At 41.7% G+C, this 144,179-nt stretch overlaps 2 protein-coding genes and 1 pseudogene across 2 annotated transcripts; 2 read left to right on the top strand and 1 right to left on the bottom strand.

The window, feature by feature from the left end:
* The first annotated feature begins 18,519 nt into the window (after positions 1-18,519).
* LOC140916577 (interferon-induced protein 44-like) lies at positions 18,520-39,050 on the top strand (annotated as a pseudogene).
* An 11,147-nt stretch (positions 39,051-50,197) lies between these two features.
* Positions 50,198-80,081, top strand: LOC140916135 (interferon-induced protein 44-like). The gene is made up of 8 exons (XM_073357261.1): positions 50,198-50,282; positions 59,856-60,361; positions 60,444-60,495; positions 66,346-66,541; positions 66,782-66,934; positions 68,754-68,925; positions 75,665-75,765; positions 77,998-80,081. Exons 2-8 carry the CDS (start codon positions 59,866-59,868, stop codon positions 78,184-78,186), a joined length of 1,359 nt encoding a protein of 452 aa, XP_073213362.1. The 5' UTR covers positions 50,198-50,282; positions 59,856-59,865; the 3' UTR covers positions 78,187-80,081.
* Positions 80,082-96,389: 16,308 nt separating this feature from the next.
* Positions 96,390-140,878, bottom strand: LOC140916576 (vitellogenin-1-like). Its single transcript, XM_073358233.1, has 35 exons — positions 140,839-140,878; positions 140,480-140,500; positions 140,112-140,263; positions 138,133-138,384; positions 136,070-136,231; positions 135,302-135,453; positions 131,049-131,199; positions 130,787-130,944; positions 130,523-130,688; positions 129,329-129,454; positions 127,669-127,887; positions 125,348-125,565; positions 125,153-125,250; positions 122,031-122,155; positions 121,831-121,932; positions 121,630-121,749; positions 121,178-121,367; positions 120,999-121,092; positions 120,696-120,881; positions 114,811-114,955; positions 111,494-111,713; positions 110,612-110,787; positions 110,073-110,215; positions 109,587-109,653; positions 107,900-108,073; positions 106,523-106,729; positions 105,186-105,328; positions 104,962-105,100; positions 103,480-103,615; positions 102,448-102,634; positions 102,001-102,098; positions 101,173-101,267; positions 100,909-101,068; positions 99,538-99,699; positions 96,390-96,514 (listed from the first exon to the last, which is right to left on the bottom strand). The coding sequence occupies exons 1-35, from the start codon at positions 140,876-140,878 to the stop codon at positions 96,390-96,392; spliced, it is 5,109 nt and encodes a 1,702-aa protein (XP_073214334.1).
* Between the last annotated feature and the right edge of the window lie 3,301 nt (positions 140,879-144,179).

Genomic DNA, 144,179 nt, shown 5'->3' with positions numbered 1-144,179 from the left:
TGTTCAAAACTTTACATATAATTTTGCTACATACATTTTGATATTATTGACCAGCAAGTTATTAGTTTTCAAGTGATACCTTACAAGGCATATTTTGTATAAAGATTATTATAACAGTGTGTAAGGTGTGAATACAGGGTTATATTTGGTCACAAGATTAAATCTAAATAGACAAGATAGACAAAAGGTTAGCTATAGGAAGTATTATTATCCCCATTTTACAGATATGGAACTGGGGCACAGAGATGAAGGCCTAGATTTTTAAGGTATTTAGGCACAGCTGCACTCAGTGTTGCAACATCTAAATCTCATTGTCTATGGGATTTAGGGTCCTAACTGCCTAAATCCTTTTTGATAATGAAATTTAGGTTCCTAAATCAATTAGGTGTTGCAACACTGCGCACAGCAATACCTAAATACCTTGAAAAATCTCAGCTGCAGTGATTTCTCCAGGAAATCAGTGGCAGAGCTAATAATTGAATCTAAATTGCCGGAGTTCTTAGCCACAAGATCATTTTTTCTTTCTGAATTTTTTACATTTACTTTTCTTGAAAACTTTTTGAGACAGTGACTGTTTTATTCTCTGTCCTGTAGAAAAGCTCTTTGAGATCCAGGGATGAAAAGCACCGTACAAAAAAGGTTGAGTACACCGTCAGCACTTAACAAATAATAATAGATCAGACATTTGATTTAGCATTCTTCCTCCAAGGATCCTCTAGTGCTCTATGAACTTTATGATTTGGGAACACTTCTCCCACTTCTGCAGAAACGTAGTCACCTCTCGGGTAGATGACAGCCATTTATCAGTATATATGCCAATATTTCAGAAGAGAGACTCAAGACTAGGTTACTGAATGAAAAGTGAACTTGGTTTATGCAGATCAGATGAATCTACTGTAGGAAGCCTGGAAGGAGAGGTTGAGTATTCTCTCTTCATCATCATCCCATCCACCCTGATGCTACTCAGCCTCCCCTTCTGTGCTTCTTAAGGAAGATGCAGCTGATCAGCGTTCCCTCCACTCACAGAAGCAGAAGGAACAATCAGCTCTTAGCGCTGACTAGGCCCAACTTTGCTTAGTTTATGAGATTATAGCCCATGGTGAATAAGCTAAAGCCAACCATTTGGTACAAATGGTCTTAGATCTGCTGTAGATAAGTCTCAGTAAATAGTCATTTTCTTCATTTCAGTCAAGCCAGCCTATTTCCACAAGCAACTGATTATTCTAATTACATTCAACCTTCTTTACTTTACTGAACTATTTTACTACTGTTTATGCATTATTTAATTCTTTGAATGGCTTTGCACAGGTACCCTTGCTTTCTAAAAACTCAAGTCCTAAAATTACACCATAGGGAGGGATGGTTTTCTCTGCAAAGAGTAATTGATAGATTGAGAGCAATCAGTTAGTGAGCTGCGCTGTAAATATTCATTGTTTCAGCTGCACAGCTCATGCTTCCTTAGTATGGGTGAGAATAGCTGACAGATCAGGGTGAAAATGGAAATTAAGAACAGCCAAGAACAGTCACCGATCAGCTTCCAAATGAAAATGAGTGGCTAAAAAAGCTATGCTGTAATGGCATTATTTCTCCTGGTGACCTTCTGAAAGTTAAGCTATCCAAGTTCCAAACACCAGAAGTTAGCAAGTTAGCATTTTTTTCACTTAAAAGGTTTGTATAGCTGGGATATGCATAGATCATCTACAGTGCCTGGAATGCGTCATTCAACGGCAGTGGATGTTTTTTCCCAAACGTACGTGTCATGCAAAGCAAACATTTATAGCGCTTTCTCAGATATTGGTGAAATATTATTAGCTACAGTGTCCAAAGAGAACAGTATGTTTCACCAATCATTAATTGAGTGAAGGATTCTGCTTCATAATCCTCAGATGTATCTGTTGCACAATGAGAGCTTGATTGGGCCTGGCTCTTTTGCGGGTGAAAGGGCAATAGAGCCCACTCCCTCTTGCACACTGCACAATGGCAGTGCCTCTGCTAGTGATGGCCTCACAGGAAGGAGAAACAGGGAGAAGCAGGGAGGGTTATATGAGCTGCGAGTACAGGGGAAGCACATGCTGTGCTCTATGAATGCGTGGCGTAATATCCCTCTCCCTATGCTTTTGTGAATGCCTGTTGCACAGTGCCTCCAAGAGCTCCCAATAGGGCAGTATGTCTCTACAATGCTCTCTGCTGTGGACTGGGCCTTTAAGTCACAGCTGAGCCCTAAATCTGTGCCACTAAATCTGTTGGGAATGTGGGAATTTCATTCTCATTTAGCTCAGTCTCTACAAATCAACACTGAAATATATTGGGAGGGGGGAATACCTCATAATCTGCAAAAAGAAAAATTATGATTTTATAAACTGATATTTTTAAATAAGGAAAATGTGTCTTATCCTGAAATATTTAGTTTATGAAATAGGAACAGATTAGAATCTTGGCCAGAGATCTTTCTGCATCTTCGATGAATTCACTTGTTAAATGGAAAGCCCAAATGTTCTACATTGGAGAATGGATATACAATATGACACGCTACTGAGACACATACACCCATGAGTGGCAGGTATAAGAGGCCGGGGGAGGCTAAGCCTCCCTAAACAGGACACAGCACACCTCCCTCTGCAGCCCACTGCAGCGGCTGGCCTTTGGAGTACCGCCACTGAAAGGACTCCCAGGCCATGGCCCCGCCTGTGCTCTGCCCCATGGCCCCGCCCAGGCTGCTTCTCTTCCTGTTCCTGCTCCGCCTCTTCCCCCTGAGATCCACCCCTACTCTGCCTCTTCCTCCCGAAGCCCTGTCCTCACTCTCCCTCTTCCAGTCTCCACACCCTACACACCATTATAGTAGTCTTTATATAAAATATGCCTTGCTTTGATTTTCTGGGTTCAATACCTGAAAGTAAAACTCAGTGGAAACTACTGTGTTTCTCTGGTTTCAATTTGAAACCATTTAAGATTTATGAATTTCACGTGATTTTAATGTGAAACCTTATCAGTCAGTCTAGGTTCACTCAGACTCAGCCCAGACTCGCTTGGAACTGTGTGTGAGAATCTCATGGGAACACTTTGAAAAACCTGATCTGAATTTTGGTGCTTAAAAGGACACCGGATTCCAGGAGCATAGTCTTAGTTTTGTTGTAAACATTTTTCCAAGTTCTGAGCTGCAGCATTTCAGATTCTCTTCTGGCAAAATTCTGATTTAAGGTATTAACTGGCTTATAAAAATTTACTTTTGTCATTTTACATACATATGGTAAGAATAGGGAACCAATTTCCAAGCTCATTTGCAAAGTGTTACATACCGACTATGATATATGTAAGCTGCATTACTGAAGTGTGCTTAACACAGCCAATTTATATTTCCATTTCAGACTGTGTAAGCTGGGTCACTTACTCTCTTCTCTTGCTTTCTCACTTCACTGAGACAATGAGACATCTGAAGTGTTTCTCCTGGTTGTTCATTTCCATCTCTAACATCATTTGGAAAAAGTGGCAAGTGTAGAAAAATTATAGAGCTTTAGCAAGTGACAGAGCTGCCTGTAAAAATGAAAATACAATTAGATGCTTAAAACAGATTTTTTTTTAATATATAAGCGCAGGACAAATTCTACACATCAAGAACATCTCTTTAAACAGTAACCCAGCTCTGGAGATTCTTTACAGACTTCAGGACAGGGTTTTAGCCCTCCAATCCACACAATGTTTTGGAGCTCAGGCAAACAAATAAGAATCACACAAGTCTCCTTTAAAAGGGAGATTTACCCTTTAACTATTTCCTATTTAGACTTTTCCTTTCAACTTCCATTAAAAGAGGGAAAACAAAACAAAACAAATCCCACACCAGATTTTTTTTTCTTTTTTCCAATGAGGTAGCATTTCCCCTGTGGAACAAGTTACAGCATTTAGTAGAATGAGTGAATAAAACACAGATAGTTCAATCTACAAGTCGAAGCATGAAGGGGCATATGAATGTTTAGCATGTCTGGCAAGTAAATAACTTGCAGCACTGGCTACAACAGTGCCATGTGAACTCCTGTTCTCACTTTCAGGTGACACTGTAAATAAGAAGTGAAAATGTAGACAAACTTGTTTGTCTTAGTGACTGGCTGAACAAGAAGTAGGACTGAGAGGACTTGTAGGTGCTAAAGTTTTACATTGTTTTGTTTTTGAGTGCAGTTATGTAACAAACAAACAAAATCTACATTTGTAAGTTGTGCTTTCATGATAAAGAGATTGCACTACAGTACTGGTATGAAATGAATTGAAAAACACTATTTCTTTTGTTTATAATTTTTACAGTGCAAATATTTGAAATAAAAATAATATAAAGTAAGCACTGTACAGTTTGCATTCTGTGTTGTAATTGACATCAATATATTTGAAAATGTAGAAAAACATCCAAAAGTAATGTAAATTGGTATTCTATTATAGTTTAGCAGTACAATTAAAATTGCAATTAATCGTGACTTTTTTTATCAAGTTAATTTCTTTTGCCTTAATCGCTTGAGTTAACTGTGATTGACAGCCCTAGTAATTTAAGGTTTCAGAGTAGCAGCCGTGTTAGTCTGTATTCGCAAAAAGAAAAGGAGTACTTGTGGCACCTTAGAGACTAACCAATTTATTAGAGCATAAGCTTTCGTGAGCTACAGCTCACTTCCTCAGATGCACCTGCAGTTTCCACGATATGCATCTGAGGAAGTGAGCTGTAGCTCACGAAAGCTTATGCTCTAATAAATTGGTTAGTCTCTAAGGTGCCACAAGTACTCCTTTTCTTTTTTCTAGTAATTTAAGTTACTTCTAAACCCAAATCCCTGTAAAAGGAGGCTTTTTTGTTTTTGTCAGCCACACAGCTCCTATGAGAAATCCTGTGGAGAGTATCCCTGTGTTGAGACTCCTGTAGAAGGATCTAACCTTACCCTGGCCTAGAATAGTTTTGCTTCCTTCCTTTTCATTGAGACTAGTTCCCTGAATTGAAAAAGTATCTCTTACAAAGCCCCATTATTTCCACTTTAATAATAAAGAGCACTTATGTGTTGCTCTAATCTTAAAATGTTACAAGGGTGGGAAAACTCAGTATTGCCAACCTCAAGTCTTCAAAAATCATGAATCAGTCCCCACAAATTATGTGATTGACTTAAAAATCAGGAGTTTAAAAATAATATTGGTTTGCGTAATGGTTTATGAGGTCTTAATGTTCAAGTTTTCAAGCTTTTTGCACAAAAATGAGGGCTAAAAACTTACTTTTTTCATTGAAATCTGAGATTCTCAAATACCACATGACTCCAGGAACTGGGACATTAAGAAAAATTCCTAAAATTGCAAGAGTTGGCCACACTGTAAATTATCCTGTTTTACAGCTAAGGAAGATTAAATGACTTGCCCAAGGTCACACAGAAAGTCAGCAGCAGAGCTGAGGCTAGAACTCATGTGTCCGGACTTAGTCCTAGACACTCTCCTTGTATCAAGCTACCAGGACTCTCATCCACACAGAGTAGGAGAGAATACATTTGATGTACCATAACTGAGTCACACTTCACATTAAGGATGCATTTATAAATAGTTCAGGAAGGTTTAATACATTATTAATAGATGTTTAGAGAAGTGGTTTATCAACAGGTAAGTATGTTGCTCATAATAATTTTTCTCTGCCTCATTTTTCCCATATGTACAATGAGGATAATGATTCTTGATCTTCTCTGTAAAGCTCTTTGAAAAGAAAAAGAAGTGCTAGATGTTATATTATTACAGCCACCTACTGTGCTTTCTACTGATGTACTTAGTAATATGTCTATAATATGTATATAACATTGTTTAATAATGTTTTAATTAATTGATGCATTTAAAAAGGTATCCTTAATATAAATGTGACCCACAACCGTCAGTACTAGGTAGCTGGTGCTACATATTTGATGATTGTTCTAATATCCTTCTGGAAAATCTTGCATAATCTTTGAGTGAGAAATCTTTTTGGATTTACTAGCAAGTAGTAAAAGAGGGACTGGAAAAGGACACAAAATGACAGCCATTTGTTGCAATTTGTGATTGCTTTGTGTCCCCCAATGGCAAAAAAGCTTAAATTTAATATTTAAACACAGGCAAAGCAAAGTTACTGACACAATTTCTTCCCTCTGCTATGTTCTATTTAGTCCGAATCCTGGAGACAGTTGGTAACAATATCATCTGTCAGCATAATTCCAGCAGTGTCCACCTCCATTTTCGAATGCAATTTGCATGTAATAAAATGAAAGATGCAAAATACCTGGCTTTAAAGTGCATCATCAGCACTAACTTGCTGAATAATTGATTTCAAGAGATGGAAAGAAGTCACCAAACTAGTTATAATGTTGGAGTGAATCAAGGGCCGGGAAGCTTTAGTTTAGCCTGTGACAAACTGATGACATAAATCATCCAGGAAAGGCCAACTAAAGCTCAACTACTGACGTTATTTATTGAAAAGGAGATTGACATTAATGGGAAGGGAGTGGGGAATATATTGTGGCCTTTCAGGAACAAACTCTTGTAACAGCCTTCATAATAATGCTGACCTGCTTGTATCCACCAGGATGACTACACCCAAAACACAGGACTGTTTCACACTAACTACAAGACAATCTGAGCTAGTTCTGTACAGTAACAAAAAAATTTTCTTACCTGTGTATTTATTATTTTGTATATTTTTAGAGGTGGTTTCCAGCCACATAATTTCAATGTGGATCCATATGTTGAACACCATATTGTTAAGGAGTATTTAGATCCCAGGGGAAGAATTCTTCCCCCGCTGGTAAATCCTGTACACTGATCCAATGGCATACAGGGGTCATAAAAGTCCTTCAGCTGCTCAGGGGAGAATTTCTCTAGTGCAGGCTCTCCACAGAACTGCCATAAGTAGCCCTACGCTGTCTTCCCCTCCCATACACAAGCCATGCTGCAAGGGGCATGCTGGGATAGCAGCAGTGTGCCGGGTAGTCTCCACAGCTCTGAGTGCTAGAGATTCTGTGCTGCTGCAAGACCACCTCAAAGGCAACTTGGGAAATGCCTGGCATAAATTAGAGTATCCATGGCTTATCTAACTTATATCAGGGGCTGCACTGGAATGACCCCACATCAGAAGGATGCAAAAGTAGCTTGAAGCCACCTTTGTCCATTACAGGCTGAGGTAAGCTCCACTTTGAGGCTGCTATATTGGACCCATACCTTTGGATCCCACAGGTTTTAAACTTACTGAGTCTGAGTAGCATTCAGTTACTGTCCCTATATCTGGCCTTTCAGGCACTCTCCCAGGGTACAGACTCCAAGTCTGGTGCCCATTCTTGGAATGTGGAACCCCTTGGTCAATGCTGACCCTCCCCAAGTCTCCCCAGTAGCTTACACAGGCCCAATCCAGAGCTTTTTTCTCACAGACACTCTGTTTCACCCTCCGGGGATTTCATGACATTTATAGCAAGGGACCCACAGACTTTACAAAGGAATTTCTAAACCAATCACACTTTACTCATTGCCAATGTGCAAGAGATATATGGAAAAATAAAAAAAAGCATACACACAACTGCCTCAATTTCCTCCCCTCTCCAGAGTGTCCTTTGGGTCTTAGTCAGCGTCCTTCCAGGGAGTCCAGGGTCCTTCTGCACTCCTTTCTGCCTGGTCTTGTGTGTAATAAAGGGGCAGATTCCAGGATCCTGTGTAGGAATGCAGGACTGTTCTGTTGGGTTACCCTAAGCTCAGGTCCTAGAACCCTGCATAAAGAGACAGAGTCATTTTTGCTGACCCATGCTGGCAGGTGGAATGTGTAAGCTCCAATCAAGATATGAGGGAAGCTGGAGGGCCTGTCTGTGGAGGACAAAAGAAGGGGGCAGGCATGGTGCAGGAAAAAGACTGTGAAAGTGTAGGTCTTGTTTTTTAAAATTTTTTTATTAATGTAAAGCCAGATCCCAGGAAGGGGTAAATTTTGACTTCTGATGATATTGTGACTGTGTGTGCTCTGTTCAGAGCAATGCAGGAGCTTCACCTGCTTACCATGTGGTCTAAAGATCTTGTCAGTTGTATCATGGCTATGGCTTTCTGCCACAGTGACAGTAGCATTAGTTTTGTTGCTGGGATTTGCTTCTGAAAGATCCAGTGAGAGATGCTTGTACTGAGGGCAAAGACTGACACTATTACCAGAGAGAACAGTACTTGCTCAGTAGACCCTAGCCAGGTTTGTAGTGACTGGTTACCTGCTGACTTTTTGGTTACGCTATATAAATGAATTAGGGGTAGGACTGGTCAAAATTTTTGTCTTGAAAGTGTTTGATAGACAATTGAATTTTTGACATGTAATTTTTTGCGTGTGATTGTCTGCATTCTGCAGATGGTTTTGATTTTAACACTCCAACACTGAAATATTTTGATTGAAAAATGAAATACTTTGGTTTGGAAATACGGCTGTGGTGCCTCCAGGGAGCTGTAGTTCAGATACTGTATGTCCTCATTCTCGTCTATGGGCTGGGCTCGTCTGTGGGTTGCCACATCATGGGACATATAGTGTGCGCAGGGAACCTTGCTATACAGGAAACTGAGAGCGCCGGGCCCCTGAAGTGCAACTGCCCTGAACAGGCAGCATTCTAGATTAATTCTTTTTGATTTTAGGCTTAAATAGTTTGCTTTTCAAATGTCTGAAAAAACGAAATTTTCTGTAGTTGGGGGTGTGTGGGAGGACAGGCAGGGAGCCCCTGACTTTTTAAATTAACTTTACTTTGTGGCCTCAATCCTACTTGTAGTGGACAGGTATCCACATAAAAAATTGCCATCAAAAGTGGAATGCTCCTTGGCAGTCTCGGCAGAGAAAGCTGACAGCTGTATACATATCTGTGGACGTGGGACCTGACTGTATTCTGGCTTGCACCAAGTAAAGCCATTTACAGTCATGTAAAGTGGGTGTAAACTGCTGTCAAATCCGAATAGTAACATTTTACATTCAGGTTTCAGAGTAACAGCCGTGTTAGTCTGTATTCGCAAAAAGAAAAGGAGTACTTGTGGCACCTTAGAGACTAACCAATTTATTTGAGCATGAGCTTTCGTGAGCTACATCCGATGAAGTGAGCTGTAGCTCACGAAAGCTCATGCTCAGATAAATTGGTTAGTCTCTAAGGTGCCACAAGTACTCCTTTTCATTTTACATTCACTTTCCCCAGGTGTAAATGACTGCATAGCGACGAGGGCAGTGGAGACGTTATGACTGTCAAATTATCACTGTTTCTGAGAATTCAATTCACTTCAGCTATTTCAGGGTTAGGAATGAGACTAGTCACAGTTCTCTAAATGGGCTATATACATATGGCCATCCAGCATCTTGACAGATGAAAGGAAACCCAATGAAGTATCAGTCAGTCAATGGTGTTTGACAGTAGTGTGGGAGAAGAGACCAATGTGCGAATGGCAAACCTTCCCATAGTGGCTACAGGTCCACTTGCCAGATGGAGGTTGGAGCACATTCTGCTTCCTGGCTGGCCTGTGGGCCTGTGCCTGGGCTCTCTGATTGCTCTCCTCAATGACTGCACCAGCCTTGAGCTGATTTCTTCAGACTGAGCAGGTGTGGGCAGGGTTTAACTTCTCACAGTTGTCAGTGGGAATGCTGAATTTCTTGAGACCTTGCTTGACCTTGCTGCCGTATCGGAGCTTTGGCCTTCCTCTGCTTCACAGGTAGTTCTTGAGTTGGCCCATAGAGCACAGCCATCAGCAAACTATCTTGAGGCATACATTCCACGTGTCCCTCCCAGCGAAGCTTGTGAGTGTTCAGTGTAGTCTACATAGATTGTAGGCCAGTTCTCTCAAGGATCTCGTTGTCAGTGATCTGTTGGTCCCAAGTGACTCCAAGGATTTTCTGAGACAGTGAAGGTGGAAGCTGTTCAATCTCCGCTCCTGCTTGGAGTATGTGGCCCAGCTTTCAGATCCGTAAAGGAGAGTATTGAGGACACAAGCCTGATAAACGGACAACTTTGTGTTCAGGGTTAACAGCTTGTTGTTCCAAACATGTGAGGTAAGTTTGCCAAAGCTGACAGAGGCTTTGCTGATTCTCTCATCAAGTTCTCTATGAACGTTAAGTGAGCTGCTTAAAGTTGAGCCAAGATAGCAGAAGAGATCCACGTTGTCAGAGCATCATTATTGACGTAGATTTTAGGTGGGATATTAGTGCTCTGTGACATGACAAGTGATTACCATGCCGAACTTGATACATGCATCAGAGAACTTATTCATCATGATCTGAAATTCATCGGATAAGTTAGAGATGAATGCAACTTCATCTGCGAAGAGCAGATCCCGAATAGTGAGCCTTGGTGACGTTCCTTCTGTTCTGAGATTATTTTAAGAGGAATAGAGAAGAAGATGCCAAAGCCAGTAGGTACTAAGATCCAGCCTTGCTTCATGTCACTATCAATGCTAAACTCAGACGATAAACTGGGAGGAGTGGTAGATATGCTGGAGGGCAGGGATAGGATACAGAGGGACATAGATAAATTGGAGGATTGGGCCAAAAGAAATCTGATGAGGTTCAACAAGGACAAGTGCAGAGTCCTGCACTTAGGACGGAAGAATCCAATGCACCGCTACAGACTAGGGACCGAATGGCTCGGCAGCAGTTCTGCAGAAAAGGACCTAGGGGTGACAGTGGACGAGAAGCTGGATATGAGTCAACAGTGTGCCCTTGTTGCCAAGAAGACCAATGGCATTTTGGGATGTATAAGTAGGGGCATTGCCAGCAGATCAAGGGACGTGATCGTTTTCCTCTATTTGACACTGGTGAGGCCTCATCTGGAGTACTGTGTCCAGTTTTGGGCCCCACACTACAAGAAGGATGTGGAAAAATTGGAAAGAGTCCAGCGGAGGGCAACAAAAATGATTAGGGGACTGGAACACATGAGTTATGAGGAGAGGCTGAGGGAGCTGGGATTGTTTAGTCTACGGAAGAGAAGAACGAGGGGGGATTTGATAGCTGCTTTCAGCTACCTGAAAGGGGGTTCCAAAGAGGATGGATCTAGACTGTTCTCAGTGGTAGCAGATGACAGAACGAGGAGTAATGGTCTCAAGTTGCAGTTGAGGAGGTTTAGGTTGGATATTAGGAAAACTTTTTCACTAGGAGGGTGGTGAAACACTGGAATGCGTTACCTAGGGAGGTGGTGGAATCTCCTTCCTTAGAAGTTTTTAAGGTCAGGCTTGACAAAGCCCTGGCTGGGATGATTTAATTGGGGATCGGTCCTGCTCTGAGCAGGGGGTTGGATTAGATGACCTGCTGAGGTCCCTTCCAACCCGATATTCTATGATTCTATGATATTTCATTTTCATTGAGCTACTGCTCCTATTTCAGATGCATAGGTGGGAAAAGTGATGACAGCAGCTGTTGTTGCTTTGGCAGTAGCACAGATTTCAGATTTATTTATCTTGTCTGATGTGGCCTCTTTTTCTAATACTTCTACTGATTCAAAGATGGCTAGTATGGGACCTAATGGGTCAAGGGAAGGAGCTTGTTGCAGCATTAGTTATTGTATTCCCTTCAGTAAAGTCAAGCTGAATGGAACTTTAGTAAAATGTGTCTGCTTCTTTTATTGTTACCTTTTAGGCGTTGACAGAGCAAACACTTAGATTTGTCTCCTGCTGCCTGAGCTGCAGCTGTTTATAGCATTTGGGGGGAGGGGATTAAGAGAAATGCTGTAGTTTCCTGGGGTTGATACTTTACAATAACTTTCTCTTCTCTCTCCAGTCCCCTTTGTAACATGATCAGTTTTAACCTACCTGTGACAGATACAACAATTTCCTGCCATATCCTTGGGAGGCATTCTTGAATTAAGTTTACATATCTTTAGGGTCCATTGTATTACAGGAATGGTTTATGTATTTATTGTGGGCCGGGATAGTATGTAACCTCTTGGGGGAGGGGGAAGATGTGACCCATATAAGGCCTGGATGATCAAAAGACTATATTGTACAATGTGCCAGACAAGAGTGGACATTTGGGTCAATATATGTGAAGCGGTTTTCCTGGGGAATATGAAGGGGGAAGTGAATGCAAATTCCCTACCTCCAGTTATGCAAAAACCCAGCCTTTTGAAGCTATGCCCGGAGGAGTGGGTCTTTGTATGCTGATCACCTGTTACATGAGATCAAGATCAACTGCCCAAGATGTCTAATGGAAAGACTGAACTATTCATGGTTATTCATGTTCTGAATCTGAGACAGTTATGAATTTGTAACCAAGTGTAAAAAGCCCAGCTGTGGATTTTGAAAGACTGGCACCTAGCAGAGCCCGAGGTTGGAAACAAGTGTGCTTGCTTATAAAGAGCTGTGTGGTAACTTGTGGCAATTACAGCTGCTCAGAGCCTTTGGAAAGAAAGCAAAGTGCAGATGCTGGCCTGTTTAGGCAATCTGGGTTTTTGGGGATTCCACAGTGTAGGTAGGGAACAGTGCAGCCTGGAAAATCCCAGTCAGGAGGATGAGAGATATCGATCTTTGAAACAGAGGTGACAGCTGGTAGTCCAGTGCCTAGAGTCAGTGCTCCCCAGAGACCATAGAGAGGGAATCCCATCTGCCATCCTTACTCCTTCCCACCTTCTTACAACACAATATGCTTGTGAAACATGCTACCTAATCATCTTTCTCCTCTGGGGTTTCCATTTTGTACTACCATTCCTGGTGGTATTTATTCTCCTGTTCCATGCACTGGTTTCTTGCAATTGTCTTTATTTTGGTTTTTCTATATTTGTTTCTGTGACACCTTAGTTTTAAAAGAAGGAACATCATTCAGAAAACTTGTTTTGTTTCATCCAACAAGTTTTGGAATATATCCCTTTAATCAAAACAATGTTTTTGACATCATGGAAAGAATGATGTTTGTACAAACTTAAATGAGTCCAACTATTTTTAATGTTCAGTATTTTAAGTTGCTTCAGTGACTTTATTTTACAGGCAATGAGAATAACCCTGCTGTCATTCTTTTAATGTTTTAACAAGTTTCACTGTCAAGATTATGATGCATAGAAGATATTATTTGGGTTTAACAATCAAAGGGAGTTAAAGGTGTTGTCACTTTTCTCCTCTCTTGTATTTTCATGGTAACAGTCAATATGTTGTCTACAATCCTTGCTGTCTTAAAAATAATAATAGTTAATAAAAAAGAGCAGATGACCTATATAAAATATGCTTCACAGTCAAACAATACAAAAAGTAGGTGCAAATAGCTGGAATAGCCATTATTATGGACAGAGAAACGGTAAAGCTTTACTCTGAAAATTGATGTGACAGAATCTAAGACATCAAAACTTTCCAGCAGGCTTGGCAGCCAGTTGTTGCAGCAAGGTTCTTAAAAGTGGTAAAGTTGTGTTTAAGGGGCATGACCCACTGAAGTTAATAAGAGACCTGAGTGGGCTTTGGATCAGGCCCAATATGCACAGTGAAATGTGTGATTTTGCACTCTCACTGTTGTAATCAGAATGACACTTTCTTCAGAGGAGGTTATCTAAAAAATTCAAAGGAAATAATTGATGTGACTTAAATTTCTCTACTTTGGAAAATTCAGGTTAGTCATTTTTCTATTCTATGACAGGTATAAAAAAATTAACAACTTCACAATACTTAAAGCACATCTGATAATGGATTTTCTACTTTACACATGAATATATGCTCATTTATTGCAAAGGATAGGTATTTTAGTTCCACCTACACTGTAACTTTTTAAAAAAGGTAATAAATCTCAGTAGAGTGTGTAGGATTAACAGAGAAACTCAGTATGTGGTTGTCAGTCCTGAATGTTCTCGTATCAAGGAAGGAACAAGGATACTCTAGCTCTGATTTTTTTTTTTTTTTTTTTTTGGTACAAGGATCTTTTGAATAGTATCTTGACTCACCTATGATGTTTCTTTTATATCTGTAAAATAATGACTCAGACTGAGAACAGCCAGAGGGCAAAGAGAAGCCAAAATGGCTGCTTGCCTACCATGATACAAAGCTGTCAATGATGGATTAAATGAAACTTGAAGTAGAGGGAAAGGATTTGGAAAATGCATGATATTCTGTACCTGAGAAAAAGTATTTGAGAGCTGGGGGGAACCTATCACAAAAGATAGGTACAGTACTCTAGAATAGGACTGCAACTTGCCTTTGCAAACATTTTTTGTAACCATCTAATGGAACATTAAATTGAATACAGATGTATAATTTAAACACTATTGGTGTTTTGAATCTGAACTTTATTCTTACTGCCACTAATTTAAAGAACAGAATGGTGAAATTCTATTTGAATAGAATGGTGAAATTCTAAGTTATTTTGTTAATTTACTTCCCAGCAAGGGTATATGAGGTTGATATGCTACAGTATTATAAATGGTACATGTGAGCTGAAATGACTTCACATTTAGGCACTTTTTATTGATTCTGATTCTCAATCTGGTAATATACTATTGACAATGTTACTTTCAAATATACTGGGTATAAAAAGGCATTTGGAAGATACAGTACACCATTCCCAGAGTGCTAGTAAAATTACTGGATAGTCAGATATGGTATTAAGGAGAATGAAATAGGCGTCTCAGGAATAGCTATCTTGAATATATAGAATATGTTCCAGAGAATATCACAGAAGAATCTTGGAACAAAAGATCTGTCCAGCATATGAACCACTGTTCTGTGAAATATGGTAATTTATCTGGAAATTGCCAGTGCCCATCCTTATTTATGCAACTAGCCAATTATATATCACTTACCTGGGGAAAACTTCCTTCCTAATTCCTGAGGCTATTTTAGACCATGAAGCATGAAATTTGATTGCCTTTAGGTGGCATAGTTACAAATATTATAAATTTACTGAATCTATCCACAGTACTTGAGTGGCTGATGTGAATTCTATAAACAGAGTGTGTGTTCTGGGAAGTAGTACTTCCTTTTACGTCTTTTGACTTTACTAGTGTTAGTGCCACCCTGTTCTTTTAATTTGTGCAAACAGTGGCTCTGGTCAGTTTTCATGGCACAATTCCATTCTGGATACCTTCTCCAAGTCCTTGCTAGTTCCATTCTTTTCCAGGTCATATATCTTTGTTTCTGCATCTCTCATTCACTCTAGTCCTACCATGGGATCTCTGTTCTTTATGGGGATCTCATGATTTCAGTGAGATTCTGTGTAGAAGTAAGGGTCTGTGCATGGGGATCTATTTGCAGAGTTGGAGCCTTTGAAATTCCCACTGCTGCTTTAACCGTCTTCATTGTCTTTCTTGACTTTATCGACCCCAACTTACACTTTTCTTACTTATATTTAAAAATTTCCTACCAGACCAATGGGGACAATCCTGACTTTGTCGTGAACACTAACTAAGAACTATTGTGATGCATCATGGAAAAAATCATGGCTAAGTAAAGATAAACAAAAGTCTAAGTAAGCATTTTGGTTTAAAACCAATTTCCACGTTATCACTAGCTTTTTTGATTTTTACTATTGGTTTTGATAGAAACAATAAATTTCACAACATTAATAAATGTTCACTGTTATTACTCCATTCTTAATGTTTGACAGTAGTTTAATTGTAACTTGTTTGCATTAGTATAAAGAGCTGTGGGTACAGGCTGGTATTAAAGTAAGAGAATAATTTATTATTGCAACTAGAAACCAGTCATGTGCCACCAACAGCTTCTTACCTAACCAACTGATCCTGTTGTTGATGTTATATAAGGAACGTAGAGGATGTTTATTTCTTAAATTGTCTTGTGCTCTTACTGTCACTGATCTTAGCCTTAAAATTCCTGAATCCAAGTGCAGAGAAGACCACACAACCATTCATGGCGAATATGGTACAATAGTCATGTGATTGCCGCATTGGCAGGTAAAGCTATTGCCAATTTATTCTAAGTAAATCAGGGAATTTCAGGGTATTAGTTGCTCAAATTGATACTTGGTATTAATGCCATCAGGCTTTTCAGCTCTTGTTATGAAGCTTTGCAACCTACAGAAACTAACATACTGGTCCTACAGCCTTTCCTCCAGCTTATGTCCCATTGAGTTTGATCAGAGTTTTGTGGTGAACGTGGAGTATAGGATTAAGCCCTCTGGTTTCTCAGCCCACTTGTCTTCTCTGCTGAATTTGTCAGATACTTCTAGTCTCACAGGACAGGAGTTCAGGAGATGAAGGGCATAGGGACAGAGTGACCATGTTTCCCAAAGGGAAAATGGGACACCACTTGAGGCTGACCCGAGCCACTAGCCCAAGCCCTGCATCCTCCCCTTTTGCATGTGGGGCTGGCCTATTCCCTGCCTTCCCTTCCCCCCAACACATGGGGCTGGCCCATACTCTGCTCGCCCTTCTCTTCCCCCTCCCCCGCACACAGGCCTGACCTGAGTCGCTGGCTCGAGCCCTGCCTCCCCCATGTGCAGGGCTCTCTTCCAAGCCCAACCTGTGCCCCATGTGGGGCTTGTATTGCTGCTCGCCTGAGCCCTGCTGCCCCCACCCCGGCGTAGGGCTTGTATTTCTGCAGGCCCAAGCCCTGCCTGCCTCCCTACGTGGCTGGCATCCCTGCTTACTGGAGCCCTGTCCCCTGTCCCCACAGGGCTGGCGTTGCTGCTTGTCCCCCTCATTGCTCTGTGCCCCGCTAGAGGTGTGCACCCCACTTTTTTGGCAAAAGTAGGCATTTGTCTCATTGCTCTTGCCAGTTGATCATCATCAGTTAGCAAAGCGCAAACGGGACAAATGGCCACTTTTGCCAAAAAAAGCCACAGGCCCCTGGCATGAATCGTGGGGAAAAGGAGGAGGAGGATGGGGGACATGTGATAGGTCCAGCTATGCTGTGAGCCAGCTCACTGCAGCAGCTGCAGGACCTCTTCAAGACTCCATTGACTGCAGTCCAGTCAGTCCCAACAGTTGAGCCTGGGCAAGCCTGACTCAGGGGAAGGAACCGTGGGTAAGTAAAAATTGCCTGAACCGATTCTCCCCCTCCTCCCTCACAACCAGTCTTCTCTCTCTCTTTCCTGTGTCCAGGAAGTTAGCTGGCTCAGCTGAACAGCCTCCACCCTCCCATTTCCTCCTTCACTGCCTCTTGGCCCCTTGCATTCCATACCCCATCCTCAGGATCTGCTCCTCTCCAGTCATTCCTCTCTCTTTCTGCTCCTTTCCCACCCTCTTCTCCACTCTCTGTGTAGGAGAGAGAGAGAGCAAGTGGGAGGAGCAAAGGGAGAGCGGGACAGGGAGAGTCAGGGAAACCCTGCCCCTGATGTGCATTGGCATTGTGGGAAATGGACAGGGGAAATGGGTGCTAGACTCTCTCCTGCCTGTGAGGCCCCTGTCTCATACAGTCCTTGCCAGAAGGGTATGGCTGTCCTGTGCTTGGCTTCTGGAGAAACCTGGCCCCACCCAAGCCTTCCTGATCTTTTCTTTCACCTAAGAAAATAGTATTAAAAAGATGATGCTATTTCCAGTAGGCATTCAGCGTGGGTGTGAGGTGTCAATAGAATGGGCACTCCCAGGCTGCCCTGGACAGAAATATGCTGCCTCTGACTGCCCCCGTGTTAGAGAAGGGTCTAGCTTTTAACTGCAAAGATCAAATGCATACCATGAAAACAGCACCCCTGGACAATGAAGCTTTCAGACAAAATCACAAAGGGTCAAACCTTGGTTTTTAATTGAAAATCAACCTGAAAAAGGAATTCCAAAACTTTTCATTGCATTTACAGAGACTGGATAGTCCGGTTCTCTACTGCCCTGCCTATTGTCGACACCTGAGCAGTGCCAGTGAGCAGTGCTGCCATTCCAATATGCACCCTACTTAGCACTTGCAGGGTGAAATCCTGGCACTAAAGTCAGCTTCCATTTACTTCAATGGAGCCAAGATTTCACCCACAAAACCTTCACTTTTAAACAATACTTTGCAATAACTCTTTATTTATTTCAAAGTTTAACCTCTACTTTCCTTATTACACCATGCGTGTTCCATGTAGCACTGGCTTTCATTTGAAGCTGGAGATCACACCACCTTTCTTTTATGTTTTAGCTGAATTGTCTCTGAGCTGGTAAGTTTATAGGGGCTGACAGGAGAAATTCAACAGCACTGGCAGCTTTGCTATTGGCAGCTGGGCTGTAAATGTTTGACTTTCAATTTCATTTCTTCTCTGTCCTGATCTTTCCCAACAGAAGAACTTCCACAGTAAGAGCGTGTATATATATATATAAAAATGTTAAGAAGGATAGAGGGAAGGTTTGGGTTTTAAGTGCTGGCAGGCTGCGGTCAGAAAATTTCTCTTTCTATGATGCTATGATCTGACTTGTAGCTGGTGTCGTGAGTTAGAAGATGATCTCATTTCCCTTTGCTAGCTTTTACACCTGCATTGTAACTTGGTTGAAGCAATTCTTGCCATCAAAATGCTAAATTATGTGTTTCAGATCAGACCAGAGGAGAGTTAAATCAGATATTGATCACTTTAGCTGGTGGAGTCCTGCATATCCCAGGCCAGGCTTCAGAAAGCCATTTATACATTAACTGTGCTGAGCAAGGAGGAAGTGTCATGATTGAAGAGCCAGAATGAGAGAGTTGTGCCAGCTACCAATGAGGTGAAAATAACATCCATCCTATTCTGGATTCCCTTGTTCCATAACATCACCTCTGAGCTAAAAGCACTGTTTAAAAGAAATCTCCTTGTTTGACATTGAACATGTTAGCAAAACCTCTGCTACAGAGACCTAGGGGAAGTTGGCATTCAGCAGTGAAGGACAGTAGCAGTGGCTGCTGAGTGCCAAATCCTGTCAGTTTGTGATATAACCAAGACAGGAAGTGAAATACTCCCCCTATCATCCCTTTAACTAATACCCAAAGAAGGGCAAAAATCTGCTTGTGAGTTATGCTGGTGTAACACCAGTGACTTAAATGTGGATTCAGAATTGTGAATATGGTATTATATAAGTTCTGGTTCAAGTTATACCTGTAGGCACGTTACAGTAATGTAAATCTTGATTTATTCAGGGTAACTTCAGCTTTGAAGCTTAGTTTGAGACTAGGCATTTGGGCAGTGAATGTGTGTGAACCATAACACTCAAGCTCCACCTATAGGCTAGGTGGAGAACTTTCAAGTACAGTAGAACCTCAGAGTTAAGAACACCTGGGGAATGGAGGTTATTTGTAACTCTGAAATGTTTGCAATTCTGAACAAAACATTATGGTTGTTCTTTTGAAAGTTTACAACTGAACATTGACTTAATACAGCTTTGAAACTTTACTATGAAGAAGAAAAATGCTGAACAAGCACAGAAAGTTTTCATACCTTGTCAAATCTTTTTAAATTTTTTCCTTTTTTTTTGTTTTGGAGTTTACATTTAACACAGTACTATACTTTTTTTTTTTGGTGTCTCCTGCTGTCAGATTGCGTACTTCTGGTTCCAAAGGAGGTGTGGGGTTGACTGGTCAGTTCATAACTCTGAGGTTCTACTGTAATTCTAATTCTAATGGGCTTTTCTAAACTAAATATTCCTAAAATTGTAGAGGTAATTACTGAATCCTGGATCATCCTATTCAGGGCAGAGAATAGGGCAGAGAGCAGAGAAATTATTGGCTTACCATTGAAAGAGAAGTCATTCTGCATGTACCCAAAACAACAAGTGTTAAGTCTAGCACATCTTGATAAGCAGGGAGCATAGTGTGTTTAGAAAGCACTCCCCTACCAATAGTAGAATGTAGAGTTTCATATTTTCTGTCTCATCATTCTAATATATTTGGACAGAGGAATACTTTGGAAATCTTTTGAAGAATGTTCTTTTTAAATTTTCCAAGTTGGAAACAAGACAAGAACATTCATACAGGACAGTATGTATTGTACATTTCCAAGCAAAGTGTATGCACTGTGCCATGGAGAGATTTGTTAATATGAAATTAAGCAGTCAGTGATCTTGGAAGTTTGCGTATTTACAGATAAAGGACTGAAAGAGTAAAGTTTTATATTTCTTTTTTATCTCTACAATGAAGAATAATAAAATGGTGTATATACCTTCTGACATGATACTCAGGACTTTGATATTCTATATAGGCAGCTCCAAATTGCCTAAAGGTATACCTCACCAAAAAAGAGACCATGTTGGTTTCATTGTGGATAGTTCTCTGAAAACATCCACTCAATGTGCATTGTCAGTCTAAAAAGCTAACAATCTTAGGAACCATTAGGAAAAGGATAGATAATAAAACAAAAAATATCATAATACCATTATTTTAATCCATGGTACACCTACACCTTGAATACTATATGTAGTTCTGGTCATCCCATCACAAAAAAGATAATAGAAATGGATAAGGTGCAGAGAAGGGCAACAAAAATGATTAGGGGTATGGAATGGCTTCCATACCAAGAGAGATTAATAAGATTGGGACTGTTTGGTTTAGAAAAGAGATGACTAAGGGAGGATATGATAGAGTTCTATAAAATCATGAATGGTTTGGAAAGAGTGAATAGGGAAGTGTTATTTACCCCTTCACATCACACAAGAAATAGGGGTCACCTAATACAATTAATAGGTAGCAGGTTAAAAACAAATAAAAATAAGTACTTCCTCACACAGCGCAGTCAACCTGTGGAAGTCGTTGCCAGGAGATGTTGTGAAAGACAAAAGTATAACTGGGTTCAAAAAAGAATTACATAAGTTCATGGAGGATAGCTCTTTAATGACTATTAGCAAAGATGGTCAGGGCTACAACCACATGCTCTGGATGACCCTAAACCTCCAAAATGCCAGAAGCTTCAAAATTGCCCTGTTCTATTTATTCCGTCTGAAGCATCTGGCACTGGTTACTGTCAGAAGACAGAATACCGGTCTAGATGGACCATTGGTCTGACCCAGTATGGCCATTATTTTGTTCTTGGAAAGAGAAAAATATTCACTCCATAAAGTAGGAACTATGTTTCTGAGACAGTGAACGTGTATCTGCTCTCATTTCCACCACCATAAATCAGTGAAGTCAGTGGAGTTATCCAGTGTAAGTAAGATTACAAGCAGGTTGCAGTATTAACGGTTTCACCATTTTGATAAAATGGGCCTAATCTGCATTGAAGTTAGTAGGAGTTTTGCTTGAGTAAAGGCAACAAAATTGGGCAATATGTTTTAAGAATATTTTGTCTCCATTCAGGTAGAAAAATTGTTTTGCTGTGATGTCCATGAAGCTATGCTGACTCTTTCTGCTTCATTTCCCCAATGTGTTAATGGGGACAACAATATCTTTCTTCCCCTATTTGTGTGTCTTGTTTATTTTCACCATAAACTTTTTGGGTTAGGGACTGTCTCTAACTATGTGTTTGGACAGTGCCTAACACCCTGTGGCCTTGACCTCAGTTGGGGACTGCAGATACTCATGGAATAAAACTACTAATGATAATGATAATGACTTACTAACACGCCACTTTATTCCATGGGGAACAAAGGCCTTCACTATTGTCTTTGGTGAGATGAGTTAAAAATAATGATAGATTTTTCTTTTTGTTATACTTGTATTTGTAACATCTTTTCTGTCTTTTTAGAGTAAGAAGAATGGCTGGTGTCAAATCTAGATTAACACAAGATGAAGTAAAGCAACTGCAACATTTGTTGAGAGGCAGACAATTCTCTCTTCTCTATAAAGCAAGCGTCCATGGTTACAATGCTTCTACATTTCATGCCAAGTGTGATGCACAAGGGCCAACTGTAGCAATAGCATATAATGGAAGTGGTTATATTTTTGGAGGCTTGACACATCAGAGCTATGTTTCATCTGGAGAGTACATACATGATGAGAAGGCTTTTCTCTTTAGATTAAAAGGCAAAGAGGGTGTGCTCAGCCCACTAAAAATTCCTGTTAAAACTGCATCAGGTGCTATATATGACTGTAGTGACAATGGCCCTAATTTTGGCGGTGGAGCACTACATTTGTTGAACCAAAATGCAGCAGCCGCAGTAACAAGGTCTAACGACAATTACACATTCAATGTTGCTGACCTGCATGGAAATGATCTAGGCCTTATGGAATGTGAGGTGTATCGAGTTGAAGGTAAGTTGATATCAAAAGAGAAAATGTTTACTGCGGAAATTATAGCTTCGTACTGTTGATGTTATATGTTCCTTTCCCCTAGATATTAGCAGTTTCCTGGAATCTCCATGGAGAAAAATTACCTGAACAACTGAGTAAGTTAACTGTTGTAATATATCACTATCATGATCTGTGGCCACCAAATACTGTGGTGATGTGAGTTACTTTAGGAATTAACTAGATGGTGCTAGAGTAGACAGACATGTTTTTGCTGAGTTGCTTATTTATGTATCTTAGGTACTAATATGGCACCTATGACCATAGTGTCTGAGCACCTCACAATCTGGGGATAAGTACAAAATGATGATTTCAGAACAGGTCAAACATACATGAGAATTTAATATCTGAACCAAAATAAGCTTCATGAAGAGCTATGCTTATTCTTAGCCACACTGAGTCTGCTATGGCACAGACTTAAAGAGACATTCCAGAGGATTACAGACCATGATTAAGCAGCTATTCCAGAGCTTAACTCTCCTTATACTTAAAAAGGTTTTCTGAATATCTAAATCTCCCTTGCTGCGGATTAAGTCCATTACTTCTTGTCCTGCCTTTAGTGAGCATGGAGAACAATTGATCACCCTTCTCTTTATAACAGTCCTTAATATTTGAAGACTGTTATCAAGCCCCCCTCGGTCTTGTTTTCTGAAGTCTAAACATGCCCAGTTTTTTTAGCTTTTCCTTATAGATCAGGTTTTCTAAACTTTTCATCATTTTTGTTGCTCTCCTCTGGACTCTTTCCAGTTTGTCCATGTTTCCTAAATTATAGTGCCCAGAATTGGACACAGTACTCCAGCTGGGGCCTCTCACCAATGCTGAGTAAAGTGGGAGAATTACCTACCTTGCTTTACATTTGACACTGATGTTAACAGAGTCCAAAATGATATTAGCCTTTTTTGCAACTGCACCACATTGTTGACTCCTGTTCAGTTTGTGAGCCACTATAACCCCCAGATCCTCTTCAACAGGACTACCACCTAGAGAGTTATTCTCCATTTTGTAACTCCACACTTGATTTTTCCTTCCTAAGTTTAGTACTTGGCATTGTCTTTATTGAATTGCATCTTATTGATTTCAGACTAATTCTCCAATTTGTCAAGATCCTTTTGAATTCTAATCCTGTTCTCCAAAGTGCTAGCAACCCCTCCCAGCTTGGTGTCATCCACAGATTTTATAAGTGTACTCTCCACTTAATTATTCAAGTCCAACCCAGGACCAACCCCTGTGGAACCCCTAGATATGTCCACCCAGTATGATAGCAAACCCTTGATAAATGCTCTTTAAGTATATTCTTTAACCAGTTTTGCACCCACCTTGTAATAATTTCATCTAGACCATATGCCCCTAATTTGCTTCTGAGAATGTCATATAGGATTCTGTCAAAAACCTTACTAAAAACAAAATAGATCATGTCTACAGCTTCACTTGTGATCCACTGGTTATGTTGGTTTGGCATGATTTGTTCTTCACAAAGCCATGTTGGCTATTTTTTACCACCCTGTTATCCTCTACATGCTTACATATTGATTGTTTAATAATTTGTTCCAGTATCTTTCCATGTATCAAAATTAGACTGACAGGTCTGTAACTCCCCAAGTCCTCTTTGTTCCTCTTTTTAATGATAAATACTGTGTTTGCTCTTCTCCAGTCCTTCATCCATTCTCCCTGAGTTCTCAAAGATAATTGCTAATGGTTCTGAGATTGCTTCAGCTAATTCCTAGGGTGAATTTCATCAGGCTTTGCAAACTTAAATACATCTAACTTATTCTTTAACTTGTTCTTTCTGTTTTTGGTTATGTTCCTTTCCCCTTGTTGTTAATATTAATTGTGTTAAGTATCTGGTTACAGTTTATCTTTTTAGTGAAGACTGAAGCAAAATAGGCATTAAACACCTCTTGGTGTCATCTGTTATTAGCTCTCCTTCCCACAAACTAGTGGATCTACATTTTCCCTTGTCTTTTTATTGCTCCTAATGTATTTATAAAACTTATTTTTATTGCCTTTTATGCAGGTGGATTGATCTAAATCACCAAGTGGAAAGTCGTGATTTAAATAATCCATTTTAATCAATTTCAGTTATTTTCTAATGAAAGGTGCATTCTCATTGGTTGATATAACCATTAAAACATGTTGATTTACAACTAAATAGAGGCTTTACACTAAATTTGGTTCATCTTTTTGCTACCTAGGCAGGTACATTATAATTATATGCATTTATTTAAGCACTATATAGCTTAATATTTTCAGATTCTTATTAATTGTACATTTTTAGTATGTTAGAAAATAGTGAATGATGTATTGCTTATTTACTACTCTTATGTCATATTTCTAAAGCTTGACCTCAAGAGTTAAATGTTTTCCACCTGATACTTTCTTTATATAGAAAAGCAGCTTTTAACTCAAAGGTTTTGATGGAGACTCATGGTTTCAGCATACTAATTTTTTTATTTAAATCTTTTAAGAGATTATACATTTAGGTCTTAATATATTTTGTATTAATTTCAGATTTCATTTTAAACAGGTTCATCTTTAAAAAGAAAAAATTGTTATAATTTAAATAACAAAATGTAAATAATCCACCCTGCTCTAATGTCCATTTTTAGGCGTAACTCATTTGGTGCCTTAGCCTTTCTGATTTTGTCTCTTGTGCTACTCTTCTGTACTCATCTGTAGCAATTTGTCCACATTTCCACTTTTTGTAGGATTCTTTTTTTGATTTTCAGGTCATGAAAAAGCTCCTGATGGAGGCATATTGGCCCCTTACTATTCTTCCTAGCTTTCCTTCACATCTGGATAGTCTGGTGCTGTGCATTTAATATTGTCTCTTTGAGAAATTGCCATTTCTCCTGAACTTCTTTTTCCCTTACATTTTCTTCCCATGGGACCTTACCTACCACTTCTCTGAGTTCGTTGAAGTCTGCTTTTTTGAAGTTCATTTTCTTCCGGCTGCTGCTTCCACTCCTTGTCCTTAGAAACATGAAATCTATCTGTCATAAATATAAAGGGAAGGGTAAACCCCTTTAAAATCCCTCCTGGCCAGAGGAAATCTCCTCTCACCTGTAAAGGGTTAAGAAGCTAAAGGTAACCTCGCTGGCACCTGACCAAAATGACCAATGAGGAGACAAGATACTTTCAAAAGCTGGGAGGAGGGAGAGAAACAAAGGGTCTGTGGGTCTGTCTTTATGCTGCCTTTGCCGGGGATAGACCAGGAATGGAGTCTTAGAACTTTTAGTAAGTAATCTAGCTAGGTACGTGTTAGATTATGATTTCTTTAAATGGCTGAGAAAAGAATTGTGTTGAATAGAATAACTATTTCTGTCTGTGTATCTTTTTTGTAACTTAAGTTTTTGCCTAGAGGGATTCTCTATGTTTTGAATCTAATTACCCTGTAAAGTATCTACTATCCTGATTTTACAGAGGGGATTTCTTTACTTCTATTTACTCCTATTTCTATTAAAAGTCTTCTTGTAAGAAAACTGAATACTTTTTCATTGTTCTCAGATCCAAGGGTTTGGGTCTGTGGTCACCTATGCAAATTGGTGAGGCTTTTTATCCAACATTTCCCAGGAAAGGAGGGGGTGCAAGTGTTGGGAGGTTTGTTCATTGTTCTTAAGATCCAAGGATCTGGGTCTGTAGTCACCTAGGCAAATTGGTGAGGCTTTTTACCAAACCTTGTTCAGGGGTGCAAGGTTTTGGGAAGTATTTGGGGGGGAAAGACGTTTCTAAACAGCTCTTCCCCAGTAACCAGTATTAGTTTGGTGGTGGTAGCGGCCAATCCAAGGACAAAGGGTGGAATATTTTGTACCTTGGGGAATTTTTTGACCTAAGCTGGTAAAGATAAGCTTAGGAGGTTTTCATGCAGGTCCCCACATCTGTACCCTAGCGTTCAGAGTGGGGGAGGAACCTTGACACTGTCATTTCATGATCACTTCCAAATTGTCTTCTACCTTCAGATTCGCAGCCAATTCCTCCTTGTTATTCAGAATGAAGTCTAAAATGGTTGCCACTTAGTTACTTCCTTCACTGTCTGAAACAAACAGTGTCCCCAGCACATTCAGAGAACTTGTTGGACATTTTGTGCTTTGCTGTCTTATTTTCCAACAGATGTCAGGTTAGTTAAAACACCCTCCATGAAAGAATGCTGTGCTTCCACTAAGCATATATGCTGTACATAGTTAGCAAGTCAAAGATGCCATGTGTCAACAGTGTAAAAAGACATTTCTATAAAACATGCCACTGTCCTCACTTCAGAAATCAGGAACACAAAGTCACAGTGCCTGATGTTATAACCGTGAGTGTAGAGAATTGCTGTTCACCTCATCCTATTCAGAAACTCCTTTGCTATGTTGACAGTTGCACACCTAGAAAACAGTCACACTCCAATGACTGCATGCTAGATGTTGGTTCAGATGTGTCAGTTCTGCCGGATTCTGCTTATTTGCTATGTTTTCACAGTGCACAGCTTACAAGACCTAAGCTGCATTTGGTGGTTTACGGTACCTGAAGTTGGTTACCTGAATACATGTGTAATGCATGACAGCTTGTATGCTCTGTATACATATGTTGTGAAAACTTGATTAACCCAACACACCTAATAGCTTTTACTTACTTCTAAACCTGTTTGAGTTAATTTAACTTTGCTGCAGTTCCTGTGACAGAGCAAGCACATTGCAACAGAGATTTAATTCCCTTGTGACATTCAAAACAACTCTTTTAGGCAGGATTGGTTAAATGTGTTTTCAAAATTTTTAAATATGACCACTGATTTAGGGTACAAAGATTGAGACACCTTAGGGCAGATTTGTATATGTGCTGTGAACCTGAATCTCCCATTGGCTTCAATAAGAACTGTGGGTACTCAGCACTTCCTGAAAATCAGGTGTTTTAAATTGGGCACCCAAAATAGAGGACACCATAATTAAATATCCATTCCATATGTGATGTCAGCACCAAATCCTGAGCATAAAGTGGTTTGACTTTGTGTGAAGGTCATACTCTCAAAGAGATCTGTCTGTTCTTCTGTTGCTCACCTATATTCAAAAGCACCACTGCCTGCTCTTTGGCCACATTACCAGGATGCTCTCAAACTCTCCATTGACATGTGAAGGGGTGCATGTCTTGATTCTACCTGGTGTGTCTATGAGACTACCCTGGAGATTTATGGATTCGCAGGATTGAGCCATATCTAGGAACTTCACAACATGATGCCTGGTATGACACCATCAACCATGGTCACTCTGGCTGCTGCAACGGTCCTCAGTAGACTATATACATAAGAACATAAGAATAGCCATAGTAGGTCAGACCAATGGTCCATCTAGCCCAACGTCCTGTCTTCTGATAGTGGCCAATGCCAGGTGCTTCAGAGGGAATGAACAGAACATGCAATCATCAAATGATCATCCCCTGTCATCCACTCCCAGCTTCTAGCGAGCAGAGGCTAGGGACATTCAGAGCATGGTGTTGCATTCCTGCCCGTCCTGGCTAATATTTATTGATGGACCTATCTGCCATTAACTTCTTTGTTGAATCCTGTTATAGTTTTGGCCTTCACAACATCTCCTGGCAAAGAGCTCCACAGGTTGACTGTGTGATGTATGAAAAAGTAGTTCCTTTTGTTTGTTTTAAACCTGCTGCCTATTAATTTCATTGGGTGACCCCTAGTTCTTGTGTTATGAGAAGGAGTAAATAACACCTCCTGATTCACTTTCTATACACCAGTGAAGATTTTATACACTTCTATCATATCCCCCCTTAGTCATCTCTTTTCTAAGATGTAAAGTCCCAATCTTTTCTAATCTCTCCTCATACGGAAGTTGTTCCATACCCCAATCATTTTAGTTGCCCTTCTTTGTACTTTTTCCAATTCCCATATATATTTTTAGAGATAGGGTGACAAGATCTGCACAGACTATTCAAGATGTGGGCGTCCCATGGATTTATATAGATGTATCATGATATTTTCTGTCTTGTTCTCTATCCATTTCCTAATGGTTTCTAACATCGTGTTAGCTTTTTTGACTGCTGCTGCACATTGAGTGGATGTTTTCAGAGCACAGTAACTCCAAGCTCTCCTCCTTCTTGAGTGGTAACAGCTAATTTAGACCCCATCATTTTGTACGTATAGTTGGGATTATGTTCAACATTGAATTTCATCTGCCATTTTGTTGCCTAGTCGCTACATTGATGACATCTTCATCATCTGGATGACATCTTCATCATCTGGACCCATGGAAAAGAAGCCCTTGAGGAATTCCACCATGATTTCAAAAAGAAAAGGAGTACTTGTGGCACCTTAGAGACTAACAAATTTATTTGAGCATAAGCTTTCATGAATAAGCTTCCGTGAGCTACAGCTCACTTCATCAGAGGCATTCAGTGGAAAAAAAAATTCAACAATTTCCATCCCACCATCAACCTCAGCCTGGACCAGTCCACACAAGAGATCCACTTCCTGGACACTATGGTGCTAATAAGCGATGGTCACATAAAACCCACCTTATACCGGAAACCTACTGACTGCTATGCCTACCTACATGCCTCCAGCTTTCATCCAGACCGCACCACACGATCCATTGTCTACAGTCAAGCTCTTCGATACAACCGCATTTGCTCCAACCCCTCAGACAGAGACAAACACCTACAAGATCTCTATCAAGCATTCTTACAACTACAATACCCACCTGCTGAAGTGAAGAAACAGATTGACAGATCCCGAAGAGTACCCAGAAGTTATCTACTGCAGGACAGGCCCAACAAAGAAAATAACAGAACGCCACTAGCCATCACCTTCAGCCCTCAGCTAACACCTCTCCAACGCATCATCAAAGATCTACAACCTATCCTGAAGGACGACCCATCACTCTCACAGATCTTGGGAGACAGGCCAGTCCTTGCTTACAGACAGCTCCCCAACCTGAAGCAAATACTCACCAGCAACCACACACCACATAACAGAACCACTAACCCAGGAACCTATCCTTGCAACAAAGCCCGTTGCCAACTGTGCCCACATATCTATTCAGGGGGCACCATCATAGGGCCTAATCGCATCAGCCACACTATCAGAGGCTCGTTCACCTGCACATCTACCAATGTGATATGTGCCAGCAATATCCCTCTGCCATGTACATTGGTCAAACTGGACAGTCTCTACATAAAAGAATAAATGGACACAAATCAGACGTCAAGAATTATAACATTCAAAAACCAGTCGGAGAACACTTCAATCTCATTGGTCACTTGATTACAGACCTAAAAGTTGCAATTCTTCAACAAAAAAACTTCAAAAACAGACTCCAATGAGAGACTGCTGAATTGGAATTAATTTGCAAACTGGATACAATTAATTTAGGCTTGAATGAAGACTGGGAGTGGATGGCTCATTACACAAAGTAAAACTATTTCCCCATGTTTATTCCCCTCCCTCACCCCCCACTGTTCTTCAGATGTTCTCATCAACTGCTGGAAATTGCACACCTTGATTATCACTACAAAAGTTTTTCCCCCCCACTCTCCTGCTGGTAATAGCTCACCTTACCTGATCACTCTCGTTACAGTGTGTATGGTAACACCCATTGTTTCATGTTCTCTATGTATATAAATCTCCCCACTGTATTTTCCACTGAATGCATCCGATGAAGTGAGCTATAGCTCACGAAAGCTTATGCTCAAATAAATTTGTTAGTCTTTAAGGTGCCACAAGTACTCCTTTTCTTTTTGAGGATACAGACTAACACGGCTGCTACTCTGAAACCAGTTTTGTGAGATTCCTTTGTAACTCTTTGCAGTCTGCTTTGGACTTAATTATCTGAGTAATTTTGTTTCGTCTTCAAACTTTGACACCCCACAGTTTATCCCCTTTTCCAGATCATTTATGAATGTGTTGAACAGCTCTGATTCAAGTATAGATCCTTGAGGGAACCCCTGTTCACCCCTCTACATTCTGAAAACTGACCATTTGTTCCTGCCCTTTGTTTCCTATCTTTTAACCAGTCACTGATCCATGACAGGACCGTCCTTATTATCCCATGACTGCTTACTTCGCTTAAGAGCCTTTCATGAGGGACCTTGTCAAAGGCTTTCTGAAAGTCTAAGTATACTATATCCACTGGATCATCCTTGTCCACATGTTTGTTGACCCCCTCAAAGAATTCTAATAGATTGGTGAGGCATGATTTCTCTTTACAAAAGCTATGTTAACTTTTCTCCAGCATATCATGTCCACCCATGTTTCTGATAATTCTGTTCTTTATTATAGTTTCAACCAATCTGCCTGGTACTGAAGTTAGGCTTACCACCCTATAATTGCCAGGATCGCCTCTGGAGCCTTTTTTAAAAATTGGTGTTACGTTATCTATCCTCCAGTCATCTGGTACAGAAGCTGATTAAATGATAGGTTACATACCACAGTTAGTAGTTCTGCAATTTCATACCTGAGTTCCTTCAGAACTGTTGGATGAGTACCATCTGGTCGTGGTGACTTATTACTGTTTAATTTATCAGTTTGTTCCAAAACTCCTCTAATGACACCTCAATCTGGGACAGTTCCTCAGATATGTCACCTAAAAAGAATGGCTCAGTGTGAGACTCTTCCTCACATCTTCTGCAGTGAAGGTTGATGCAAATAATTCATTTAGCTTCTCTGCAATGGTGTTATCTTCCTTGATTGCTCCTTTAACACCTTGATTGTCCAATAGCCTCACTGATTGTTTAGCAGTGTGTGTTTGATGATAGTTAAAAACAGAGTATAGGGAAGGATGGGGAATATTTACAGTTTCTTGGTTTCACTGTGCCTATATGTAGTGCAAAACATGTGTTGTGATCTCATGGGTGTTTGAACTTATGCAAATCTTTTTGTCTTAATAGGGAAAGAGGGAAAATAATGGAGGAAATCAGATCTTACAAACCTTATTTAAATTCAGTGCCACAGATTCGGATTTTGGTTCTTGGTCCAGTTGGAGCTGGGAAGTCCAGCTTTTTCAACTCCGTGAATTCAGTTTTCTGAGGTTATGTTTCAAGCCAAGCCAGAGCAGGATCCGATAACGCTAGCATGACAACACAGGTAAATATTTGCTTCTAATTAATAAACATCCAAGCTAAATCACAGTCTCAGTTAAAAATCAACATTTTCCCGCACTAAATGGAAAACCCAAAGATAGTCCATGATTGCCCCCACTGAATTCTATGCATCTACTTTTGATGAGAAAGGCATTACTCAATATGGTTAAGAAATAGTAATCTGGCCCTAAATATTCATTTTTCAGCTATGTCTTTCTATACTATTTTACTTTTTTTTGCCCCAATAGTACAGGACTTACCCAGTTAAAGATGGAAGAGATGGCAAGCCTCTGCCTATTATCCTCTGTGACACAATGGGAATAGAAGAAAACTCAGGAGCAGGTCTGGAAATTGATGAAGTGTCCAACATAAGAAAAGGCCATGTTCCTGATAGGTACCAGGTATGATTTCTACAAATTTTGTGCAGTTCCTTGTTAAACAGAGTGATATTCTTAAATGTTTCTTTACATGTACAAATATTATATCTTACATTTAATTACTGTGAAACAAAATATCCACTGTGCTCAGTAGATTCTTGCATTTGTGGTACTGTACAGTAAAAGCTTATGAATGGTGATCACAGGCCAGGTGTATTTGAAAATGAATAAAGTATGGAAAGGTGTTTAGGTCTGATTCTCCACTCTCCTGCACCTTGTGTAGTCATTTACAGTTATGCAAAGTTGATATAAATTGCTGTCTACCCTTCTGGTTGGGTAGCATTTGGTACCTATTTTGTACAGGTACAAGCCAAGGGAGAATCAGGCTCAAAGTATATAAAGAGTAGATCTGGTTGAAATATTTTGAACAAAAAGGTTTTAAATAGAAAAATGGACTTTAACACCACATCTCCCCCAAATTTCTGTTGTGTTTTCAATTTTTATTTTGTTTTTCATTAAATTGTTTCCAAGTTTTTTAGCAAAAATGTCATCAATTCCATTATTGAAATGGTTCTCTAATTTATTTTTTACTGGAAATCCATTTTTCAAGAAATGAGCATTTTTAATTATTTTTTTTCTGGAAAAAAAATGAAAAATGAAGAATGGGTTAGCTTGGTGAAACAGAAACAACACTGACATTTTTTGAAAACATAGTTTTAAAACATTTTTGACAAGCTCTAGAAAAGAGCAACTTCCACAATATTCAAGCTTAGTACAGCGCCTTCTTATCTGGTTATTTGTCTCAATTACTAGATAGCTGCTGCCTACAGGCCATTCCAAATATTAACTGTTGTAATATACAAGAGATGTAGACTTTGATTCTCCATTCCAGATGAGCTGAGCTTGTTACAGGAGCAAAGATGGAGGGCTAAGGTGGTTATATGATTCTTATCGTTGTAGTATCTCGGCCCCTCACAAACCTTAATTTATACTCAAAACAACCCAGTGAGATATAAAGTATTATTAATCTCATTTTAAAGATATAAAATTGAGGAACAGTGATTAATTATCTTGGTCAAAGATATATTGGAAGCCAGATATCCTGAATCCCAGTTTTATGCTTTAACCACAAGACCAATCTTTCTGTGATTTATTTGGTCCCACTTTATATTAAAATTCCATCTATAAATGGTTTACAAAGAAGTAATAAATGAAGAACATTAAAAGCATGTTATGGTTCTGAGCAGCATATGTATAGATGGCTATAGGCACATGAGTAGATGTTACAGATCATTATAAGCCATAGTTATGAGTAAATTTTTGGTGGACTCTACAACAATCAATTAACCATTTATTAAAACATCTGTTAATAATTTATTATTGCTTTATAGATGGAACCTTAATAAAAAGTGTGATTAAAAACACACACACATACACAACTAATATGTCAAGAATCCTTTTTAATTTCTAGAGATGTCTTTTGGTTTCATTATTACTTTTCCACAAGGGATATAAATTTTGAGGAACTCTGTTGACTTCAAAGGAGTGACTCTGGATTTATACATGTTTTCAATAACATAGATCAGAATCTGGCTCTCCATCTGGAAGAATGAGTATGAAACTGAGAATCAGGAAATCCTGAATTTTAATCCTGATTTGATCACTTCCTTTATGAGTGTGGTAAATCATTTCACCTCTCTCCATATCAGTGTTCCTCTCTGTAAAATGAGATAATAATATGTGTCTCCCTGCTCCAGTGGGGTATTGTGAGAATCAGTGTTTGTACAGCTCTTTGAATCTCCAGTTCTTTGGAAGTGTTACTTATTATTATTAAAAAATTTCTTTGCAGTTTAATCCAGCTGCCACCCTTCATCCAGATTCTTAAGGCTATATCAAGACTCCTTCTCTGAAGGATCAGATTCATTGTGTTACATTTGTTATTGATGGGTGCAAAACTGAGATTCTCCCTGAGAAACTAGAAGAGAAGCTGAAACAGCTTAGAAGAAAAGTGAACCATTTTGGTATGTTTTATGTCTCCTAATATCATAGAACTGAATGAAGTGGGCATGCCAAGGAGGTGATCTGCCTTTCAAGCCTGAGCACCTTGGGTCATGAGGGGTTTGAAGTACTGCTAGGAGCCATGCTTATCCTTGGTGTGGGAGGAGAAATTGCCACATATTGCTCTTGAGTGTCACCCAAGATTGAGTGGGATTAATACACTCTGGCAGGACAGGCTCCCAGACTGATGGAAGTATGGGCACAGCAATGGGCTCTGGTGTTGGTGGGAGAATAGAGGAATTCCTGATCACCTCCATTGTTCTCTACTCGTTGGTTTTACAGTGTGCCCTATTGCGTTTCTCCTCAGGATAGCAGAGTCCTCCTGTTGACAGAGACCACTAGAGAAACTGAGCTGTGTGCTAGGTTTCTAGTACTCCTGGGGAAATTCTGCGCCAAAAAAATTAAAAATTCTGCACGCAATATTTTAAAATTCTGCAAAATTCTTCATATTTTATTTGTCAAAATAACACAATATAATCACACCCAGTTTCAATTATTTTGGTAATTTTTTTCCAAATAACTGTGAGTAAGTATGTCTGTAACAATATAGACAACAAAAAAGATTCAGGAAATGTTTTTTGACAAATAGATTCCTTACTAGGCTTACTTACTAACTCTGAGTAATAATTCATTTAAACTACAGTGCAGAACCATATTTCCTGCACCTCTCAGAAGCAGTGCAAAGGCTTGAGGGAATCAGGGGTAACAGAGGAGCTGAGAGAGAGGCAAGTAATTGTTGGGAAGGAGCCTGGGTATGAACTTGAAGTGTTTTTGGGTATTGGTGGGAAAAGGATGGAAAAGGTTTTTTTTGGTGAAGGGCAGCGAGAGATTGTTAGGGAGTGTCCCACATGCAGACCCTGGCTGACTCCTAGCCTCCTCCATTCAGTCAGGCATATCTTTCCCTGTCCCTGTATGTCCCTGCATCCCCCTGTGTCCTTGCACCCCCTGTCCACATTGTCCGTCCACGCCCACTCAGACACCCATGCCCCCATTCCCATGTGGCTCTGCACCACTCCCTCTCTCCCCATGTGGCTCTGTACCCCCTCCCCCTGTCCCCATGTGTCTCTGTGCCCCCACCCAGCCACTCCCCCTCTCCTTCCCCCTGTAGCTCTGCACTCCCTGTGCCCATGTGGCCCTGCACCTTCCTCCCGCCCTGTGGCCCTTCACTTCCTCTCCCATTCAGCCCCTTCCCCAGTCTGTCCTCCCCCACTTGCCATTATGAGCCCCTGTCGGACCGCCAGCAGCCCCACGCTGTCTGTCTCCCCATAGCTCCTATCTCCTGACCTGGCCCAACAGATACTGTGAAGAAGGTAGGCTCTTTCTCTTCCCTATCAGCGCAGGTGCTGGCCAGGATTGGCTGCTGTGTTCTAGCTCCACAGTGCCCTTTGTTGGGCAAAAGTTGGAACTGCAGTAACTTTTCAGCAGAAGCTATTTTCTGCACACAGAAAAAATTAAAAATATGTGTCACACATGAATATGCATACGTGCAGTGGCACAGAATTCCCCCAGGAGTAAAAGGCTCCTAGGAATACATCTTATCAGGAAATATTCACTTTGATTTCATTAATTATTTTAAAAATACATATAATCCAAGGCGATAAAACCTTTTCAAAAAGGAGTAGAGGTAATGTTTCATTTAGCAGCTGCCATGGAGATGGGATGCAACAAAAAGTGAAAAGAGAACTGAAGAATGGGAGTCTTATGCTTGCAAATGCCAGTTTACATCATTAGCTCTTGTGGTTGTGTTTGGACACACCACCTACGGCCTGATTTTCTCTCCACATGATAGGAGTCACTTCCATAGGAGGGAATAGACAGAGACATAACCTACTGGGGTGAAAGCAGGCCCCAGTTGTGCTACTGAACTCAGCTAGGTATGCCATGTTTTCTGAATCCCTTGTTTTGAGTAACTGAATTCATTGCACTGAATTTTGGCCCTGGCAATCTTCCCAATGAGGTGAGTGAGTCATTAAGTGTGGTGTCAACTGTACTGGGGGAATAATAATAATTTTGCTTAAAAACATCTTCCCATCAAGACAATTGGGGTGCTGCCCAATAACTGTTCAATTAATATTAGTTTAATAATTAATCTTTTTCCAATGCTGTTGTGCAAAACCAAAACACTTTCACCTTATGTAAGCAGAAACAGCTGCAATGAAGAACTGATGGGAAATCGGGTGTAAAATCTTACTCCTTTTTTTTTTTTTTGGTACAGGGATCCCACAACTGGTTTTGCTAACTAAAGTGGATGAAATCTGCCCTACTCTTGAAGAAGACATCCAGTGTGTGTACCAAAGCAAAGCTGTTGAGAAACAGGTAAAGTATGGCATTGTTGACTGTGGTGCTATCTATTAACTCAATTGACTTGAACAAATCAAGGTATTGTGATACTCTACGTTTGCAATACTTGCATCCCCTCATATTCCTACACATATTCTCATTCTGGTCTTGTAGGCACAAGCTGAAAATATAACTAAATTTAATACCTCAGGTTTTGGTTTAACCCCTAAAAGGTTTAAGATTTGTTAAAATCGCAAGTTGCACCTCTGAAGAATAAAACTACAAAACAGAAAAAGGTGGAGATACCAGAAACCTCATTAAAAATTAAGGGCCGGATTCTTTTGCGAAACCCCACTCCATAGAAAGGAGCTGGAGTCTGGCCATAACTCTCCAGCTGCATATTTCCCCTGGTGTGAATAGATAAAACTGAAAAAAAGAGAGCTTCAGGGGAGGAAGGAAGTGGGAGCGAGCTCTGTTCTGCTGATTTTTTTTTTTTTTTAAAGCAGATTGTCTTTCGGGGAGCAAACACTGCTGGATGAATTTTGTAGAGTCCTTAGGCCAGAGGTTCCCAAACTTGTTCCGCCGCTTGTGCAGGGAAAGTCCCTGGTGGGCCGGGCTGGTTTGTTTACCTTCCTCATCCGCAGCTTCGGCTGATTGCGGCTCCCAGTGGCTGCGGTTCGCTGCTCCAGGCCAATGGGAGCCGCTGGAAGCGGTGGCCAGTACATCCCTCAGCCCTCCATTGGCCTGGAGCAGCGAACTGCAGCCACTGGGAGCCGCAATCAGCCGAAGCTGCGGACGTGGCAGGTAAACAAACTGACCCGGCCCACCAGGGGCTTTCCCTGCACAAGCGGAGGAACAAGTTTGGGAACCACTGCCCTAGGCTATTCTAAATCATGACACGGGCTCATGCAGACCAGCATATAAAATTGTCTCCTTGGACTCCTTGCCCCTGTCCCATGGTGACAGAGTCTGACTCAGGAGAGAATCCATAAAGGTTTGATTCCCTGCTACCTTCCATCTTGTCCAGATATTTACCCTGTGCAGAGTGCTTGTACAATGCTGCCATTTTGCTTTGATGGAATTTTATACATACTCTGCACTCACTTTGCACAGCCATAAATGCTAACACAAGGTGGAATGTCGTGGAGAATCAGAGGCTGCTGGTGGTTTGCAGTTCCCCAGTACTGATGCTGGCCTGGGCTGATTTAGCCATCCGCAATTCTCAGAGGTATTAGGCACCTAACTTCCATTGATTTCAATGGGAGTTAGGTGCCCAAATACCTTTGAGAAATGTGGCCCAAGTGACCATCTCCCAGCCAAGAGGAATAGCCAGCTCTATGCCATTTGAAGTGTCCCCCACCTGGGGAATATTTAGCTTAGGAGATATGACTGTGTTCTGACCGCTTTGTTCAGCAGGAATGATAAAAGGGACTGGATCAGTTCCTAGAGTAGAGTCCTGACCCTGGGCTACATTCTGCCCTGTATCTGAAATCTGTTAATCACATGGGTAAGGGCTGTCAGGTAGCTGAGTGCAGTTCCCTGACTCTGTGGGCTGGCCCCAATGTGAACCATGGTTTAGAGGCTCAGCATAGCAAAGCAGAGCTCTGCCTTGGTCCGTCCCTGCCTCTGACATGCTCCCCATACTCCTACATCTCACACGACGCCGGATCAGGATGTGTGCGGGAGCATGGTTCCAGAGAAGCTGGCTTGTATCACTTTTATACCAGCGAAGAGCTATTCTCATCAGAATCTGAACTGCCTAGTTGTGACCAAAATCCAGTACAAAGGAGTTGGGTTGGCCCAGAGAATGCGTCTCCCTGTATCTAGAGAGGCCAAATATGGATTTTAGTGGAATTATACCAGAGATGAATCCTTAGGGGGTTCTCTCTAGATCGATTGTTCTCAAACTTTTTTTTTCACAAACCACTTGAAAATTGCTGAGTGTCTCAGCGGACCATTTAGTGATCTTTCCAAATGTTTTTTGTACTATTAGCTAATTATTGTAAAGCGCTTTGGATAAAAGCAGTATATAAAAAACACTGTAGTAATAATTTACATTTTTTTGTTCTACAAATAAAAGCGCACAACTCATATTTTAATGTCAGTACTCTTACCTTTCTAATGTGATGGCTGTGCCCTCTCTCCACCACTGCGGCATCCCCCAAGCTGGTGCTGGGAAGGAGGGGTGTCTCCCCTGCCCCAGCCTCCCCTGATCTGGGTCTGGGAAGGAGAGGAGTCTCTCCCTCTCTCCCCCACCATGGCAGCCCCCAAGCTGGGACTGGGAAGGAGCGGGGTCTCTCCCTCTCTTCCCACCACAGCAGCCACAGAGCTAAGGCTGGGAAGTCGGGCCGTCTCTCCCCAGAAGCCACAGCCCTGGAGCTGGGGAAATTCACCTCTTTCTCTGGCCACCACAGCCCTACACAGCCCAAATTCCACCCACCCCCTTTTCTCACCCACTTCCCCCTCCCACCTACCCCTTATTCCCCCCAAGTGGAGCCCCCTATTCTCCCCTGCACGGCTCCACTAATTAGGTGTGTGGCCCTTCATTCTTTTGTGTGCGGCCGCCCAGGTGTGTACCTTAGAGGGAACTATCCGTGGACCACCTGAATGGAGCTCGCGGACCACTTGTGGTCCACGGACCACAGTTTGAGAGCCTCTGCCATAGATCATTATGAAGGAAAAATAGCCCTGTGTTCTGGGTATCACCTCTGAGATTAAATAGAGGATTTTAGCCTCCAGGGCAGTTTACACAGTCAGTTTCTATCAGTGAATTTGCTAAAGAAGAATAAAATATAGTGAATATGGCCTTGAACTGTGACTGCATCAAAATGTAGTTGCTATTTCAGTGGCAGGATGGGTATGATGTGAAAGTGGTTATGCCTTCAATAAAAAGAAGTTTAAAGAAATAAAATATCTTCCACTTTTAATCTCACCAAACAGTATCTGTGAAAATACTTGAAGCTTTTGCCTAGCTTCCTCAAGGAACAGAAAGATTGAAAAATAGTCGGGGAGCTCTTTAGGATAATCCATTTTGTGCCTTTTCTACAGATGCGGATAACTGCAGAGAAACTTGGAATCTCTCTTGCTCAGATTGTACCTGTTAAAAACTACTGCTCCGAGTTGAATCTTTCGTGTGATGTTGACATCCTGTTACTTTCTGCAGTGAGGCAGCTTATACGTTTAGCAGAAAGTTACCTTGACAATTTCCCTTTTGAGAAGCCAAAGAAAGAGCCCTAACCTGATGTTTACCTGTGACTCTGGATATTTTATGTGCTAACCTTTTAAAAATTCTGACATCCGAAGTCAAATTTGTTGCTGCCCTAAGCAGATGCAACTCCATTGACTTCAGTGGAGTTGCACTTGCTTATGCCCATGGTGAATTTGGCTCAACGGTTCTATATCTTGTTACTGCCTATGTAAGATTAATGGTATTTTTGCATGCATCAAGGGGAGAATAGATTCTCCAGATTTCAAGGTGGTTTTCCTTTATTAAACATTCCACGTTCTTACTCTTCTCATAACCTTCCAGTCAGAGACAGCCCTTTCCACTAAAAGAATCATTTGCATAAACCTTTTAAGAAGTTGCCTAAAGATATTACTTCCTCCTAGTAGTTCATGTGAGTTGCTTGCTGCTAGTGCTAGTTGCTGTGAATTCCATATGTTCCTTACTCTTATTCTTTAAGTTTGTTATACTACATAGCAGTGACACTGGAACCTATTTAATAGTGGAGGGTACTGAAAGCCAGCCCCCTTACGCCTATCCATCCCCGCCCCCTCAGAGTTGAGGCAGCTGTGACCCCAGGAATGCGGGGCCAGGAACCAGGACTCCGGGTGCATGGGGCCAGCAGCCTGGAACCTGGGGGTGCTGCAGCATCCCCCATGCCCCTGGTTCCCGCGCCTATGTGATATCATAGCAAGTAGTTTTCATAGCAAAATTTTATAGCTAGAAGCACATATGTGAAAATTAACATTCATCTATATGTTCATATTTCTCACTGCAGCCATTATAAAGAATAGAGGATGGATTTATAACCAGAGTTAAATTGGTAATTCATAACTAGGATGGACTAGTGACACCTACAAGGAAGTGAAAATTACTGTTGTTGTTTTGTGGTATCGTCTGTTTTTCAAAATGCTGTTAACATTTAAAAAAAATTGAAACAGTAGGTTGTAAAACTTTTATTAGATTAATTGAAAAAATAAATTACTCTAAGCACTTTTTCAATCACTTTCTTCATTCAGGTTTGGGTCTTCAGTAACTCAGCCGGAGGTTGTGGGCCTATTGCAGGAGTGGATGGGTGAGGTTCTGTGGCTTGTGATGTGCAGGACGTGAGCCTACATGATCATAATAGTCCCTTTAAAGTCCATGAGAAGAGGTGAGGCAGAGACACAAGGGACCTACTTTTCTTCTCGCTTACACTGGTTAAACACTGCTGTATCTCTATTGACATCAGCAATTACTTCAGATTTGCACTAGAGTACTTGAGAACAGAGTTTGGATTAGATCCTTGATGAGATGTAATATCAAATGCAATGGTAGCAATAGAAAGAGTAGTCAAGCTTCAGACTGTTCCAGAAAGAGTTGGTATGGCTGGTATGTGGTTCCCTGCAGGTATAGCTGAGGGGAAGGGCTCCTTCCTATACAATAAACCACAATTAAAATTGAGCAATCCATGTTATTGGGCAAGGATTTATTTTCTTTTTGTTAAATCATAGAAGATTAGAGTTGGAAGAGACCTCAGACGGTCATGTAGGCAACCCCCTACTCAAAGCAGGACCAACACCAACTAAATTAGCCCGGCCAGGACTTTGTCAAGCTGGGCTTTAAAAACCTCTAAGCATGGAGATTCCACCACCTCCCTTGACTTAGTCCAGTTTGCCCTCTAGTGGCTGACAGTTACAAAATATGCATTTCTAGAAAACAGTGCTACATAAAGATGCTTTAGAAAAGACTATGGGGCAGGATTTTATTTTACCCTCTTGCCAGACCTATGATTCAATTCTTTATTATTTTCTTTTCTGTGAGCACACAACTATTTGGTGAGGAATTTTTATTACCCATTGATCCAAGTCCAATGTGAACAAGGCTACCATCCAGCGGCCCCTCTGCCAAGAAAGCAAAGGCATATAGCAAGCCACCAGTTCTCTCCATCATAAGACAACAGCAGGTGATGGGATGGGAGTATGGGAGGGCCTCTTTACATCTCCTGATATTTTGCTGTCAGAATGTATTTATCCTGCTAAAGCATATTTTATAAACATATATAGCTACCTCAGTCCAATCTTGTCTTCAGGAGGCCAATAGTAAAAATACACTAAAAGTGTATTACATCCCACAAGTAGCGTACTGAGATGCTTAACAAAATGGAAAAACAAGATATAAGTGACCTTCAAAGGTCTTTTGAGGTAAATCAGAACCTCTTGGGGAAAAAAATGAAACCAAATAGCTGTTGAGTTGCAATGAAGCATTTTCAGGGCTTTTATCTCACCTTCCCTCAGTGTACCATATAAAACAATTTTTATTGCAATTTCTAGCCAAGTAGAATCAGACTAGTATATCAGCATCAGTGTATGCGTATTCTGTTTTTCATGCATCATTTAAGAGGATCATCTAATAGTTTTGCAGTTGGGGCTCTTTTGTCATTTTCTAGCTCATGTGCTGATGTTGAGGAGAGAAGCTGCTGTTTAATAATTTCAGCAGTGTTAACTCTACACAAACACTGAGAGAGAAGGGAAGAAGCTGGAGCAATTCTTAGAGTGCTTTGGTAAGATTTAGCCTGGAAATTAACATTTAGAAGCTCTCCTCAAGGGCTGATTGTGGGTAGGGTGACCAGATGTCCCAATTTTATAGGGACAGTCCCCATATCTGGGGCTTTTTCTTATATAGATACCTATTACCCTCCACCCCCGTCCTGATTTTTCACACTTGCTATCTGGGGTCACCCTAATTGTGGGTGAATCTCAGTTGATAAGCTGCATGCAAAACACCTATGGACTTCCATGGCAGTTAAGTAAAAGAATTCTTCATCAAGCCTGTTTTTTCACTATCTGCAGGCCGTGTCTTAGAATGAACTGCCGATACTGTTGTACTTCTGCACAAAACACATAAGTAGACAGCGGAACTCATTGCCACAGAAAATTGTTGAGGCCCAGAGGACAAAGAAAACATCAATGCAATAGGAGCTACAATTCAGAGTAGCAGCCGTGTTAGTCTGTATTTGCAAAAAGAAAAGGAGTACTTGTGGCACCTTAGAGACTAACCAATTTATTTGAGCATAAGCTTTCATGAGCTACAGCTCACTTCATCGGATGCATTCAGTGGAAAATACAGTGGGGAGATCTATATACAGAGAACATGAAACAATGGGTGTTATCATACACACTGTAAGGAGAGTGATCACTTAAGATGAGCTAATACCAGCAGGAGAGTGAGGGGGGGGGAACCTTTTGTAGTGATAATCAAGGTGGGCCATTTCCAGCAGTTGACAAGAACATCTGAGGAACAGTGGGGGGGGGGATAAACATGGGGCAATAGTATTACTTTGTGTAATGACCCCTCCACTCCCAGTCTCTATTCAAGCCTAAATTAATTGTATCCAGTTTGCAAATTAACTCCAATTCAACAGTCTCTCGTTGGAGTCTGTTTTTGAAATCTTTTTGTTGTAATATTGTGACTTTTAGGTCTGTAATCGTGTGACCAGAGAGATTGAAGTGTTCTCCGACTGGTTTATGAGTGTTATAATTCTTGACATCTGATTTGTGTCCATTTATTCTTTTATGTAGAGACTGTCCAGTTTGACCAATGTACATGCCAGAGGGGCATTGCTGGCACATGATGGCATATATCACATTGGTAGATGTGCAGGTGAACGAGCCTCTGATAGTGTGGCTGATGTGATTAGGCCCTATGATGGTGTCCCCTGAATAGATATGTGGGCACAGTTGGCAACGGGCTTTGTTGCAAGGATTGGTTCCTGGGCTAGTGGTTCTGTTGTGTGGTATGTGGTTGCTGGTGAGTATTTGCTTCAGGTTGGGGGCTGTCTGTAAGCAAGGATTGGCCTGTCCCCGCCTTCCCCCCCACTTTTCCTCAGTCCTTCTTGTCAACTGGTTGAAATGGCCCACCTTGATTATCTCTACAAAAGGTTTTTCCTCCCCCCGCTCTCCTGCTGGTATTAGCTCATCTTAAGTGATCACTCTCCTTACAGTGTGTATGATAACACCCATTGTTAGTTCGAGTTAGTTCCTCACTGGGTAACGGAAGAATATTGCATAATATTATTTCATGTTATGGCCATAATAAAGGGTGAGTTGTACATATTTGCAAATATAAGGAGACATATAGGGGAAAAAAGGAAGTTAATTATAAAAGTAGGGGAGAGGGAGTGGAGAGGGACTGCTCACTATCTCAAGTATTTGCCATCATCAATGTATTTTGAAATACGTTTGATTCAGAAGATTCTGAAGGTCATAAATGTGTCTTGTAAGTGGAAGAGACGGAGGCCCAGAAACTCAAAGGTATGTAGGGGTGGCTCCAGTCAGTACTGCAATGCCTAACCCCTAGGTAGACTGCTGCCTAATCGACTCCTCAGCCTCCAGCTAGGCACACAGGGAGGGGCAGAGGCCCCAGAAAGGCATTCTCAGAAACCAGCAAACTGACTGGAAGTCACCTAAGTTAGCGAGGAGTGAAATGCCAAGGAAAGGGGTGGAAAGAGGAGGGCTTAGGCACCTAATATGGGCCACCTGGCTGATGGGACAGAGATAGGTCCTCCCTCCACTTGGGATCCTCAGTTGTGAACCCTCTCCTAGAATTAAGCAGCTGACCTAGCTTAGTTCCTAGGTAGCCCATGCCCTAGCAGCTGAAACAGTCTCTCTCTTTCAGCGTCTCCTGCTAATGCTCGATTCTGCTCTCATACTCACCCTACATTTCCCTGTGTCCCTGCTGTCTTGTGTGGGTGCTGTGCTGCCCATCTGCCTGTTGGGGGCCTGCGTCTGGCCCTTCTGCTGTGGGGTCTCTCACGTATTGGGTCTTAGGTGTGCTCAAAGCACACCTAAAGGATTGTACCCTATTGACATGTCCTGCCTGGTTTCAGAATCCCACTTTGGGGTCTCCAAGGCTTTCAGCTTCAGCTAAGTCTCTGAGCAGCTTGTTAGCCATGGGGCAGTCAGGGCTATGGGAGGTTTGTGAATACCAACTGGTAGAAACTTAGGTGCCTAGGGGACTTAGGTACCTATGGGGTTAGGTGGAATGTGAGTGCTGGTTTAGAAAATAGCGGTGGAGCCTAAGGATGGGATTCACAAAGCTATGTAGGTTCCTAACTCTGGTAGGCACCTAAGCTCCTTTGTGACTCCCTCCTTAAATGGTGGACTTCGGAACCAACAGGGGGCAGATAGGTGCCTAAATATCATTGAGGATGTGGGTCTGAAAAGCCTGTGATCCAATTCTTCAGTGTATGAAGAGTGGTGCAGATAAAGGAAGAAACTGGGGCAACTTCTTTTTGTTTGTTTGTTTTTGTTTTGGGGCCTCAGCGTGAAGACTTGCTGGAGCTGGGCAGAGTGACTCTGCTGGATGGGCCAGTGTCATCCAAAAATTGGGTGGTGGGCACTAGGCTTGCTTATTAGCTATTTGAAGCTATTTAGGTGATTTTCTTTGTGGTTAAGCAGCTTGGCAGGGCATATCCAGAATCCCTGAGAGAGTAACCAATGGCAGCCCAATAGCAACTCATGGGGTGGGGTTGTAATATATAAATAGGAGGAGTGGGAGGATGCAGTGCTGGAGCAGTGCAAGGACCAAAAAGTTCTGCTGTAAGGATTGTATTCCAGGGTCTTAGCCAGTCTGTTGGAGTAGACTGCAAGGCTCCCACACCCAACTGCACTGCTAGAAATGCTGCAGGCTGTGCAAATTGCAGACTGTCATTGCAAATAGCTGAGGGGAGTCTGAAGGAGACTGTGGGACTATCACTCTTTGAGGAGCTGATGTGACCTACAGCGGGTTTGGACACTATGCCACTGAGAAAGGTAAATCCTCTCAGAGGAAGAGTCCGAGGGGAGTGTATGCACATAACTATTTTACATTTTAAGTTGATAGCCACAAGTACTAAAACTTGGGGGAAATGCTACTGAAAGTGTTGTCTTTAAAAGATTTCTTATTGCCAATATTCACACTTGTTTCAAGGACTGTAAGTAACTATGATGTAGTCATATATAGATTTATTTAGTAAATGTTTTCCTTCCGAGATTTTGTGTCACTGACCTTCTATCAGAGATTTAACTCCGTATGATATTTGTGGGAATACACATATATCAAAGAGCTGAAAAGACTACATTCTGGTCTCTACTGCAGAAGAGAGATAAGCTACAATACAGGCAGAGGGAAAAAATACTGTATCTGATTTGGCATATTGTCTTCCCCAAAACTGTTACAGAAACACCCACAGGCTCCAATCAGGTATATTTCTGAGATCATGGATAGAATGATGTTTGTACAATCTTAAATGAGTCCAACTATATTTAATGTTCAGTATTTTTATTTTGCTTTAATTACTTTACTTTGCAGACAATGAGAATAACCCTGCTGTCATTCTCTCAACGTTTTTACAAGTTTCACTGTCAAGATTATTATGCATAGAAGATATTATTTGGGCTTAACAATCAAAGGGAGTTAAAGGTGTTGTCACATTTCTTCTCCCTTGCATTTTCATGCTCATTGTCCATATGTTGTCCACATTCCTTGCTGTCTTAAAAAAATAGGAATAGTTAATATAAAAGAGCAGATGACCAGTATAAAACATGCATCTTAGTCAAACAGTATAAAAAGTAAAGGAGTACTTGTGGCACCTTAGAGACTAACACATTTATTAGAGTATAAAAAGTAGGAACTAATAGCTGGAATAACCATTGTTATGGGCAACGAAACGGTAAAGCTTTACTCTGAAAGCATCAAAACTTTCCAGCAGCCTTTGCAGCCAGTTGCTGCAGCAAGGTTCTTAATAGTGGTGAAGTTGTGTTCAAGGGTCTCATCCACTGTCCACTGAAATTAATAAGAGACCTAAGCTGGCTTTCGATCATGCCCAAAATTCACCGAGAAATGTGTGATTTTGCACTCTCACTGTTGTAATCAGAATGACACTTTCTTCGGAGGAGGTTATCTGAAAAAATACAAAGGAAATAATTGATGTGTCTTAAATTTCTCTACTTTGGAAAATTCAAGTTCATTATTTTTATAACCGTTATAGAATAGAAAATGACTAAAAACTTTACAATACTTAAAGCACACCTGATAATGGATTTTCTACTTTACACATGAATATATGCTCATTTATTGCAAAAGATAGGTATTTTAGTTCCACCTACACTATAACTTTTTAATAAAGGTAATAAATCTCAGTAGAGTATGTATGATTAACAGAGAAACTCAGTATGTGGTTGTCAGTCCTGAATGTTCTCGTATCAAGGAAGGAACAAGGATACTCTATCTCTGATTTTTTTTTTTTTTTGGTACAAGGATCTTTTGAATAGTATCTTGACTCACCTATGATGTTTCTCTTATATCTGCAAAATAATGACTCAGACTGAGAACAGCCAGAGGGCAAAGAGAAGCCAAAATGGCTGCTTGCCTACCATGATACAAAGCTGTCAATGATGGATTAAATGAAATTTGAAGTAGAGGGAAAGGATTTGGAAAATGCATGATGTTCTGTACCTGAGAAAATGTATTTGAGAGGTTGGGGGAACCTATCACAAAAGATAGGTACAGTACTCTAGAATAGGACTGCAACTTGCCTTTGCAAACATTTTTGTAACCTTCTAATTGAACATTAAATTGAATAAAGATGTACAATTTAAACACTATTGGTGTTTTGAATCTGAACTGTATTCTTACTGCCACTAATTTAAAGGAAGTGCTTTGAATAGAATGGTGAAATTCTAAGTTATTTTGTTAATTTACTTCCCAGCAAGGATATATGAAGTTGGTATTTTTAATGGTACATATGAGCTGAATTGACAGATAGTTGCAGGAAAGGAGAGTAATATACTATTGGCAATGTTAGTTTGATGTAGTTGGTATAAAAAGGCATTTGGAATATACAATACACCATTCCCAGAGTGCTAGTAAAATTACTGGATGGTCAGATATGGTATTAATGAGAATGAAATAGGTGTCTCAGGAATAACTATCTAAAGTATATAAAATATATTCCAGGGAGTATCTTGGAAGAATCTTGGATCAAAGGAACAAAGTGTCCAGCCAGATGAAATCACTATTCTGTGAAATATGATAATTTATCTGGAAATTGCCAGTTCCTGATACTTCAGAGGACAGTGGCTACCCATCATAATTCATGCAACTAGCCAATTATATATCACTTACTTGGGGAAAACTTCCTTCCTAATCCCTGGGGCTATTTTAGACCATGAAGCATGAAATCTGATTTTCTTTAGGTGGCATAGTTACAAATATTATAAATTCACTGAATCTATCCACAGTACTTGAGTGGATGATGTGAATTCTATAAACAGACTGTGTGTTCTGGGAAGTAGTACTTCCTTTCATGTCTTCTGACTTTACTAGTGTTAGTGCCACCCTGTTCTTTTAATTTGTGCAAACAGAGGCTCTGGTCAGTTTTCATGGCACCATTCCATTCTGGATACCTTGTTCAAGTCCTTGATAGTTCCATTCTTTTCCAGATCATGCATCTTTGTTTCTGCATCTCTCATTCAGCCTTGTCCTACCACGAGATCTCTGTTCTTTATGGGGATCTCATATGATTTCAATGAGATTCTATGTAGAAGTAAGGGTCTGTGCATTGGGATTTATTTGCAGAGTTGGACCCATTGAAATTCCCACTGCTGCTTTAACCATTTTCATTGTCTTTCTTGACTTTATCGACCCCAACTTACACTTTTCTTACTTATATTTAAAAATTTCTTACCAGACCAATGGGGACAATCCTGACTTTGTTGTGAACACTAACTAAGAACTATTGTGATGCATCATGGAAAAAATCATGGCTAAGTAAAGATAAACAAAAGTCAAGCAAGCATTTTGGTTTAAAACCAATTTCCACATTACCATTAGCTTTTTTGATTTTTACTATTTGTTTTGATAGAAAGAATAAATTCGGAAACATTAATAAATGTTCACTGTTATTACTCCATTCTTCATGTTTGACAGTAGTTTAATTGTAACTTGTTTGCATTAGTATAAAGATCTGTGGGTACAGGCTGGTATTAAAGTAAGAGAATAATTTATTATTGCAACTAGAAACCAGTCCTGTACCACCAACAGCTTCTTACCTAACCAACTGATCCTGTTGTTGATGTTATATAAGGAACGCAGAAGATGTTTATTTCTTAAATTGTCTTGTGCTCTTGCTGTCACTGATCTTAGCATTAAAGTTCCTGAATACAAGTGCAGAGAAGACCACACAACCATTTATAGCAAATATGGTAAAAATGTCTGACACTGATTGATCTGGTCACAATTGTTAAATCCACTGCCCAGGGGTCACGACCAGACGCTCCCCTCCTCCTCCATTTAAAACTATGTGAATTTTTGAAAAGACTTTTCCTGATTGCCTATGTGGATGAGCACACCTAGCAGGCCTCCATTGTTGTGTGCAACTGCCAGCTGACCATGCCAGTTACATGCTCCTGACACACTCCGGCATGTAGTATACAGGAGATATTGGATCTCCTCCGCCTGTGGGGAGATGCTGTGCAAGCATAGCTACGGACCATCTGTAGAAACATGGACATCTATTGCACAGGGGCTGCAGGGGAAGGGATATGACAGGGATCAGCAGCATTGTGGCACAACGATGGAGGATCTGTGGCAGGAATAACAGAAAGCCAAGAAGGCCACAATCAATCTGGTGCTGAACTTCAGAACGCTGCTTTTACAAAGAGCTGCATGCCGTACTTGGGGGAGAACCCCCTGCTACCCTGCACACCACTATGGATACCTCCAAGGAGCCTGAGTCTCAGGCCCCTGGCATGAACAGCGAGGGCAAGGAGGAGGAGGAGGAGGAGGACCATGTGAGAATTCCAGCTATGCCATGAAGCAGGACCTCTTCAAGATTCCACTGCAGTCCAGTCAGTCCCAACAGTCGAGCCTGGGCAAGCCTGACCCAGGGGAAGGAACCTTGGGTAAGTAAAAATTGCCTGAACCGATTCTCCCCCTCCTCCCTCACAACCAGTCTTCTCTCTCTCTTCCTGTGTCCAGGAAGTTAGCTGGCTCAGCTGAACAGCCTCCACCCTCCCATTTCCTCCTTCACTGCCTCTCTTGCCCCCTTGCATTCCATACCCCATCCTCAGAATCTGCTCCTCTTCAGTCATTCCTCTCTCTTTCTGCTCCTTTCCCACCCTCTTCTCCACTCTCTGCGTAGGAGAGAGAGAGCGAGTGGGAGGAGCAAGGGAGAGCGGGACAGGGAGAGTCAGGGAAACCCTGCCCCTGATGTGCATTGGCATTGTGGGAAATGGACAGGGGAAATGGGTGCTAGACTCTCTCCTGCCTGTGAGGCCCCTGTCTCATACAGTCCTTGCCAGAAGGGTATGGCTGTCCTGTGCTTGGCTTCTGGAGAAGCCTGGCCCCACCCAAGCCTTCCTGATCTTTTCTTTCACCTGAGAAAATAGTATTAAAAAGATGATGCTATTTCCAGTAGGCATTCAGCGTGGGTGTGAGGTGTCAATGGAATGGGCACTCCCAGGCTGCCCTGGGCAGAAATATGCTGCCTCTGACTGCCCCCGTGTTAGAGAAGGGTCTAGCTTTTAACTGCAAAGATCAAATGCATACCATGAAAGCAGCACCCCTAAACAATGAAGCTTTCAGACAAAATCCTGCCTCCTACCAAAGCCTTTCATTGCGTTTATAGAGAGCTAGGGTCTGATTCTCTACTGCCTGGCCCATTGACACCAAGGCAGTGCCAGGTGAGCTGGAACTATTTTTATTGAGGGCGTGCTGAGAGCCATTGAACCAAACTCTAAACCCTGCATATAATGGAAACTACTTCAGGCCAGGGGGTAGCAGCACCCCCACTTCCAGCACCTATGGTGAGCCGTGCTGCCATTCCGATTTGTACCCTACTTAGCACTTGCAGGGTAAACTCCGGGCACTCATAGCAAAGCTTCCAATGGAGGCAGGATTTCACCCACAAAACCTTCACTTTTAAACAATACTTTGCAATAACTCTTTATTTCGAAGTCTAACCCTTTCCTTTCCTTGTTATCACACCATGAGTGGCACTGGTTCTCACTGGAAGCTGGAGGTCACATCATCTTTCTTTTCTGGTTCAGTGAAGAGTCTCTGAGCTGGTCACTTGAAAGGGGCTGGCAGCCCCCGCCCGGGAGACAGGAGAAATCCAACACCATTGGCTGCTTTGGTCTTGGCGGCAAGGGTGGAGAGAACAAAGGCTTGACTTTCAGTTTCGTTTCTTCTCCGCACTGAGGCTTCCCAACAGGCGGGCTTGCACGGTAAGAGCCCATATCTTGGAGTATCTACACTCTGAACGCTTAAAATGCTAAGACGGATCGAGAGGGTTGGTTTTTACGTGCCGGGAGGCTGCGGTCGGAAAATTTCACTTTCTGTGATGCTAGGCTCTAACGTGTAGCTGGTGCCAGGAGCAGGAAGATGAAGCTTAAAGCTTCCCTTCCCCTTCCCCAAGCCTTTACACTTGCGTTGTAGCTTCGTTAAAGCAATTCTTGCGATCAAAACGCGAAGTTATGTCTTTCAGATCAGACCAGAGGATAGTTAAACCAGATATTGATCACTTTAGCCGGTGGAGTCCTGCATATCCCAGGCCAGGCTTCAGAAAGCCATTTATACGTTAACTGTGCTGAGCAAGGAGGAAGTGTGATTGAAGAGCCAGAATGAGAGAGTTGTGCCAGCTACCAATGAGGTGAAAATAACATCCATCCTATTCTGGATTCCCTTGTTCCATAACATCACCTCTGAGCTAAAAGCACTGTTTAAAAGAAATCTCCTTGTTTCACACTGAACATGTTAGCAAAGCCTCTGCTACAGAGACCTAGGGGAAGTTGGCATTCAGCAGCGATGGACAGCAGCACTGGCTGCTGAGTGCCAAATCCTGTCACTTTGTGATATAACCACAAGACAGGTAGTAAAATAGTCCCCCTACTATTCCTTCAACTAATACCCACAGAAGGGCAAAAATCTGCTCTTGAATGTGGATGCAGAGGTGTGAATATGGTAGTATATAAGATCAGGTTCAAGTTATACCTATATGCATGGTACAGTAATGTAACTCTTGTTTTATTCAGGGTAACATCAGCTTTGAAGCTTAGGTCGAAACTGGGCATTTGGGGCAACAATGTTAACCATGACAGGTTTCAGAGTAGCAGCCGTGTTAGTCTGTATTCACAAAAAGAAAAGGAGTACTTGTGGCACCTTAGAGACTAACCAATTTATTTGAGCATAAGCTTTCGTGAGCTACAGCTCACTTCATCGGATGCAAATAAATTCGTTAGTCTCTAAAGATGCCACAAGTCCTCCTTTTCTTTTTGTGAATACAGACTAACACGGCTGTTACTCTGAAACCTTAGGGTATGTCTACACTACGGAATAAGGTCGAATTTATAGAAGTCGGTTTTTTAGAAATCGGTTTTATATATTCGAGTGTGTGTGTCCCCACAGAAAATGCTCTAAGTGCATTACGTGCATTAACTCGGCGGAGCGCTTCCACAGTACCAAGGCTAGAGTCGACTTCTGGAGCGTTGCACTGTGGGTAGCTATCCCACAGTTCTCGCAGTCTCCGCTGCCCATTGGAATTCTGGGTTGAGATCCCAATGCCTGATGGGGCTAAAACATTGTCGCAGGTACATATCGTCAGGCCCCCGTTCCCTCCCTCCCTCCGTGAAAGCAAGGGCAGACAATCATTTCGCGCCTTTTTTCCTGAGTTACCTGTGCAGACGCCATACCACGGCAAGCATGGAGCCCGCTCAGGTAACCGTCACCGTATGTCTCCAGGGTGCTGGCAGACGCGGTACGGCATTGCTACACAGTAGCAGCAACCCATTGCCTTCTGGCAGCAGACGGTGCAATACGACTGGTAGCCGTCATCATCGTGTCCGAGGTGCTCCTGGCCACGTTGGCTGGGAGCGCCTGGGCAGACATGGGCGCAGGGACTAAATTTGGAGTGACTTGACCAGGTCATTCTCTTTAGTCCTGCATCAGTCCAATTGAACCGTCTTATGGTGAGCAGGCAGGCGATACGGATTGCTAGCAGTCGTACTGTACCATCTTCTGCCGGGCAGGCAAGAGATGAGGATGGCTAGCAGTCGTACTGTACCATCTTCTGCCGAGCAGCCATGAGATGTGGATGGCATGCAGTCCTTCTGCACCGTCTGCTGCCAGCCAAAGATGTAAAAGATAGATGGAGTGGATCAAAACAAGAAATAGACCAGATTTGTTTTGTACTCATTTGCTTCCCCCCCTCCCCTGTCTAGGGGACTCATTCCTCTAGGTTGCACTGTAGTCACTCACAGAGAAGGTGCAGTGAGGTAAATCTAGCCATGTATCAATCAGAGGCCAGGCTAACCTCCTTGTTCCAATAAGAAAAATAACTTAGGTGCACCATTTCTTATTGGAACCCTCCGTGAAGTCCTACCTGAAATACTCCTTGATGTAAAGCCACCCCCTTTGTTGATTTTAGCTCCCTGAAGCCAACCCTGTAAGCCGTTTCCTCAGTCGCCCCTCCCTGCGTCAGAGCAACGGCAAACAATCGTGCATCTGAGTTGAGAGTGCTGTCCAGAGCAGTCACAATGGAGCACTCTGATGGGGCCAAAACATTGTCGCGGGTGGTTCTGGGTACATATCGTCAGGCCCCCGTTCCCTCCCTCCCTCCGTGAAAGCAAGGGCAGACAATCATTTCGCGCCTTTTTTCCTGAGTTACCTGTGCAGACGCCATACCACGGCAAGCATGGAGCCGGCTCAGATAACCGTCACCGTATGTCTCCTGGGTGCTGGCAGACGCGGTACGGCATTGCTACACAGTAGCAGCAACCTCTTGCCTTGTGGCAGCAGATGGTACAGTACGACTGGTAGTCGTCCTCGTCGTGTCCGAGGTGCTCCTGGCCACGTCGGCTGGGAGCGCCTGGGCAGACATGGGCGCAGGGACTAAATTTGGAGTGACTTGACCAGGTCATTCTCTTTAGTCCTGCAGTCAGTCCTATTGAACCGTCTTATGGTGAGCGGGCAGGCGATACGGATTGCTAGCAGTCCTATTGCACCATCTTTTGCCGAGCAGCCAGGAGATGTGGATGGCATGCAGTCCTTCTGCACCATCTGCTGCCAGCCAAAGATGTAAAAGATAGATGGAGTGGGTCAAAACAAGAAATAGACCAGATTTGTTTTGTACTCATTTGCCTCCTCCCCCATCTAGGGGACTCATTCCTCTAGGTCACACTGCAGTCACTCACAGGGAAGGTGCAGCGAGGTAAATCTAGCCATGTATCAATCAGAGGCCAGACTAACCTCCTTGTTCCAATAAGAACAATAACTTAGGTGCACCATTTCTTATTGGAGCCCTCCGTGAAGTCCTGCCTGAAATACTCCTTGATGTAAAGCCCCACCCCCTTTGTTGATTTTAGCTCCCTGAAGCCAACTCTGTAAGCCATGTCGTCAGTCGCCCCTCCCTGTGTCAGAGCAACGGCAGACAATCGTTCCGCGCCTTTTTTCTGTGCGGACGCCATACCAAGGCAAGCATGGAGGCCGCTCAGCTCACTTTGGCAATTAGGAGCACATTAAACATCACACGCATTATCCAGCAGTATATGCAGCACCAGAACCTGGCAAAGCGATACCGGGCGAGGAGGCGACGTCAGCGCGGTCACGTGAGTGATCAGGACATGGACACAGATTTCTCTGAAAGCATGGGCCCTGCCAATGCATGCATCATGGTGCTAATGGGGCAGGTTCATGCTGTGGAACGCCGATTCTGGGCTCGGGAAACAAGCACAGACTGGTGGGACCGCATAGTGTTGCAGGTCTGGGACGATTCCCAGTGGCTGCGAAACTTTCGCATGCGTAAGGACACTTTCATGGAACTTTGTGACTTGCTTTCCCCTGCCCTGAGGCGCATGAATACCAAGATGAGAGCAGCCCTCACAGTTGAGAAGCGAGTGGCGATAGCCCTGTGGAAGCTTGCAACGCCAGACAGCTACCGGTCAGTTGGGAATCAATTTGGAGTGGGCAAATCTACTGTGGTACTTTTCAATAGTGCTGCAAGCTCTGGTGGATCACAAGGGACGTTTCACCAACATCAACGTGGGATGGCCAGGAAAGGTCCATGACGCTCGCATCTTCAGGAACTCTGGTCTGTTTCAAAAGCTGCAGGAAGGGACTTTATTCCCAGACCAGAAAATAACTGTTGGGGATGTTGAAATGCCTATATGTATACCTGGGGACCCAGCCTACCCCTTAATGCCATGGCTCATGAAGCCGTACACAGGCAGCCTGGACAGTAGTCGGGAGCTGTTCAACTACAGGCTGAGCAAGTGCAGGATGGTGGTAGAGTGTGCATTTGGACGTTTAAAGGCGCGCTGGCGCAGTTTACTGACTCGCTTAGACCTCAGCGAAACCAATATTCCCACTGTTATTACTGCTTGCTGTGTGCTCCACAATATCTGTGAGAGTAAGGGGGAGACGTTTATGGCGGTGTGGGAGTCTGAGGCAAATCGCCTGGCTGCTGGTTACGCGCAGCCAGACACCAGGGCGGTTAGAAGAGCACAGGAGGGCGCGGTACGCATCAGAGAAGCTTTAAAAACCAGTTTCATGACTGGCCAGGCTACGGTGTAAAAGTTCTGTTTGTTTCTCCTTGATGAAACCCCCCGCCCCTTGGTTCACTCTACTTCCCTGTAAGCTAACCACCCTCCCCTCCTCCCTTCGATCACCGCTTGCAGAGGCAATAAAGTCATTGTTGCTTCACATTCATGCATTCTTTATTCATTCATCACACAAATAGGGAGATGACTACCAAGGTAGCCCAGGAGGGGTGGTGGAGGAGGGAAGGAAAATGCCACTTTACAACTTTAAAATTTATTGAATGACAGCCTTCTTTTTTTTGGGCAATCCTCTGTGGCGGAGTGGCTGGTTGGCCGGTGGCCCCCCCAACGCGTTCTTGGGCGTCTGGGTGTGGAGGCTATGGAACTTGGGGAGGAGGGCGGTTGGTTACAGAGGGGCTGCAGTGGCAGTCTGTGCTGCAGCTACCTTTGCTGCAGCTCAACCATACACTGGAGCATACTGGTTTGGTCCTCCAGCAGCCTCAGCATTGAATCCTGCCTCCTCTCATCACGCTGCTGTCACATTTGAGCTTCAGCCCTGTCTTCAGCCTGCCACTTACTCTCTTCAGCCCGCCACCTCTCCTCCCGGTCATTTTGTGCTTTCCTGCACTCTGACATTATTTGCCTCCACGCATTCGTCTGTGCTCTGTCAGTGCGGGAGGACAGCATGAGTTTGGAGAACATTTCATCTCGAGTGCGTTTTTTTTTCTTTCTAATCTTCACTAGCCTCTGGGAAGGAGAAGATCCTGTGATCATTGAAACACATGCAGCTGGTGGAGAAAAAAAAAGGGACAGTGGTATTTAAAAAGACACATTTTATAAAACAGTGGCTACAGTCTTTCAGGGTAAACCTTGCTGTTAACATTACATACATAGCACATGTGCTTTCGTTACAAGGTCGCATTTTGCCTCCCCCCACCGCATGGCTACCCCCTCAACCCTCCCCATGGCTAACAGCGGGGAACATTTCTGTTTAGCCACAGGCAAACAGCCCAGCAGGAACGGGCTCCTCTGAGTGTCCCCTGAAGAAAAGCACTCTATTTCAACCAGGTGACCATGAATTATATCTCACTTTCCTGAGGATAACACAGAGAGATAAAGAACGCATGTTGTTTGAACGCCAGCAAACATACACTGCAATGCTTTGTTGTACAATGATTCCCAAGTACGTGTTACTGGCCTGGAGTGGTAAAGTGTCCTACCATGAAGGACGCAATAAGGCTGCCCTCCCCAGAAACCTTTTGCAAAGGCTTTGGGAGTACATCCAGGAGAGCCGCGAATGCCAGGGCAAAGTAATCCTTTCACATGCTTGCTTTTAAACCATGTATTGTATTTTAAAAGGTACACTCACCAGAGGTCCCTTCTCCACCTGCTGGGTCCAGGAAGCAGCCTTGGGTGGGTTCAGGGGGTACTGGCTCCAGGTCCAGGGTGAGAAACAGTTCCTGGCTGTCGGGAAAACCGGTTTCTCCGCTTGCTTGCTGTGAGCTATCTACAACCTCATCATCATCATCTTCGTCCCCAAAACCTGCTTCCGTGTTGCCTCCATCTCCATTGAAGGAGTCAAACAACACGGCTGGGATAGTGGTGGCTGAACCCCCTAAAATGGCATGCAGCTCATCATAGAAGCGGCATGTTTGGGGCTCTGACCCGGAGCAGCCGTTCGCCTCTCTAATTTTCTGGTAGGCTTGCCTCAGCTACTTAAGTTTCATGCGGCACTGCTTCGGGTCCCTGTTATGGCCTCTGTCCTTCATGCCCTGGGAGATTTTGACAAAGGTTTTGGCATTTTGAAAACTGGAACGGAGTTCTGATAGCACGGATTCCTCTCCCCAAACAGCGATCAGATCCCGTACCTCCCGTTCGGTCCATGCTGGAGCTCTTTTGCGATTCTGGGACTCCATCATGGTCACCTCTGCTGATGAGCTCTGCATGGTCACCAGCAGCTTGCCACGCTGGCCAAACAGGAAATGAGATTGAAAAGTTTGCAGTTCTTTTCCTGTCTACCTGGCCAGTGCATCTGAGTTGAGAGTGCTGTCCAGAGCGGTCACAATGGAGCACTCTGGGATAGCTCCCGGAGGCCAATACCATTGAATTGTGTCCACAGTACCCCAAATTCGAGCTGGCAAGGCCGATTTAAGCGCTAATCCACTTGTCAGGGGTGGAGTAAGGAAATCGATTTTAAGAGCCCTTTAAGTCGAAATAAAGGGCTTCATCGTGTGGGTGGGTGCAGGTTTACATCGATTTAACGCTGCTAAATTCGACCTAAATTTCTAGTGTAGACCAGGGCTTAGAGACTAACAAATTTATTTGAGCATAAGCTTTCATGAGCTACAGCTCACTTCATCGGATAACCATAACACTCTAGCTCCACCTACAGGCTAGATAAAGAACTTTCAAGTAATTCTAACTCTAATAGTCTTTTCTAAACTAAATATTCCTAAGATTTTACTGGTAATAATTGAACCCTGGATCATCCTCTTCAGGGCAATATATTTAAATAGAGAGCAGAGAAATTGGCTTACCGTTGCAAGAGAAGTCATTCTTGATGTACCCCCCCCCCACAGTCTTGCTGCACAACAAAGATTTCTTCTGGCAGAGGAGCAGTCAGTACGGAAAAAACAACAACCCCCCCATCCCTCTGGAAAATATTAAGAGAACTTAAAAAAGAACAATTGTTGGAGGTGTGTTAGCCTCTGTGTCAGTCCACAGAAACAGTACAGTGAAAGAAGAAATGAAACGTGGCAAGGTGAAAACACAAATAACATTGATGTGTTCGTTAATTCTTCCTACTTGCTACATTAGCTTCAGAATTATTAAACTAATCTTGTGTGGTTATGCAGACAATAAACCCTACACACTTTGCTCATACAAGTAGCTTTCAGGTTAGGATTTGCAGGACTGGCTCTGTGCTTTCAGCTGGTCATTAACTGGCCAGGATGCAAAATATATAGGAATGACAGAGGAGCTCATTGGTGGAGTAGTGTCACAGTAAAAATCTTAAATGAATCAAACTGTACCGTAGAATCTCTATGGACAGTAATTCCATCCTTGAAGATGGATGGAAGAGTGTAGCAGTATGAATATACTACCAGCCATCTGACTGGTATAGTAACAATGAGTGTGAAATATTCAGAGAAAGGCGACAAAGGCAGAAAATACATTGATAAGGGATTTTTTCAACTATCCTCCTATTGACTGGGTGTATGTTGCCTCAGGAAGGGCTGCAGAGGTAAAATTTCTAGGCACCATAAATGACTGCTTCATGGAGCAACTTGTCCTGGAACCCACAAGGGGAGAGGCAATTCTGGATTTAGTCCTAAGTGGGACACGGGATCTGGTCCAAGAGGTGAATGTAGCTGAACTAGTCATAGTGACCATAGTGTTAAACTTAACATCATTGGAGGGGGAAGATGCCAAGGACACCCACCACAATAGCCTTTAACTTCAAAAAGGGGAACCACAAAAATGATGAAGCTAGTTAAATGGAAATTTAAAGAAACAGCCACAAGGGTGAATTGCCTTCAAATTGCCTGGAGACTATTTAAAAACAGCATAATAGAGGCTCAAACGGAATGTGCACCCCAAATTACAAAAAAAGGAAAAGAAAAGCAGCAAAGGTCCACTGTGACTAAACAGCAGAGTAAAAGGAGTGGTGAGAGGCAAAAAGGCATCCTTTAGAAATTGGAAGTCAAATTCCAGTGAGGAAAATAGAAAGGAGGATAAACTTTGGCAGGTCAAGTAGAAATACAATAAAGCAGGCCAAGAAAGAAATTGAAGAACAACTAGTGTAGACATAAAAACCAGCAGGATTTTTTTAATACACCAGAAATACTTGAAAACTGTTATCATGTCCCCTCTCAGTCTTCTCTTTTCCAGACTAAACAAACCCAATTTTTTCAATCTTCCCTCAGAGGTCATGTTTTCTAGACCTTTAATCATTTTGAATACTGTGTGCAGTTATGGTCACCCCATCTCTAAAAAGATATAACAGTATTGGAAAAGGTGCAGAGAAGGACAACAAAAATGATTAGGGGTGTGGAACAACTTTCATACTGTTTGATTTAGAAAAGAGATGACTAAGGGGGGGTATGATAGAGTTCTATAAAATCATGAATGGTATGGAAAAAGTGACTAGGAAAGTGTTATTTACCCCTTCATATAACACAAGAACTAGGGGGTCACCTAATGAAATTAATAGGCAGCATTTTTAAAACAAACAGAAAGTACTTCTTCACACAGTGCAGCGTCAACCTGTGGAACTTGTTGCCAGAAGATGTTGTGAAGGCCAAAAATATAACTGGATTCAAAAAAGAATTAAGTAAGTTCATGGAGATAGGTCCATCAATGATTATTATCGAAGATGATCAGGGATGCAAACCTATGCTCTGGGTGTCCCTAAAGCCTCAAGTGTCAGAAGCTGGGACTGGACAATAGGGGATGGATCACTCAAAATTGCCCTGTTCTATTCATTTCCTCTGAAGTATCTGGCACTGATTACTATCAGAAGACAGGATACCGGGTTAGATGGACTATTAGTCTTACCCGGTATGCCAGGCTTTTGTTATTGGAAATTGAAAAATATTCACTTCATAAACTGGGAATTATATTTTTGAGACAGTGAATATGTATTTTCTCTCATTTACACCACCATAAATCAGTGAAGTCTGTGGAGTTATCCAGTCTAAGGAAGATGAGCATCAGGTCACAGTTTGAAAGGTTTCACCATTTAGATAAAATGGGCCTGATTTGCATTGAAGTCAATAGGAGTTTTGCCTGAGTAAAGGCAACAAAATTGGGCTATACATTTTAAGAATATTTTGTCTCCATTCAGGCAGAAAAGGTATTTTGCTGTGAAGTCCATGAAGCTATGCTGATTTATACTAGCTGACCCTCTCTGCTTCATTTCCCCCATCTGTTAATGGGGATAAAAATATCTTTCTCCCACTATTTGTCTGTCTTGTTTATTTTGACGGTAGGCTTTTTGGGTTAGGGACTGTCTCTAACTATGTGTTTGGATAGTGCCTAACGCAGTGTGAGGCACAACACACATGCCCTCAGTTGGAAAGTCAAGATACTCATGGAATAAAGCTGCTAATGATGATGATAATAATGATTTACTAAAACGCCACTTTATTCCATGGGGAACAAAGACCTTCACTACTGTCTTCCATCTTTGGTGAGATGAGTTAAAAATGATAGATTTTTCTTATTGTTATACTTGTATTTGTAACATCTTTTCTGTCTTTTTAGAGTAAGAAGAATGGCTGGTGTCAAATCTAGATTAACACAAGATGAAGTAAAGCAACTGCAAGATTTGTTGGGAGGCAGACAATTCTCTCTTCTCTATAAAGCAAGCGTCCATGGTTACAATGCTTCTATATTTCATGCCAAGTGTGATGCACAAGGGCCAACCGTAGCAATAGCATATAATGGAAGTGGTTATATTTTTGGAGGCTTTACATGTCAGAGCTATGTTTCATCTGGAGGGTACATAAATGATGAGAAGGCTTTTCTCTTTAGATTAAAAGGCAAAGAGGGTGTGCTCAGCCCACTAAAAATTCCTGTTAAAACTGCATCAGGTGCTATATATGACTATAGTGCCAGTGGCCCTAATTTTGGCGGTGGAGCACTACATTTGTTGAACCAAAATACAGCAGCAGCAGCAACAAGTTCTAACAACAACTACACATTCAATGTTGCTGACCTGCATGGAAATGATCTAGGCCTTATGGAATGTGAGGTGTATCGAGTTGAAGGTAAGTTGATACCAAAAGAGAAAATGTTTACTGAGGAAATTATAGCTTCGTACTCTTAATGTTATATGTTCCTTTCCCCTAGATATTAGCAGTTTCCTGGAATCTCCATGGAGAAAAATTACCTGGACAACTGAGTAAGTTAACTGTTGTAATATATCACTATCATGATCTGTGGCCACCAAATACTGTGGTGATGTGAGTTACTTTAGGAATTAACTAGATGGTGCTAGAGTAGACAGACATGTGTTGCTGAGTTGCTTATCTGTGTTTCTTAGGTACTAATATGGCACCTATGACCATAGTATCTGAGCACCTCACAATCTGGGGATAAGTACAAAATGATGATTTCAGAACAGATCAAATATAAATGAGTAATTAATGTCTGAACCAAAATAAACTTCATGAAAAGCTATGTTTATTTTAGCCACACTGAGTCTGCTATAGCAGAGACTTAAAGTGACATTCCGGAGGATTACAGACCATGATTAAGCAGCTAGTTACTTATCTGGGCAATTCCCAGAGTGGCATAGGTACAGTGTGGCAAACTGTGTATTTGATACTTTTAGAAAACACTGTGCATCTCCCCATAGAATTATAGTAATATGGGGCTGGAGGGGATCTCAAGAAGTCACCTAGTCTAGCTCCCTGCACTGAGGCAGGACTAAATATACCTAGATCATCCCTGACAGGTGTTTATCTACCCTGTGCTTAAAAACGTCCAGTGATGGGGATTGTATAACCTCCCTGGGAAGCCTATTCCAGAGTTTAACTGTCCTTATACTTAGAAAGGTTTTCCGAATATCCTAACCTAAATCTCCCTTGCTGCAGATTAAGCCCATTACTTATTGTCCTGCGTTCAGTGGACATGGAGAACAATTGATCACCCTCCTCCTTATAACAGCCCTTTACGTATTTGAAGACTCTTATCTTAAAGTCCTCCCTCAGTCTTGTTTTCTGAAGTCTAAATATGTCCAGTATTTTTAGCTTTTTCTTATAGATCAGGTTTTCTAAACTTTTCATCATTTTTGTGGCTCTCCTCTGGACTCTTTCCAATTTGTCCACATCTTTCTTAAATTGTAGTGCCCAGAATTGGACACAGTACTCCAGCTGGAGTCTCATCAGTGCTGGGCAGATCGGAACATTTCCCTTCTGTGCCTTACATTTGTTACTCCTGTTACCAGCCTCCAGAATGATATTAGCTGTTTTTGCAACTACATCACATTGTTGACACGTATTCAATTTGTGAGCCAGAATAACCTGCAGATCCTTTTCAGCACTACTACTGCCTAGCCAGTTACTCCCCACTTCCATTGTAGCTGCACATTTGAATTTTCCTTCCTAATTTTAGTACTATGCCCTTGTCTTTATTGAATTGCATTTTGTTAATTTCAGACCAGTTCTCCAATTTGTCAAGCTAATTTGAATTCTAACCTTGTCCTCCAAAGTGCTTATAATCCCTCCCATCTTGGTGTCATCCACATATTTTATAAATGTATTCTCCACTTCATTATTCAAGTCATAAATGAAAATATGGAATACTTCCGGACCCAGGACCAATCCATGTGGAACCCCACTGGATGTGTCCACTCAGTATGATGGCAAACCTTGATAACTGCTCTTTAAATATAATTCTTTGTCACAGAATCCACAGGTCTGGTGCTCTCGCACAGCTCTAGAACAGTCCCCGAGAAGACCCCTTCACTGTGTTATCCCCCTTTGGGTTACATTCTGTCAGTGGGGTAAGCCCCATGGATTCTCTGCCTCCTGGGACCGAACCTCTGAGCCCTCAGCACCCCTGCTTAACTCTGTGAGCTCCCCTCAGAGAGTCCATTTGAATTGGACACCTGGGGAAGGCTTGCACACCCAAAGGGAGCAATGCACCCCTAATTTCCTTAATCTGGAGTCAGGTTTCAGAGTGGTAGCCGTGTTAGTCTGTATCAGCAAAAACAACGAGGAGTCCTTGTGGTACCGTAGAGACTAACAAATTTATTTGGGCATAAGCTTTCATGGGCTAGAACCCACTTCATCAGATGCATGGAGTGGAAAATACCGTAGCAGGTATATTTAGTCTTGTTAGACCAACCGCCCACCTGGTAAGGCAACTCCCATCTTTTCATGTACTATGTATAAATATACCTGCTTCTGTATTTTTCACTCCATGCATCTGATGAAGTGGGTTCTAGTCCACGAAAGCGTATGCCCAAATAAATTTGTTAGTCGCTAAGGTGCCACAAGGACTCCTCGTTGTTTTAATCTGAAGTGAATCTCAGACAGCATTGTAAAAATCAGAAAGGTTTATTAGATATCTGGAACACAGCGTAGAAAGTCCTTGGTTAACAGAGAGAGTAACAGAATATTCCATCTCGGTCAGTCCTGAGCCCCAAGCTCTCTCTGACACCCCTTGAGTCCTAGTCCAGAAGAGTGTGTCTTGCTTCTAGCAGCCCACACTTATACAATCCTTCCTTCCCTTTGTTATTCTTCCTGGGCAAACCTCTCAACACCTGGCTAGCCACCTTTTTCTTTTTTCTCCAGCTGGTCAAAAGTGGCTGGCTTTCTGCAGAGGGGCTTGGCAGTCCCATGTCATTAGTTGCCTGGCATCAAATACCTGGGCAATCGGAGCGGCCATTGTCTTCTGAGACTTTGCATGGGTATGGGGCCCAGGCCCCAGATAGCCAGGCGAAAGTCATACCTGTATCGCTACAAAAACTAAACCATGTTTTCCCACCAGCTAGTTAATCATACAGTACATAGGGGAAACTGAGGCACACACAATATTTATCCAAAATATTATGAAAAATTCCCACTTCATCACACTCTTTTAACCAGTGTTGCACCCACCTTATATAATTTCATCTAGACCACATTTCTGTAATTTGCTTATGAGAATGTCATGTAGTGTCAAAAGCCTTACTAAAATCAAGATATATCATGTCTACAGATTTTCTTCTGATCCACTATGCCAGTAACCCTGTCAAAGAAGGAGATTATGTTAGGCGGCATGATTTGTTCTTCATAAATTCATGTTGGCTATTCTTTATCGCCCTCTTATCCTCTAGAATGATGTTTACAAATTGATGTACAATAATTTGTTCCAGTATCTTTCCAAGTATTGAAATTAGGCTGACTGTAACTCCCCAGGTCCTCTTTGTTCTTCTTTTTAAAGATAAACAGTATGTTTGCTCTTTTCCAGCCCTCTGGGACATCACCTACCCTCCATGAGTTCTGAAAGATAATTGCTAACGGTTCTGAGATTGCTTCACCTAGTTCCTTATGTACCCTAGGGTGAATTTCATCAGTCTTCGAAAATTTGAATACATCTAACTTACTCTTTAACCTTTTCTTTCCCTTTCCCCTTGTTCATATTAATTGTGTTAAGTATCTGGTCACAATTTATCTTTTTAGTGAAGACTGAAGCAAAATAGGCATTAAACACATCTTGACGTCAACTGTTATTAGCTCTCCTTCCCCACCTACCAAGTAGTGTATCTACATGTTCCCTTGTCTTTCTCTTGCTCCCTAATATATTTATAGAGCCTCTTCTTATTGCCTTTTATGCAGGTGGATTGAGCTAAATCACCAAGTGGAAAGTCATTATTTTCTGAAGAAAGGTGCATTCTCATTGGCTGATATAACCAATAAAACATGTTGATTTACAACTAAATAGAACCTTTACACTGAATTTGGTTCTTTTTTTGCTACCTAGGAAGGTACACTATAATTATATGTGTCTATTAAACAACTATATAGCTTAATATTTTCAGATTCTTATTAATGGTACATTTTTAGTTTGTCAGAAAATAGTGAATGATATTTTGCTTAATTGCTACTCTTGTGCCATATTTATAAAGTTTGACCTCAAAAGTTAAATGTTTTTCCCCTGATACTTTCTTTATTTTGAAAAGCAGCCTTTAACTCAAAGTTTTTGATGGAGGCTCATGGTTTCAGCACACTAATTCTTTAATTTAAATATTTCAAGAAATTATAATACATTTTGGCCTTAACATTTTTTGTATTAAATTCAGATTTTATTTTAACAGGTTTATTTATAAAAAGAAAACTTATTATAATTTAAATCATATTTAAAAATCTTCTTTTAAAATCCACCCATTTTAGGTGTAACTCATTTGGTACCTTAGCCTTTCTGATTTTGTCCCTACCTGCTTATGCTATTCTTCTGTTCTCATCCTTAGCAATTTGCCACGTTTCCACTTTTTGTACAGTTCTTTTTTGATTCTTCATGTCATATTGGCCTCTTACTATTCTTGCTGCCTTTCCTTCACATCTGGATAGTTTTGTGCTATGCATTTATTTTGTCTCTCTGAAAAACTGCCACCGCTTCTGAACATCCTTTTTCCTTACATTTTCTTCCCATGGGACCTTACCTACCAGTTCTCTGAGTTTGAGGTCCACTGTTCTCATTCTGCTGTTCTCACTCCTTCCTTTCCTTAGAATCATGAAATCTGTCATTTCATGATCACTTTCACCCAAATTGCCTTCTACCTTCAGATTTGCAACCAATTACTCCCTGTTATTCTGAATCAAATCTAAATGGTTGCTTCCTGCTTACTTCCTTCACCATCTGAAACAACACATAGTCTCCAACACATTCAGAGAACTTATTAGACATTTCGTGCTTTGCTGTCTTACTTTTTCAACAGGTATCTGGGTAGTTAAAGCATCTTCCATGAAAAAATATTTTGCTTCCGCTAAGCATGTATGGTGTACAAAGTTAGCTGTAGAGGATCTTTTGTCAAAGATGCCATGTGTCAACAGTGGAAAAAGACATTTCTATAAAGCATGCCACTGTCCTCACTTCAAAAATCAGGAACATGAAGTCACTGTGCCTGATGTTATCACCATGAGTGTAGAGAATTACTGTTCACCTCATCCTATTCAGAAACTCCTTTGCTATGTTGACAGCTGCACTCCTGGACAACAGTTGCACTCCAATGAACACATACTAGACATTGGTTCAGATGTGTCAGTTCTGCCTGATTTTGCTTATTTGCTGTATTTTCACAGTGCACAGCTTACAAGACCTAAGCTGCATTTGGTGGTTTACGGTACCTGAAGTTGGTTACCTGAATACATGTGTAATGCATGACAACTTGTATGCTCTATATACATATGTTGTGAAAACTGATTCGTCCTACCCTCTTAATAACTTTTAGTCTACTTCTAAGCCTGTTTGAATGAATGAATGTAACTTTGCTGCATTACCGGTGACAGAGTCAGCACATTGCAACAAAGATTTTATTCTCCTGTGACATGTCAGAGCAACTCTTTTAGGCAGCATTGATTGAATACATTTTCAAAAGTTTCAGAGTTGACCACTGATTTGGGGTACCCAGGTTGAGACATTGTAGGCCAGATTTGTATGCTGAGCACCTGAATCTCCCACTGGCTTCAGGAGGAACTATAGGTACTCAGCACTTTCTGAAAATCAGGCCATAGGGTATTTTAAATTGGGCACTCAAAATTAGAGGATATCATAGTTAAAGATCCATTCCATGTCCAAACCATGTCAAAGTGGTTTGACTTTGTGTGAAGGTCATTATCTCAGAGAGATCTGGCTGTTCTTCAGTTGCTCGTTACATTCAAAAGCACCACTGTCTGCTCTTTGGCCATGTTCCCAGGATGCTCTCAAACTCTCTATTGACACCTACGGGGTGGGGGTGGGGTGCATGTTTTGACTGTACCTGGTGCGGCTGTGGGGCCACCCCTCAGATTTGTGGATTTGCAGGATTGAGCCAGATCTAGGAACTTAACAACATGATGCCTGGTGTGACGCCATTAGCTGTGGTCACTCTGGCTGGTGCAACAGTCCTGAGTAGACTGTGTTTGATGATAGTTAAAGATGGAGTATATGGGAGTGGGATAGGAATATTTGCAGTGTCCTGAATTCACTGTGCCTATATGCAGTGCAAAACATGTGCGTGATCTCATGGGTGTTTAACACTATGCAAATCTTTTTGTCTTAACAGGGAAAGAGGGAAAATAATGGAGGAAATCAGATCTTACAAACCTTATTTAAATTCAGTGCCACGGATTCGGATTTTGGTTCTTGGTCCAATTGGAGCTGGGAAGTCCAGTTTTTTCAACTCTGTGAATTCTGTTTTCCGAGGTTATGTGACAAGCCAAGCCATAGCAGGATCTGATAATACTAGCGTGACAACACAGGTAAATATTTGCTTCTAATTAATAAACATCCAAACTAAAGCACAGTCTCTTAGTTAAAAATCAACATTTTTTCCCCACTAATTGGAAAACCCAAAGATAGTCCATGATTACCCCCACTGAATTCCATGCATGTACTTGTGAGAAGAAAGGTATTACTCAATATGGATAAGAGAGAATCTGGCACTAAATATGATTTTTTAGGTATGTATTTCGATATGTTACTTTTTTTTGCCCCAATAGTACAGGACTTACCCAGTTAAAGATGGAAGAGATGGCAAACCTCTGCCTATTATCTTCTGTGACACAATGGGAATAGAAGAAAAATCAGGAGCAGGTCTGGAAATTGATGAAGTGTCCAGCATAATAAAAGGCCATGTTCCTGATAGGTACCAGGTAGGATTTCTACAATTCTATGCAGTTCAAGTGATATTCTTTAATGTTTTTTTAGATGTACAAATATTATATCTTAAATTTAATTACTGTGGAACAAAATATCTACTCAGTGCTCAGTACATTCTTGCATATGTGGTACTGTATAGTAAAAGCTTATGAATGGTGATCATAGGTAAAGTGTATTTGAAAAGGAATAAACTATGGGAAGTTTGTGTTTAGGCCCGATTCTCCACTGTCCAGAACTTTGTGTAGTATTTTACAGTCATGTGAAGTTGATTTAAATCGCTGTCCACCCTTCTGCCTGGGTAGCGTTTGGCACCTACTTTGTTCAGGTACAAGCCAAGGGAGAATCAGGCTCCAGGTATATAAAGATTGGAGCTGGTTGAAATATTTTAGACAAAAATGTTTTAAATAGAAAGATAGACTTTAATGCCCCTACCCCAAATTTCTGTTATCTCTTGAAATTCTTTTAGTTTTTCAGGAAATATTTTGAAAGTTTTTTAGCAAAAATGTAATCATTCCATTATTGAAATGATTCTCTAAATTTTTTTTTTTAACTGGAAACCTGGTTTTCAGGAAATGAGCAATTTTTAATTATTTTTTTGTGTGAAAAATGAAGAATGGGTTAGTTTGGTAAAGCAGAAACAACTTTGAAATTTTGAATTTTTAGAAAACATTGTTTTAAAACATTGTAAAGAGCAGCTTCCACTAAATTCAAGCTTAGTACAGTGCCTTCTTACCTGGCCTTTTGTCTTGGCAGAGAGCTGCTGCCTATAGACGATTTCAAATTTTAACTGTTGTAATATGCAAGAGATGTAGACTTTTATTCTCCATTCCAGATCAGCTGAGCTTGTTACAGGAGCAAAGATGGTTGTATGACTCTCATCATTGTAGTATCTTGGCTCCTCACAAACCTTAACTTAATCCTCATAACAACCCAGCGAGGTATAAAGTGTTATTAACCTAATATTAAAGATATGAAACTGAGGAATAGTGATTAATTATCTTGGTGAAAGTTATATTGGAAGCGAGATCTCCTGAGTCGCAGTTTTATGCCTTAACCACAAGACCAATCTTTCCATGATTTATTTGGTCCCACTTTATATTAAAATTCCATCTATAAATGGTTTACAAAGAAGTAATAAATGAAGAATGTTAAAAGCACATTACAGTACTGAGCAGCATGTGTATAGATGGTTATAAGCACATCAGTAGATGTATAAGCCATAGTTATGGGTAAATTTTTGATGGACTCGACAACAATCGATTAACCATTGATTAAAACATCTGTTAATAATTTATTAATGCTTTATAGATGGAACCTTAATAAAAAGTGTGATCAAAAACTCTATAGTAGGGATAGTCAATGGTGTGTGTGTGTATGTATGGGTGTGTGTACACACACACACGGAATATCTCGTGAATCCTCTTTATTTTCAAGAGATTCCTTTTGGTTTCATTATTACTTTGCCACAAGGGATATAAATTCAGAGGAACTCTGTTGACTCCAAAGGAGCGACTCTGGATTTACACACGTTTACAATAACAGAGATCAGAATCTGGCTCTCTATCTGGAAGAATGAGTATGAGACTGGGAATCAGGAAATCCTGATTTTTAATCCTGACTTGACCACTCCCTTTTTGAGTGTGGGTAAATCATTTCACATCTCTGCATATCAGTATTCCTCTCTGTAAAATGAGATAATAATACTTGTCTTCCTGCTCCAAAGGGGTATTGTGAGAATCAGTGTTTGTACAGCCCTTTGAATCTCCAGGTCTTCAGAAGTGCCACTTATTATTATAAAAAATTTCTTTGCAGTTTAATCCAGCTGCCACCCTTCGTTCAGATTCTCCAGGCTATGTCAAGACCCCTTCTCTGAAGGATCAGATTCATTGTGTTGCATTTGTTATTGATGGGTGCAAAATTGAGATTCTCCCTGAGAAACTGGAAGAGAAGCTGAAACAGCTTCGAAGAAAAGTGAACCAGTTTGGTATGTTTTATATCTCCTAATATCATAGAACTGAATGAAGTGGGCACGCCCAGGAGGGGATCTGACTTGCAAGCGTGAGCACCTTGGATCATTAGGGGCCTGATGTACTGCTAGGAGCCATGCTTATCCTTGGTGTGGGAGGAGAAATTGACATTTATTGCTTTTGAGGTTTACATGCTGGCTGGCTCTCTGAGCTGGATTAATGCACTCTGGAGGGACAGGCCCCCAGACTGATGGAAGTATGGGCACTGCAATGGGCTCTGGTGTTGATGGGAGAATAGAGGAATTCCTGATCACCTCTGTTGTTCTCTACTCTTTGGTTTTCCAATGTGCACTATTGAGTTTCTTCTCCTCAGTACAGCAGAGTCCTTCTGTTGACACAGGCCCCCGGCGAAACAGAGCTGTGCACTACGCTTCTAGGAATACATCTTATCAGGAAATATTCATTGTGATTTCATTAATTACTTTAAAATACATATAATCCAAGGCATTAAAACCTTTTAAAAAGGGAGTAAAGGTAAGATTGATTCATTTAGCAGCTGCAGTGAAGACGGGAAGCAACAAAAAGTGAAAAAAACCCTCAAGAATAGGATTCTTATATTTGTGAATGCCAGTTTACGTCATTAGCTCCTGTGGTTATGTTTGGACACAATACCTGGGACCTGATTTTCTCTCCAGGTGATATGAGTCACTTCGATAGGAGGCAATAGACAGAGACCCAATCTATGGGGGTGAAAGCAGGCCCCAGTTGTGCTACTGAACTCAGCTAGGTGTGCCATGTTTTTGGAGACCCTTGTTGTGAGTCACTTTGAATTCATTGCACTGAATCTCAGCCCTGGCAATCTTCCCAATGAGATCAGTGAGTCATTAAGTGTAGTGTCTCCTATACTGATAGAATAATAATCATTCTTCTTTGAGTGCTGTCCCTGTGGGTGCTCCACTCCAGGTGACGGCGCCATTGATCGGAGATCTTCGGTAGCAGTGCCTGGTCAGGACGCACGCACTCAGCTGCTGTCTCGTGGCGTCGTTAGGGTATGCCTGAGTGCACGCGTCCCACACCCCCCTCAGTTCCTTCTCAACCGTCCTTGGCTGAAGATGGGACTCGGGGCAGTGCTCATCTCTTCCCGGGATACTGTAGGAAATAAGTAGAGAAAAATAGAAATAGTTAGCTAGCCATTTTCCAGTTCTCCCTTTCCTTTAGCGTAGTTCGTTAGTTTAAAAAATAATTTTTTTTTCCCCCCTCAAGTGAGTCTCTTGTTGAGACTTCCCCGGCCGCTCATACTTTCATTATGCCGCGGTTGCCAGGCTTTAAGAAATGTGGCTCCTGCAAGGAGTCTCTGCCGCAGTCAGACGGGCACTCACTCTGCGTTAAATGCCTTGGTGAGACACACGTACCTGCGAAGTGTCTCCACTGCACCAACTTAAAAACTAGAGCTCACCTTGATAGAGACTTGCGGCTAAAAATGCTTCTCAAGGAGAAAGCTCTGCAGCCGCCTATGGAGAAGGGCAGTAAACCCTCTCCCTCATGCTCCCCTGCCAGGTCAGAACCGACCGGGAGCCTGGCTTCACCCTGTCACACAAAGAGGCAGGAAGCACTAATGTCTCCTCTCGGAGACACTCAAAAGGGTAAAAGAACTCTTGCAAGGTCTTTACCCTTGGTGCTGTCAGTGCCGAGAGCAGGCAACTCTGACCGCCCCAGCACTTCAGCAGCAACTCACACGGGGTGCAAAAGCAGACTTCCCTCAGGAGGAAGCTCTCCTCAGGACCGGTCCTGCCAGCACCGACAATGGACCTGGTGCTGGCAATGCATTCCACCCTGGTGCCGACAAGAACATCGGCACCGAGTCTTCCTGCCACCCCCGGAGCAGATTCAGACCTCCTGCGGGGCTCTAACAAACGTTTCACGGCTCCTACAAAAGTGAAACTGAAATCACTCCGGGCTGCCACTCACACTCCACGCTCCGCAGCACACCAGCCTAGGGAGCAGCAACAATTCCTGCATCAGCAGGATATCTCTGCGGCCCCTGAGCCTGACTTTCCACTCCTACACATGGAGCACTCACTGTTTGAACAGCAGCTCTCACCACCTCACCTGGCTACTTTCACTGATAGTGAGAACAACACACAGCAGCAACCAGAGTTCTCCCCGCCTGAGTTTCCCCATCCACTGGAGCCATACATACCCCAAGACATGGCACATCATAAGAATCAGCCTCAGTTTCCCTACTTTGTCCCCCAGTGGCCAGGACCCAACTTTTCCTACCCTGTGCCCTGGCCTCAGTGGTACCCGTGGTCGGCTCCTGCCACCACTCCTCCTTGCACCCCTTCTATCAGACTGCAAGCTCATTGTACGCCTATATCCCCAGCTCCATCAACATCTAGAGCTCCTGAACCCCCTCTTGAAGAGGTGGGCTATGAACCCTTCCCGGATTTACCGGCTCCTGCCTCGCCATCAGCCGCAGAAGACGCCCTCATGCCTCCACCTCCACAGAACGTGGACGACTTTAAGCAATTCCAGAAACTTTTCAAGAGAGTGGCACGCAGCCAGGACATCCCTTTGGAGGAAGTCCAGGAAACACAACATAGACTCCTCAAAATCCTCCAACTGTCTGCACCCTCAAAGATCGCACTACCCATAAATGAAGCTCTCCTAGAATCAGCTGATACTCTCTGGCAGACCCCTGCCTCCATCCCACCAACATGCAGGAAAGCTGAATGTGAATACTACGTGCCCGCGAGGGAGGTCGATTTCTTATTTTCCCACCCACAACCCAATTCTCTTGTGGTGGATGCAGCAACACAGAGAACAAAGGAGCCACACTACAGGACAAGGACCTCAAATGCCTTGACCTCCTGGGCTGCAAGGTTTATACCTCTTCTACTTTACAATTTAGAATTGCAAATTATTCCACCCTTCTTGCAAGCTATGGCAATGACAACTACAACAAGCTCTTTGATTTTTCCTCCCATATATGGACGCTTGTAGTGTCATCCTAGACACCAACTGACCCTGGACGAGGACAGGAGAGCGGACTTCAAGTCAGTCCTCGTCCAGGGTCAGTTGGTGTCTAGGATGACACTACAAGCGTCCATGGACATGGCTGATACATCAGCGCACACCACTGCCACTGCAGTGATGATGTGCAGGTCTTCCTGGCTCTCGGCATCCGGTATCCCCAAAGATTTGGAGACCAAAGAGGAGGATCTCCCCTTTGACAAAGATAAACTCTTTTCCAAAAAAAACGATGAAGTCCTTCACACTATGAAAGACTCTAGAGTCACTTTGCGCACATGGGGCATATACCCATCCATCCCCAGGAGACCACGGTATCAACCTTATCAGAGGCCCCGAGCACAACAATATCACCGACCCCAGTCCAGACTGTATGACACTGGGAGAAACCACAACAGACCTCCTAGGTGCAGGCAAAACCAGGCGCAGCCAACTACTTCCCACCCATCGGGTAACAAACAGCAATTTTGAAGTGCTGGTCGGGCGTTTGCATGACCACCCCTTCACTCTGCCGCCTATTTGCCCATTTGGCTTCCGCCTCCAGGCTTTCCACCATGTCTGGCAACAGATCACGCAGAACCGCTGGGTCCTGGAAATAGTTCAGTCAGGTTACTCCATCCCTTTCTTATCTTCCCCGTCCATCCTTTCCCCTTCCCTGTCCCTCCTCAGAGACCCCTCTCACAAGCATCTTCTCCATCTAGGTGCAGTCGAACATGTACTGATGCAACATTGGGGAAAAGGGTTCTACTCCCACTACTTTCTTACCCAAAAGAAAGGCCTATTTTAGACCTACGCCGACTGAGCTAGTTTGTACGTGTACAAAAATTCAAGATGGTCACATTGGGCACAATAATACCCATGCTGGAACAAGGGGACTGGTTCACAGCCCTGGACCTATTTCCATATATCCATTCATCCAGCACACAGGTGCTTCCTGCGATTCACGCTGGGACACGACTACTTTAAATACAGAGTACTTCCATTCGGTCTCTCCACAGCACCACGGGTATTCTCCAAGACCCTAGCTGTAGTTATAGCCCACCTCCACAAACACGGGATTATACTTTCCCCCTACTTAGACAACTGCCTTATCAAAGCCAGCTCCTACAATGAGATGTTAAAAGCGACAAACTTTACCATCTCCCTTTTCTACAGTCTAGGCTTGCAAATAAATTTCCAAAAATCCATCCTAATACCTACACAGCAGATAGAGTTAATTGGAGCTCTCCTGGACTCCATTCGAATCAGAGCCTCATTTCCACACAACAGATTCCTCACTATTACGCATCTCATACGCATCTCTGTATCTCTGTTTGCCCCAGAATACAGGCATGGACCTGCCTTCAGCTTCTTGGTCACATGGCAGCCACCATCTTCATGGTCAAATACAGCAGGCTGCACATGAGATGCCTTTGGGGTTGGCTCAATTCCAGCTACACACCCAACAGACACAGTTTTTGCATAACTCTGACTCCGCCACCGAATGTATTGGCCTCCCTACATTGGTGGACAAAACCAGAGAACCTATGCACGGGTTTTCCCTTCCATCCACACTCCCCAGTACTCATGCTGACCATGGACGCTTCCGTGATAGGTTGGGGAGTGCACCTAGGTGACCACAAGGCACAGGGCCGCCGGTCCCTATCAGAGATGCATCTGCACATCAATCTCACACTCAGCAGACACTTCTCCGAGGAACGCGAATGGGAATTACATCCCATGATACTCCGAAAGCTCTTCTCCCACTGGGGCACTCCATCGATAGACCTGTTTGCCACTCCTCAAAACCGCAAATGCCATCTATTTTGCTCCAGAGTGGGACTCGGAAATGCATCTCTAGGGGATGCGTTCCTCATTCCTTGGAACAGCTCCCTCAGGTACGCTTTTCCACCGATTCCACTGATACACAGGGTTCTGCGCAAGCTCACAGAGGACAAGGCTCAGGTCATACTTATTGCCCCAGCTTGGCCCAGACAGACATGGTATCCTTACCTGCTACACATGTCCATCCATCCTCCCCGGACTCTCCCCGACAGACCAGATCTCCTGTCCCAGAACCGCAGTCGGCTTCTTCATCTGCAGCTCCGGAAACTCCATCTGACGGCATGATTCCTTCGTGGTTTCAGTCCCATGAATTAGCCTGCTTGGAACAGGTCCAACACATCCTCCTGCATGGTAGAAGGGACTCCACTCATAAGGCTTACCTGCAAAAGTGGAAACGCTTCTCCATCTGGTGCTTCCACAGATGCCTGACACCCCAGACTACAACCCTCCCTGACATATGAGACTATCTTTTCGAACTAAAACAGGACGGGCTTTCGCTCAGTTCTATCAGAGTACACTTTATGGTCATTACCACCTTCCATGACACTCTGGACGGCTATTCACTTTTCGCCCACCCTCCCGTGAAACGCTTCCTCACTGGCCTGCAACATCTCTACCCTGAGATTCATTCACCAGTAACCTCCTGGAGTCTCAACCTAGTTCTCCATGCTCTTATGAAACCCCCTTTTGAGTCCCTGGCCACCTCATCCCTGCTCCACATGTCCATGAAAGTGGCTTTCTTGGTTGCCATAACGTCAACGAGAAGGGTTGGTGAAATAAGTGCCCTGATGGCCTACCCTCCCTACACCATTTTCTCTAAAGACAAGGTTACTATGCGACCCGACCCCAAATTCCTCCCCAAGGTGGTGTCTACCTTCCACTTTAACCAGCCAGTACACTTACATGTATTCCATCCCAAGCCTCACATGACTCCACAGGAAGTGGCATTACATACCCCCGACGTTCGACGGGCTCTTGCATTCTATCTTGACAGAACTAAACCATTTCGTAAATCCCCTAGGCTATTTGTCTCTCCTACTGAGAGATCAAAGAGTGAGGCTATTTCTAAGCAAAGACTCTCCAAGTGGATCTTGGACTGCATCAGATCCTGCTATCAGAACCAGAATGTTCAACCACCACAGAGTGTTAGGACTCATTCTACTAGAGCAATGTCAACATCCATTGCCTTCCTTCACAATGTACCTATTACAGACATATGCAAGGCGGCCATGTGGACATCTGACCACACATTTGCCAAACATTATGCCATCACATGGGATACCACAGCAGACACCAAAGTCGGCCATACGGTACTGTCTACCGTTGTCCCTCACGCAACTCCAAAATCCAACCAACCATAGTGGGTACTGTTTCACATTCACCTGGAGTGGAGCACCCACAGGGACAGCACTTGAAGAAGAAGAGAAAGTCACTCACCTTCCAGTAACTGAGGTTCTTTAAGATGTATGTCCCTGTGGGTGCTCCACATCTCCTCTCCTCTACTTTGGAGTACTCATCAGACGACTCTACAGTAGAGAAGGAACTGAGGGTGATGCGGGATGCGCGCACTCAGGCAGACCCTAACAACACCGCGAGACAGCAGCTGAGCGTGTGCAACCCAACCAGGCACTGCTACCGAAGATCTCTGATCAATGGCGCTTGGACGCACTGTCACCTGGAGTGGAGCACCCACAGGGACACACATTTCGAAGAACCTCAGTTACTGCAAGGTGAGTAACTTTCTCTTTTCTTTGTTTGTTAATATTAATTTAATAATTAATCTTTTTCGAATGCTGTTGTGCAAAACAAAAACGCTTTCACCTTATGTAAGCAGAAGCAGTTGCAATGAAGAACTGATGGGAAATTAGGTATAAAATCTTACTCTTTTTTTTTTTGGTACAGGGATCCCACAACTGGTTTTGCTAACTAAAGTGGATGAAATCTGCCCTACTCTTGAAGAAGACGTCCAGTGTGTGTACAAAAGCAAAGCTGTTGAGAAACAGGTAAAGTATGGCATTGTTGACTGTGGTGCTATCTATTAACTCAGTTGACTTGAACAAATCAAGGTACTGTGATACTCTACGTTTGCAATACTTGCATCCCCTCATATTCCTACACATATTCTCATTCTGGTCTTGTAGGCACAAGCTGAAAATATAACTAAATTTAATACCTCAGGTTTTGTTTTAACCCCTAAAAGGTTTAAGATTTGTTAAAATTGCAAGTTGCACCTCTGAAGAATAAAACTGCATAACAGAAAAAGGAGATACCAGAAACCTCATTAAAAATTAAGGGCCGGATTCTTTTGCGAAACCCCACTCCATATAAAGGAGCTGGAGTCTGGCCATAACTTGCCGGCTGCATATTTCCCCTGGTGTGAATAGGTGTAAAACTGAAAAAAAGAGAGCTTCGGGGAGGAAGGAAGTGGGAGCGAGCTCTGTTCTGCTGATTTTTTTTTTTTTAAAGCAGACTGTCTTTTGGGGAGCAAACACTGCTGGATAAATTTTGTAGAGTCTTTAGGCCAGTGGTTCCCAGACTTGTTCCGCCGCTTGTGCAGGGAAAGCCCCTGGTGGGCCGGGCCGGTTTGTTTACCTGCCACGTCTGCAGCTTCGGCTGATTGCGGCTCCCAGTGGCTGCGGTTCACTCCAGGCCAATGGGAGCTGTTGGAAGCGGCGGCCAGTACGTCCCTCAGCCCGCGCCGCTTCCAGCAGCTCCCATTGGCCTGGAGCAGTGAACCGCAGCCACTGGGAGCCGCAATCAGCCGAAGCTGCGGATGTGGCAGGTAAACAAACCAGCCCGGCCCGCCAGGGGCTTTCCCTGCACAAGCGGAGGAACAAGTTTGGGAACCACTGCCCTAGGCTATTCTAAATCATGACACAGCTCATGCAGACCAGCACATAAAATTGTCTCCTTGGACTCCTTGCCCCTGTCCCATGGTGACAGAGTCAGACTCAGAGAATCTATAAAGGTTTGATTCCCTGCTACCTTCCATCTTGTCTAGATATTTACCCTGTGCAGAGTGCTTGTATAATGCTGCCATTTTGCTTTGTTGAATTTTATACCTACTTTGCACTCACTTTGCACAGCCATAAATGCTAACACAAGATGGAAAGTTGTGAAGAATCAGAGGCTGTTGGTGGTTTGCAGTTCCCCAATACTGACGCTGGCCTGGGGCTGATTTACCCATCCACAATTCTCAGAGGTATTAGGCACCTAACTTCCACTGATTTCAATTTGATTTGATTTGAGAAATGTGGCCCAAGTGACCATCTCCCAGCCAAGAGGAATAGCCAACTCTATGCCATTTGAAGTTTCCCCCACCTGGGGAGTATTTAGCTTAGGAGATATGACTGTGTTCTGACTGCTTTGTTCAGCAGAAATGATAAAAGGGACTGGATCAGTTCCTAGAGTAGAGTCCTGACCCTGGGCTACATTCTGCCCTGTATCTGAAATCTGTTAATCACATGGGTAAGGGCTGTCAGGTAGCTGAGTGCAGTTCCCTGACTCTGTGGGCTGGCCCCAATGTGAACCATGGTTTAGAGGCTCAGCATAGCAAAGCAGAGCTCTGCCTTGGTCCGTCCCTGCCTCTGACATGCTCCCCATGCTCCTACATCTCACACGACGCTGGGTCAGGATGTGTGTGGAAGCATGGTTCTAAAGGAGCTAACTCGTATCAGTTTTATACCAGCGAAGAGCTATTCTCATTAGAATCTTAACTGTCTAGTTATGACCAAAATCCAGTACAAAGGAGTTGGGTTGGCCCAGAGAATATATCCCCCTGTATCTAGAAAGGCCAAATATGGACTTAAGTGGAATTATACCAGAGATGAATCCCTAGTAATGTTCTCTCTAGGTCGTAATGGCGGAAAAATAGCCCTGTGTCCTGGGTATCACCTCTGAGATTAAATAGAGGGTTTTGGCCTCCAGGGCAGTTTACCCAGTCAGTTTCTATCAGTGAATTTGTTAAAGAAGCATAAAATATAGTTAATACGGCCTTGAACTGTGACTGCATCAAAATGTAGTTGCCACTTCAGTGGCAGGATGGCTATGATGTGAAAGTGGTTATGCCTTCAGTATAAGGAAGTTTGAAGAACTAAAATATCTTCCACTTTTAATCTCACCAAACGATATCTGTGAAAATACTTGAAGTTTTGCCTAGCTTCCTCAAGGAACAGAAAGATTGAAAAATAGTCAGGGCGCTCTTTAGGATAATCCATTTTGTGCCTTTTCTACAGATGCGGATAACTGCAGAGAAACTTGGAATCCCTCTTGCTCAGATTGTACCTGTTAAAAACTACTGCTCCGAGTTGGATCTTTCGTGTGATGTTGACATCCTGTTACTTTCCGCAGCGAGGCAGCTTATACGTTTAGCAGAAAGCTACCTTGACAACTTCCCTTTTGAGAAGCCAGAGAAAGAGCCCTAACCTGATGTTTACCTGTGACGCTGGATATTTTATGTGCTGGCACCAGAAGTCAAATTTATTGCTGCCCTAAGCAGATGCAACTCCATTGACTTCAGTGGAGGTGTACTTTCTTATGCCCATGGTGAATTTGGCTCAGTGGTTCTATATCTTGTTACTGCGTTCGTAAGATTAATGGTATTCTTGCATGCACCATGGGAAGAATAGATTCTCGAGCTTTCAAGGTGGGAACCCTTTATTAAACATTCCACATTCTTACTCTTCTCCATTTAAAAAGTAATTGAAACAGTAGGTTGTAAAACTTTTGTTAGATTAATGGAAAAATAAATTACTCTAAGCACTTTTTCAATCACTTTGCTTCATCCAGGTTTGGGATTTCAATAACTCAGCCAGAGGTTGTGGGCCTATTGCAGGAGTGGATGGGTGAGATTCTGTGGCTTGTGATGTGCAGGAGGTGAGCCTACATGATCATAATAGTCCCTTTTGGCCTTAAAGTCCATGAGAAGAGGTGAGACAGAGACACAAGGGACCTACTTTTCTTCTCGCTTACACTGGTTAAATAAACACTGCTGTATCTCTATTGACACCAGCAATTACTTCAGATTTGCACTCGAGTACTTGAGAACAGAGTTTGGATTAGATCCATGATGAGATGTAATATCAAATGCAATGGTAGCAATAGAAAGAGTAGTCAAGCTTCAGACTGTTCCAGAAAGAGTTGGTATGGCTGGTATGTGGTTCCCTGCAGGTATAGCTGAGGGGAAGGGCTCCTTCCTATACAATAAACCACAATTAAAATTGAGCAATCTATGTTATTGGGCAAGGATTTATTTTCTTTTTATTAAATCATAGAGTCATAGAAGATTAGAGTTGGAAGAGACCTCAGACGGTCATGTAGGCAACCCCCTACTCAAAGTAGGACCAATACCAACTAAATTAGCCCAGTCAGGACTTTGTCAAGCTGGGCCTTAAAAACCTCTAAGCATGGAGATTCCACCACCTCCCTTGACTTAGTCCAGTTTGCCCTCTAGTGGCTGACAGTTACAAAATATGCATTTCTAGAAAATAGTGCTACATAAAGATGCTTTAGAAAAGACTATGGGGCAGGATTTTATTTTACCCTCTTGCCTGACTTATGATTCAATTCTTTATTATTTTCTTTTCTGTGAGCACACAACTATTTGGTGAGGAATTTTTATTACCCATTGATCCAAGTCCAATGTGAACAAGACTACCATCCAGCAGCCCCTCTGCCAAAGAAGCAGAGGCATATAACAAGCCACCAGGTCTCTCCATCATAAGACAACAGCAGGTGATGGGACGGGAGTATGGGAGGGCCTCTTTACATCTCCTGATATTTTGCTGTCAGAATGTATTTATAAAATATGCTTTAGCAGGATAAACATATATAGCTACCTCAGTCCAACCTTGTCTTCAGGAGGCCAATAGTAAAAACACACTAAAAGAGTATTACATCCCACAAGTAACATACTGAAATGCTTAACAAAATGGAAAAACAAGATATAAGTGAACTTCAAAGATCTTTTGAGGTAAATCAGAACCTCTTGGGGAAAAAAATGAAACCAAATAGTTGTTGAGTTGCAATGAAGCATTTTTCAGGGCTTTTATCTCACCTTTCCTCAGTGTACCATATAAAACAATTTTTATTGCAATTTCTAGCCAAGTAGAATCAGACTAGTGTATCAGCATCAGTGTGTGTGTATTCCGTTTTTCATGCATCATTTAAGAAGATCAGCTAATAGTTCTGCAGTTGGGGCTCTTTTGTCATTTTCTAGCTGATGTGCTGATGTTGAGGAGAGAAGCTGCTGTTTAACAATTTCAGCGGTGTTAACTCTACACAAACACTAAGAGAGAAGGGAAGAAGCTGGAGCAATTCTTAGAGTGCTTTGGTAAGATTTAGCCTGGAGATTAACATTTAGAAGCTCTCCTCAGGGGCTGATTGTGGGTGAATCCCAGCTGATCTGCTGTATGCGAAACACCAATTGATCCAGTTAGGTAAAAGAATTTTTCATCAAGCCTTTTTTTCCCCACTGTCTTCAGTGTCTTAGAGTGAATTGCCTACAGTGTTGTACACGTTCTACATTACAGTGTGATGACAGCCATGTTGGTTGTGATGAGGGACTTCCAATGCTAAAAGTGTCAGCCTCTGTAGCATGAACTAAAGAATTAAATTTATATCTGGAAGCTGTAACAAACTCACATCCTTTGTAGCTCGGAGGGGGATGTGTAACACACACCAAACTGTGGGTTATATAATTGCTAATGTAGACAGTACAATGAAGACTTCTGCTCAAGGTGCAGCTGCAGTCAAAAATCAAATACAATTTTAAGATTTGTAAGGAAGAGACAATGAATAATACGGGGAATATTATAATGCCATTATATGAAGCAGTGCTGTGTCTCATCTGGAATCCTGTCACCTCATCTCAGAACAGACATTGCTGAATTAGAGAAGATTCAGACATGAGAAGAAATGATCCAGGCCCTAGAAAAACTCTCTTAGGAAGAGTGATTGAAAAGAGTGTGATTGCTTACCTAAGAAGGGAGACAAATAAGAGGGGGCATGATAAATGTATATACAATAATGAATAGTATGGAGAAGTTAGATTGGGAACTTCTGTTCTCATGGTCTCATAACACAAGAAGAAGGGGATATTCAATTTTACTGAAAGGCATCAGATATAAAACCGATAAAAGGAAATACTTCTGCACCCAACACATAACTGGACAGTGGAGCTCATTTGTCACAGGAAATTGCTGAGGCCAGGAGGACAAAGAAAACATGAAAACAATAGCAGCTAAAATTGTAGAGTTAGTTGCTCACCATGAAAGGGAAGAGGGTGCAACCACAATGAAATACTGCATATTATTATTTCATGTTATGGCCATAATAAAGAGTGAGGTGTAAATATTTGCAAATATGAGGAGATGCATAGGGGAAAAAATACAAAAGTGGGGGAGAGGGACTACTCAGTATCTCCAAGTATTTCCCATCAGCAATGTGTTTTAAAATATGTTTGATTCAGAAGAAGATTCCAAAGGTCATAAATGTGTCTTCTAAGTGGAAGAGATGGAGGCCCAGAAACTCAAAGGTACATAGGGATGGCTCCAGTCAGTACTGCAATGCCTAACTCCTAGGTAGACTGCTGCCTAGTGGACTCCTCAACCTCCAGCTAAGCACACAGGGAGGGGCAGGTGCCCCAGAAATGCATTCTCAGAAACCGGCAAACTGACTGGGAAGCCACCTAAGTTAGCGAGGAGTGAAATGCTGAAGTAAGGGGTAGAAGGAGGAGGGCTTAGGCACCTAACATGGGCCGCCTGGCTGACAGGCCAGATATAGATCCTCCCTCCATTTGGGATCCTGAGTCGTGAACTCTCTTCTGTAGTTAAGCAGCTGACCTAGCTTAGTTCCTAGGTAGCCCATGCCCTGGCAGCTGAAACAGTATCTCTCTTTCAGTGTCTCCTGCTAATGCTCGATACTGCTCTCATACTCACCCTACATTTCCCTGTGTCCCTGCTGTCTTGTGTGGGTGTTGTGCTGACCATCTGCCTTTTGGGGGCCTGCGTCTGGCCCTTCTGCTGTGGGGTCTCTCATGTATTGGGTCTTAGGCGTGCTCAAAGCACACCTAAAGGATTGTACCCTATTGACATGTCCTGCCTGGTTTCAGAATCCCACTTTGGGGCCTCCAAAGCTTTCAGCTTCAGCTAAGTCTCTGAGCAGCTTGTTAGCCATGGGGCAGTCAGGGCTATGGGAGGTTTGTGAATACCAACTGGTAGAAACTTAGGTGCCTAGGGGACTTAGGTATCTATGGGGTTAGGTGGAATGTGAGTGCTGGTTTAGAAAATAGCGGTGGAGCCTAAGGATGGGATTCACAAAGCTATGTAGGTTCCTAACTCTGGTAGGTACCTAAGCTCCTTTGTGACTCCCTCCTTAAATGGTGGACTTCAGAACCTACAGGGGGCAGATAGGTGCCTAAATATCATTGGGGATGTGGGTCTGAAAAGCCTGTGATCCAATTCCATAGTGTATGAGTAGTGGTGCAAATAAAGAAAGAAACTGGGGCAAGGATACTTAGTTGTTTTGTTTGTTTTGTTTTGGGGCCTCAGCGTGAAGACTTGCTGGAGCTGGGCAGAGTGACTCTGCTGGATGGGCCAGTTTCATCCAAAAATTGGGTGGTGGGCACTAGGCTTGCTTATTAGCTATTTGAAGCTATTTAGATTATTTCTGTTGTGGTTAAGCACCCAGGCAGGGCATATCCGGAGTCCCTGAGAGAGTAAACAATGGCAGCCCAATAGCAACTCATGGGGAGGAGTCATAATTTATAAATAGGAGGAGAGGGAGGATGCAGTGCTGGAGCAGTGCAAGGACCAAAAAGTTCTGCTGTAAGGTTTGTATTCCAGGGTCTTAGGCTGTCTGTTTGACTCCCTCACCCAACTGCACTGCTAGAAATGCTCCAGGCTGTGCAAATTGCAGACTGTCATTGCAAATACCTGAGGGGAGTCTGAAGGAGACTGTGGGACTATCACTCTTTGAGGAGCTGATGTGACCTACAGCGGGTTTGGACACTATGCCACTGAGAAGGGTAAATCCTCTCAGAGGAAGAGTCCGAGGGGAGTGTATGCACATAACTATTTTACATTTTAAGTTGATAGCCACAAGTACTAAAACTTGGGGGAAACGCTACTGAAAGTGTTGTCTTTAAAAGATTTCTTATTGCCAATATTCACACTTGTTTCAAGGACTGTAAGTAACTATGATGTAGTCATATATAGATTTATTTAGTAAATGTTTTCCTTCTGAGATTTTGTGTCACTGACCTTCTATCAGAGATTTAACTCTGTATGATATTTGTGGGAATACACATATATGAAAGTGCTGAAAAGACTACACTCTGGTCTCTACTGAAGCAGAGAGAGAAGCTACAATACAGGCAGAGGGAAAAAATACTATATCTGATTTAGCATACCGCCTTCCCCAGACCTGTTACAGAAACACCCACAGGCTCCAATCAGGACCCCATTGTTCAAACACAGACTTGTTTTTGCCCCAAAGAGCTTACAATTTAATTAAAGGAAAGACACAACATGGAGGAAGAACAAGGAATAATAAAATCATAAGGCCAATTGGGGAAGGAGCTAGTTTCCCATTGCAACTGGCCTATAGACAGACTTTCTGTCTCTGGGTTTGTTTTTCCTTGATTACATTAGAAAGAGTCAGTGTATCCCAGAACAATCTGTAGAGGTTCTGTGCTGTCAGAGTGTCTCTGCGTGTCTTAACCCCAAATTGGCTCCATAACAACGCCGCCCCAGTGGAGCCATTCTGCCATGGACTTGAAGCAGCATAAGTTTTGGTGTGGAATCTCAGAGGAGACAATGCATGGAGATGGTATGCTCCCTCCTTCCGCCCACTCATCACCACCTGAGCATCCCTCCTCCCAATCCACTCCATGCTGGGGAAGGATCCAAGGAGTTTTGGCCCCATTATGGCAGGGTGAACAATGAATTCTGCAAAAACAATGTGGACATTAAACCATAATGAAAACAATTTTAATATAATTCTAGGTAGAGAGGAAAGGGAAGGAGAAAGAGGGTGTGTATTTTTAAAAAATATGGGATCAGCTACTCAGCTGATGTGAATTGATGTAATTCCACTGCATCAAAGGATCTGGTCCCCAGCGTAAGCAAGGAACTGTTTACAATCATAAACCAAAGGAAAAATGATTACAAGTGAATAGCACAGTCAGGAGAGACAGATAAGGCTATAAAATTCCAAAGGCTTTGGCAGACAAACATTTTAACACGAGATTGAATTTAACTATTAAAGTTTAATGAATGGCTTCTATTAGGAACTGCTGTAAGGTCTGAATGGCTTTTTGCATACTCTGTATAGGAGGGGCCGTCAGTGTGTAGTTGCTGTCTGGTTGAAACAGCATTAAAAATTGACATTCATTGTGTCTCGGTGAGTCAAGCAGGAGAATGCATTGGTAAACTAATGAAATTAAAATAGGTAAAAAATAGGTTTAAGGTAATAATGGTATCTGTTGTAATCCTGTCTATCTGTGAATACAATTTCTGCTTCTTAGACTCCATCTAAAAGTAATGAAGGATACTGGGACAAATAAATATCCACTGTAAATTACAGTTAAGTGAACTGTTGGAAGAAGCAGACAAAAGTTATTTTTGGTGAATTCAGATGTTTGTAGGTACCCAAAAATAACTTTCCTATGTTGAGTCCAGGAAAGCTATATTTGCTGGTTTTGAACAGCTTTGGATTTTCTCAGTAAACTGTTCTCCCAGCCCTGCTAGTAATGTAATCAGCACTTATGCAGCAATAACAGGAGTGAGAGTGGCTTAGGCAATATCTTTAACCTCCAGAGACAATGGAAAATGGAGTTTACAAAGGCGCAGTACTATAATGCACTTATACAAAGAAAGAGTATTTTTGGGGTTGAAACAAAGAGGGCAGTAATTCACTTAAAACTTTCTGGAATGTTTACAAATGTATAAATAAACCAGGAGGAGGAGGCTTTAAACCATTGTTAATAATCAAAAGAGTCAGTAGATGGCATGAGAGACTTAAAAATTCAATGTGAAAAGGCGTTCCCTTCTTCAACATTGTGCCCTGTTTCCTGTTTTAGCACCAAGCCCTCCACTTTGTGGATTCCCCTGGTCTCTCATTCATCAGTTGTACTTTAGTTACATGAAGCACATTTGTTTTTTAGTTTACTCACTAACCACTTGTTCAAACATGGAGCGAAATCCTGGCTCCATTAAGATAAATGGGAGTTTTGTCATTGACTACAAAGGGGCTGCGATTTCACTCATTATTTTTTGAAGTTCTTATAATGAAGCGTAGGCATTTAATTTCCAGCAGCAACCTGATCTTAAGTTTTTCTTCCTCTCCTGCTATCCTGGATTCCTTGTCGCTGGCTGCAGTATAATATCATACTTTCTCCAAATGACACCCGGTGTCCTTTCAAACTAATGAATCAACAGGACCCTAATAGAAGCATCTGATTGGTCCAAACTGTTTATCACCTTTGTTCAGGAATGAAAAGAATCTGTTTAGATCAATCTTTTCTCTCTTTGACTTTATTTTAAGATGATCTAAATCATTTCGACTCATTACAAAGAGGTCAGTTTTAATCAAAACTCAACACAAGAAAATCAGACATGCTGTTTTGATTTCTCCAAATGCCTCATTTTAAAATGTGCTGAATCCTGAAACTACAAGCCCTTTTCTTATCACTAAAATATACCGCATTTGGTAATGAGACCTATTGGAAAAATACCTTAATTTCTATCTTCATGGACTAAATTGTGTAACGTATACAAGAATAAATATTAATATCTATGTATTATTAACTCTGTGCAGTAGGTAGATATTGTTATCTGGAGCTGGAGAAAATGAGGCTGAAAGACCACTAGATTTGCCCAAGGCCACATTGCAAGTCAGTGTTAGTGCCAGGATTAGATTTTAGGACTTCACAGACTCTCAGGCCTACGGCATTCTTCCAGCCCTCATTTCATTACACAAGTGCAAACGAAAATAAAGAATAGAGGGGTGAGAACCACTCAGTGGTCTGGCAGGGCCCCAAAATGTCAATGGTATACTCGTTACAGCTGCTGCACCCAAAAAAATCAGCAAACCGAGATTCAGGCTCCAAACACTTGCAAAACACACTATAACAGATTCAAAAGTGAGGGAGCAAAGTACAAGATTACAGCTTTTATATTTTCTGTTGTTTATTGTGGATAAAGGGAATAGAACAAAAGTCAGTATATGATGAATAAAGCAGCAGAAAAGTCAGATGAACAAAGAAACTCACCAAGAAACAGAAGAACTGTGTGAACAGCGAGGGCTGTCAGCCAATCAGAAGAAATCAGAGCTGGTGGCCTTGCTGCACTTACATGCCATGAAGAGCAATGGGGTTTCTGCCCCAAACTGGGGTCCAGAGGAGTCCCTTTTTCTCCTACAGGGCATAAAAGAGACCAAGCAGATGGTTCCCCAGATGATCCAGCAGAAGTAGCAGTGATGGTGAGAGGTCCAGACCTGTGGAGGCAGGAGTAGAAAGACTGCTTTTGAAGGAGAGGTGGACGACACTGGAGGCCAGGTATCAGGAAAGTGGAGCAGAGCTGGAGCAATAGAAGCTTGCTGCCCAGAACAAACAAGCAGCTCGAACAGTCAAGTAATGCCCCTGGGACCCAGGAGGAAGGACATAAGGGTGTGCCTGATCAGGGGCTAGCAAACAAGCAGTGGGGGTATGATGGATGCCATCACTCTGCCTGCAGTCTTCAGCATTATGGCCACTAAAGGTTTTTCTGGGCATTGGCATGTGGGACCTTTTTTCTTGTGTTATTTTCTGTAGTGAAGTAACGGGGTTTAACTCTGAGGGCTCAGGTAGAAGCCTAGGAGGCCCAGAGTCAGTGGCTGAGGGGGCAAAATTGCTGTCTACCCTTGCCCGGGAAACAGAGTCAGGGGTGAGTGTGGCTGTAGCCACAGCAAAAAGGTGCTGTGGCCCAGAATCTGCTAGGAGCAACCTCTTCCTAGCATATGCACAACGGGCTATAGGAACCATCACCTAATTTGATCCACTTGTTGGATCATTAGCTTCCTCGGCCCAGGCCGGATATTGATGGGGAATGGGACATGAATGCTGAGCCATGGCCCCCACTAGGAGCAGTGAGACACTGCTACAGCTGGGAAATGCTGTGGGACAGGATTCCGCTGGCAACCTGGAAGCTTGGCACAGCAATAAAGCGATGTGGGTGATAAAAGCACTGAGAAATTCATGCTATCTCGTGTAACCTCCCCTTTCCTCCCTGGATTATTCAGCAGCAGGCAACACTCGCCTGGGTGCCTGATGTTGACAGTAAAAGAGATCCTGAGTATCCCAGTGGTGATGTTGGATAGGTGGGAATCCTCTATCCACCCCTCTGCTGCTGTCCCTTTACTGTACTAGTAAAGGAAATTAATCTTGGTGGTGCCTGCACCTGGTTGGACCCTGTACACATGCAATGGCATGCCTACAGGGCATATAAGAATAAACCTGAGCTAATCTATACAATGCATCTCAATTAAAAGTACCAATTATAAACAATATGCACCTAATATACACTTAGTTTACAGTTAACGCACCTTTACTTAACAATTTAAAAACCAAGCTATTACAGACTGAGATGAATTAAAATGAGATTAATTAAAACCAATTTAAATCTGCAAGTGGCAGTTCAATAAATCCGTTAATAAATGCAGTTTACAGTAGTAAATGACACTTATCTAACTTGCATTTACACTGGCACCATTTCCTCCACCTCGGTGTGTGAGCGACTCTGAATTTCAGAGTTCTAAACACTTGTGTAGGTGCACTTGAAGACATGGGCATAGTTTGGGGAGGTTCAGGGAAGGCCTTGCCCCCCAAACAGAGGTGAGGCCTGAGGAAGGCATGTGAGGTCATGTGCCACACCCCTCCCCCAGCTTTCTGTGAGTGCTGAACTGCCCTGCAGGGCTCATTATGCTCAATCTGTTGGGGGCGGGCGGCAGACATGCCAAACCCAAGGGAAAAACACAGAAATTGGGCCTCTTTTTGGCTAATTGGCTTGCGAGTTGCTTATTGACCAGTTTTTGGCTTGTAGCCTGTTGCTTCTTTGGCTTGTACCTTGTTGATTGTTGTAGCTTGCTGCTTCTTTTTTTTGATTGACTCCTGGCAAGCAGGAGAAAGGGGGCGGGGGTAAGCAGGGGCAAGGGGCAAGCATGGGCAAATGGGGGAAGAGAGTCAGGGGTGCCCAGTGGGCCCACCATAGTCCCAGACTGCACTCTGGGGGGTGGAGGGGGTTCACATAGAGTGTTGGAGTTCTTCGTGATTGGCTTGTTTTGGCCTTGTTTTGAAATGGAATTAGCTTGATTTTTGTCTTATTGTGAAAGTCAGGGTGCTTATTTACCATAGGTCAAGCCCTGAAGCCAGGCAGCCCAGTGAGGCGGGGAGCAGGATGGAGCAGCTGCTCCGTGTTGCTACCTCAGCAGTTGGACGCTATCTCTTGGGTCCTAGTTCCTACCTGTTTCCTCTACAACAGTGAGTTCCCACAGGGGACAGGGAAAGGGGTAGGGGGTTGGGGAAGAGACAGTGGAGAAGGGGGGATAGGACAGGGGAAAAGAAGGGGATGGGAGAGTGGATTAAGTTGCCCCTCCCTACCTCTTCCACTTGCAGTCCCCCCGTTCTGTCCCTAATGCTCTGTGCCTTCTGCCTGCGGACCACCCATGGCACCACCTTTTCTGCCCCTTCCCCAGGCCTGCCCCTTTTCCATCTACGGCCCCCCCATTTTCCCCCCCACTGCGGCCCCCATCCCATTTTCACCTTTCTCCCCCTCCCACCACTGTGGCCCCCAAACTGGAGAAGCTCTGTTCCAGTTCCATGGCCCCATGGCTGCAGCACGACATGAGACTCCTCCAGTCCCAGGACTGCAGCAGGGCATCCAGAGGCGACCCCTTGCGCTTCTGCGGGGAACCAGGGTTGGAGTGTCGGGGCTTCGCCTGCGCCACTCACCTGTCTGTCCCCGGCACTTCTGCGGGAGAGTGGGTCAGGCACGGGGTCTTCCCCTGCCACCCTACCGAGTTTTCTGGGGAGAGGGTCAGGGTTGGGGGCTGGGTTTTCCCCCATCCCGCAGCTTCTGCAGGGGAGGGGGTGCGGGTGCTGGCATTTCCCCTGCCGCCTGGGCTTCCCCTGCCGCCCCCGCACTGGGGTTTCCCCACCTTCCCGGCACTTCTGGTGACTGGGGGCAGGTGCTGCTGCAGGGGCTTCCCCTGCTGCCCCATGCTGAGGTCAGGCGGGAGGGGCCAGGGGCTGCCCTGGCAGCCTGGCACTTCTAGGGGCCAAGGGTGGGAGCTGCCAATGGGGATTCCCCTTCCACCCTGCGGTGGCTTTATATGGGGGGGATGTGCCCATTTTTCCAGGTCCCACCAATTGTCCGGGGCCCCTGGTCATGGACATTGTGGGCCCAGTGGATAATCCATCACTGGGGTGGGGCTTTGGGGGAAAGAGGCAGCAGGAGGGCAGGGCCTCGGGGAGAGGTAGAATGGGGGCAGAGCATTGGGAGTAGTGGTGGGACAAGGCCTCAGGGAGGGGAGGTGCAGTGGAGGCGGGGCTTCAATGGAAGGGACAGAGTGGTGGGGCCGGGCCATAGTTTTGGGTGTTGATGGACCACCACTTCTAGGGAGCTGCTGGAGCTCCTGGGCAGAAGTGACTCTCATGTCATGGCCAATGGCCAAAACACCAGTATCAACTCATGGGGGAGATTGTGATAATCAGGGTGCAGATGTAATGCTGACAGGCCCCCGTCATCGGTGGGCGGGATTGAACCTGGGACCTCAGTGTATGAGCCTCTCATAAATATAAAGGGAAGGGTAAACACCTTTAAATCCCTCCTGGCCAGAGGAAAAACCTGGCAGCCCTGTAAAGGGTTAAGAAGCTAAGATAACCTCGCTGGCACCTGACCAAAATGACCGATGAGGAGACAAGATACTTTCAAAGCTGGGGTGTGTGGGGGAACAAAGGGTTCTCTCTGTCTGTGTGTTGCTTTTGCTGGGACCAGAGAAGGAATGCAGATCAGAACTCCTGTAAAAAGTCAGTAAGCAATCTACTTAGATATGCGTTAGATTCTGTTTTGTTTAAATGACTGATAAAATAAGCTGTGCTGGATGGAATGTATATTCCTGTTTTTGTGTCTTTTTGTAACTTAAGGTTTTGCCTAGAGGGATTCTCTATGTTTTGAATCTGATTATCCTGTAAGGTATTTGCCATCCTGATTTTACAGAGATGATTCTTTTACTTTTTCTTTAATTAAAATTCTTCTTTTAAGAACCTGATTGCTTTTTCATTGTTCTTAAGATCCACGGGTTTGGGTCTGTGTTCAACTATGCAAATTGGTATGGATTTTTATCAATCCTTCCCCAGGAAAGGGGGTGTAGGGCTTGGGGGGATTTTGGCGGGAAAGACTTTTCCGAGTGGGCTCTTTCCCTGTTATTTTTGTTAGACGCTTGGTGGTGGCAGCAATAAGGTCCAGGGACAAAAGGTAAAATAGTTTGTACCTTGGGGAAGTTTTAACTTAAGCTGGTAAAAATAAGCTTAGGGGTTTTTTCATGCAGGTCCCCACATCTGTACCCTAGAGTTCAGAGTGAGGAAGGAACCTTGACAGAGCCTCTACTGCCTGAGTTAAAAACCATATGGCTGTTAGCTAAGGCTGTAGAGCAGACTCATTAATCTCTCTCTCTAAGTGGTCTTGATGCCACTACATGGGACAGAACACCACACCCCGTAGGTGTGTGGGTTACACAGACACCCCAAGGAGAGAAGATAAGGGTTAACTCCTGCCACAATAAGAAGTTCAACCAATTGATTGCATATACTGTTATTTTAATGTAAGAGAATACCAAGTAAGATCTTTTATGAAAGCTTGTAATGCACTGAACTAAACAGTCATTTTGAGATACGTTTATGGCTGAAGGTTATGACTGTATGTGTGTATGGCAAATTGCAACTGACCTCAGCAGCATCTCACAACAGCATGGTGACGCAATCAGGTGGGGGTGGGAGCTACCTCTGAACCAGACAAGACTGCCTTCAAGCATCAAGCCATTTTCCAGCCCAGGAAAAAACAATGAGGAACCACGGAAGCTATGGGACCTGCTTGAAACTGAAATATCTTCAAAAACGAAGCCAGGCGAGCGTTTTCTCCTCTTTGAATACCTATAGTGACTGAAGAACATCCCCCCCCCCCCACCGCAAACTTTTTTAAAATGGAAGGGGTTTATGTAAAACTGAGGGACAGGCTGTATGTAGGCCAGAAGCTGTCCATGAAACACTGACACACAGGTGGTATGCTGGGAAACAGTTCAAAGGCAACTTGTATTAGAAAAGGGATTTTATTTAATGTGGAAGTTAAAGCCTGAGGTTATGTCTGTGTTTATTTACTGGATAACTCATATATGTTTGCTCTTTCTTACCATTTCATCTTTGAATCTGTGGTTTTGTTATTAAATAAACCTTTTGTTTACTTTTACCCTAAGCATGTCGCTGTGGTGCAAACTGTGTGGCATGTGTGCACCAAAGAGAACTGATAACATAGGGGAAGGGGAGCTGGATTCACACCTTTGGGAGTGCTGAATCAGAGGGGAAAAGTTAGAGTTTCTGGTACTTAGGAACTCAAGAAAGATGGATTTGGGGAGACTTTGGCAGGGCTGTTGAGTCACCCTGCAAGGAGTAACTAGGCTGCTGGATGCCAGAGTGACTTTGCACTTGTGAACAGGTTATTGGTCTTAGGGATCTGAGCCACAGTTGCACAGGCACCCCCAGGCTGCAGAGCAAGTGGTGACAGACTCTCCTTAGTAGGGTTGCCAATTTTGGTTGGACATATTCCTGGAGGATTCCCCACATGACATTATCTTTAATTAAAGATTAATCCTTAATTCCTGGAGATTGCAGGACAACCCTGGAGGGTTGGCAACCTTATGCCTTACTGGTCTGGGTGCGCTCCAAAACATCCTAAGGGGCTTAACTGAAAGACCATTTGCCTAGCTTGCTACAATACAGAACAAAACTTAAGCAATTCATAGCAGTTGAGATGCAACAGTGAAGAAAGGTACAGTACATAAAAGCCTTGACTGTGAAATATACATTTTAATACTCAGTAGATAATTGCAATGTGAGAGTTGCTTTATAGCATAGGGCAGTACTGAATTCCAAATGAGCTTTAAATCCAAACTTCAGCCAGCCTCTGAAATAGGTCTGAAATATCATTGCGGTATATTAGGGCTTGGTGCATTGGCCTTTTGACACTTACCAATCTAACATTGCTCTTAATTCCTTTGGTAAAATGAGTTTGTTCTACAAGATTCCACCCTCCCTGGTCCCACCCCAATTCCAACCTGTGGCTTTATGAGCTTTCATTATATTTGGATTTCACAGCTGCAGCATCAGTGGCTTCCTTCTGTCTTTTAAAGATACTCAGCTGCCTCAGTGTGGGGGCAGTAATGAACGAGCACCAGCACCTCCAGAACAACAGACAAAAATAAAAGCTGTGCCTTAAAAATGGAAATAATGTGAGCTGTGGCTAACCTCTGTCCTGAATGGAACAGAAGGAAGCAGGCATGCGCTCGTTTCACTAGCTATGGCTTCCTCATCTGGTCGAAGCGGCAGTTTGAGCAAAGCCTTACTGGAGAAAGTGCGAATGGCTGCCACTCTGTGCACTTCTGTAGCAGAAATGAACATCTGCTCCATCATCATCTTGTGCTCCCAGCACATACACCTCCCGGATGTCACCTTTCCTTTCGTCAGCGCCTGAGTGCTGTGGAGCATTCTAGCTTACAGCCGTTTAGACTGTGCCCGTACTGCCCCTGAGTGGACCTACACGTATAATACTGTCCGCTGATTTCAGTGGCCTGGACATAAAACAGCTACCGCATGGCGGCTGCAGCACTGAGCCACAAGAACGTGAAACAATTACACATGTTGCCTGTAGGGTTTCAAAAGCCTGTCACAAGTTGCTGAGCTAACTTATGCCTTCTGATGCTTGGGGCCAACTCCCACTGAAGGTGGTGGGACTCATTTTAGTGCACCTGAATGCTGAAGAAGGTTAAAAAAAAGTTTAAAGTAGCAGCATGGTCTTCATCCCTGTTTCTCCGCGTCAAGCTCCCTGCTACTCATCACTAGCAGCCTGACCTTAAGTCAGGTGACTGGCCTGCCATTGTTACTAGGGATGAGCATTGAATACTCAAGGCTCTGCCCTTCCCAGTTTTCTGTATGAGGCCATCACTGGGGATAAGCATTTATCGTTTCAGGCAGTACAGCGTAGTGTGCCTAATTTGGTTAATTTTATTTAAGAGGGTGCTATACACAGGGAAATGCATTTTTACTGTCTTCTCCTTGTTGCTCTTGTAGATCTGAGGCTGCCACCCCTGAGACAGGAACATAACACTCTCTGCATTTGCCGTAATTTATGGCATTATTGTGTTCCCATTATATAATACACTGGCTTGTATATGTGATTGTGTTTCCGCTCTTGAGGTTGATTCCACTGACTATAAACAGCCTGTGTCTTACTTCCAAGGGAAGGAATTCTCTTTTAGCTGACATAACAGGGGCTTATATTTTTGGATACTGCAGTGCTGATTACTGAGGTATCTATAGGTAGAGGGCATGGTCTATTAAAAATAGAATTAATTCATAATGGTAAAGAGTATTTGGCTTGATCAATTTTCCATAGTAGTACCTTTTGAGCAGTAAAGCTCCTGTTAACATTTCTCTTCACTATCATTCTTTTATTTGAACTGGTTTACTGGAGGAAGGTTTCCCTTTCATAAACAGGTGGCTTAAGAGGCAAGAAGATTTGTCAAAGCTGCCACAAATGGCAGTGGGAAGTGGCCCAGGCCCAGTGGTGAGCTGGAGCCGGTTCACACCTGTTCGCGTGAACCATTTGTTAAATTTTGAAGCAGTTCTAGAACCGGTTGTTAACCCGCTTCCCTGCAGGGGGCGCTGAGGCTTTGATGGGCTCCAGCTGGGAAGTGATGTAATTTCTCCTCCGGCCGCCGGGGGTGCTGCACTGCAGGAGCCATGTGGGCTGCCGCCACGTCCTGGGCACGAGCCCTGGTGCTGTTGCTGCTCCCCCTGACCCCTGGCCTTGGGGCTCCCAATGCTGCCTGGTGGGTCCCCGGCTGCTCTGCTGGACCTGGGCTGCGTCCTGCTGCTCTCCCCATGAGTACCCACCACCCTGCCCGCAGCCAGCCCCCGTCTCCAGCCACCCCCTGCCCTGCCTCCAGCCACCCCCTCACCTCCTGCCTGCAGCCAGCCCCCATCTCCAGCTACCCCCTGCCCTGTCTCCAGCCACACCTGCACCCCCTGCCCGCAGCCAGCCCCTGCTGCACCCCCTGCTCTGCCTGCAGCCAGCCCATCTCCAGCCACCCCCGCACCCCCTGCCCACAGCCAGCCCCCGTCTCCAGCCACCCCCTGCCCTGCCTCCAGCCACCCCCTCACCTCCTGCCTGCAGCCAGCCCCCATCTCCAGCCACCCCCGCACCCCCTGCCCGCAGCCAGCCCCTGCCTCACCCCCTGCCCTGCCGGCAGCCAGCCCGTCTCCAGCCAGCCCCTGCCGCACCCCCTGCCCTGCCTCAACCACCCCTGCACCCCCTGCCTGCAGCCAGCCCCGTCTCCAGCCAAACCCTGTCCTGCCCGCAGCCAGCCCGTCTCCAGCCACCCCCGCACCCCCTGCCCTGCCCAAGCCAGCCCCTGCCACACCCCCTGCCCTGCCCGCAGCAAGCCCGGCTCCAGCCAGCCCTGCACCCCCTGCCCTGCCTGCAGTCAGTCCCTACCTCCAGTCAGCCCCTGCCCTGTCTCCAGCCAACCCCGCACCCTCCTATCTCCAGCCAGCTCCAGCCAACCCCTGCCCTGCCCTGCCCGCAGCCAGCCCTGCACCCCCTGCCTCCAGCTAGCCCTGCCCCACGCCCCTGTCTGCAGCTGGCCCCACATCCACTGGTGCCCTGCAGTTCCCAGGGCAGTAACCCTGCACACCGTCTTCAATGAGGGGGGCAGGGAGCAGCTGGGACCCACACATGTGCACACCCTAGGGTGACCAGACAGCAAGTGTGAAAAATCAGGACAGGTAATAGGAGCCTATATAAGAAAAAGACCCCAAAATCTGGACTGTCCCTATAAAATTGGGACATCTGGTCACCCTAGCACACCCCCAGGGGGTGGCAGGGACCCACACATGTGAAACGGAGCTCATTTCTATTTCAGGCCCATCTTTTTAAAAAAGAACTTTAGGCAGGGTTAACATACACCTGTATTTTCCTGGACAGGTCAGGCTTTTTGGTTCTTAAATCGCCATCCGGGAGAAATTTTTAAATTTTAAAAATTCCTCCCAGGAAAATACAGACATATGGTAACCCCATTGGTACAAAAAATACATACTGGGGCACATCCCTTAAATCAGAACTTTTTATAGGGAACCGGTTGTAAAGATTTTGGCAGCTCATCACTGCCCAGGCCCAATAGAGGAGCTGACAGTAGCTCAGCTTGTACTTTGTCATTTTAATGAGAGGAGGCGTGTAAGATGCTTCATCTACCCTTTTGCAGTGCAACTCTACTGAGGAACTAGCAAGTAACATGGATTTGGCCTGAAGAAGAGGTTCTTCAAGGAAGAATAAGGAGCATCCTGTGAACACTGTATTACAAATAAAAATGTAGCAGAAGAACTGATGTTATTGTTCCTAGACTGAATGGAGTTGATGGGAAAACTGAGGATCAATATTAAATAGTTGTCTGAACAAATTTTTTGGTTACTACTACCACACGCCAGACAGAATCTGGCCCTTACTGTTGGACTTTATTTTAGATATGTAATGTATGGGTATTGTTATTTGTATCATATTTTTCTGTCATTCTTTTGGTAATTTTACTCAGTGTTTTACTAATTGTTTTCTAAAGTTTTTCTAGGCATGAATTTCATGGATGTACAATAGAAAACGATCAACCAAAAAAGTTCCTTTTTATTCTGGTAGCCTTTGAACTAACATCCCATTCTTTTAAATTCAAATCAAAATGGGCACTGTGTCACACACACTGGCTCTCTGGAAAGCTACTGTGGGAGCCTAGCAGTTCAAATCATTCTTTCATACTGTATACTAAGGCTAATGCTTTTGTTGGGAGTGAATTTTTTTTTTCCAGAACAGTTCCGAAGCACTGGATTTTCCTTTATACTAGAAAACATAAATGAAAACAATTGTGTACTGTATCTTTAGTATGCTCAATTATGAAATCCTTTATACAATAGAATGTTAGAGATAGCCATAATCATGTTTGCCTCTCATCACCCAGTGAAAATACTTTTAAGAGAGGACCAGTGTAATTATATTCCAGATAAAAGGAACCAGAATATTATACTTGGCTTGATTGCTTTGTTGATAAGAAGCAGGGGGTGGGAGGAAGAGATCTGGATACTTATTTAATGAGCAACATATTTATTAAGCAGCATGTATTGTACATAATGCATTTGACTTTGTACGTAATGCATTAAGCTTACCTATTTTTAAAGCATATATTTTTTAATATTTTACTGCAACTATTGCATTCCCTTTGCAGCTGTCCAACTATTCAATCATTTGGGAGAGTACATCTATGGCATATTGCTAAAGCATTAAGATGAACTACAATCGTCAGTGCAGGAACAGTCAGTGTCAGCATCCACAGATGCCACAATGTCCTCGGCTGCATATTTCCTGTCACTGCTCCTATGCCAGTCAGACAGGCTCACAGCAGAATCTGTCAGAAGAGCAAAGCCACATTAACTAACATCAAGCAAATTAACACTTGAAAACATTTCAAGGCAATATTATTTTGATGGCTGCCAACTCTTTCACCAGACAAAGAATATGGGTCCAATCCTGCCTTCACCATTAACATCTGACTGACCTATTGACTTGGAGCAGGATTTTCATTCGTGGAGTAATTATTATAATACTTCCCTAAAACAAAATGAATTGCATTTCATGATGCACAAATATAGAAAGCAGGAGCTTGTAAAAGTGCTGGATGTGACCGCCCTTTAAATAAGAGCACTCTGTAGAAAAGCACATTAGCCATCTCTTTTCATATTATCACTGCCTGTGAGGCTGGAGTGGGTGGGTGGATATTTCATCTCTCTGTTTAAGTTCATTCTGAAAGATAAGCCCTTTGGAGAATTTTCAGAGGTTCATAAACTTCTAATTAAAGTTTTCCATATATTCTCAAAACTGGCAGAGCAATGTCAGTTTCAGTATTAACCTTACCAGGTTGCTTTATCAACAGCAGCTTTAATATATCATAAACCCCTACTGCTGAAATAATCGAAATGGAATAATATTCATCCTCCCAATAAATATTCTGAGCTGGTTGGAGGTTTAACATTGCATATGGAAGAATATTAGAACCCACATTTAGATTGTTTGCCTAAGTAGAATGTGCCAACCTTTCATAATTTTATCTCTAGTTGTTTTGTCAGACATATGAGCAATATATTTACAACATGCTATATTATATACCAAGAGAAAACCCAGAACTGTTTGTATGGGTTTTGGCTGTATCAGTCATTCATACTCAATGAATGAAATGTTAATGCACTATTTGGTGGAATTACACTTCTCTGACCAACTTGACACACAGGTTTTGTATAATAAACTATAAAACATATTATCCCAGCATGATGCTTGAGCTGTTTGTTATTAAAGATTTAATATTTTAAAGCTAGAAAATGAGAAACCCTAAAGTGTCTGGTTTTGATTTGCTTTTGCTTAGCTTTTTCTCATGCCTTGGTCTTCTAAATTGTTGCATACTAAGGGCCCAATTGTGCGACCCTTAGCCCCATAAGTAGTCCTCTCTTCTGCGAACAGTCTCAGTGGCATCAATGGAACTGCGTACCTGAGCAACTATGATGCAAGTGAGTCAGAGGTTGTAGGATCAGGCCCATCAGGCAAACTTGCCTGAAGTATAAACTGCAGTATTTGGCCATAGATGTCTAGGGCAATAGGGGAAAATTTTCCCCTCAGTTCTGCACAGCAGTAACTTCCCTGATATTATGCTCACCCTACATGTGTGGGCCTCCCATTGCTGTCAGTGATGTGGGCTCCCACTTCGTGAGGAGCAGAGTATCAGAGCTGAGTTCTCCCTGTGTGGATCTGAGAGAAGAATTTTGCCCTCATATATAGGTGTTCATTTTATGAACCTGCTTCTCCTGCTACTCATCTGGTTCATCAAACAAAAACAACAAAAAAAGGACATCTCTTAAAGAGTTCCACTGTAATGCTGTTGATTCCCAGCCTGAGGAAAAGCAATCATGTTACTGAAGAACACCAGTGGCATCCTCTACCTTCCTCCTCCTCCTCAGGAAAATAATAATAATTAATAATATTAAAAAAACCCTTGATAAAAGAGCAAGAAGCAGAGGTGGTAGTGGGCTCTTTTGTCTGAGGTTCAATAAATGAACCAGAGAAACCAGCAGCTGCTGTGCAAGCATCAGTGACTACGATGACTGATTTGGCTGATTTTCTTCTTTTCATTTTGTGTGAGAATGAGACAAGTTTATTATAGTGTAGTATTCGGAAGCAGTGAGTGATCTAGGGTGATGACACTTCACAGATATGGAACATGGACACAAAAGAAAATCTGTGAAACACGGATATGACAAGATTTTAGAGATAGCTTGGCACTGAGGGTCTTTTCTTTTCTTAAAAGGATTCATCTAGTCACATCACATGGTGCTGTCCGTATGCTATTAGCTCACTGTGTTAGTTTTCTTATTGGTTGTGTGAGCTGGGATGCAGACTGAAGAGATATGTTTTGGTGAACTGCTTCGGCACATTGGGTATTCTAATAATATGAGCAAAGCATGATGATCTTCAGGAACATTGTTTAAAATCAGTCAGAGAACACTAGGTTCTTCTTCTGGTGTAAACTGAGTTCTATGGAGCTATGTCAGTTTACACCAACTGAGGCGCTGGCCCAGAAGTTTATCATGCAGAACAGAGCTGTACTGTTACAACAAATTGTGTTTACTTCTATGGTACATGTGAGTTGTGTGATCAATTCCTGTATATTTAAGGATTTGGAAGTAATGCACCAGAATAGAAGAAACTCTGTAGACATGAGGCCTGATTCTCCTCTCAAACTTGTGTGAATGCAGAGTATCTACTTTGTAGACAACGGAGTTGCACTAGTGTCAAGTTCATATAAGTGAAAACAGAATTAGGTCCATGCTTTTTAAAAATTTGATGTGTCTGAGAGTTAAATACCTTCAAAAAACAAGCTGTTTTCTGAAATAATCTGAATTTATTAATTTAGCAATATGTTTTTTGTTGATGCATTGCACATGGGCAGAGCATGGCAGCCTAATCACACTGTAGTCATGTCACATTACGTGACTGACTTTCAGTTTTTTTACTCATCTTGGTCTATATGAAATAGCAGATTGCAATGTGACTAAAAGGACTTTTTGTTGCTTATCACAACTCAGTGAAACATCTGGAAGGCATGACACATTTTTATTGGTCACTGCTGACCCTTTTACCATGGCTAAGATTTTTTTCAGACAATACCATCTGCCAAATAATCCACACTGGCTTCTAGCTACCCATGATTGTAATTGCTTATGTAAAATATTAATGGGGTTAGGAAATAACAGCTCTGAAAGCCAGGTGGGTAGTTGGGGGTCTGCGTGATGCTGTGCTATATCTTGACTAACTGATCTGACAGAGCTCCTCTGGTATGTGACAAAGAAAGTAAAACAAAACAAAACAAAACAAAAATCCTACCTTTTGGGAAACAGGAGAAGCCAACTTTAACCGAGGTTTTCTCAGTTGGAGTACAGCCTCTCATACACTGCAGTATCCTGTCAACAGAGTAACATGTAGATTCCTTTCCATCAATAACAGGATGTCCCTTCAGTTTCACATAGCGGCGTTGCAGTTTACACCCTAAGAGGAAAAAGAAAAATGTAGTTAAACCCTAAGGAATACAGAGGCTCTAATCTTTCCTTACAATAAGAAAAGTCCATATTTTCTCCTCAGGTTTTAAGTACAACTCCCTAGTGACCCATTTTCACAGCAGTAAAGGTGGCAAGAGCAGGACCATGGTTAGTGGGGAAAACTGATTTTTGAAAAGGGAGTTGTGTTTAAAAACTGATGGCACAGTATGGCCCAAATAGTCCACTCTTTTAGAAATAGCACCTCTTAGGACTGAAAGCTATTAAGAATAGGTACAGTGTAAGAATAGGGACTACTGAATTGCATTAGGAAAAATGGCAGTTGTTTGTGAGTAGATATGTTATGGCAGCGTTTAATGATGTCAAGACCAATTGTTGTATTGGATGATTTTTATAATGCTGCAATTATCAGCACTAAAAGGATAATTAACATTCACAGGATGCCATCTTGTTTCCTGACATGCTTATGGGTATGATCCAGCTGCCACTGAAATCAATAGAAAAAAGCCCATTTGACTCTATTGAGACTCTTTACAGGACCAAAGTAAATGAAAAATACTGCACTGTTGGAGGGAGAGTAGTATTATTATAAATACATGCAAGGAGACGCACTTATACAGAAAGAGTATTTCCCATTGTGCACCTCCCCCTCACCCACGCTTTCTATCAAGATTCTCCGATGGGGTAAGATGGAATTGAAGTCAATGGTGCTATGACAGTTTACCCAGCTGAAGATCTGGCCCAATGTACTAAAATTCTCTGTGTGCTGTTTATAACATATGTAGTTTGTTTGATTAAATTAAGTCTACAGAGAGCGAGCTGATTTAGTGCACACTCCTGCTCCGAAGCAAATCAGTGGTGAAACTTCCACTGACTTCAGTGGGAGCAAGACTGGGTCTGATTTTGCCAGTCATAGAGTAAGGAACTACTTAATATGAGTAAATGTGGCAGAATCAAGCCTCTAATAGTAAACTGAATGTGAGAAACAGATGTCTTTCACATGAACACAAAGTAGTCAACGCTTCAGATTCATTGGGAGAGTTCTAAATAACAATTAGTTATATAAACAGAAAATGAATGATAACAATGGTCCTTTTTATTAACAGGTAAATGTTTCTCTTTTATTTTTTGCATTTTTAGGGGGAAAATAAAATAAAAATGACATTTTCTCTAAGTAGAAATTGTGTTCAAATCTACTGACCTTCGGCGCAGGTTTCTTCTACCAATACCCATGAATGGACAAAAGCTGAGCAGCTGTGTGCCAGCCTATGATTGGGCATGAGTAGTTCATTTTGCTTTTGTCCATCATTATTTCCACAAATACCACAGGTCCTTCCTCTCATCCATGAAACAACAGTAACCTATAAACATAACACATTTTTGCTGTCGATGCCGATGTGTTGGCCCATTACAGTGCCAAGGTGTAAAAGAGAAGAAAGCAGTAATATAACAGATTCAGAAGTACCTTAAGTGTCGAGCCATCAAAAGTCACATTCGCCAGCCCTTGGTCTGGAGCTTCTACTACAACTGTTGTTTCATTTCTATAAATTTTAATGTTTTCTGTAAAAAGATACGACCGTTTATGACGTTCCTCTAATTTTGAAATGAAATGATCTAATCTCAGGGATAATGTAAATAATTATTAATTTACTATTTCCATCTGAATACATTTTTTGTGGAGAAGTAAGGTCAGAAATAAGAGTTTTTTCTTTTTATTTGCAAAATGCTTCTTCTCTAAATCTATATAGCTACCATTGACTTTTCTGTCTAGTCAACAGAGCTAGCCTGATTTACACCAGCTGAAGATCTGGTCCTAAATATCTAGCTTCCTCTAAGATGTTCATCATCATGGCATTGCACCTACATATAAACAAGTACCAACATATTCAAGCAGCTTTGAATGCAAAATGCTTCACATTTCAGTAAGAAGATTAATCCTTATGCTTTACAGTGGCAAGCACACAATACAAATCAATATAATAATGGACCGGATTCACTTATTAGTGAAAATTAATGGTATGTCAGTTGAAGTCATGTATGTAAAACCAAAATAAGTCACAGGAGTATCAGGCCCATAGCTTTTCTTAGTATTGAATTATTTTTTACATCTAGAAGTCCTCAGTAAGCTTGTCAAATATTTTGGTCTAGATAATACTTAGTCCTGCCATGAGTGCAGGGGGCTAGACTAGATGACCTCTCGAGGACCCTTCCAATCCTACAATTCTATGATTCTATGTTCCTGTAAATATGTAATTTCTAAATAATTCCTGGAAAGGTGGGTAACACACTGTACCTCTTTTATTTTGATACACCTTGCTGCGTGTTAACACTGGTCCATCATTGTATGACACGAGGATAGAGGAAGACGCAGAAAGATAGAGTCTGATGCTTCTTGAAAGAAGAAAACAAACATGTTTAACTGTGGGAACATTGATGTAAATGACCAACACAGACACAGCCCCAACTTCAGCATCCAGATTTTGAATATGCCCCCAAAGTTCAACACCGCTTGGGCTTAGGGCTCTGGTTCAACACTTTCCTCAAAATGAGAAGCGCAAGGAGGTAGCTGTGTGGGGGCTGTTGATAAGCATTACCTGAGAAATTGAAGAGAGAGGCTGGAAGGCAGAAGAGGATTGCTGGTATTATGATTTAAAAAGTACCCAGCATTTTCCCCAATGCAATAAAATTTAAACGAACTGCCTAAAATTCTATACAGCGACTCAAGAATTATTACACTTACGATGAACTAATATTGATGTACACCTCCCTGGAGGAAGAGCGGGGATCGACTTTTCTCGTCATGACGATGAATTTGGGGTGAGCAGTGCAGTCTTGAGCTACCACGAGGTTGCAGTCTTTACTGAATGAACATCTGTACTTCACTTTGTCAAATGTTTTGAAGTTTTCTTCCTTCACTTCACATGTGGCTGAAAAATAACAATAAAAATAAATGGCAGATACAACTGTGCTGTCGAGATTGTCAGGGAGATTTTGAAAGCTGCCCAAGAGGCCTGAATGGTCAGTTCCCATTAAAATCAATGGGAATTGGACAGCCAAAACTCCTTGGCAGCGTTCAAGATCTCAGCCTAAGTATACATACTTAAGAAAGGCATGGCAGCAACATAAAATGATCAATCTATGTAGAATTATACTGCTGTGTATCCATCACTTATTTTGATAAGCAGCTGAAAACAAACCATCTAGTGATAGTCTAATTTTAAAGACACTGTTACTATCATATTCCTGAGAAGCTAAAAGCTGAACCCATGACAAAAACTAGTAGCATCTCTCCAAATTTTGCCACTGTTTGTAATAAGTATCATTAGAATTAGACAGACCCAGTCCCACTAAAAATCATGAAATCCCCCTTCTAAGGAAAATAAATAGGATTGGAAAACTCATGTCCCTGCCCTATATCCACCATGTCATCCCTCTTGTGGTGGGTATGACAGACTCTTGGAAGGGACAAAGAACAGGGCTTACAGTGCTTGTAGCCACTTGGGATCTCTGTGTGAAACCCATGCATTCCTAAGCATGTATATAGACCTGAACTCCCTACGCCCCTCTTCCAACAACTGCTGAGAAGGCATCGCCTATGGTTGGGGTAAGCGTAAAGGTAAGGGTTACCAAGTTTCCCCAGAAGAACACTGCTGGGAAAGACAAAGCCCAAAGCTGACGGGAGACAGAGTCACTGGAGGGGCCAAGTGTTAACTACTACAAATAATCATTGCTCATTTATCAGATACTAGAACAGTACTGAAGTAACATTTACATTGATCTTCTTTAGCTATCAGTGAAGATATTTCTGGAAGGAAATTCCAAGCAGTCACTTCTTGAGCCTGAGAAGCTGGAGCTGGGCTCACAGGCAATGCAAATGGAAGTGGGAAAGCCTCATAGTAAAGGGTTAGCTGAAAAAGAAGTAATGAAAATGCTTTAGGCTATGTTTAGTCATACAATTTGGTCAATCATACAGAAAAAAAGACCCCCCCTTGTTAAAAATTCCCTAAATATGTATTTGTATAACTGGAGTTATTACAGTCTTCCCAGGACACTGTAGGCACCCAAACCTAACATATACATTTTTATAAGCTCATTATCTTTTATTTTATTATCATTTGTTCATATTCTTGAGAGATTATCTTTGAATGATCATTTAAAGACATAGGGAATTAAGATGCACAGGTGATGTTTATGGTATTGTTAAGTGTCTTCCTTAAAACGAAAAACCAAACCAAAGAAACCACCACACCACAGGGTGACTGAGCAATAAGTTCCCTGTGCCTTATGCTGTCCCACTGCAACTAGGTACAGCAGACTAAAGAGCATGCGCTAGCTGCCAGTCTTAGAGAATGAAAGCTGGTTTGATGTGATTTTGGTTGAGCTCACATACCATAGTGAAAGACACATTAAATATACATAGATAAACAGGTTATACACCACTCCCTCCTTATCACATATGAAACCCCCCTGGAAAATTGAAGTACAAGGGTAGGTTAAGGACACACTTACTTCCTTATGGAAAGCCAAGCTGTTATTAATTTAAGCCAGACTCACTAGGGGACATTTTTCATAAAGATGCACAGGGATTTAGTGGACAAAGACCAATTAATCAGTTGGAGTCTGCAGACTACATCTGTGCAGGCTGCTGTGAAAACATAGCCCTTCTTGTTTGTTCAGAGGAGTGCTTCATTTGGGAATTCCAAGGTTTGATCCTGCAAATCCGTGAGTAATGGACTGCAAGAAGCCCTGGGCTGTAGGACTCCAGCACCAGGCAGCATATAGGTGCAAGTAAGGTTAAGCATTAGCCATAGTCTTCCTCAATGTATCCTTTGTAAGTCACATACACCATACTCCTGAGAGCCCAGGATAATAACAAGCAAAGTGTGTGGGCAGGATGGGCATATCTGAGGAGATATCAACTTTAGTGCCACCCTCTGCATAGAAATGAAGGATTTGGCTAAAGTCTTCCCCTTTGGGCATTACTCTGCAGGCTGGAGTGAGTTGGTTCTGTGCAGTTGGTGTCTCTTTCATTATGAAAGCATCAGGTTCCCAAGGACTTCCGGTCATGCTGATCACTTTTTTTATCTTGTGCTTTATGGCACACTACAGGATCAAGCCCTGTGTATTCAGGATCTATGGTAGCTTGTGTAGGAGGGAAGGGTCTGCATTTTTCCTTTCTCAGAATTAGCTTAGATGTATTACAAGTAGAAAGTATATTTGGAAAAACAAACAAACAAACAAAAGTCCCACATACCCCAGGAGCCTTTATGACTGTATTAATTGTCCGCGGTGAAGTTGCAACTGCTCTTAATACAACCTCCCGAGAAGGATTTTTCTGATACACTTCTGAGAAGCCCATCACGAGTGCTATTCCAGGAACAAATTCCATAGCTCTAGAGATAAACAAGATGTGACATACTCAGAACCTTCATAACACCAACCAACGTAACAAGAACAACACAACAAATAACTGCATACGTTATAGTTGTCCTCCTTATCCAGGATGGAAGTTTTGTCCAAGCTATCTTCACCTGTATGGCTGGATTCCTTGAAATTTGGCCTGTGGAAGCTCTTGCTTCAATTTTGTAGTCCCGGCATTCCTTGCCCCACCTGAACCTGGCCTTTATGAGGAACAGAAAAAGTCATTAGAATTTTGGAAATGAAATCATATCACAAAAAATCTGCCATCATATCAAAATACATGATCTTTTTATGCAACTTCAGTGAAGTCTTCAATGCTCCTAACTCATTCACTAAAATATACTTGTGGAGGAGTTATGGCTACATCTGGAGGAATATGGGGGTGAACGGTAAGTGTGGCAGGCAAGGCTGAATGTTCCCATTTGGAATGTTCGGAATCTTGCACTGAAACATGATCTAGAATTCTGCAGTGTGACATTTTGCTGAGATTCATTACATTTTGCAAATTCATCATCAATCTGTATATTTAAAAAAGACATGGTGTACTCTTCTAGAAATTTCACTTTTACAAAAATGTCTGGTTCTGCAAAGATAAACAATTTTCACTACTGACAATTCTGATGAAACTTTGAAACTGCAGCCACAAAATGCAGAAGTCTGGAGATCACTATACATGTACATAGCTCTGCAAATGAAGGCTTCCATGACTGGGGCACGTGGGCATTGCTGAACAGAGAGGCTTGAAAATAGAAACTGCAAACACAGTGCCCTAATTCCAATGCTTTCAGGCATCAACTCACCACCCAACATCACTTCAGCACCTATCTTATATGGAAAGAAGGAAACAAAATGTCCTTGAAGTGGCAAGGTGGGTGAGGTAAAATTTTGTATTGGACCAATTTCTGGTGTAAAAGACAAGCTTCTGAGCCACACAGAGCTTTTCTTCAACTCTGAGAAAGGTACTCTGAGCAGCATAGCCAAAGGCAAGATGGAACACCTTGTCTCTCTAATATCCTTGGACCAACATGACAGCTATGCATCATACAATACTTGAAGTGGCAGTCATCTGAAATGCACATATAAAGAAAGGAATGAGCCAGATCCTCAGTTGGTGTAAATTGGTACTTGAGCTGGTCAAACATTTTCAGATTTTCAAAATTTAGCTACAAATATTTTGCAAACAAATTTTGAAAATTTTCACAAATTTATTTTCCTGTTTTTCAGAAGGCTTATAAAGAGAGGTTGACTTTTTTTCAAAAATTCAAAATTTGTGAAAAATGCCAGGAAAATTTGTTTTCCTTGTTTGACCATCTCTAATCAGCATACCCATCTGGTTATTTGATAGCCTCAGGCCTTTTAAAGCTCTAACTTGGTTGAGCCAGTTCTATCTTTACCTGTGCTTTGAGAGGCAATACTACAGAATCAGCACATGCTTTCCAGTTAGTTTCAGCAAGCTGAACCACAACCACTTGCATATCGACTTTGGCAGCAGCAGAGTTAATATATGCTGTGGCTTGGTAACCTTGATTTTTGTTGTCACTCCTAACTGCCCGAGCCACAATGGTGAGTCCAGGTGGAAGTACATCTCCCAGGAAATTGGGCTGAAAAACAAAACAAAAGTGGCCATGCTTAACTGCACATGTATAGTCAATGGTGAACATTGGATTCATTTAGTACTGCACTGATTCCAGTACAGCAGTAGAGAGCCTGGTCTGGTTGAGAATGAACATAGTTCCCGATTCTTATTGTTAATTCAGTGTAATTTTGGTGGGTTATTCTCCTTTTTTATCTCAGTAGAATAAAGAATTTTAAAAGATGCAGTTGTCTTGACACAAGATCCACGCCTCACTTAAGACATATCAATGGACTTATTAAGATCTTGTGTATTATTTTTAATATTTAATAGATTTCTAGAACACTTATTGGATATTATTACCACAGCAATATATTCATTCAGAAGCAACTCCTTTGAGACATAATGAGAGTTGTGAGTTCCTTATTAATTGGAGTATTCACACAATATTATGAATCCTTTGGATATTTCACTATGTAGTTGCGTCAGGCTGGTATGCTATTATTAAGATACATTTACTTGGAATGGATTCAGAATACCACACTACGGATAGTGAACGTTAGTGAGCTAACCAGTGCTTAAGGAAATATTTGTATCTCCCTAAAAGTAATGGATCCGTTTTACGAGCACATGGCCAGATTTTGTCTCTGTTACACTGGATGTACACTGATGACTTCTGTGGCTCTACTCCAGACAGCAAGACTAGGATTTAACATTTAAATGTACAGGTGGGTTTTTTCATAGTTCTCACTGAATATGTAAATTATATAGGACACATGCCTAAGTTGTGTTTTTCAGTAGAGCTGGTTGAAAATTTTCTGTCAAAACACTTTGTGATGGAAAATACCCTATCAATGACATGGCAATTTTCCCCACAAATTTCAATTTTGGAGTTTCCATTAAAAAATTGAAAATCTTTCCATTTCTAGCCACCCAAAAATGAAACTTTTCTTTGAACGTTTTTGACTCCTGAAGACTCCAAAAAAAAATATTGAAACATTTAATCAAGAAAGGAACTTTTAACATCGTTGGTCACAATTTTTCACAGGAAAGAAATCATTTCTGGTTTCAAAAAAGGTCTCCCTGTCGGGCATTTTCTGGGGAGTTAACGACTCATTGGGGTTAATGGCTGGAGGCAGAGGCAAGGTCAACAACTCCTCTTACGCGGTCTAGTTCCTAGGCAAAGAGAAAATTTCACCTCGTGTGCAAAGCTAGAATCGCTGCTGCTGCTGCTGCTGCTGCTGTTTCTGCTGCTGCTGTCTCTGGAGCTGCTGCTGCTGCTGCCTGATGGAGGGGAAGATGAAGATGAAGATGAAGATGAAGATGAAGATGAAGATGAAGATGATGATGATGATGAGCTGCTTGACGACACCTGACCTGGAGTCTGGAAAAGAGAAATAGGTAAAAGACGGTGGGACAAGTATCTGGCCAAACCCAGCTCTTATCCTGAAAACTCCCTCTCCTAACTGGAAGCTCTTGCGGCAGTAATCAGCTACTACGTCACACGGAGGCACCGAAGCCGTGTAACGGATCATTATAAAACTAGAGCCGGTTAAAAGTGTTTTATTTGTACAAATAAGAGCAGGATTTTTTCATTACAAATTTCACAGAACAATTTTCCTATTTTGTGACCAGCCCTAATAACAAGAAGTTTACAGGAAGAGTCCATAAAGCCGTCACATTATCCTCCTCGTTTCAGGGCCTCCTTAGAACTCACCTCAGCTGTGATGCACACAGAATCTGCCTGCTGGTAACGTCTAGGCAGGTGGCAAGCTCTTATTACGGTTGTTGATTGTCTAAGAATTCTGCACATAGCTCATCCATGCTAAAATATCGTATTATTTTGTTATCCCTAGTTGTAGGGATAATTCTTCAGTGGTCACATTAGTAAAGTGACATACCATATATTGTTTTTCCTTTGCTTATTTTGAGTGCATGTCTCTCCTACACATCTCTCTATAAAGATCCTCTTCTAGACTATCTTTCTCCTCACTGCGTAGAAACAACATGCACCAAAGTGCCTCCTTCTTTTGTATGTTCCTTGTAAGGGTATCCAGGATGATGATAAATAAGAAAGGGCTCAGTGCTGATCCCTGATGCACTCCCACCTTTACCGATAGTTCTTCTCTTTCACCACTACAAAGTTCTGGCTGTTGATGTTGCACCTACATATATGGCTTGAACAAGCTGCTCACAAAGTTCTGCATCATTTTCTCCCTCATACACCTCCAGGTGACTTTCCTGGGAACTTGGGCAAAGATCAATGAACACTATGTGAATATTTTCCCTCTTCTCTCTGAATTTTTCTCACTTGCTGTGTCAGTGCAAAATCAGCATCTATTGTCAATCTTCCTCTCAAGATAATAGTATTCAACAAAAATGATTAGGGGGCTGGAGCACATGACTTATGAGGAGAGGCTGAGGGAACTGGGATTGTTTAGTCTACGGAACAGAAGAATGAGGAGGGATTTGATAGCTGCTTTCAACTACCTGAAAGGGGGTTCCAAAGAGGATGGCTCTAGACTGTTCTCAGTGGTAGCAGATGACAGAACAAGGAGTAATGGTCTCAAGTTGCAGTGGGGGAGATTTAGGTTGGATATTAGGAAAAACTTTTTCACTATGAGTTACCTAGGGAGGTGGTGGAATCTCCTTCCCTAGAAGTTTTTAAGGTCAGGCTTGACAAATCCCTGGCTGGGATGATTTAGTTGGGGATCGGTCCTGCTTTGAGCAGGGGGTTGGACTAGATGACCTCCTGAGGTCCCTTCCAACCCTGAGATTCTATGATTCTATGATTCCTAGCATGGAGCCATATGCGTTTGCTCTAATACCTGCTTCACTTCTCAGTGTAATGATCATTAAAGAGAACACTTAAATATTGGACCTACCGAATGGGACTTGAAGACGAGTCGGTACATTTCTGGAACGTGCTTTTCCTGCAAAATTCCAAAACAAATTATTGCCGGCAATGATACAACAACCGCCACACCACAGTCACCTGGGATACATTAAAAATGGTTACCCAGTCTGCAGAGGAGTCATAGCTGCTGCGACTGGCATATTTAGACTTCGCATGTTTCTTCTCCTCTTTTGGATACGGCTCCTTGGAACGCTTCTTGGCATCATAGCGAGTTTTATCAGCACTTTCGCTGCTGCTGCTGCTGCTGGGTCCGCCGGAGGTGGCTTCACTGCTGCTGCTGCTGCTGCTGCTGCTGCTGCTGCTGCTGCTTTTCCCAAATGGAGATAACGTCTTCCCTTTGGTTTTAGAACGCCCTTTGCTGCGGGGCCCTTTCTGCTCATATCCTTGATGCCCCTTCTGCTGTTTCTTGCTTGATGGGCCCAATGAAGAGTCAAAGGAAGCTGCATCCTTCTTCTTCAGATTTATCTTTGTGGCCCTAGGCTGAGCATCGCTGCTGGATGAGCTGGAGCTACTGTTGCTGCTGGAGGAGCTGGAGCTGCTGGAGCTGCTGGAGCTGGATGACGATTTTCTGTCTTTTCGGATTCGGAGTGATTTTCCCTAGTCGAAGACAGGAGCAGAGAAAGAAAATTATTATTCTGTTCGCTGGCGGAAGTTTTTAAGTAAAATGCTCTGCTGAGAGAAAGAAGTCTTTCTGCTGTCCTCCACAAAGCAAGGTCGAGTCCCCCAATAGAGACTTCATCTCTGTTTATAATATATTTTAGTGATGTCCACACGGGATGGTTCTCTAAACCAGCACATTTAGACGAGAATGTGTAGAAGGTATGGCGGACAGAATTACGCATGACTGAAGTTAATACGGTATGATGTTATTTCCTACACTATCTAAAGTACTAAGTTTGCCTTGTTATTGTCACTTTATTTGCTATTAAGAGTTTACCAAGTATGTGTATATTGTCCCCTGCAAGTCTAGAAGTGTATATATTATATAAGTACCTGGGTCTGGACTGTGGGATCATCAAGGATTTTCTTCATTTTTTGAATTGCCTCTTTGCCGGAAGCTAGTTCAGTTTCTGGGTCTTCAAATGTTACCAAACGCACCATTTTTGCAGCAGCCTGAGCACCTGCTTGAATTGTTACTTGTATTTTCTCAATTGATGACTCTGTATGGACTGACATGACATGGCAACTATTATCACTGTTACTGGTTATTGTTATTAATAGCAGGAGAGGATTACAATAGCCCAGAATGTGCCAATTTCGGCTTTTATATTGTATGTGGGAGATAAAGCAACATTTTTTTGCAGGTCTATTTGCATTTGGTGAAAATGGCTATTTTTGGTATTTAGTAACTTTGATAGTGTGTCATGCAAATTGAACTTACATACATTTTTCAGTGTTGAGCATGACACTAGATTCATTTCAAGTAAATAAAAAATTGCAGATAATCCAGTCAGCACATCCAGATCACTGGAATAAATTGCTTTTTTGACCAGAGTTTATTGGCGGTGCCTTACTTGGCAACAGCTGTGATAAGAGAATTACACATTTGTTGCCATATGGGTCTTGACAAATTAACATGAATTTCTGTGTTTATATATTAATTAATTAGATATTGAGCTTGCCGCTGGACATTTAAAGGATTGTCCAGAGTTCATGCCACTAGCCTGGGACTTGGGAAATCTTTGTTCAATATCTTCCTCTGCTTCAGATTTCATGTATGACCATGGGCTAGTCATTTAGTCTCTCTGGGATGTTGTGATGATAAATATATTAAATATTGTAAGGTGCTGAGATACTAAGGTAATAGGGGTCATGAAAGTGCCTCAGATAGAAAGACAAATATTTATTAGTTTCTCTCAAGACAATAGTATTTACCTGGTTTGCAGGTAAGTTTAAAAGCATTCTCCCCAACCAGATAATAGAGAGGAGCCTTTCTGATAAATGCAGCATTCACACTTTTTATTTCTGCGCAAAATTCAACTCCAAATGTACTTGCATTGAAGCACATGGAACGAACAGATGATACTTTCTGTTGGGATGATTGTCCAGCTGAGTAGATGCTTCCTGTTGAAATGATTTCTGAAGACAGTCTACCCTATTGTGTAATAAACACATGTCAATGTTAGATTCTCTGATGCTGATAATAAAAAATATAAACAAATTGTTAAATCTCCTGTTTTAAGAATAGATTCCTGTATGTTTTATAAGGTGATTAATCGATTTGCTTGAGATTCTGGTGGTCTGATATGGAATGACCCTGTTGTCAGCTGGTCAAATTGGCCATGTCATATCATGGTCAAGTAGGCCATGTTATCTCATGTTTAGGGTATCTAGTTAGAATAGAAGGGTTTAAGACTGGAAAATGGAGTTCCACCTAAATGTGCTAATTATTTTATTTTGCTTTGTTTGCTCAGTGAGTCAAGCTGTGTTCACTGAATCCCAGTATCTCGGTAACCCTATAATGACTGTAGAAATGCTAGACAAAAAGAAATGTATAGTATGGAATTCTGTCCTACCATAAACATTGAGCCAAATTGTGGAGCCCTTACTCAAGTCAATGGGGCTTTTGCCTTCATAAGGGCCTAGTAAGGACTACAAGTTTCATCAGCTAAGAAAGCCACAAAGATCTCCTAGATGGCCAAAGTGGATGCTTCCCCTAAGCATTCCATACATGGCAATCAATGGTTCCAAAGGACCCACTGAATTACAGTTAAGAGGTTGGAACTAAATCTGTGCAATGAGATTTATGGTTTCCCTGAGCAATGAAACTAACACCTAAAGAGAGAGAACTATGAGTTTCCACCAGCCAGGTACACAGTGCCTCTTTAAATGTAGTAAAAGGGTTACAACCAATTTTACTTTTTCAGAAATGAGTAAATACTTCACATTTTTGTGGACTGCCTGACAAGATTCCTCAGTCATCAGAGGCATACTCTAAAAATAGAGCTTTTAATGGTAACTCTTTCTTTTGTAGGTAAATTCCGACTATGCTGCGAATTGTTCAAGTTAGGGTCATCATTTAGTTACGGTTTATTTAGCGGCAGTTCAACAGTCAGGGCCAGATTCTGTGCTGCAGCTCTCCACAGACTCAGCAGAGAGGCACAGACTAGGAGGATTCAACTTGTTTTAGTGCCACAGGGGCTGCTCTATCTTATATACTCCTGGGGGAATTCTGCGCCACTGCATGCATGCATAACTAATGAGTCATGCATATTTTTAATTTTTTTGCGCTTAAAAAAGCTTCGGCTGAAAAGTTGCTGCAGTTCTGCCTTTTGTCCACCAGAGAGTGCTGTGGCGATAGAACACAACAGTAACTCCCAGAAGAAAATAACTTCTGCAGTTCTGCCTTTTTCCCACCAGAGTGTGCTGTGGCGATAGAAAACAGCAGCAGCTCCCAGCCAGCTAGGGAAGAGAAAGAGCCTGTAGAGCCTTCTTCATAGAGGGCCAAGTCAGGAGACAGGGGCTATGAGGAGACAGACAGTATGGGCGCTGGTGGGGTCAGACAGGGGATCATAAGGGCTAGTGGGGAAGGATCGACTGGGGCGGGGGCTGAATGGGAATGGAGGCACATGGCCACAGAGGAAAGGGAGGTGCAGAGCCACATGGTGATGGGGAAGGGGGTGCAGAGCTACATAGGTTCATAGGGTGTCTGAGTGGGGGCACAGAGACACATGGGGACGGGATGGGGGTGAAGAGCCACGTGGAGATGGGGAGAGTGGGTATCTGAGTGGAAGTGGGGGGACACATGTGCCTGAATGAATGGGAGAGGTTAGGGGTCAACCAGGATGTATATGGGGGAAGATCCCTAACAGTCCCTCTCCCCTCCCCTCCAAAAAAAACCCCTGTTCCATACTTTTCCCACCCATACCCAACAACCCTCTAAGTTCACACCCAAGCAATTATTTTATCTCAGCAATTATTTTCCTCTCACTCAGATCCTCCGTTACCCCTGGCTCCTTCCAGCCTTTGCACTGCTTCTGAGGGGTGCAGGAAATATGGTTCTGTATTGTAGTTTAAATGAATTAATACTCAGAGTAATAATACAGACGCTCCCCAGGTTACAAAAGAGCCGACTTACACAAATTTGCACTTACAGAAAAAGCTCCATAAGCCAGAAATAGGATTTTCGAGTCGCGGAAATTTTTGTGTAACGTACGGGTGTACGTTTCTGACTTATGCAAAATTCGAGTTACACAAGGCTTTCCAGAACGGAATGATTGCGTAAGCTGGGGAGTGTCTGTATGCGTAGTAAGTAATCTCTTTGTCAAAAAACATTTTCTGAATCTTTTGCTGTTGTCTGTTATAGAAATACTTGCTAAAGGTATTTTGAAATAAATGACCAAAAATAATTGAAACTGGTGTGATTATACTGTGTTATTTTGACAAATAAAATATGCAGAATTTTAAAATATCCGGTGCAGAATTTTTTATTTTTTGGTGCAGAATTCCCCCAGAAGTACTTATAGCAGCCTCCCTATGATTGCCTATAGGCTTTTTCACAGCAAAGCACTATGGCCACTCTCCTTTGGATCCCCATCCCACCCAGGAGCCAATTGCCAACATACCCCTCTGGCAGAGGCTGTGAGGGGTTCAGTACAGTGCTGTGTACACCATCCTGTGTTGCTCTTACACTGGAGAAATTCTCCTTAGGGCCATTGTGCCTCCTATACGTTACTAGAGCATCACGAAGACACTGGAATAGGAAGCCCTTACTGAAAACTGTGTCCCCAAAATGGAATTATATTCAGTCATTTGACTTGTCACAAAAACAGACAGTCATCCTGAATCAGAAATGCCCCATTCCTCAACATCATATTTCATTTCTACCTGTTGAATAATCCAGCCATTGCCTCGTGGAACATTTTGTGACCCCCCTGCTAATTTACAGGAAGGCTACATGAGAGTTATAATGCATTTAAAGGGTTGTGGGCCTTTCCCATAGGAAATGCTAAAATTAATTATTCAACAAAATGCTATAGTTTCTAAAAACAATTATTTTAGCCTGACACTGTGATTAAATTCCAGATTTCTTTACTATTGGGTTATTTTTGCCTCAATGTTGTACTTGATTCATTTTGAAAAAAATAACACCAGTCAGAAACCATTAATACAAAATTCACTTCTGGATAAAGGAGATAATCTTACACTGATCAAAAAAACAAAAGGAGTGTTCAAAATCCAATATGTGTTACCCTTATTTTATCACTCTCGCCTGATGCGGAACCTGAATCGAAGGACAGCTTCATTATGTCAGGCACTGCCTCAGGTAGAAGAACCGGCGTCATCTTAGTGGCAGCTAAGTCTTCAAGATTTCGTGTAACAGCATATGTCTTAGACCTGAAGAATAAACATGAAGGGGAATGTTGTATCAATAAGCACTTCTGAGGAAAAAATCTGAATTACATCTTGTGGCATGTACTTAGCAATAAACATCCTACCTTGCAAATTACTTCACAGATATTTACAGCAGTCATCCTGCTAGTGAGATTGTCAAGCTCTATAAAGGCTGCAGAGAAATGTAGACCAACATTTTCAAAGTTGGGTGCAAACATTTAGGCCCCTTTGTTCATACTTAGGCTCTTAAATATGTGGCTTGATTTTCAGAGGTGCTGCACACCTGCCTGCACCAATCATTGAAAGCAGTGGGATCTGTGCATGTAAGCACATTGGAAAATGGGGCCACTTAGTTTGGTGCCTAGCTATGGATTTAATTGCTTAGCGTTTGGCTCCCATGTTTGGAAATTATGGTCTTCTTTTTAATTTTCAAAAAGAAAAGGAGTACTTGTGGCACCTTAGAGACTAACCAATTTATTTGAGCATGAGCTTTCGTGAGCTACAGCTCACTTCATCAGATGAAGTGAGCTGTAGCTCACGAAAGCTCATGCTCAAATAAATTGGTTAGTCTCTAAGGTGCCACAAGTACTCCTTTTCTTTTTGCGAATACAGACTAACACGGCTGTTCCTCTGAAACCTTTTTAATTTTCAAAATTTTACATAGCCTAGAAAAGACACACTTGGGATACTTGTTACTAAATGGTTACTTCATTCTCTCTTTTTTATCATTAAAATAATAAACACCAGGGAAAGTATGCCATGAAATGTAAATTCTTGTGTGACATATATTAACAATGCCGTTGAAGAGAGGCACCAAGAGTCACCTGAATAAGACATCCGCAACTTGCTGCAACTGCATTATTGCTAGAATCACTGCTTTCCCCAGATCATCAGAACTTTATTTACATAGTAATATTCGGTACAGAGGTTCCTAAGATGTGGTCTATGGACTGCTGGTGGTCCATGGGCACTTGGATCTGGTACTAGTAACGTGGGATGAGATTCTGTATTGCACCTTTCAGAGGCTCAGAATGAGAGGGGGGCTGAGGTGGCTTTAAGCCACCTTTGTGCCTTCCCAATCCTGTGCTGCTCCATGACCGGGAGAATCCTCCTCCACCCAGATGTGGGGCTTTTAAAGTCTCTTTACACCTCTCCAGCCCTTTTACTTGGTGTAAGGGGGCTCACACAGAGATGAGGATCTTACCTCTGGTGCTTGCTCTTTATTTCTAGCTGTTTAATAACATTAAAATACAACTAAAAATACCTTATGTATGCTCCTAACGTTTCTTTTTCATGTCAGCAATAGCTGTAGCTACCACAGGGTTGTTATGGGATTGTGAATGAGAGGAGGTGGCCTGCCTGACTGCAAATGGAGAGATGGCCTATGAGATGATCTCTATTATAATGAGGTCCACACTGTGTGAAAGTCTGAGAGCTCTCAATCTCCCCTATTTGAAAGGTGAATTTGTATTCATTTGATGGTGCTCTCTTCCTCTTGAAGACTGTTGCCATGCTGCTGTGCACTGTAAAGCACACAATTGCACTTCATGTGGAACACCTCAATAAAACATGTGTCACCCAGGGGGGCTTTGTTTGCTTTTCCTGCTCTTCAGTTTTAGATAAGGACATGACAGCAATGCTCCATGCCGAGAGTGAGTAGAACCTTGAAGAGTGGAATCTGAAGTGAAATATTCTTCCTAACAAGCGGAGTGGATAAAAGAAAATACAAATCAACATGCAATTCAGATGGCTCATCTGGATAAGGGGGACAAAAGAAAAAGCAAGTGGCTTTTATTTCAGTCCCATTCAATAATTTAAATGACCACTGAACAGCAGGCTGGGTCTCCAGGCACAACGCTCTCCTATTCCTTTTTTTTTTTTTTAAGTATTATTTTTTTATGCCAATAGTCTACTCCTGCCACCTAATGAAAGCGGCAGATCAATTCCTCCCTGTTGTGCTCAGAGAGCTGACAATGCAGCTGCATCAGAGGTGACACGTGTCAATGTCTGCAGAATCACACAGCACAGTAAAAACAGGCTGCAAGAGCCAGCTCTGGCTCTTTAACAAGAAAAAAACCAGTTACAAAGAGGGCCTACAGCTAGGGTATGAAAGAATCTGTTCTCTGTGATCCTCACACAAGGGAGAAAATAAAAGGGAGATTTTTCCAATATATGTATTAGTGTATTCTTGGATAAGAGAAGAAGCTGTTCATTTATCTGTGATATAATAGCAGCCAAATTCAATATGTGTGTGGGCGGGGGGCTGGGGGGGCGGGGGCGCAATTCTGTTGAAGTGGGCTCGTTTATGTCAGCAGCGAGTGTTGTCCTAAGTACTTAGCATAGGGGGAAAAAAGAGCTATATATAAATACGTTTCATTATTAAAAAAAGTCTTTATTAATTTTAAAACAAGGTTATGACACTACCTATAAGAACTACAAAAATGATACGCAAGTAACAAACCTATGGCCAAATTCTGATCTCATGTGCACCAGTGAAAAGCCAAAGTACCTCAGCTGAAATCCACAGAATTACTCCTCATTAATACCAGGAAAAATTAATTCAGAATCTGGCACAAGAATGTTACAAAAATAAAGTCTTGAACAGGTATGGCACTTCCCTCCCACACGCGCACACCACATCTCCCAAGCAATGTCTTGCACCACACATTGGCATACTTGTGTGCTCCTTTCTAGGAGAGTGAAATTATCCCATGTCACATAAACTTCTGCAATTCTGTCATTAATCTTATTTATAAGAGGCTCCTGTGAAGCAATGTCTGCCAGGCCAACATACAATTTTTTAAAAACTGGGACACAGCATTATTCAAGTGAATGTATATATTTCAATAGCTTGTCATTATGAATATGAGATACATTTTCAAAGTGTGTAGTGCATTCTCTGGCATCTCTCCATATATATACTTTAAGCACAAGGCTCTGATTTCCCCCAAAGCTTATTTACATTTCTTCCTGTAAATGTTACAGGAAAAAATATGTTTTTAAGTGGCCATTTGCTGGCAAGCTGAATATAATACCAATAAATATGCAAAGCCCAATAAGTGTGTGAAAAAGGTTTTAAAAATACCTAGGATTTGTATTATTTCTCAAATTCAGTTTAATTTTGATTGGATTGGATTGAAGCAATGCTTTGTATTTTTCATGTAGTATTATTAATGGGTAGTTGTGATATGTGTTGAAAAGGGAGTCTGAGTCCTAAATTTACCGTCTTGTCTTGGGGCTTCAGTGTCTTTATCATCAACACTTTAAACCAATTCTTCAGAAGTCAGTGATTTCTCATCTGGGTTTTTATTTGCTGCTGGAGTCTCATGCATCTCACAATTCTCACAGATATAATGTACCAGCCTTGATAATATTGAACCAGATTTTCCTCACAGTTACATCCGCACGGAAGTCTGGTTGCTCTCAAAGCATGGGTGCCAGGAGATAGTAATGCTAGCTTCCCCATGCAGCCAATTATCTTGTCACTATCTGTAATGTCACAGTAAGGTCTCAGTGCAGGTTGGTTGGACTAAGTGACCTTTTAAGGTCTCTTTCAGCCCTGTGTTTCTATGATTCCTAGTTAGCTCACTACTGTGAAGTCCATAAAGGATGAGTCAAAGTGCCATATTGTAAAATATAGTTTAATTATGAAGGCCGCTCAAAAATGGTCTAAAGAGCAAACGCTTCCAACTTCTCAGCTTCCCCTTTAGAACCATTCCCAGTGGTTTCTTTAACAGAGGCTACAAAGCTAACTAGGTAAACAGTGTCAGAACATTTCCAAAATATTGAATCCAATAGATTTCTTATAACTTGACAGGAAGCATTGAATTATTCAAAATATCATGCAAAACAAATACATATTAAATTAAGGTTTCCTGCTAATTCTCCATATATTGGCTTAATATTTATCCTCTTACCTTTAAGATTTTACTTGTTTCAGAAGTACTTTGGTGACATGGTTCAATGTTCTGTTCTCTAATCATTCCCCTTATGTGCACATTGTTTCATTCTGAGTGCATATGCCATTACTCACTTGTTTTGTAGCATAGTTTTGAAATGCTTTTATAAGCATAAGAAAAACTGATGGTGGTAAAACTTTGCTCATCTTTGCTAGAGTCTATACCATTAATTTAAATGTTTGATTAGGCATTATCTAATTATTTCTATCTAAGATTATTTCAGGTGACATATAAATTACTGTGCTGTGATACTTAGAGGTGAGCAAGGGGAAGTGGTTTGAATAGGAATTCTAATCCCACAGTCCTAATGCTGGCTCACTTTCTGACCTGGCTCACATTTCTGTGTCTCAGTTTCCTTTTCTGACAGACAGGGAAAATAACTTTTACTTGTTTTGCAGGAGTGTTGTATGTTAGTTAAAGTTTGTATAACAATTTGAAGCTCCAGGTAAATGTTTAGCATTATTATTAATATTCATTATTATTATTTATTTCTTTAATATTCCCTTTAACCTGTCCCACACTGGGACCTACTGAGCGTGTTTGGCATAAATATCCCTTTCTAGCTGAATTCAGGAACAGACATGTGGTCCATGCAAGAGACTGAACAAATAACTTTGGGCCATGGCTCCTTTGAAGCTCTTGCACAGATAACTGATGATCTGTCAACTGTGGAAGAACTCACCCCTCTGTTTAGGCACCTGGAGTGCTTCCTGAGCATGCTCACTGGAACCCCCAAAATCATTGTGGGGAACCTGGTTATGATCACTCTTGATGGAGTGAAAGATTCATCCTTGGAGGAGGGTGTAATACAGAATGCCTAAGAAGAAAGTTTGTGATCATAACAGGGAGAGGGGACTTTTAAGGGCAAATAATGATCAGCCTCCATGGCTGCTAAACTGAAGAGGCCTGCAGAGCTTCCAGGAGCCAGCAGCCATGAATGCTAACTTCAGGGGGGTCAAACACTGAATTCTTTTGTCGCTGCCATATTCCTAGAACAGAAACTTGTTAACATTTCTGGGCATTGTAGATTTCTGTTGGTGGTGGCACTTTTTCCTTTGTGATGAATTTTCAGCCTGGCTTTCTGTGTTTTTTGAATGTGAACATTTTCCTAAGCTTTGGTCTGCTGCTTTGATTCCTTGGACACACTCTTTTTTTATTCCCTGCCTCTCTTTGTATTTCTATCTGTTTTTGCCTCTTTGGCATCGGGCTACAATAGTTTTCCAGAGTGTTTTGCAGTTGCATGCAATGGTAGTAAATCAAGTAGACCTATGAGGCAAGAAGATCAAATGCCCACCACAGGAAAACCAGATTAAAACACAAGAAATGCCAAATGCTGGACAATTTTAAAACACTGAATGTGTGTGTGTGTGTATGTGTGATTAGCAATGTGTTCCCATTATAATCAATGGGATTTATTCTGCTTAAACCTAACCTTATATTGTGTAGTTATTTGAGAGAAAAATGATGAAATGAATGTTATAAACAGCTTGGGCCTAAAGGTGGTTTAAAAGAGAAAAGCAAGTGAAGACCACTGGAGAGAAGTGGCATTTATTTAAGCATAATTTTTGATTCAAGGCATTTATTCTATAATAAGTAAGTAATGCCGGAGAGTGCCAGTCAGCCAAATTATTTGCATGGGGTGATTCCTAAAAAGGAAATGCATTTTATTTTCAAAAGATTCCTTTCTGCATTACTACATAGGAAGATAATATAATATCACCAAACTGATATAACCTGATATGAGAAAGTTCAGAAATCCCAATCGTAAAACAGATGCAGCTTACCTTAGAGTAATGACATCAGTTTCCTGGCTGCATGGTGGGATTTCCAATTTGAAATTCTTATCCTTAATATTCACAGTAGCTGCAATGTTCATAGGGAGATTTACATTCACTTTAGCATGTGCCTCCAATCCAGCTTGGAACAGGTGTGTATTAGTTCCCATTACAAAGATCATGTCCTTGACCATGCTGAAAAATTAGAACAACATGGTGAAGTTGCATGCATACAGTAAAGAGTTAACAGATACTTACAACTGCCCTGTGCATTTGGAAATATGATCATTTTATTTTCTACTAAATTTTTACCTTAGGGTCAGCTTGGATCGCACTTTAATATTGGCATTAAGTAAGTCAGCCAGTTTGAAATCGGAACTTGGAGTTGGTGAAATCTGTGCTTGAACTATTGTAAAGAAAGAAAAGAACATGAATCCATGTAAAAAATACCTAGAAGTCCTGCATGCCACTTGCTTTTCAATTTGCCTTACCACTTCCTGCAACATTTGTGAAAGAAGCATGATACAAGCTTGTCTCCATTGGGAATCCAATACACGTAGGCACAATGCGACGGATTTCTGCAGACAACAAAGCTTTTGACCACTGGATCCCTACACCACTTTGAAGATGATTTATGAATCTTTTTATTGAGGGAATTTTTTCTTCTGGTCCATACATTGCCTGCAATTATAGATTTGCCCTGTTTAAATAAGTAGAACTTGAATAACATAGTACATGTCACAAATTATGCTCCAGGAGAAAATCTGCCAGCAGTGATAATAATTACTGTTGATCAAAGTTTGAACTTATTGTACATGATCAAATCCTTACAGCAAAACATCTCATGAGTGTAAAGTTAAAAAAAAAAAAGGAAAGAGAAAAAAAAAGAAACAGTATTTTAAGCCGTTTGATCATGGGTCTGAAGGTACTATCAAAGAGCTACCTGCAATAGAGTTTGCATGGAATCCTTATCAAGTGCACCAAAGAAGATTTCTTGTCCAAACATCTTCATGTAGCCTGCCGCAAGAGGTTTATCACTGGTCTGTGCCTTCCAGTCAGAGAGCTGCGTGACAAGAAGTTTGTTAGAATGTTCCTGGCGTTGGTAGGATTAACCCCTTACTACATTTTTTTCCTGCAAACGCACCGTTTTCAGAACTTCCCTCACATCAAATGCACTGTCAGAATCACTGTCAGGTAAGTGTCTTTTCGCTAACATCTCCTGCAGTCTTTCAGCTCTCAGTCCCACCTGTGTAAAGAAGTAAATCATAAATGAAAAAAGAAGTGTGGGAGGGATAACAAAACAGTGATATTAATCAGAGAAAAATTGTGGGAACGCCCATTTACCTCCAAAGGTTCAGCAATGTGTCCAACGAAATGGGCCCTGAATTTGGACAATGCTATTGATGGGAATATGCTGCCTACATTATTCAGTGTCAAAAATTGGGCTGCCATTCCAATCATAAGAGACTCTAAAGAGAAAGGAAAATATACAGTAAAACGCAAGCTCAGTTAGTTTTTAAAACCACAGAGTGCAGACTGTATCAATTTACTTATTGCATAATATGAGCAATACAGCATGACATGAGAGAGGCCAGAAGTCCCAGTAATAAAACTGATGGCATAAAACTGTCATAAACAGAATATTCTGCATATCTGAACTATTAATGGACAAAATTACAACTCCCCTGCTCCTTGCATAGCAATTATTCTATTTTTTCAATTGCTTCTGCTATATCATTTACATCCGGTCAGATTCTGTAACATCAGCTTATGAGGTGCATTTACAAGACATCATTCAATGTAACTTGACAATGGGGATCAGGAATTGAAACAGATTTGCCATCCTTTGCTAACAGTTCAGGGAAAGTGATATAGATGTCCTATCAGGACAGATGGTGAGGTGTAGATGTGTCTCCCAAATTACTCTAAGGCAGTTAAATACATCTAGTAATAAATGTTGTAACTCCTTACATGAAGTGGCACTAATTGCTCAGTAATTGTTAACTGTCTAGTAAATACAGAGCAATGTAATTTATATGTATTTCCTGTTCTTTAGCTTTATCATGCACAATGGGGCAGATACTAGGGCATGGTTAATCTGTCGGATGGTTCTGTGCTAAGGTGGTTTAAAGCTCATCTTTGCACTCCCTTGATCTTGGTGCAGCTCTGTCCAGTTTAGTCCCTGTGCTGTGTGAAAGCAGCCTCAAGGTTCTTCTAAAAAAGCTGGGCTTCAACCACAAGACCAAAACCATATGTGAGAACCAGGATATCACAGGAGCATCCCTACTACACCTCCGTTCCTCCAGCTATGTCCACTCTTCCCTTGTTACACCAGCAGCGGCTAGTATGAGTGGCTGAAGAACTCCTATGTTAGATCTCTGCCACTGGAGGATCACCCTTACTTTGGAATTATACTTGACATACTGGTTAAACTGGCTTTAGGACCAGACAACACCAACAATGTAGCACAAAGTTGAATAAACTTTACCGAGACCCTATGTTGCTGCAATCCCACTACATAACACAGGAATCTAATGGAGAAAGGACTGGAGGCAACAAACTAAGCCATCAGGAGCTATAATTTTCATACTGTTCTCAATACAGCCAAGAGATGTCATTTTAGTGTGTAATGATCCCACATTGGATCACCCACTAAGGAGTAAATCTGGGGCTTTCAATGCCAGAAACACAGGTCTCTACCAATTGAGATAGGTCCATTAGCTAGTAGCATTAGTACTCTATTATCCTTTATATGAACCAGTCACTGATGTAGGACATGACACTTAGCCAGTGTATTACAGGTGCATATTGTCTACATTCTAGGCCATGAAATCTTGTTGTTAATCCAAACATTGCTCCTACTGACGCTTAATAAGAATTGCTGCTTATAAATGATTAGATGATTACACAAAATGTATTAACTTGAAGAGAGCATCAGTGTGTGTCAGTAACTCATACAGCTTGAGTATCAAATATTTTTAGTTTTCTGAGAAGGTATTTACCAATATTTACCAATGGAAAATCGTGTCGGCACAGTCATATGATGCACTGTAGCCATTATAGCTAGAGAGATGTGGATACATATAAATTTATCTGACTAGATGACATATCTCGAGGAAGACTGAGAGACTGATAGAAAAAAACAGTGCTGACAAAAAGCAATGCTCAAAAAAATGAAACCCTAAAATATTAATATATGTGTTTTATTTAATTCTGTAATAATTTTTAGAGTATCTCCCTGAATGCATTTTAAAAAGTACAAAAGTTCACATAGCACGTATTAGTGACTGTATTTCTTCAGCCACTCTCTGTCTGCATCTCCAAGGTAGCAAACATGTGTATCATATATTACTGTGGTCGCTGTGGTGTGTACTATACTTATTTTCATTGTAGAGCAGATTAAATGGTCATGTAAAATACATGAAATAAAGGCAGAGCAATAACAAACACTACCAAGGCTTTGCAATAAAATAATAACATAATAATAATAATAAATTAATAATACTCAATAACAACAAAATACATCTACAGTTATCACTCTAGGTTTAGAATGTTTCAAAGACTTGTTTTTCATTGATTTTTTACAAAAGTAGCTTTAAATATCCTGATGAGTTACAAAAGTGATAAAAACATCCAAATACAGAGGGACTGTGTTTATAGATATAAGTCCCCTAGTCTGCCAGCTACGTATGCCAAATTGTTGGGGCTGTCATGGTCATTTGTACGGGGGCACCACTTAAATAATCGCCATTATAAAATATAACTTGCATGAAAATAGCTAGAATTTGGTTGAGCAAGCATGTGTCTTCTTATCATGCTCTCTCTCTTCATACAGCTAACGGCCATACATTGCCTATGACCTGTGCATGAAACTCCCATGGACAGGAGTGGCATATCAATAGGATTCCATGCATGGATCTACTGTATTGTACAGGGGAATTAAGGGTATGATGGTGCAAGCAAAAGCTGTGGACGTAAATCTTAGTTGTTCATGGGAAAAAGAAATGTTTGTGTCTGAATATTTTCAAACTTGAATGCTTAAATATGGGCACCTATTTTCAGAAGTGTTGAACATTCACAGCTGCATTTGAATTCAGGGGGAGTTGTGGAGGCTCAGCACTTTTAGAAATCAGACCACTTATATTCAGTTTTGGTGCCCAACCATGGTTTGAAAACTTGGCCTATGTTTGCATTGTTCCTAGCCCATCATGGAAGCTATATTGGGCTGGCTGTGTACAACGTAAAATGCACATGTATATAAATTTCTTTAAAAGGAAGATCCTTAGCTATGGCATCATATTCCTGATGATGGAAGAATTTGCAGGTGCAATGTGCAACTGACAAGCAGTTCAGGAATCTATAGAACTGGGCCCATGGCTTCTATGCTTCCCCCGACCCTTAACTTATGTGTATTTTATTTCAAAGCCTACAGGTGATTAATATAGTTGGAGAAATCGGAGCCTTACCTCTAAACATACTAAAGCGGAAAACTTTGCTGAACCGATAGCCAGGTCTGTCAAGTTTGGGGCTGAGTATTCTGATAGCCATTCTGCAGGCAGAAGCCCTGAAAGATTCAGTGAATTGTACCATATTAACGTCTCTGTTGCAGTTAGCAGGAAAGCAAGTTTCTTTTTTAGAGAAATAATGTGTAGTCCCCTTACACGACTTGGAGATCCGGAGCTGTACTTGTGCCCAGAGCCCTCAGGGAAGTAAAGATGAAACTTGCCACTTGCATGCTAGGTTCTTTTAGCATAGCATTAGCTAAAGTCACCAAGACAGGAAGACCTGGTTTGGTTTGAAGCAGAACAAATGCAGCAATCATTCGGACTTGAGGATTAATTTTGTGGTTTAGGAACAACTCCAGGGTAATATCTTGTACCTGAAAATAGGAAATAGAATTTTAAGTTTCTGTATGTTTGAACATTTGCAATTAACTATTCATCTTTTCCCATCCTTTACCATAACTGCAGTACAAGTCTTGTGTTAGAAATAAAATCCATGCTTTATTTTTTCCATTTAATTCTTGCAAGTAATGTGGCAACAAAGTTCATAATTTTAAGTTCAGAAGGGACCATTATGACCATCTAGTTTGACCTTATCGGGCCAAAGGACCTCATCCAATGCATTTTGCATGAAACCCAGAACTTCTGTTTGAGCTATAGCAATTCCTTTAAAAAGCTAGTCAATCTTGGCTTAAAGACTTCAAGTGATGAAGAACCCACCACCTACCTTGTAAGTTGTTCCAGTGGTTAGTTACCCTGAATGTGCCTTTATTTTTAGTTTGAATTTGTCTAGCTTCAACTTCCAGCCACTGGATCTCATTATAGCTTTGTCTGCTAGACTGAGCAGCCCTTCTACTATCAGAAATCTCTTCCCCACATAGATACTTGTAGATTCTCAGCTTGATCCAAAGTACTTTAATGCTCAAGCTCTAACTGACCTGATGTTAACTCAATGATGTGGATTAGCAAATGTTAAAATAAAAGTGACTACAAGGATGCAAATATTTCCAAAATGTACACAACTATTTCAAATTAAGCAATGAAATGAAAGGGCACTTGGTAGGAATGATTAGTGCAAATTTGTGTGTGTAGTAAACCACAAACCTGGGATCCCATTGTTTCTCATACAGTGGAACACCCAGTCATGGGCATTAAAATACGTCACATTAGGGTTTTTCCAGAAAGTGCATAATAAATGTAATGAAATAACTGCCTCGGCCACATGAGGAGTGCTGGGCTCAGGGGGAATCACAGCCACAGTACTGCTTTGAAACACCAAAGCAGCTTTTTCTTTTCCACTGAAGAAGAAACCATGGCTCAACCCCCATCTCCCTGCTTATATATCTCATGTAACCTAGCAGCTGTTTCCTTATTTTTTCTGCTAAAAACACACCCTGGAGCGGCTAACCCTGGAGCCAATATATGGGATCAAGACAACATATACAAAAATTGGGTATAACAGAAACCCTGATAAAGCCTCAGTGGGATGTTGTGAAGCTGACGTAAAGATTAATTAAAACCGTATAATTTTTTTTTTGTTTAGAAAAAGAAAAGAAAACAACAATATTCCACCCTGAGTGATTAAAAAGGAATCTTGAACGTAAGTAAAACTTGAAAACATAAGGTTTCTGGTTTAGAATAAGACTGTTTTCAGGTGAGAGGAGCCGTAAAGCCAGATCTGTGGAGTAAGAGACTATTTTGTGCTGTCTGATCAGAATGTAATTCAAAGACAAAAGTCACATTTAATAAATGTTCTGTTTATGGCTTAAACACACACAATGTCTATACATTAATAATTAGGATTCAAATCTGCAGTATCTATTAGATATCAATATCTATCTAAGATATGGCCCTGATTAATGATTAGATGTGACACTTAATCTATAAAAAGAAAAGGAGTACTTGTGGCACCTTAGAGACTAACCAATTTATTTGAGCATAAGCTTTCGTGAGCTACAGCTCACTTCATCCAATGCAGTGAGCTGTAGCTCACGAAAGCTTATGCTCAAATAAACTTGTTAGTCTCTAAGGTGCCACAAGTACTCCTTTTCTTTTTGTGGATACAGACTAACACGGCTGTTACTCTGAAACCTGACTTAATCTATAGTTAATATAAATCTTTGGAAAACCTTGCTTTGTGGGTTCTCTCTGACACCAGTGTTGAAATAACCCTAAATACATTTTGATCTGTAACTTATCTCTCATGTATCTTTGGAAAATAAGATTTTAAAATGCAAATGCTGATAACAACCCAACAACAGAATAATGAACGTATCCATATACTAAGCTATTCCGTGCATTCTGAAATACTGAAGATGAATGTGTCATATGGAATTGGAGGTTCCCACTCATGAATAATGGAACTAATGTAAAGAAAACCACCAGATGTATGTATGAAATGCCACCCCTGTCTTGCAACAAATAGAAACAACACGTTGAGCTTATAGCACATGCTAAAGAGGGATTCTTTGTTTCCTTACCTTTCGTGGGTCTCTCTTGGCCAGGTTTGTCAGGGCCATCACTGCACTAATTTGAACCCTGACTGGGAGATCAGAAGCACCAGGTGCATATCCTGGCATAAACTTCATGATGCGCTTTAGAATGGCTGGATGTCCTACATTCCCAAAGGCCTTCAGGGCCAGGACCATTTCTTCCTCCTTAGCCCTGCCAGATGCTTCAGCTGCAAAATCATATAGTGGCTGAAAAACAAAAAGAGGGTTTAAGTTCCAGTTCGGTTCTGTAGACATACCCTGAGGGGGTGGCTGAGAAGTTTTAGTGTGTTCAGATAATTTAATGAAAGTATTTTAAGTTGCATTTAGTGCTCATAGAAATTGCTGGAAGTTTATCCCTGAAGACTGAAGTTGTGAATTTGTTCTTGGAACAAGTACAGCATAGACAGCAACAGTGCACAGTTCCTCACCAATATACCTTAAACATGATGGGTTAGATGTATAAAGGCAAAAATGGCAGTTAGGACCCAATTCCATTGACTTTCAATGCGAGTTAGGAACCTGGCATTGGTTCATTTGAAAATCTTTCCTTCCCTGGTTAAGAACCCCCCCTAGATGCAAGAAGTCAGGCTAGTCTTTGGGCCCATTCTGTCATTAGGCTCTTTTATGAGATGGTTAATAAATGTTCCAATATCTACCAACTGGAGTGGCAGTTTTAGTAACATGGACTTATAGGGAGACCACCAGGCCATTTCATTCTGCTACTTGTAAAGCAAGAAAACCCTAACATTTTTAGGGCACTGGGCAGCATTTGTACTTGTGATCTAAACAGCTGTCATTTCTGAGTGTGTGGCTAGAACTAACTCTTGCATGGTAGATAACTCTTCTGACTGCACAAACAAGGGCTGAATGAAAAGAGCCAAAGTATCATAGAATTTTTTCAATACATCAGATAGGCCTAAAGAGCAACTTTTGTTTTTTAAGACATCATATTTTTAATCTATTAATCTAGCTCAAAACTTGCACAGGATAATACTAATAGGCAAATCCAAATTTAAAACATTTCCTGTCTGACTCCTTGCTTTACTTTAAACACTTCCCATTTCCCAGTAACATTTGTCTTAATTAGCTGGGAGGCAGTGTAGCCTAGTGGAGAAAGAGTGCTACACTGCAGTGCAGGACACCTGGGTTCTATTCCTGGCTCTGCACTTGGCCTTCTGGGTGACCTTGTGCAAGTCAGTTTAGCCCTCTATGCTTCTGTTTGCCTATCTGCAAAATGGGGAAAATGGTACTTAACACCTTTGCAAAGCACTTTAAGATATACTGAGGGAAAACACTGTATAAGAGCTAGATATTATTATTGCCAGTGGGCAGTGTAGTCTATTGGTTTAAGTAGATGACTGGGTGCCAAGATTTCTGGGTTCTGTTCCTAGCTCTACAACTGACTCACTGCATGACTTTAGGCAACGAATTAACCTTTGTGTTCCTTAATTTGCACATCTCTTACATGGTTATATTTATCAGTACCATGGAAGTGTGTCATGAGACTTCACTATAAAGCATTTTGAGAGCCTCAGATAAAAGGTGCCATGAAAGCGTCCAGAATGATATGCTTTGTCCTTCCAACCTTAATTGTCTCATTTACAATTTTTCCTTTAAAAAATAAATAAAAGAAATTCAGGCTTTGTACCTGGAGAGCTGACTCAGGGCAGGAGTCTGAAATGGAGCAGTACTTGTGAACCAATGAGCCATAGGCTAGATAGGCAATTCTGTGAAGGAAAGTATCTGAGCGTGGATGTGTCTTTTTCAGGATGAGCTAGAGAGAAAATATTTGGACATTACCATCACTAGCAAGAAATAATTTAATTTTTATTTTGCATTTATGTACATTTTATATAAATCCACATGCAGGAAAAGGCAATGCATAGCAATTGACATTCCCTGAAAGGTTGGCTTCTTAGCTGATCAGTGGCTGTTACTGTATTTCACATAGTGACCATGTGGTATCTCTGAGAAATTCCAGATTTTGATCTGGGTATTAAGTTCTTGTTGTAATCCAATGGGTGAAAAATCACCCTAGTAGGGAATTTTACTGAGAACTGAGGAGCACATAGTATTCATAAAACTATGAGTGTTCTTTGTGGTTTTATAATTGCCTGAACTGTAGGGACAAAAAGCTAAGATGAATACTAAATATATCCCAATAATTCAGACTGATGGGTATATTTACCATGAAACCATATGCTAACATCAGACTTGAATCCATCATTTTCTGCCCCATAGGTGAACATCTAATCACTGGTCTGTGCTGACATTCATAGAGGGCCAAGTTTTGCTCTTAGAGGCATGGCTCTCATTGAAATTGAGAGGAAATGACTATATGCTTCTAAGGGCAGAATATGTACAAAATTTTATAACGAGCCTGATTCTACTCTCTCTTACACAAGTTCATTCCAGACTGGCATAATTCCCTTGACTTCAGCAGAATTACTCTGATTTATACCAGTCTTGATAGGACAATCAGACCCAATATATTCCGATAAAGCAAAACATGTATTTCTTACTGTCTAGCTGGTTGTGAGGCCCCTGAGTTACCAATCTTGATCTAACTATAAAGTTAATTTGGACAAAAGAATTCCAGAAATCAGTCTGCAACATTAAAACGACATCACTTAAGAATATTCAACTGTTTCGTTCTGGCTTCATCTATGTCCCTTTGATTGCTTCCGCCCTGCCAACACAGTCAGGAAATAAACTCTTTTCAACCTCACTAGGGGATATAAAAGCTTTGTATTTTCACAACCTTTGCAATCTTGCCAAAGGAGTAAATACAGTGGATGCTAGAATTGATGAAGAAAGAACAGAGAGTGTAAAAACATCCTACCACAGCTTCCTCTATCACATCACGGGTTGGTGTACTTAAATGGAAGCCCACAAGCACTGCTTGAGCTCCTTCCAAGTCACTGAGTTCTTTCCTTTCAATTTTATGCCTTAAGAATCTGATTGCACTCTGAGTGGAAATGGCAGGAATTATATCCAAAATCAAGCGCCTGCAATAGGAAAGACAATGATCATTTTCCAGATCTGCATCCGAACACATTAATTTCAGATCTTCAAGCATAGTTTTAAGAATTAAAGTTACTATTACCTATATACAGGCCGGCTAGAAAATTGTTTCCAAACTGACTCATAGATATCATCATTTGCTGCCCGGAAAAGCTGTACCAGCTGCAGGAATTTTGGTGGAGCATCACTAGGAACCCGCTCATGTGTGTGCTCTACCAGATACCGCAGGTTTTCCACTATCTGCAAGAAAATTAAAATATACAGTAAGATCAAATATGTTCCCTTTCCCACATGCATCAGCACCAATTTACAGCAAAATATTTACTTCCAGCAGTTAATTTTACCTGACTTTCCAAGTTTTTGATTTTGAATAACTGGAAGGGAAGCTGAAGCAATTCACTGCCAAAATGGTACCGAAGTGATCCACGTTTCTGGAATTCTGTTGATGGGACTTCTGGGGAGTGTTTTTCCACATCACTCAGTACCAGCTTCTGCCTGCAAAGGAGAAACCCAGTGAAATAACATCATGAGACCCAGTATGCAAAATGAAAATTTTGCTCTTAATATTATTATGTATTTTTACAAAAGTGTTTTGTTATCAAGATGCAAAGTTATTCACAAACATATGCACTGAAATCCAGAGAGAGAGCCTTATTCTGAGAGAACCTGCAACTCCCAATACTCAGAACCTCTCAGGGTAAGATCACAGGACATGTGTGTGTTATATGTACATTTGCATACTGAAGTTCAGACAAAAATAACTGACTAGATCCTTCATCAGAAATCATCACTGAATTTTAAGCCTGACTACAGGTTTCCTGAGAGTTCTTACACACCTCTGCACTTTCTAGTTTCAAATGGAAGTGAAAAAAGTGAAATACGGCAAGAAATATTACAGTCTCTTCTTAAATTATTACTGACCCAACTGTAAGCAGAATGTCCTGGGGTTCTCATAAGATTAAATGTTCTCATGAGATTTCCAACCTGATTTCTCAAGCAAAGAGATTCAGATACTATGGAAAAACATCCAAATGTCTGGTAGCTTTTCAAACTGAGCCGAACCATCTCCCTTCATCATCAAGCAGTTTTAACGAAAGGCTGTGTTTGTAAACATTTCTTATCCTTGCCATATTTGTGGCTAAAGGGTTGTGTCCTATCCTGCCAATTACATTTAAATAGTCCATTTAGGACAATATAATACTTTTAGGTATTTGAGTGAACATCTGAGAACATTCCAGTAGATATATGATTGTACTGAATAGTCTCTAAAACCTCCATAGAAAATTGGCATGTTCACTTTGGAATCTCTACAGAGATCCTTGGAAACATTCCACACACTGTTTCTATCGGACTTTCATAAGATCTTTGCAAAATTATTATAGAATCATAGAATATCAGGGTTGGAAGGGACCTCAGTAGGTCATCTAGTCCAACCCCCTGCTCAAAAGCAGGACCCATCCCCAATTAAATCATCCCAGCCAGGGCTTTGTCAAGCCTGACCTTAAAAACTTCTAAGGAAGGAGATTCCACCACCTCCCTAGGCAACGCATTCCAGTGTTTCACCACCCTCCTAGTGAAAAAGTTTTTCCTAATATCCAACCTAAACCTCCCCCACTGCAACTTGAGACCATTACTCCTTGTCCTGTCCTCTTCCACCACTGAGAATAGTCTAGAACCATCCTCTCTGGAACCACCTCTCAGGTAGTTGAAAGCAGCTATCAAATCCCCCCTCATTCTTCTCTTCCGCAGACTAAACAATCCCAGTTCCCTCAGCCTCTCCTCATAAGTCATGTGTTCCAGACCCCTAACCATTTTTGTTGCCCTTCGCTGGACTCTTTCCAATTTATCCACATCCTTCTTGTAGTGTGAGGCCCAAAACTGGACACAGTACTCCAGATGAGGCCTCACCAATGTCGAATAGAGGGGGACGATCACGTCCCTCGATCTGCTGGCAATGCCCCTACTTATACATCCCAAAATGCCATTGGCCTTCTTGGCAACAAGGGCACACTGCTGACTCATATCCAGCTTCTCGTCCACTGTCACCCCTAGGTCCTTTTTCGCAGAACTGCTGCCTAGCCATTCGGTCCCTAGTCTGTAGCTGTGCATTGGGTTCTTCCGTCCTAAGTGCAGGACCCTGCACTTATCCTTATTGAACCTCATCAGATTTCTTTTGGCCCAATCCTCCAATTTGTCTAGGTCCCTCTGTATCCTATCCCTGCCCTCCAGCGTATCTACCACTCCTTCCAGTTTAGTATCATCCGCAAATTTGCTGAGAGTGCAATCCACACCATCCTCCAGATCATTTATGAAGATATTGAACAAAACCGGCCCCAGGACCGACCCCTGGGGCACTCCACTTGACACCGGCTGCCAACTAGACATGGAGCCATTGATCACTACCCGTTGAGCCCGACAATCTAGCCAACTTTCTACCCACCTTATAGTGCATTCATCCAGCCCATACTTCATACTTTATAAAAATACTCTATAGACAATCCAGTAGGGAGCTCAATACAAGGCTATACAATTAACAGAGATTTTTCCTCTCCAGAAAAGTTATACAATATTAGTGGAAGGGCATTGGGGTCAGGAAGTATAATGCCAGGTACACTCAGATAGGTTTGTCTCCCGCTTCCAGGACATGCCAACTCTATAATATACCTTCAGTTCTAAAGTATTGGGAAGAAGCATATGTGCATATATGGGAAAATGAATATCAAGGCTTGGTCTACACTTAAAACTTATATCAGCATTACTATGTCAGCTGGGAGTGTGAAGGGGGAAATAAATCTAGTGACACAGCAATGCCAAATCCACCAATGTAGATTCATCTTGCCAGCAGACACACTCCTCATTGGCATTAGCTAATGCTGTTCAGGGAGATGGTATTAGTATACTGGGAGAACCCCTCAACATACGCTGAATCTACATTGGAGACTGGCATAGGCTGGCATACGCTTTGTAATGTAGCCATGGCCTAAGAGTGGGGTTAAAAGTTAAAATAATAGTAAAACTCCCCCGACTTCAATGGTTGCAGTGTTAGGCCAGCGGTGAACAGTTTTGAAAATCTGACCCCACATGTGTTACATTTTACTTCTGACTTACATGAAAAATGTATTTAAATAGCTTTAGTTATCTGACAAATGCTTTCTAGAGACCCAGACTGCAGGCCCTCCTCTTACTACCCCTTATGTGGTTGGCCAATTCTGCTGGACAGTTCATGGAGAATAGGAGCAGGGAGCAGAGCAAACCCACTGCTGAGTCTCTTTTCCACTCTCTGGGGGCATCAAGCAGCCCTTGAGGAACAGGAAGGAAGCAGTCTTTGCTCTCCTGAAGATAGAGGGCCAGGTCCTAAGTGGGTGGAAATCAGAACAGGTCCATTGGCTCCAAGAGAGCTCTGCTAATTTACAACAGCTTAGGATCTGGCACCTGGTCTGCAATTATGCCTGACCCTTTCCTGGGTTGCATCAAACACCTTCCATCATCCACCCAAATGTGTATCCACATCTGATCCTTAGAGTGTAAAAGTTCTTTAAAATACCTTATCCTACCCCCCGCTTGTTCACTGTTTAACCAAGTTATTATGCCCACTTACACTCCTCTTTGATAATTAATTGGTCTCCAGCCCTTTATTCATTTTTGTTGCAGTTCTCTGAATTCCTAATTTGTCCTTATCTTTCTGGTATTGCAGTGCCTAGACCCATAGGCTATAGTGGAGGAGCCAGTTCCTCACGGAATTTTATGGAGCAATGCCAGTTGATGTAAGCTAGGATCTGGTTTGAGGTGAAATATATCTAAGTGATAAAAAGAACTCTCTCTCTTCCCTACTTTGAGACATGATGCCTCTGTATAAAAAGCCCATAACTAGAGCTGGTCATAAAATAATTTGTTTCTGTGGAAAATTTTGTAGAAAATGAAAAAAAATTCATAAAGAAAACATGAAACTTTTTGGATTTCAGCTGAAAACTGGAAGGTTTAAATTTTCAGCCAAATATTTTCAGGTTTTGGCCACAAAGTTTTTGACATAAATTCAAAATTTTCCACAGACAGCAAACATTTTTAGTGTAACATTTCTTTGGTTAAAACCCCAGTTACCCATCAAAAGCAGTTGTGATGGAAAATTATCAACCAGCCATATCCATAACTGCACTGGCAACATGGCAAATTTCAAACTGCTGTGAATATCCACATGGGTCTCTTTCAGTGACGTGGTTTTCTAGGGATCTTCCTTTTAGTGAGTAACTGTGTGCCAGAGTATTTTACTACAAATACATTAGTTTGCATTTTTCAGATCAAATTGCATTTATCTTGGTTTTTAAGGCATAAATCAAATATCCCAGAGAGATTAAACTCATCAAATACTGCCAACTTTAGCTAGCAAAATTTGGATAGTGATGCACATGTTTCAGATTTATGACCAACAGTGAATGTTGATTTTTTTTATTATCTGGTTGAGGCTTTATATAATGTAATATTGCCAGTCAACATGTGGTAGGTGCAGAGGTCTCATTTCAGTTAGGGAATTTGACTAGATGCTGAATTAGTGAATTAAAGGGATATGTAATTTTGGATCAGCTATGCAAATGCACAGTACCTTGCTTCTACGACAGCATCCCCTCCAGTGACCTCATTGAATGGTGTGAACTGATGGACTTCTTGGACATCAGCTTGTACAATTAAAGCCTCCTCATGGGAAGATTTGATTTTGTAATTGTAAGTAGTGGTTGCCCGGGAATACTTGTTTTTCTACAGAATGAAAAAGTGACAAATAGAAAGTTATTTAACCATGAATAGAATTCATAGATAGTAGGCTCAGAAAATATCACTTATACCATCCAGTGTGACCCATTTGTTTGCAGGGCTACTCTCTATACCAGGGGTGGCCTATATATTCATTGTATGCACCTCTCTTCAGAAGTTAATATGCAGCTCCTTGTAGAGGCACTGACTCTGGGGCTGGAGCTACCGGCGCCAACTTTCCAATGTGCTGGGGGGTGCTCACTACTCAACCCCGGCTCTGCCACAGGCCCTGCCCACCTCACTCCTCCTTTTCTTTCCTTAAATTTAAGCAACTGATCATTTTTTTGAGAGGGCAGAATTTTGTTCTGAAAAGAGACAGCATGAGAGATATGTACCCCTATTCTGACGGCATAATGTGATACAGAGGCTTTGCATTGGCCAATACGCATGAATACCATGCAGAAAGCAAATATAGATAATTAAATATAACAAGCCTGATTTGCCTTCTGCTTAAAGTGGTCTAAATCAGGAGCCAATGTAGTAAATGGGTGCAAAATGAATGCATGTGAGAGAAGAATCAGAAGAATCAGAATGTGTTTAAATATAAATCCATCTTACTTACTTCTCTGCAGGCTGGGCACTGGCAAGTGTATGCAGCACCAGTGAACATCTGAGCTCTCTCATCACAGCTGTTTAGGTCCTTGGATTTTGTCACATAGATTTGACTTGCTCGCCTGTTTTCTTGAATCACATAGGTTGTATTGCAAACACCATCGATCCCAGCCTGCCAAAAATTAGAACCAATCAGCTCTCAGAGAATGCTGCTCTTGATGCAGAATTGCTGGATGCCTAACATGGAGATCTACTATGCTCTGACCATATTTAAAAACCATGCATATACTGTCAAAGGGCCAAAGCAGGGGTCCCATTGAAAGCACGGACAAAATTCCCACTGATTTCAGTGGGACAAAATTTCGGCTCAGTGGGAGGCTTGTATCAATTGCCAATTAGGGACTATGGAATAGGAGATATAATTTGGAAAAATTAATAAATATGTGTTGAAATAATGTGATCAGTCAGAATTAAACTTCAAAAGCAAGAGATTTTTGAGTTGCGGCCGATACTTTGCCCTTAAAAATCCCATTATACCTAATCTCCAGCTCATACATTCCTCTATTAGAGGCTTCAGAATAGCAGATAATCTGACACACAATGTGAGCAGCAATAATTACACATTAGTTAAGAACAGTGGAGCTTTAACTGTGGATTTTCTTGCATTTGAAGGTTTAACTCAGATGTTTAATACTACTTTAAGATTTTATATGTATAAGGTGCATTGGTTCTCTTCAGTCAGTGAACAGGACTTCTACTAATGTTAAAGGGAGATAAGTGAATGTATTTTGGGGAGGAATGGTTCATTTCCTAACTTTTCATTGTTAATGGTAGTGTACAATTGCTCCAGGGACTTAGAGGTACGGGACCTGATTTTGTAGACCTCAGTTAAAACTCCCATTAATTAAGTGATCTCCTGTAAGCCATTTATCACCTGATTCTGCATTCCTTAAATACCCCACACTCTTATTGACCTCACAGGAGTTTAGGAGGCACAGGAAATACAGAGTAACGCTCTGCAGCTCAGGTTTACCTTATCGTGATGCCTATCTTCCTTTGTAAAGTGCTTTGAGATCCTCAGGGAAAGATCCCAAGGTTTATTAATCAGTAAATGACTGAGTAAAATAATGAAAACTCAGAGAAGATTTCAGTAGCTAACCCCATATGCGCAGGTTGGCAATGGACTACCATATGTAACGAATTCATTTAGAAATAATGAAGATGTGCAACTAGGCATTGCAAAATACGGCATATACTACAGCTGCAAGGTCTCAATATGGTGCTGCGGGTGGAATAAATATTGTGAAAAATATGAGATCCTGAAGCTCATTTCCAAACCTTTTTCTGATCAGATCAAGTAAACAAAAGTTGTTTTGATCTACATTTGCAATACAAATATTTTGAAAGCACAATAATATCAATGAAATGAAACCCAACCTCATCAATGTAAATATATCTATGCAAAACTAAATAAATTTCAATCTGTGTGGTGAATTTCAATGTGGGGAGACTTAAAAAGGTATTAAAACCCATAAAACAGTGGAAATTCCAACAGAACATTAAGTACAGCTGTAAAAGCTATTCTAATAACACAACAGCATATGTACTATATTCCTTCTCAAATAGGACCTAAAGGAGATTAAAGTATACATGATTTCTTAGAGACATCAAATTGCTATTATTTCTAGATGAAATGTTAATGATATGCTGAGGGTTTAAGCTTATTTTAATGCATTATTAACATTTTTTAGGCTAACATTATAGCTTTCAGAGTGGTTTCCTTTTTCCTTTTACCACCCAACAAGCCATGTTTTCTTAGTTTCTAATGTTGTTAATGGACTCCTGAAATCATTTAATCAATTAGATTAAAAATCTATACATTTCTCTGGACCATTAAGGTACAGATATACCAGTGGTGGTACAGAATAAATGAACAACTTCCCTCTAAGTCAAGATGTTGCTTACTAGTAAATATACACTTAACACTGAATTCAGATAAATGTGTTAGAAGAACCAGAAGTGTATCCTTATTCAAATTACACCCAAACATAATTACCAAAGCAAAGTGCTCACCTCCTGCAAGTTATATGTATTCTGTGACTTCTTCAGGGTGAATTCTAGCACATTCAGAAATCCTCGATAGAAATTAAGCCCATCATCTGAGAGAGAATCTGGAGCCATAAGATTTCCAACACGGCCATTACTGTATTCAAATTTGATGGGGTTTCTGAGTTGTGCTGAAAATGCCTGGGTCAGTTTAGATGACCGTGCGAACGGCTCTCGAGGCCAGATACCATTGTATTCTGCTGCTTCGAGTGAATAAACCTGGGAGAGAAGGGGAAATAGATTTCCTATTAACGTTTTTCCATTAACTTTTCTTCTTAGGATTTTAGGAAGCAATACCTCAAGATGAAGCCATGACAGGGACTTGCGGATGTGAAAAGTGGCTGAGTGGGATGTTTCCGCACATACCCATTCTTTGTCTCAATTCACAGATCATCTGTCTGGCCCAAAGGTTGGCCTGTGTACAGAACTGAGCCAGAGAAGAGCCACGCTAAGCTGAACTCGACCATCAGAACTGCAGAAGACCTGCAGTAAATTGTGGGGAAAGTCAACGCTGTATGAAGGAGCATTAACTTTGGTGGCACTTGCTATGATCCCCCTAACTGAAGTCACAAAGCACAGCCAAGGGTAGAGCTAATAGTGACGTGGCTGCTGAGCTATTCTTAGAGTCATAATTAGTGAGGGGGTTAGAAAGCAGAGTGGAGGAATTGTCCCTCCCTGTACATTTTACTAGAGAACCTTGGGGTTGGAAGCTCAGAGAGCTGTAGATCTCTCTTCTCCACTTCATATTGTAGCCCTGCTGCAATGCAAAACTCTCCCCCTCCCCTGCCTCCCGCGCAACACACTACCCCATCTGCCATATAAGTTCAGTCTCCAGGGCCCATTCAGTACTTGGGCTCTCAGTGGAGACTGCCAACATGGGTGAGAGTTATGCTGGTGGTTTTATGATGAAGACACTTGTCTACTGGGAAGGGGTCTGACACCATTAATTTTGACTTGAGGTGGATATGAACCAGTGGCCTACAAGTGAAAGGTTAATCTTCTGCACCATTCACTTCTCCAAAACCAAGGAATGCTTTAAATTTAACAGCATAAAAATAAACTTCCCCTGTAGCTGAAAGGGCATACCATGTTACATAACCAAAGAGAGAAATTTCCTGTTGTCTTTCATTATATCCTATAAGAATACACAACAGCAGGCAGCTACTTCAGTTAGAAAGTTCCTGCACTTTTCAGGCACTTATTAGGAGACAGCCACTAGTCTTTCTAGTCTTTCTATCTAGAATTTCTTTCTAGTCTTTCTATCTAGAATTTAAATTTGCCAAGTGAAATCTGTTAAAAAGATGATTTTTCTTCCACACACATACAAGACTAAATGGAACCAGTCCAGATCAAGGGGTATGTTTCAATACATTCATTGGAAGCACACATAGGCTTACATTAAAGATCAAAATCATTTTCATATAATCAGAAATCTTTAGTAATTACTCAGAAATGTTAATGTCAGCATACAATAAAGGAATACAATCTCAGTGTAGCACAACATGGCACTTCCCCACTGAAGCTAAAGAAACAGCCAGAAAAAAATACTTATGCCAGATATCGAAATACATCCAGCTGCTATAATATGTTTATTTCTGTTTGTTTGCTAGTTGCAAAATCAGTTGATTAAATAATCGTAGGTTGTAGAGTTTGGGAACAATTGAATTGATCCAGTAATAAATTATTATGCATTTGAAATTATATTCTGTTGTCTCCCTGACCACAAAGCAGAAGAAATCCTTCAAGCCCAAGGTTGGCTTGAGCTGAGAATTACCTGGCAAAGTGCAAATAGAATATAGAAAACTGCATAAAAAAATAACAGTGTCAGTTACATTCTGCCTGAGTAAGCAAAACATATGATGAAACTTAATTATTTCCCCAAAGCTTGGGAAAAAGAGTCATGTAGGAAGATACTTTCAGCTTTCACATTGGATACATTTTCTTACCCTAATAAGACAAAGTTTTGGCCCGATACCACTGATTTCCACTTTACATTTTACTTTTATTCCAGCTCTTGCAAGTCCTCTGTCTGGAAGTCCACTGAGAAATACACTTTCATAATCATATGTGTAAGCCTTGTTTTCTTTGAAACCAGGTTCTGTAAAGAAACAATGCTCCGTAAACATTATAGAGAACCTATAGGATATATGTTATTATACTAAGCTCCAAATTGGAAAGATCAATTTGTTCATTTTAATATTACTTCTGAAGCACATTAGCAGTTGTAAAACTAAATTAAATATTCATACACCTTTCAGATTATATTTCAATTGCACTCATTAGAATGATATAATCTGATAGGAAAAATACTTACCATAATTAAGATGCTGACTCCCTGAAAGAGAAAAAAAATATAGCCATTATGACAAAGCGTCATTTTACAATTTTTTTTAAAAAAATTACTGTCCAAATTTTTATCTCAACCTGTGAAGTACATACTGCGTAATATTTTCTAGTTAATTATGTTAATTTTTCAATACAGATTTTTATTCTAAGGTCAGAATATATCCAAATTTTCCTCCCCTAGACAATGGAGAATTTGCAATCGGGTTTTCTTTTCCATTTATGCAAATTTGAAGTTTATATTTATAAATGAACACAATTAGTCGCTTAAGCCTTATTCAAAAAAGTTTCTGCTAGAAACCTATCCAGATAGATAAGGTGCTTACTTACCCACAAGGGTTAAAGTCAGAGCTAGAATTAAGTCCCTCATTATGAAGGATAAGCTAAAGGTGAATGTGCCGGGTTCTCTTTTATAAAGGCATAGTGTATCACGTGTTCATCGAAGTGAGGTTCCAAAATAAATAAGCATATTTCAGAATCAGTATTGATCTATCAAAAACCAAACATTTCTTGGGGTAGGAATGCTGTTAATGCAAACCTATTGGATAATTTAGACCAAGTGTATCTTTTCTATGAAATATGGAATCTATTTTTGATATTTCTTGTTTTCACCCTTTTTTTCCATTTCCACACACACATTTCTACAATAATTCAACAACTGGCAATAAATATTTGGGCTTACTTTAAGAACAGTGGAGCCAGATTCACAGCTGATGTAACTCAGCCTAGCTCCATTGAATTCAGTGAAGTCTTGATGATTTACACCTCCTGCGTATCTAGACCACAAACTCTTTGAGACATGCATCAGTTCTTCAAAGTGACATAGTCTTAAAGGAGGATTAGTGCATGATTTAATCTTCTAGTGACTTAGATTTGTGCATGCTGCTTTCGGTCACAATCCTGCAGAGAAAACCATGCAAATGCAGAACCCCTCTGAAGTCAGTGAGGCTAAGTGACTGCGCATGGCTCCCCCTGCAGTTCTCTTTGCAGGAGTGGGGTCTTATTACAGACTTGTGTGAAGCTATCTGGGGAGAGCAATCCCTTCAGTACTCCCTCAGATTCTGTTGCTGGTGACATGCGTATCAATCTCAAATAAATGGGCTGGCCATTTAGGTCAATGGCATTACTCTAGATTTACACCATAAAAATGAGAGGAAAATTCACCATTTTAATGGGAGCCCAGAATCACAGGGCTTGGAGAAACCTCGAGAGGTCGTCAAGTCCATACCCCTCTGCCGAGGCAGGACTGTGTATACCTAGACAAGTGAACCTATTTTGCTGTGTGATATCTTAAGAGGAGACTGTAAGAAAAGGCAGTGGGTAAAATTTTCAAAAAATCTGTGTGTGTTAGGTGCGTTACATCCCATTGACTTTGAAAGGAATGGTCACTAAATCACTTAGGTGATTTTGAAAATGTTACCCACTACCTTCCACTTGTCTTATATAACTTTTTGATGCCCAACTTGTTGTAATAATGGCAATTATTTTAATCTTCCTTTGGAAAAAGTTCACAATGTGTTGCAAATCCTATTTCTCCCAAAACTAAGAGAACCTCATTTATGCACATTTTGAATGAGCTTATGTCCATTTTGAATGTAACCTTGCCTTAAGGGCAAATGTTTTATGTAAATTACATATCAAGTAAAAGACATAATTTTCAAGTGGCTGGGTGCTAAGGTTGTTCTGTGCAGAGGGGAGGAGAACTCAAATATACATCTAGTATTTTTCTTTGAGGCTGTGAAAGTTTAAAAAGTGCTTGCAAGCTAGATGCACATGCAGGCAGCTAAAATACATCCTTAAAAGAAGAAAAAGATTTCCTTAGGATGCTACTTCATTAAGAAGAAGAAGAAGTAGGAAAAATGGTGCTGGATTTTTAAGGCTGATTCTGGGCCTAAAAATCTATTCTGTGGAGGCCCCATTGACTAGTTCCCTCTTGACCATAATGATACTGTACATTTACTTGAGTATTGCTACCCGAATGAGGGAGTAACACAGTAGAGCTGTGCCAGATCATCTGAGGAGAAGTCTTTCAGTGGAGTGCATGGAGCAGTCAACTATGTAGAATAACTTGATGCAAATGCGCAATGCACGATCATCAGTGGACAATCATTGTGCTTAGCAGTGGCAACACCAGTTACTCTGTAGATGGCACCAAGGTGCACAGATGGAGCAGCTATTGCACATCACTTTCGGAGTTGAACAGATAATCAATGCGGGAAACCAGTGGCGGAAAAAATAAGTAGGATGAGGGCAAACTCATCTGGGGACCCTTATTATTGATGCTGCTAGAAGTCCTGGAAATCCTTAGTTCACATCTGTCTTCCATAAAACAAAATATGTACACCTAAATATCTCCATTCCTGGAAATCATGCTGTTCTCTAGTAAAAAACCAATGAAAATATCTCCTTTTATTGAAACACGCTAAAATTTGCAAGATATATGTATGAGTTGTTATCCAGATCCATATTTAGGTCGTTGGTTCAGTGCCAGTTCAGATGGTAGAATACCACCTTATAGAATAATCAAGAGTAAATGGGTTTTCCTTAACATTTAACATTTTCTCTTCAGATTGTTAACTAGACCCTCATGTTTCCCATCTTGTGGCTATCTGATGAGATCACTGTGTTTGCAGGCAATAAGGGTTCAGTGGCATCCATTTGCAGGTAGCATGTATATTGCCATAAGTGGCTTTATTAAGAGATGGATTTCAATGGAGTTACACCACCATAAAACTGGAAGGACACAGTGGCGAATCAGGCCCATAGTGTGCATCAGTAGCTTCCAACTTTGAAATTGGAACGGTCATTTGGTCTTATTAACTGCTATCAACTCAGCCTTCAATTTTCAGTAGGGCCTAAAGGAGTTTGATGACCAACTATCATTGACTTTCAATGGGAGATGGGACACCTACCTCTATTGAAAATGTCAGCCTAAAAGAATGTCCCATTCTGCCTTTCCAAGTATCACCATCTTTCCCAACTCACATGTTCCGTCCACTTGATGTTTCCCCATCAAAGATGTAATCTGCATAATGTGGAGAAAGAGACAGAAAGTTTGCACGTCTCTAAATAAAATGCTACAAAAATATATTAAAGAGGTGGCAGTGAATAGCCCAAGAAGATCTTTGAGACCTGGAGTTCGAATATTAAATGTGTAAGTGCGTACTCTCTCATTAACTTTCTTTTAAGAAACTCTAATTTAATTTCAATCCGATTTAGTTACTGTTAATGAGAAAAGTGTGAGAGACATGAAACATTCACTGACTGGTTTCAGAGTAACAGCCGTGTTAGTCTGTATTCGCAAAAAGAAAAGGAGTACTTGTGGCACCTTAGAGACTAACCAATTTATTTGAGCATAAGCTTCCGTGAGCTACAGCTCACTTCATCGGATGCATACTGTGGAAACTGCAGAAGACATTATATACACAGAGACCATGAAACAATACCTTCTCCCACCCCACTCTCCTGCTGGTAATAGCTTATCTAAATGGCCCACCTTGATTATCATACACATTGTAAAGAGAGTGGTCACTTTGGATGGGCTATTACCAGCAGGAGAGTGAGTTTGTGGGGGGGGGGGCGGGGGCGGAGGGTGAGAAAACCTGGATTTGTGCTGGAAATGGCCCAACTTGATTATCATACACATTGTAAGGAGAGTGATCACTTTAGAT

This window comes from Lepidochelys kempii, chromosome 8 (genome assembly GCF_965140265.1).
Source record: "Lepidochelys kempii isolate rLepKem1 chromosome 8, rLepKem1.hap2, whole genome shotgun sequence".
NCBI lineage: Eukaryota > Metazoa > Chordata > Testudines > Cheloniidae > Lepidochelys > Lepidochelys kempii.
This window is presented reverse-complemented; position numbering and strand designations above follow the sequence as displayed.

Excerpts from the sequence above, each read along its gene's own strand:
- LOC140916576 (XM_073358233.1), bottom strand. The coding sequence starts at position 140,878 with ATGAGGGACTTAATTCTAGCTCTGACTTTAACCCTTGTGG. Across the intron at positions 101,069-101,172 it reads TTGATGGCTCGACACTTAAG|GTTACTGTTGTTTCATGGAT; the intron begins GTACTTCTGAAT and ends TTATGTTTATAG. Across the intron at positions 96,515-99,537 it reads CTTCTCCTGTTTCCCAAAAG|ATTCTGCTGTGAGCCTGTCT; the intron begins GTAGGATTTTTG and ends CTCTTCTGACAG.
- LOC140916135 (XM_073357261.1), top strand. The coding sequence starts at position 59,866 with ATGGCTGGTGTCAAATCTAGATTAACACAAGATGAAGTAAAGCAACTG. Across the intron at positions 60,362-60,443 it reads TGAGGTGTATCGAGTTGAAG|ATATTAGCAGTTTCCTGGAA; the intron begins GTAAGTTGATAC and ends CCTTTCCCCTAG. Across the intron at positions 66,542-66,781 it reads ATACTAGCGTGACAACACAG|TACAGGACTTACCCAGTTAA; the intron begins GTAAATATTTGC and ends TTGCCCCAATAG.